Genomic DNA, 117,987 nt, shown 5'->3' on the forward strand with positions numbered 1-117,987 from the left:
ATACTGCCCCTGTGTACGAGAATATAACTACTATAATACTGCTCTTAAGTACAAGAATATAACTACTATAATACTGCTCCTATGTACAAGAATAAAACTACTGTAATACTGCCCCTATGTACAAGAATATACTGTAACTACTGTAATACTGCCTCCTATGTACAAGAATATAAATACTATAATACTGCTCCTGTGTACAAGAATATAACTACTATAATGCTGCTTCTATGTACAGGGATATAACTACTATAATACTGCTCCTAAGTACAAGAATATAACTACTATAATACTGCCTCCTATGTACAAGAATATAACTACTATAATACTGCTCCTATGTACAAGAATATAACTACTATAATACTGCCTCCTATATCCAAGAATATAACTACTATAATACTGCTCCTATGTACAAGAATATAACTACTATAATACTGCCACCTGTGTACAAGAATATAACTACTATAATATTGCCGCCTATGTACAGGAATATAACTACTATAATACTACCTCCTATGTACAAGAATATAACTGCTATAGTACTGCCTTCTATATACAAGAATATTACTACTATAATACTGCCTCCTATGTACAACAATATAACTACTATAATACTTCCTCCTATGGATTCCTGCTATTTATGCTACCTGCTTAGCGAGATTTTGGACCAATCGTGGATATCTCACATACTATAGAACAATATTTCTACTGTTCTCAAAATAAAAAATGGTACCCTGCGTGGCAGTTGCAAACCAACATGAGGTATCAGGTTTATGGCTAAAGTAATTATTGTGTGAGTTTCTAAAGACCTCCCGGAAGGTCTGCAACTCACAGAAAGAAAAAAACACCTTAGCGGCTTTATGTTTGGGATTATCTCATTCCAGCCAGACCCATCCCAAAGGATGACTACAGTATGGTTTGCTGAGGAAACCTGAAGAATGCAGAATCTGGTTCCTCACACGTTTGTAGATAAGTGGATCCCAGGAAATTCCTCATATAGTCTAGGGAACAGCAGACAGTGGAGATTGTTTAAAGGTTATGGAGACATAAGGCTTCAAAAACAAAATGGGACTTCAACCTGGCCCTGGTTCAGCCACCTCATACACCAGCACTGAGGGTCCTGGTAGTTACTCACTACCTAATTTCCACCCATTGTGGAAGATAATTCCATCACGAGTCTGGAGTGGATTGCTCATCCATTTGCTGATAATTTGAGGTAGGAGAAGTGCTCCCCCACCATAAATCCTCATAGCAGAATGCCTTAAAATCTGCCCATTTTCTTCACCTGGACTCTAGGGTGCATTCACACTACCATATGTATTTTGCGGCCTGCAAAACGAGAATCTGCAAAATACAGATGACGTCCATGTTTCATCTGTACAGCAACAGTGTAGTTCTTGATGGAGCTCAGCTGTTGGATCTGTCCATGACATACCCGTCCACTGGACACAACTCATGGACAGGCGTGGCAAGAACAGGCAACCATAGAGCCCAATATGCATAGCAATGGGGCAGAACCTCACCACCACCTCCTCACTCATCCAAATGCTGTTGCTTGTCCTCCATTCCTTGGTTTCCCATTTGTCGGTTGTCCCCTCCATCATCCAGAGTGCAGAAAATAGTGGCCAAAGAAAAAAGGCGCTCATAGAGTGAGTACATACAAGTGCAGAAACCCTCAAAGGGGTATGTATTCTGCTCAACTGTTTTTGCTGTGTAGCGCCAGTGTAGGCAAAAGTCAGGGTAGCGGTGGTCGGTACTGCCGAGACTATCTGGAACCGATGCAGATCCTGAGGAGAAGGATCTCAAGAGACCACGAACGCTGCTGGGGAGCACATTCAGCTAGAGCTGTCACAATCCACGCGCAGCTCAGACGCTCCATTTGGATTGCGACAACTCTTCCTGACCACGCTCCCCAGCAGCATGCCGTCTCTTGAGATCCTTCTCCTCAGCAGACTTGATAAAGGGGTTCTATATACCCCGAAACTCATTGTTAATAAAAAGCTATTCTGTCATTCTATTTCCAGTCGTGATTTGCGCCTTCATACTATCTACCCCAAAGTGAGACTGAAAAAGTCCAATATCTACTGTCTACACAAATCATTCAGAGTGATCATTGAGTCGTGGTGGACCCCTTGGGTGCTGGGCCCCATAACAACTGTTATGCCTGACTGTTAAAGCCATGGAGGATAGGCAAGAAGCCTGAGGCCACCAGTGTAGTCAACCATTTCTGCAGTGACGGTTAGGACCTGCTAAACTGTGGTTTACAATCATTGGGGCTGAATGATCGGGGATGAATGGAGGCTGAATGATCGCTACTGTGATTGTTCATCCCCATACAGCCTTTTTGTTTGTTGGTGTCATATCACAGGACGATGCACTGATGACAGAAAAGCATTCCTGGTGCCACAAAAGTGGCGTTGACCGGATAAACAATCGTTTGTTCATGAGGTGATACTGCAGCGCTATCTCGCTCGGCCATGCTACTTCTTTCTCCTTCAAAATACACTCTCTTCGCGCGCTAGCCCGCCCCTAGGTCTGCATGCATAGAGGAGGGCGGCACCGGCGTTTGGATTCTAGTAGCAGCGTCAGCAGAGCAATGTAAATTAGGTTATTTCGCATAACGGGCTTGTCTTAGCTTTTCCCGCTCTTTAGGGCGTATCTCTACAATTTATGGTGCAGCAAATATACCAAGAAGCTCTCCGGCAGCCATTTTAAGTACAAAACGAGAATTCATTCACTGACAGCAAACAGTAATAGAGACTCTAAAAATATGCAATGTTTCCACTTTTAATAATGCAATTTGATAGCAAGTTACTTGTATAGTATCCCTGTACAATTTTAGGTTACTTTTCAGCTCAATAAAGGCATCTAAAGTTTCCATTGTGTTAAAGCACATGTACAGTCTCTCAAGTAAACAAGTGGAGCTTATTCTCATAAGGCGCAGAGGAGTTTATCCTGTTCGTGACGCCAATTCTATGCAGCGAGCCAGTCCGCAGGGGCAACACATGAGTTACAGTGGGCCGATGGGGGTAGTAGTTAATTTGCTCGCGGTTAGCAGAGCCTTCGCCTTCCTGGGCCGGCAGTGCAGAGGAGGGAAGGACAGCACTAAATCCTCCAGGGCACTCTCCATTGCAGGGAACACCAGCCAGTTGGAAGTTGAGGTGCCCTTGATGGTATAGGTGTTTAAGGTGCTTTGGTAGCTGGGCCCCTGTGTTTGTGACGCCAGCACCCTAAGGTGCAAATGTTGAGGGTAGTAGGAAGGATGAGGAGTCAGATGTAATAAAACAGTTGAACGTTTACTTAGATCAAATGTCTCAGGATCGTTGGTACAGTTCATCAGTACAGTGCACTTATATGGCATAAAGGATGATTCAGAAATTAGTTTAGCTGTAATCCTTACAACAGGTCTGGCAATTATCAGTTGAGGAGTTTTCCTAATGCTGTTATTTACAGGCAAGACAAAAGTTCTCTTCTTAGATAGTTCTACTTTAAGTCCAATCTTTAGCACTCAGGTACGGAATATAATGGTTTCCTTACTTTATATTGAACAATCCAATAAGGGCATTCTCCCTCGTGGCAGGCAAACTCTCTGCTACATTATCTTATGCAGGATGCTCTCCTGAAATATTCAGGTTCACTATGTCCCAAAGGCATTTAGAGAAAAAGGATAATTTTGCGCACTAATCATCCAGTTGTTTCCAGTTACCTTTAAGTTCCTCATGGTCACCGGTACTTGTGAAGTCCCTTGGCTAGGCTCAGCTCTAATCTTCACTAGACTTGCTTTATATTTGTACATAGACTCACTTGTCTGTGTCGGGCTGCTGTGACTACTTGGTCTGTCCTCCCGAGGCTTGGTCAGGGCCAAGAGGAAAGAAAGGCAGCTACATCTTGGACTGAGCCTGCTCTGCTCCTCCATACACTTCCTTCTTTTTTCTGTTTTCCTTCTCCACACTTTCTCCACACTCTTCTACTACTTCCTTATTAGCACACCCCAAGTTATACATAATTTGTGGCATCAGCACCACCTAGGGGCGAATAGATGAAATTACAATGGCAGCCTGATATTAGGAAATACAATACATTAAATACATATACAGAAATTTAAGGGGACCACTTATACACACATAAGTGGGATGCGGCAATACCTTTACATAAGCCAATCAGGGGCGTAGCTATAGGGGGTGCAGAGGTAGCAGCCCAAGAGCTTGAGGTGGCCCAAAGACCCTTGTGCTGCATAAGAAGACACCAGTATTATGGTGCATAGTGTATTCTGGCCAAGTTACACCTCTGGCTGGAGGGAAGGGGTTGGGTCAAGAATTTGGCATGGGGGGGCCGTTTCGATTTTAGCCTCAGGCAACAGGAAGGCAATGTGCTTCCCTGCCCTTGGCCACAAAGCACTGAGAGAAAGGGGGCCCAAGCTGAACTCTTGCACTAGGGCCCATGAGACCTTAGCTATGCCCCTGGTGCCAATTAACGGGGCAAGCCTTTGTAGGAATGGTCATTCCCAATAATTGCTGTTCCCGAAACCTGTATGAAACGGCCTTTAGACAAAGTTCTACCGAGTAAATTATATAATTACTAATTGAGCCAATCAGCGCTGGCGTCATCAACAGGCCATGGCAAGGTGAGTCTGGGCTGGCCTTACTTGGATGATGCGCTATCTTCTCTAGGTGCTCAAATGCCACCATACAGTGCTCAAATACCTGCATGCAGTGCTTAAATACCACCAAACAGTGTTCAAATACCACCATACAGCACTCAAATATTACCACAGAATGTTCAATATCACCATACGGTGCTCAAATACCACTATACAGTGCTGATATATCACCATACAGCACTCACATAGTAAGATAGAGTTCACATACACTATCATACAATGCTCAAATACCAATATACATTGCTAAAATGTCACCATAAGGTACTCAATTTCCAATCTACAGTACTCAAATACCACCATAAATACAAATATATAGTGCTGATAAACCACCATACAGTACTCAAAAAGCAATAATAATGCTGATATAGCACTATACCATGCTCAAATATCAATATACAGTATTTATATACCACCATACAGTGCTCAAATACCAATATACAGTCATCATATACCACTGCACCACACTCAAGTACCAATACACAGTGCTCATCTACCACCATACAGTGCTCAAATGCCAATATATAGTGCTCATATAGCACTACACCATGCTCAGATATCAATATAGAGTATTCATATACCACCATTCAGTGCTCAAATTCCAATATACAGTACTTAAATACCACCATACAGTGCTGAAATACTAATATATAGCACTCATATAGCACTATACAGCGCTCAAATACCAATATACAGTGCTCAAATACAAATAGACAGTGCTCATAAACCACCATACAGTACTCAAATACCAATATATAGCACTATACCTTACTCAAATATCAATATACAGTATTTATATACTACCATACAGTGTTTAAATACCAATATACAGTGCAATTCAGAGTTCTAATAAAATATAAAAAAGGTGAGGTGGAAGCCATCTTAGGCCCTGAGGTACGGTTAACCCCTTAAGGACACAGCCTTATTTCACCTTAAGGACCAGGCTATTTTTGCTAATCTGACCAGTGTCACTTTAAGTGGTGATAACTTTACAACGCTTTGACTTATCCAGGCCATTCTGAGATAGTTTTTCGTCACCTATTGTACTTCATGACACTGGTAAAATGAAGTTATAAAAAATTCATTTTTATTTATAAAAAAAAATACCAAATTTACCAAATATTTGTAAAAAAATTGCAAATTTCCAAGTTTGAATTTCTCTACTTCTATAATACATAGTAATACCTCCAAAAATAGTTATTACTTTATATTCCCCATATGTCTACTTCATGTTTGGATCATTTTGGGAATGATATTTTATCTTTTGGAGATGTTACAAGGCTTAGAAGTTTAGAAGCAAATCTTGAAATTTTCCAAAACCAATTTTTAGGGACCAGTTCAGGTCTGAAGTCACTTTGTGAGGCTTACATAATAGAAACCACCCAAAAATGACCCCATTCTAGAAACTAAACCCCTCAAGCTATTAAAAACTGATTTTACAAATGTCGTTAACCCTTTAGGTTTTCCACAAGAGTTAATGGCAAATGCAATTAAAATTTTTGGCAAATTTTCAATTTTTATCCATTTTTTTTTCAGTAACAAAGCAAGGGTTAACAGCCAAACAAAACTCTATATTTATTGCCCCGATTCTGTAGTTTGCAGAAACACCCCATATGTGGCCGTAAACTACTGTACGGGCACACAGTAGGGCATAGAGGGAAAGGTGCGCCGTGTGGTTTTTGGAAGGCAGATTTTGCTGGACTGGTTTATTTACACCATGTCCCATTTGAAGCCCCCCTGATGCACCCCTAGAGTAGAAACTCCATAAAAGTGACCCCATCTAAGAAACTACACCCTCAAGGTATTCAAAACTGATTTTATAAACTTTGTTAACCCTTTAGATGTTGCACAAGAGTTATTGGCAAATGGGGATGAAATTTGAGAATTTAAATTTTTGGGCAAATTTTCAATTTTAATCCATTTTTTCCAGTAACAAAGCAAGGGTTAACAGCCAAACAAAACTCAATATTTATTGCCCCGATTCTGTAGTTTGCAGAAACACCCCATATGTGGCCGTGAACTACTGTACGAGCACACAGTAGGGCGTAGAAGGAAAGGTGCGCCATGTGGTTTTTGGAAGGCAGATTTTGTGTCACAACCAGACAGCTGAGAAGCTCTGACAGAAGCCTTTCAGAACCTCCTCCTTGAGTCTTCTTTGTTGTGGTGTTCAGTTCCTCATCTCGTTAGCCTCTCTCAGCTGTCATGTAGTTGGACTGATTGCTTCCCTTTAAATTCCTCCCCATAATGCATTACTGGGCGGCTTATACTTCTTCCTGGAGTGTGTGTGCATGCTGATCCTATTTCCCAGTCTGCTACTAAGTTAAGTGCTGTACATTTATCTGTTATTTTCTGTTTGCTGGATCCCAGGTGACCCTGACTCCCTCCGTGTCTGGTGTAGGGAGCCGGTGGTCGTGTCCCCTCACTATTGTAGGGTGTCCAGGTGTTATATAGTCGAGGTACGTGGATATGAAACCATCCACCTTTGGGATTTTTGCATAGGCTGAGCAGCCAGGGAAAGTGCCAGGTCTTGTGCAGGGGTCTCCCTTTTGGTTCCTTAGCTTTGGATCCAGTGAGTCATATATGCATGTTGCATTGTCTTGTTTCCTGTACACCGTCCGTGACATTTTGCTGGACTGGTTTATTTACACCATGTCCCATTTGAAGCCCCCCTGATGCACCCCTAGAGTAGAAACTCCATAAAAGTAACCCCATCTAACAAACTACACCCCTCTAGGTATTCAAAACTGATTTTTACAAACTGTGTTAACCCTTTAGGTGTTGCACAAGAGTTATTGGCAAATGGAGATGGAAAATTTGCCCAAAAATTTTAATTCTCAAATTTCATTTGAATCCATTTTTTCCAGTAACAAAGCAAGGGTTAACAGCCAAACAAAATGCTGTATTTATTGCCCCGAATCTGTAGTTTGCAGAAACACCCTATATGTGGTTGTAAACTACTGTACGGGCACACAGCAGGGCGTAGAGGGAAAGGTGCGCCGTATGGTTTTTGGAAGGCAGATTTTGCTGGACTGATTTATTTACACCATGTCCCATTTGAAGCCCCCCTGATGCACCCCTAGAAACTCCATAAAAGTGACCCTATTTTGGAAACTATGGGATAAGGTGGCAGTTTTGTTGGGACTATTTTTAGGGTACATATGATTTTTGGTTTATCTATATTACATTTTTGTGAGGCAAGGTTACCAGAAATAGAAATTCTGAAATTTCATCTCCATTTGCCAATAACTCTTGTGGAACACCTAAAGGGTTAACGACGTTTGTAAAATCAGTTTTTAATACCTTGAGGGGTGTAGTTTCTTAGATGGGGTCGCTTTTATGGAGTTTTTACTCTAGGGGTGTATCAGGGGGGCTTCAAATGGGACATGGTGTCAAAAAAAAAAAGGCCATCAAAATCTGCCTTCTAGAAACCATACGGCATTCCTTTCCTTCTGCGCCCTGCCGTTTTGTCATACAGCAGTTTACAACCACATATGGGGTGTTTCTGTAAACTCCAGTATGAGGGTAATAAATATTAAGTTTTGTTTGGCTGTTAACCCTTGCTTTGTTATTGGAAAAAAACTGATTAACATGGAAAATTTGCCCCAAAATTGCTTTTATGGCACATTTTAGTATCTCCATAGTCTAAGAGTCATTTTTTTTTGCCGATTATGTTATGTAGGGGCTCATTTTTTGCGGGATGAGAGGAGGGTTTTATTGGCACTATTTTGGGGGGCATATGACTTTTTGATCGCTTGCTATTACCATTTTTTCTTTTTTTCTTTTTTTTTTACCGTGTTCATCTGAGGGGTTGGGGGGGTATTTTTATAGAGCAGATTCTTACGGAAGCGGCGATACCTAATATGTCTATTTTACTAAATAATATTTTTGACAAATTTTTGTTTTTGTTTTAGTGTCTCAAGTCTGAGAACCAGTTTTTTATCCGATTGTCAGTGGCTAAATTGGGATATAAATTTAGTACTCCATGGAAGTGTGGTACTCCCTGAAGCAACCAATAATGCAGAGGCCCGGATGATTGGGGCACGTGTCACATTGAGTAGTGGTGTCCTTCCGTATCCTCCTCCTGTGACACACTCTGCACCTTTTTTGTTTCCAGTATGGGGGACCACACCTGGAAAGTGTTGGCCAGGGACAATCCGGGCGCCTCCAGTTCCCGAGGTACTCCGGCCTGCTCTTTCCCGGTCAGAAAAGATCAGGGCCTTGAGGACTGCCTCATAGAACTGAAGGAATGTCCCTGTGCTGCCAGCGCTCCGGGTCAGCACAAAAGAGTTGTACAAGGCAACCTGCACCAAGTAGACCGCAACTTTTTTGTACCATGCCCGGGTTTTGCGCATGGCGTTATATGGCTTGAGGACTTGATCAGAGAGATAACTCCTCCCATATACCGGTTGTAGTCGACGATACAATCGGGCTTGAGGACCGTTGCCGCGGTACCTCGCACAGGGACAGGGGTGATGCCGTTATCATGAATTGTGGACAGTACAAGGACATCCCTCTTGTCCTTATATCTGACCAGCAACAGGTTTCCAGTGGTGAGGGCATGGGTCTCACCCCTGGGGATAGGTACCTGGAGGGGTTGGGCAGGGAGGCCGCGTTGATTTTTCCGCACGGTCCCACAAGCGGACTTGGATCTGGCGGTGAGGGACTGGAACAAGGGGATACTAGTATAAAAGTTATCCACGTACAGGTGGTAACCCTTATTTAGCAGTGGGTGCATAAGGTCCCACACAAGTTTCCCGCTAACACCCAGAGTGGGGGGACATTCTGGGGGTTGAATACGGAAATCTCGCCCCTCGTACACACAAAACTTGTAAGTGTACCCTGAGGTACTCTTACAAAGTTTGTACAGCTTCACGCCATACCTCGCCCGCTTTGAGGGAACATACTGGCGGAAAATGAGTCTCCCCATGAACGCAATGAGAGACTCATCAACCGCGACCTCCCTTCCAGGTACATAGGCCTGTCCAAATTTTGCCCCAAAGTATCTTATACAGACGGTCATAGGCAGGATCACTTCGGGGGGGGGGGGGGACATGCTGCATTATCTGAATAATGCAGGCATTTCCGGATGGCCTCAAACCGGGAGCGTGTCATGGCCGTACTGTAAAGTGGGGTCTGGTAGAGGACGTCCCCACTCCAGTAATGCCTGACACTGGGTTTCTTGACTAGGCCCATATGCAGCACAAGGCCCCAAAATGTCCTCATCTCGGCTGCACTGACCGGCGTCCAGCCACCGGGCCTAGCCAAAAAGGAGCCCAGGTGTTGAGCAACGAACTGTTGGGCGTACAGGTTCGTCTGCTCCACCATTAGATTTACCAGTTGGTCACCGAAAAAATGACAAAAAAAGTCATATTCAGTGAAGCCCACTGTGGAAATCTGGATTCCTGGTTGGCCTACAAAATCAGGAATCACAGGCTCAAATCGCTCTGGGGTACACCATGCAAGTTCACCGGCAGGGGGCTCCGGTGGATTTAACTGGTGCGCTGGAAAACTAGTACGAACCCCAGAGCTGCTCGTACTAGGGTGGGCCACAGGGTCCCTATCATGGCGGTCCCCTTGCTTCGCCTGGTGGCGTCACCGCCGCCTTGGGGGCTCATCATCATCGCTAGATGATGAGGAGGACGTGGATGACAACAGGAAAGTGGGGTCACCCTCGTCCTCACTGGGACTCTCGGACTCGGAGGCAAGCTGGGCGTATGCCTCCTCGGCCGAGAAGATCCGGCGGGCGATAGGGGAGTGTGTGTCCGTGTGTGTGTGTGCGTGTAAATCTTTATTCAGTGTGCGTGTGTGTGGGGGCACGGGTGTTCGTGTACTAATCCCTAAAACTAACAGAAAAAAAAAAGACTAAAAAAAGGGGAATAAATGTGAAAATAAAATAAATAAATCTAAATCGCTGATCAACCATCCGAAGTTGATCAGCGGTGGGGTGTGCGATGCGCTAACAGTGGCCGGACGCTAAGAGTGCCGGCCACAGCCAGCGTACGCACAAAAAAAATAAAAAAAACTGCTTGCGCCCAACAAAAAGTTGAGGGGGGGGGGGCAAGCTGCAGCACCCCTGGGGGGTCTAGGGTCACACAGCTGTGCTGTGGACCCCAGACACCCAATTTAGGGTGATGCAATCACAAACTTTTTTTTTTTTTACTTCCACTAACTTTCCCTTTATTATCCCTGCCTAACCCAACGTTTCCCTAGCCTTTCCCTATGTACCTGATTGAACAGATGGGGGGTGCTGGGGCACAGATCGGGTGCTGGGCACAGATAGGGTGATGCCTGGACAGATGGGGGGTGCTGAGATCCGACACGAGCAGTGGCAGCGCTCCTCTCTCCTCGGCTCCCGGACACAAAAGGAGGAGGAGAGGAGTGCTGCTATGATTTGAATCTCCCGCCGGCCCGCCCACCTACCAATCAGAGGCAATCCTGAGAGGTGATGTCACCGTCCCCTCTCAGGATCGCAGGATGGTGATTGGTGGTGTATTATCACACCACGATCACCATCCTGTTCCGGGTTATCGGGTCCTCAGAGACCTGAATAACCCGGAAACGCAACAAACCGCAGGTCTGAATTGACCTGCGGTTTGCTGCAATCGCTGCGCATTTAGCCAAGGTGCCTGCTCAATGATTTGAGCAGGCACCGGGTTCCGATCACCGCCCACGGTGATCAGAACTATACATGACGTACCGGTACGTCATGTGTCCTGAAGAGGTTAAAGTTTTGATGCCACAACCTTGTTCCTTTCCATACCCTCCGGGTAGACCCCTAAAGACACGACCATTTAACAAAAGGGGTATTGTTTGGCCCCGAGGACCCCCACAATGCTGTTCCTTTCAATGCCATTCCGGGTAGATCTATACACAGCCGACTAACAAGAGGGATATATTGTCAATTGTTTGCTAAATTTCCAGGAAGAATAACAGGGTACCACACCATACAGGGGTCTAAGAAAATGTACGGTCCTGAGGACCCCCACGATACTGTTCCTTTTCCATACCCTTTTGGATAGATGCCCATCTACACACAGCCCATTAACAGGAGGGATATTGTCAATTTTTTGCTAAATTTTCAGGAAGAATAACATGGTACCACACCATACAGGGTCTAAGAAAATGTTCGGCCCTGAGGACCCACACGATGCTGTTCCTTTCTACACACAGCCCATTACCAAGAGGGATATTGTCCATTTGATCATAAATTTCCAGGAGCAATAACAGAGGGACAAGACAATACAGAGGTCTAAGAAAATATACTGTAGGTCATGAGAGCTGGGAGGCCATCTTCGGCCCTGAGATGTAGTTAAAGTTTTGACCCCACAACGCTGTTCCTTTCCACCTTCTTTCTGGGTAGACTCCCCCTTTAACTAGGCTGAGTTTCCCTCGAGCAGATCAGACATAGGAGATGAATGGCTCCATTCCCAGACTGTAAATTGTGCGTGGTTTCATGGCGCGTCACCAGCCCCGCGTGTTCCTCTGGTGGCGTTCTCCAGAAGAAGTAGGCACTTTCAAAATAAAGGCTGATAATAACAAACAAGTAATCAGCGGCGCCTGTTGTAGAGCAGTAAGTTGTGTTTTTGTGCCGCGGCGGAGAAATGTGGGACTTTCTATAGCGGGATGTGACAGGCAGACAATAATGGGAATGACAGAGCAAGGACAGGTGAATTAGAGAAAGCGCGCAGGCAGGCCGCCTGTAAGAGGAGGTTTTATAGACAGCGGTGCATTCTCCTTATGCAATTAAGGCAGCCTGGAAGAGTCCTTTGTCATTGGCTGTCATGCAATATCAGCTATAAAGCCGCCTTTATTTGCCGTATAAAACACGATCGGTTTTAATTTATGCTTTTCAGATCGCATTCTGCCACTTCTTACCGCGTTACACATAATGTTATCCCATTGACTTCTCTTTCATGACTGTGGGAAAAGCAATTCAAAGGGAAGAGCACCTGATCGAGACAAGCCTTGCCTGTGCCTCCTGTGTGTATCGCATACTTGGCGACTGTACTGTACACCGGGGAGATTTTGAAGGGGGCAGAATGCGCAGCGCAGCATTTTTTATCTTTATGTCCCTCTCATGTACATAGGACAGGCCCCAACTTACGGCATTTGAATCATAAATTAGACACATGCAGTGGCGTAACTAGAGTGTTATGGGCCCCAGTGCAAACTTTGGATTGGGCCCCCTCCCTTTCCAATTCATACAAAGAGGCGGCAATTATTATTTTTTACACTAAGCCCAATGCATGGCTACACTCACCCAGTCCTAACTAATAAAATCTGGTCCTACCTCATCCAGGGTGTCACCAGGCGTTAGTGTGATGTCCACTGGATCCGGAATAAGGTCCCTTAAGTGATAGAGAAAAAAAGAATAATCATATAAGGAAGGGATAGTGACTGCCCCTGTGAAATCACCAGCAGGGGGCGCTGTGCTGGTCCTGTAAGACTGAGCCATGCCAATGTATAGCAGGGTAATCTATGACATTTCCCCTAAGTGCTACCACACAGTACTAATGCCCACATTGTGGCCCCTCACAGTAATTGAGCCCACCTTGTGGCCCTTTCACAAAAGTTATGTCCTTGTTGTGGCCCCTCACAGCACCTATACCCACCTTTGTTCCTGTCACAGTAGTTATGCCCACTTTTGTGCCCCACTCACAGTAGTTATACAAGATATGTTCCCCCCTCACAGTAGTTATGGCTAAATATGTGCCCCCTCACAGTAGATATGCACAGATATGTGCCCCTCACAGTAGTTATGCCAGATATGGGCCCCCTCACAGTAGTTATGGCCAGATATGTGCCCCTTTACAGTAGATATGCACAGATATGTGCCCCCTTACAGTAGTTATGCCAGATTGTGCCCCCTCACAGTAGTTATTCCTTCATATGTGCCCCCTCATAGTAGTTATGCCCACATATGTGCCCTCTCACAGTAGTTATGCCCACTTTTGTGCCCCACTCACAGTAGTTATACAAGATATGTTCCCCCCTCACAGTAGTTATGGCTAAATATGTGCCTCCTCACAGTAGTTATGCCAGATATGGGCCCCCTCACAGTAGTTATGCCAGATATGGGCCCCCTCACAGTAGATATGCACAGATACGTGCCCCCTTACAGTAGATATGCCCAGAAATGTGACCCCTCACAGTAGTTATGCCAGATTGTGCCCCCTCACAGTAGTTATGCCTTCATATGTGCCCTCTCACAGTAGTTATGGCCAGATATGTACCCCCTCACGGTAGTTATGCCCACATATGTGCCCCCTCACAGTAGTTATGCCCACATATGTGCCACCTCAAAGTAGTTATGCCAGATTAGGTGCCACCTCAAAGTAGTTATGCCAGATTAGGTGCCCCCTCAAAGTAGTTATGGCAGATTAGGTGCCCCCTCAGTAAAAATGCCCACTTGTCACGATCAGTGTGGGGGGGGGGGGGACTCCACACTGAACACAGGAGGTAAGGGGAACAGTAACTGGGCCTGGAAACTAGGGAAGACACTGGTCACCTCCTAAACAACCCTAATCCGGGCCCTAACTATCTATCAATATGAATAGCCTGAAGGTAGGAATATTCATATGCAGGATACCTAGGCCTTTATATCCATAAAAGGCCCTGGAAAAGGTTCGCACCAGAGACAACCCATTCCTCCCCAGATGTATGAATGGAAGTCTCTGTCTCAGGCCCAGATACAAACAACAGGGAATATGACAAACACAAACAAACGTGACACTTAACTTCAGTAGAGATGGACGAGCAGGAACACCAGAGACAAACTCACACCAGCTTAGCCAAACCCAAATCATGCTATCTACCGCATAGTCAGAAGGGTAGGGTCAGACTATAAAGGGTAGAAGTGGTGACCACTGAGCAACAGCTGAGAAAAGAGAAGTAGTCATTAACCCTGTCAACACTGAATCAAGAGAAATCAAGGAGTCTGTTAGATTCCTCTAAATCTACTTGATTTACCGACATCAGTCACCTGAGGGACCGTGACACCACTTTTGTGCCCCCTCACTCTAGTTGTGGCCCCCCTTTTGCCTCCAGTCTGCAGCTTTATGGGGAAAAAAACACATACTTACCTTCTTCCCTGATGATGTGCTCCAACACTCACAGCAGCGCCAATTGCAGCCTGTAGGGGGAGTGCCGGAGCTCAGAAGAAAAGTGAAGCAGAGAGCGGAGATGGCTCCCTGCTTCACTCTGGAGATAACAGCCCGGCAGTGACAAGAACTGCCGGGTGAGTGCGTGCGCCATCCACCCTCCATGCCTCTGCGCCCCCCCCTTGCCTCTGGCCCGGGCACATATTATACACATTAGAAGTGTGCTCTGACAGGGCCCGGCATTGTCACTGTACTTCATGCCGGGCCCCGTCAGAGCGCTCCCATTAGATGTGAGTGCAGCGGGCCCCCTCCCCCCGGTTGTGGTTGCACCCTATGTGACTGCGATCGTTACACCCCTGGACACATGACCTCGGTTTACTTAACCTCAAGAAATAGGCAGACCATACACCAGGAACCCTAAACAAATACAGACCCCAGACAAGACCTCCTAAACTTATATAGACACCAGACACCTTAAACTAATACAGACCGCAGACCAGACTCCCTAAACTAATACAAACTGCAGACCAGACACCCTTAAACTAATACAAACCCCAGACCAGACATCCTTGTAACAGCGGCTGCTGTACGCCGATGTTCCCCCGCTTATTGCTGCGGTCCCGGGCGCCGCATTCAACGGTGACCTGTGGCCGGTGCTTCCCATTTTCACTGAAGCGGTCCTGGGCTCTGTTTTTGTAGGTGTTATTGCTTCTGAAGATTCCGTTCCACAGCTTCCACTCAGCCCTGGACACAGCATGAGTTTGGCTGATTTCATGTTACACTGCTCTAAGTGCAGAGCACATCACTCCCTGGGCTGTGTTGGTTAGGTCAGGTGACCTCGCTGACCAACTCTGGCTCTCCTGCATATATTTAAGTGGCTCAGCCCCTTCCTAGATGCCTCAGTGTCAAGGTCCTTGTGTTTGTTGGTTCCTGATACTCTCATGTGATCCTGATCTATACTTCGTTCCTGGACTCTGCTTATCGTCTGATCCCTGCCTGCTTACTTTGATTCTCCTGTTGCCGACCCGGATTGCCTGACCTGTACCTGTGCCGCCTGCCCTGACCTATTGCCTGTCTGGCCACGTCTCTGCCTCATCCTTTGCTCCCGGTAACGTCTCTGCCCGCCTGACTACGCTTGTACTTCTGGTACCTACTCAGGTATCTACTGGTCTGCCTGGACCAGCTGCCACTATCTCGGGGATTGCTCTGGAGTAGCCCTTGGCAACTACCCTAACAGCTCAAGTCTATCCTCACCATCAGAGCCTCTAGTGAAAACCAGGTAGTTGCTTAGACGCGCCCCTCCACACCCACTGATCCGTGACAATCCTAAACTAATACAAACCCCAGATCAGACTCCCTAAACAAACACAGACACCAGACCAGACTCCATTAACAAATATATACCTCAGACCCCCTAAACACATACGTGACCCCAGACCAGACCACTAAACAAATAGAGACCCCAGACCAGACACCCTGTACAAATACAGACCCCCAGACCAGACACTTAAAGAAATACAGACCCCAGACTAGACCCCCTAAACAAACACAGACCCCAAACCAGAACCCTTAAACTTATATAAACTTATAAAGACCCCAGACCAGACCCCCTAAACAAATACAGACCTCAGACCTCCTAAACACATACAGATCCCAGTCCAGGCCACTAAACAAATAGATGCCTAAGACCAGATGTCCTATACAAATACAGACCCCAGACCAAACACCTAAAGAAATACAGACCCCAGACCTGCTAAAATAATACAATCCCCCAGACCATATCCCCTAAACAAATACACACCCCAGGCCCCCTAAACACTTACAGACCCCAGACCAGATGCCCTAAACTGATACAAACCCCAGACCAGACCCCTAAGCAAATACCGACCTCAGACCAGACCCACTAAACTAATCTAGACCACACACCAAATCCCCTAAATGAATACAGACCCCAGGCCCCCTAAACACATACAGACCTCCGACCAGATTCCCTAAACAAATACAGACTCCAGGCCCCCTAAACACATGCAGACCCCAGACCAGACCCCCTAAGGAAATACAGACCCCATATCAGACTGCCTAAACTAATAAAGACCACAGACCACGGCCTCTTAACAAATACAGACCCCAGACCAGACCTCCTAAACAAATACAGATCCCATACCAGACCCCCTAAATTAATACAGACCCCAGACCAAACCCTAATACAATCCCACAACCCCCTAAACAAATACAGACTTCAGCCCAGACCCCTAGACTAATATAGACCTCAGAATAGACCCCCTAAACAAATACAGACCCCAGACTAAACACCCTTTACAAATACCGACCTCAGATCAGACCCCCTTAACAAATACAGACCCCAAACCAAACTCTCTAAACAAACCCAGACCACAGGCCAAACCCCTAATCAAATACAGACACCAGACCCCCTAAACAGATACAGCCCTCAGACCAGACCCCCTAAACAAATACAAACCCCAGACCAGAACCCCCTTAATAAAATTCCAGCGCAGATTCCGTTTAATTCAGAGCCCAGGCCAGACCCCACTTAATATGGATTACTTTTTTACTGACCCCCAGACCAGAATAATACTTTTTAAAGACTTTATACCCCTTTTTACAGACCTCAGAACTTTATAATGATACCAGACCCCACCGATATACAGACTTCAGACCAGACTTTAATTTAGGAACCAGACTAGTCATTTATATAGAACCAAGGCCACTTCAGTATGATCAACATCAGAACATTGGCCTCGATTTATTGACCCTGTGCTTCGACTTTGTCTACATTATTGTGGCATTTTTCCAGTTTCTCCGCCATGCTAGACAAGGGGGCATGGCTTAGCGGTAAAGTGGGTGCGGTCTAAAATGTGACATTTTTGCACCAAATTTTCTGGTGTAAAAGTATAAAAGAAAGTAAGACAACTCGAAGTTTAGCCAGGCAGTCTATAGATGCTCCAATTTTATCATTCAACCTGAGCCACTCTAGGAACTCTGACTGTCCGTCTACGTGTCTACCCTGTCTGACCAATCATAAATCTGGGCCAAAAGTGGATAGAAGTGTAGGAACATGGAGAGATGCCACAAGGAGGTTTGCTCTCTATTTTCAAAAGTAAGGGAGTCTCCTAGAGATTCCAGTAGAGTTGACATATAGTTAGGTGGGGGGATCAGATGACAAAGTATATAAGGAAGTCCTAAGATGTGATGTCATAATGTCACAGATCTAGGCCTTTCTACAGATGAGCCACAAGGGTCACACAACTGCATCAGATAGTAACGTCATATGGCACCACTGCGGTATGGCCCTGCTTGCCATGGACAGAGTGACAGCAGGGTGCTATAACGGTATGATGTCACATAATGACATCACACAGCCACATCTTCACTCTGCTATGCAACGTGGTATGCTTTCATATACAGCAAGGCAGCCAGATCTCATGATGTCATCATATCACCTAGCGATGTCACGTGATGGTGCCAGCACTGAATTAAGCATAGCTGCAGCTAACTTTTTGACAGTTCCCCCTTTTTCCAGACATGCGGAGAGAGCCGCCACGCACGTGCTAAGGCCTGCAACTTGCGCAAATAGAAATGCAGTGATGATGCAACTGACATCATCTCGATGACATCACAGGACCATCAATCTGCTGCCGCAAAAACGCCCATGTTACAGTGTGATCTACCAATACAGCGGAGACAAATGTGAATGTAAATTCATAAATAAAAAAAAATAAAAAAAAATTGTGGCAAATTCCCGCAGGGGCCAAAATACCCTTGGTGAACCGCAAGTGTATGATGGGAATATTTTACAGCCCTATAAATTTGGGACAGTCACAGTTTTATTCCAAAGTCCCAGAAAGAGAGAAAGGGTCAAGCCTGACATTTCCTGTCTCCCCTCGCATCGCTCCGGCTCCATCCCGGAGAAACAAGGGTCCATTCAGGAGTCACAGAGCACTTCTTCCACAGGACCAGAGTAGCTGAAAAGGGAAGGCAGGACTCAGGCCCGCGGGCAGCGGCTCCAGAAGAAAGAGGCCTTGTTCCCGGCGCTGGCTGCTCACAGCTCGCCTCTTTATTGCGTGGTTCATTCGGATAGGCCGTAGAGATGAGTGCTAGCTGCTGGAATATATTGGGGCATTGTCCAGAAAGCACCTGGACGGCATTACCGAGCCCCGCGCACATGGAAACACAGAGCCTCTGTATGAAACCCACAGCCTGGATAACAAAAGAAAATACCCCTGCATACCATATCATGCCAGGCGCAAACCTTCATTTAAACGGTTAAAAAGTACCAAAAATCTCCTAATTTCCAGTGTCACCCCTTACATAGAAAATAACAGCTTCACATCCCACCTCATACACTGCAACAGATATTACTCTTGGCACTTGTTAGAGCAGCAGTTTGTGCTTCGGAGCTGCTCTTCTCTTCATACATATACATATAGGGGCACATTTATTAAGACCGACATTTTATACACCGGTCTTAACAAAGGCCTAAACTGGCGGTGGTTCCGCCGAAGTTATAAAGAGGCACCGGCATCTCCATAACTTCGGCGATCCAGCTCCAGTTCTAAATGTAAGACAGCTTCTGAGTTGTCTTACATTTAGACCATTTTCTACGACTAAAACAGGCGTAGAAAATAGTAGATCTAACGGGCCTGCTGATCCATCCCCTTCCCCGCCCACAATTTTAGACCTGGGAGAAGTCTCAGATTCCGGTGCAACTAGCTGTTTTACGTGTATTTTACGCGTATTTCAGAATGATAAATGGCCCCCATAGTTTAAATGCCGGTGACCATTTTATAGGCTATGGGTAACTGGGGTTTGGTCACCCGGCCACTGAGCATTCGTACACCAACACTTTCTTTGCTTTTTACTTCCCCCTTAGGGGATCCAAAAAAAGAGTAAGATGCCACATGGATATGGGGTGCCATTTGTTCACAGTGCATTTTGTACAGACAAAATTAATTTTGTACAATTCTATGTCACAAAATGACTTTCCGAGCGACAAAAGGACATTCTGTGTCACAAAATTAACAGAATTGTATTTTGTGGCACAGAATTCGTTTTGACACAACATTCATTTTGTTGCACAGAATGGTATTTTGACACAGAATTTTATTTTGTCACACCAAATGGGATTTTCTGACCGAATTCTACAAAATGCATTTTGTGTCACTGTGAACAACTGGTGCCCCGTACATGGAGCACACTTTATGGAAGGCACTATTGGGGGGGATGTCCAATAGTAGCTGCAAATCCACCCACTGAATTTGAGTTTTTAGGTGGTCTTATTGATGTCCTGTGGTAAAGGAGTTGATTCTTAAAGGGTTTTCCCAAATTTCAAATATGCAAGCGTCATATTATTGGAAGTCATGGGGTCATGGTTGTTCACGTGCAGTCCTTATTTTCTCTGTCTTTTTTTTTTTTTTTTAGAAACAGCGCCACTCTTCTCAGTGGGTTGTCTTTAGTATTACAGCTCTGACCACTGAATAAAGTGAATTTGGGGTGAACTGCAATTCCACACAAAGCCAAGAGTGGCACCATTTCTGGAAAAAATAGACCCTCTATTTAATCTTGGAAACCTCTATGAGTAAATGTTTTTGGAGCCATCTTTTACTGATATCAGTGGAGAGGGACTATATATGTTTAGTCAAAAGCCAGTCCGGGACCCTTTCATTCTCAAGACCACGGAGAATCTGAAAGCCGAGATTTTGCTGACGTAAACAGATCTTAAACTCAACTGTGAAAGCTTTAATATGCAAGGAGATATAAAAAAAAAACTACGCGTTTCGGGCCAACTCAAGGAACTACAATTTTCTTTATGTACTTTACCCTGTCTTGAGTTTGGAGAACCAGGTACTCTGGTCCCCCCACCCTTCCACACACTCCAAAAATATACAAATAGGCAAATTAGCTTCCTACGAAATTGACCCTAGTGTGTGTTGGGGTCAAGCTCCTATAAAGCAGCTATGAGAGACGCCCCGGCCATACAGCTATCCCTGCGCTTTAACTCCCTGTAAGAAACGTGCATTACAAATATTTGTCATTATACCTTTTTCGGGGATATGGAAACTTGTGTAACCATTATTATTGCTCTGCTAAATCTGAAAATAACTATTAAAATTGTTTTAATAAAAAAAAAATCCTACCGTTTTGTGTTTACAGCTCCGATGCAGACCAGTGTGCCCAATCCCTCTACTAACTGTAGGTTCAAAATAGTCAGGAGGTAGACAGACTAGAATAACACAGAAATGCAGGATCAGGCAGAGTTTGCTTGTAACCATAGCCTCACAGACGTCTGCCTAGGGGCTGTATACACCACGCCAACACTATTTGCAAACTTGCATTTTTATTTTCAGATAATGTAGAACAAAACCAAATTTGTTGCAAAGGTATGCACGCCCTTTAAAGGTTTTTTTTTCCCGGTAATTAAGATTTTTTAGCAAGTGCCCTCAGCATGCCCCTGCCTCCATCTTCCGGTACCTGCACCACTTTCTTCCGGTCATACATTGGCATGTATTACCTCCCATTGCTGCAAAGCTACATTAAAGGGGTTATGCCATGATTGATGTAAAATCAGACATCATACTTTTTTTTCTAACAAAGCTAGAGCGAGCCTTGTACCTCACATGGATCCAGGGATCTCTGCAATCATTGCTACAATTGTTGTGCTTGATTCTCTTCAGACTGGCACCTCAGGGGCGTGTCCTTTCTCAGTGGGTGTGTCCTTCCTGACGCAGCTATCACCCTGCAGCTTCTAAAAGTACATACGGCTCATGGCAGTTGAAGGTTGGAACTGAACATGTGCAACCACCACAGTAGGTGGACGTGCACATTTCTATACCATTTACACACCATCTCCACCCTAATGGTAGTTAGGGGGGCCCATGATGTTAGGTTTATGCATGGTGAAGGAGTTAGAAAACCAGGCCAGAGATTGAAGAATAAACATCTCTCTTTACGATAGTTTAGAATAGGAGTTGTAGTACATCCAACTATAGCAAAACACAGTTCCAACTGTACACAGTGCAATTCTTCCCAGATAGCGATGTATGGATTTATGCAAGGATGGGAGTTATGGCACTCTCAGGACACTATTTGCTAAAGTGTCTCTCAGTAGAATCTACAGCTGGCAATAGTACTCTGTCAATAATGGCTGTAATGTCCACTGTGGGATACAGGGTTTTTTAGGCACTTATGGCCAGGACATGTCCAAGTGTGAAGGGTGTCTTAAATGTGTCCCTTACTTGCAGCAAAGTCTGAATAGCTGTGGTTGCAGATTACCTTACTACTCTTGGCCATGTAGGCTCTGGGTTCTCCTGTTCTCTCCTTTGTCTTTTTCCTTCCCTCCTTCTGTAGACCATGCAGAGATCGGTGAGTCTCTGAAGATTTCTGGGCCTGAGCAGAAGTGGCAGAGGACTGCCAGCAGCGATGAGCGCTTCCATCAATACAAATAGAACCACTCATTGCTGGAGCACTGGGCAGCTGAGCCTGTAGCCCGGGAATCTTCCTCAGCTCCTCTCACACAGTGCTGCAGAGCGATCTGTGCCTGCAGTGGAAGAGAGGTATGTGAGCATCAGGAACGGGATAAGGGGAGTAGTTACTGTGTTTTTTATTTTATTCACATTGAAGGGGCACAGAAGGCTTTACTACTGTGAAGGAGGCACAATGGGCATTACAACTGTGAAGGGGGCACAATGGGCATTACTACTGTGAAGGGGCACAATGGGCAGTTCTACTATGAAGAAGGCAAAGAGGGCATTACTACTATGAGAGAGGAACGATGGGCATTACTACTGTGAAGGGGGCACAGAGGGCATTACTAATGTGAAGGGGGCACAGAGGGCTTTACTATTGTGAAGGGAGCACAGAGGGCATTACTCCTGTGAAGGGGATAACTATTATGGGGCACAGAGTGAGCATTACTACTGTAAAGGGGGCACAATAGGCATTACTACTATAAAGGGGGCACAGAGGGCATTACTACTGTGAATGGGGCACAAAGAGCATTACAAGTGTGAAGGGGCATGACTGCTATAGGGGCACAGTGAGGGAATAACTACTCTGAAAGGGCACAGAGAGGGCATAACTACTGTGAAGGGGGCACAAAGTGGGCATTACTACCGTGAAGTGGGAACATATAGGCCATTACTACTGTGAAAGGGGAACAGTGAGGGCATAATGACTGTGAAGGTTGTACAATGAGGGCAATACTACTATGAAAGGGTACAATTTTAAAGTATTGGGTGGGGGGATGCCAGAGAAAGGACCTGCTCCGGGTGCCAAACACCTTAGGCAGGCCACTGAGAAGGTGCACAAGGACTTTGCCTCCTCTCACTGTAAACTCTTCCTATAACAACCTCAAGCTAGGGGTAATCCAGCCCACATCTAACCTCCTATGAGGGCTCAGCCAGGATTGTTAACCCTGGCTATGCCATCCATACATGGCTATGCTGGGTACGCATTACATAACATGAGAATACATAAAAGCATATTAAATAACAATACAATACATTAATACATTGGATACTACAAACCATTTGCATATACCCGCTGCTCTGGGGAACTGCATTGGCATAACCGCTTTAAGAATCACATAGCTTGTGGTCCTTCCTCCCCCTCCTATGAAGCCAAGGCGCCGGCTGGCAGAGGTGTGTGCAATAATGCAGGTGGTGAGGTGCCATTTACACAGCTGTGCAGTCTCCTGTCTGTGCTGCGGCGCCCCATCCCGACCACCTCCTCAATCACTGATGGGATTGAACGTCTTACTGAGATGTTTGCTGAGAGGCTGCAATAATAGCTTGGTATTTAAATGGGACTTAGGCTCGACTTTATGAAATATCTTAAAGTGCAAAGGATTCTGGATAAGGAGAAATATCTATATATATCTACTTCCTGCAAACTCTATCCGTCTCCTCAGTAAATACTGCTTCTCTGGGAACAAGGATATAGACATTCTCTAATCCAGTCACATTCCTTTCATATGGAAGGTGCCAGTCCAGAAATCCCAGCTAATCTGGCATGCAGCAAAAATACATAGTTACCACCAGTCCCTGATTTGCTGGGATTGTTTGAATTTTTAAGGGCAATCTTGGCAAATTTTTGTTCATGCAAAATTAGAGGTAGGTTTAGCAGGGAACTCTGTGAGTTGCGGGTCCTAAAGAAAAGAAGAAAGAGGGAACCAGGAGTGAGGAGAGGTCAGTAATTAGAGGCGTCTGGTCTGGAGTCTGAATTATGAGGTCTGATCGGGGTCTGAGTTTTGAAATCTGGTCTGACGTCTGACCAGAAGTCTGACTTATAGGGTGTGAAGTATAGGGTCTGGTCTGTGGTGTGAACTATGGTTTCTGGTCTTCAGTCTGAATAAGTGGGTCTTTATTTTGTTGTCTGAGGTCTGAATTATGAGGTCTGGTGTAGGGGTCTGATTTATAGGGTGCGACCTGGGGTCTGAATTATATGATCTGAAGTACAGAATCTGAATTATATGGTCTGAAATATGGAGCCTGGCCTGGGGTCTGAATTATATGGTCTGAAATATGGAGCCTGGTCTGGTGTGTGGTCTAAATTAAGAGGCCTTTATGGTGAATTTTGGGGTCTGAGTTCCTATTTATAGGGTCTTGGTTATGACTTGGTGTCTGGTCTAGGGTTTGAATTATAGTCTAGGGTTTGAATTATAGTTTAGGGTTTGACTTATTGGATATGAAGTATGAATTACAGGGTCTTGTCTGGGGTCTGAATTGTAAGGACTGGGATCTAAATTTGGAGACTGGGTCCGATTTATAAGGGTTATCCAGGGTCTGTAAAAATTGTGCACATGCATGACAAGCTACACATCGACAAACCAAGCCCTATCAGATTGTCCCACGAAAAAAATGGACTTGGTTTGACACAAGGTTCACAGTGACCTAGTATCACGTCCATGGTTTATCGATGGCACATACATGGCATGCACTGACTTGCACTGGCTATGAAGGCCGACCACAATCTATAAGAACTCATCCCTGAGCCACTTGAAAATCATTTGATGACCCTTCATTAGATATTCTTCCTGGTCAACTGATGCATCCCTCAAAAAGGTCATATAGGACTAGCAAAAGATGGCTGCTTTGTTTCAAAAACAGCATTACACCTGTCTATAAATTGTATCTGGTTATTGCAGGTTGGCCACATTCACTTCAATGGAGCTGAGCTTCAACACAAGACACAACTCACGAACAGGTGTGACGCTGTATCTGAATGACCAGTCAAGGTCCAAAAGCTTGAGGAACTTCCCAAAAAACGTTTGCAGAGCGTCTAACAATTAAGACATTGGTGGTTGGAATGCAGAACCTCTCTGTAAGAGCAGGATCTATCATGGTGAACTCAAGCCAACTGACAGCCATGTAATGCTACATTTTCACTGCAGCTGCCATTGCTAGGAAAATGCCTTGTTGGCTGCAGTTTCAGATGCTTGACAGAGGTAGCCAGACCCATGGTGAGACAACCCCTTTAATAAACTGGCAAAAGGAGTCCTTTTACTTGGGCAGATAATTGTCTATATTGAGTGATTGGCGATCTATAGCAATGGTCTGGGAACGTTCCTACAAACACTCGTTTGTCTGTTGATCAGTTCATGTAAAAGGCCCTTAAAGGGGTTGTGTCATTTAGATATTGTAACATATCTCTAGGATATGCCGCCAATGTCAGATAGATGCAAGTTCCACCTCTGGGACCCACTCCTATCTCCACAATAAAACGAAGCACGGTCGGCTATTTTTGGAAGTCTCATAGCATTAAATGGAGGGTGGCAGCGCGTAAATGATGGAGCTGAGGATGTGTGTCCACCTTTGTGATGTTACTGAGGTGGACAGAGAAACAAGGAAAATAACCATCAGCAGGTGACGCTATACAGATACATTTTTATTGAATAACTCAGTGGCTATACAAAAATTTTAATTGCAGCCAATTACAAAAGTATTCAGATCCAGTTGCTGGTTTGAAAAATGTAGCATATTTTTTATGGACAACCCTTTTAAGGGGAGCACTGAGTAGAGGAACATTGTGTGTGACCAAAGTAGGTGGTGACTATTAGCATAGTTGGGTGGTTGGTATCATCGGCGATGTTGCAGTCACCCATAATGATGGCTGGGGATCAGCTGAAGCAAAACGTAGAAGAAACAAAAGTTGTACTATCCCATCCCTCCATATCACACTCTAGGTCCAGCAAGGTGAGAGAGACCATGCAGAGACACTACTATTTTAGGAAGGTAAATGACATGGCGTTCTTCATTGTGGAATTTTGGCGTGGACACCCACACCTAAATTTCGCTGGCGGCCGCATGGTTTTCTTGCTGGTCTCTGCCTCTCATTCATTTCAATGCGAAGCAGCGCTGAGGACCACGGAGCTGGAGTTCAGAGCCGCGTCCACGCAGAGAATAGACATGTCCCCTCTCGGCGCAGCATTAAGCCACCCTTCCATGATCCTCAGCACTGCCTCCCATTGAAATGAATGAGAGGCAGAAACCATCAAGAATACCACGCGGTTGCCGGTTTAAATTTAACGCCGTGGCTGCGCCGTGAAGGGTCATGTTTGTGGTCTTCAGTGCTGCCTCTCATTGAAATTAATGGGAGGCATAAAGTACGCAGCTGTCGGTGGGATTTCGGCTAACTTTTTGTGCCAAACTTCCGCTGTAAAAAGTGCCTTGTGATGTGAATGGCCCCTTACTCAAGGTGGCTGCTATAGGGGTTCAGAGTTAGAAGTCACACCCTGGCCCTGGAGTCTGCTCCCATTGAAGCCCCAGTTTCTTGACCTACGTCTTTCATCACCTTCTATCTAAGTGATCCCCCGAAGGAAAATGTAATGTAGAAATTCTTCGGATCCTCTGATTCACTGCATCCTTAGATTTGTGGAGCCCCCTCCCCAGACCCCCGGGAGCTGCTATTTGCACTGCAATGTTTGGTTTTCACAAGAACCCTTCTTCAATTATTGGCAGCATTTGGTCGTCCTGGCCTCATCCAGTTGCCTTTATTACAGTAAGGAGCAGAAGGAATGTTCTTGGAAGATGCCGGAGTGTCGAGAACTGGGGCATGAAGAAAACATGTTATTACATGTCTTGTTCCAAGAGGCCCCATAGATGTATAGTGATGTACATCCTGAGCTACCTGGTTCATTGAAGCCTAACTTATAGATGTCAGTGCATATGCCTGCATCCACCCCGTCATACTTGTATGTTTCCAGGATGATGAGATATGAGGTGCTGTTTGATGAAGTCCTCATGCTGTAAGGACTGTTTTAGCTGTTCCTGCCTGTGACGTGGAAGGATCATTGTGGTGACTGATTCTCGTCATCATCTACTTAGTTCCATAAACTGTAGGACCCAACTAGTGCAAAAGCAGTGATCATCCTGAGCTTCCTGGTTCATTTATAAGCACCAACATTTTTCTCCCTTCAAGTCAAACTCAACAGGGTTCCAAGAAGTTGAGATATAGGGTGCTGTTTAGTGGAGATCTCATTGCTTACCTGTGACATGGAGGGAGCACAACGATCACCAACAGGAGATTTTCCTTAAAGGGGTGCAAGAGTTCAGCTTGTGTCCCCCTTCCCTCAGTGCTTTGTGGTCAGCCTTTATGCTGTCTGAGGCAAACATTGAAACGGCACCTAAACCCTGTTGCCAGAATCTTGGCTTAACCCCTTCCCTCCAGTCAGAAGTGTAACTTGACCAGCATGTACTTTCTATAATACCGGTGTCTCCTTATGCAGCACAAGGGTCTTTGGGTCCCCTCAGGCTCCTGGGCCAAGTAGCGACTGCTACCTCTGCACCACCTTTATAACTACGCTCTGCCCATAGCGGTGAATGGACAGGATGCTGCGCTTGCACGGTGTGCTCTTCTTCATTTTGGGGGCCCCGTTCTGGAGATAGGCGTGGCTCCCATAAGTGGGACCTGCACCTATCAGACATTGATGGCAAATTCTAAGAGATAAGTCATCAATGTCTAAGAACAGGCTTGGACTGGCCCGCAGGGGAATCTGCCAGTGGGTCCCTGAGCAAGTTGGGCCCCTAGTCTCCCACCCCCTGCACAAGTGGCACATAACACATTAGACTTACTGCACTACATACATATATTCAATGTACAGCACCTCAACCAGCCTATGTTCATATAAAAAAACTTGTTAGATTATTTATTATATTTGAATGTATCCATACGGTGGCCCCCAAAATACATTTTACTGGTGGGCCCTAGGTACCCCAGTCAGACACTGTCTAAAAAGGACCGACTCCTTTAACAAAATATTGTCTCTGCTGTTGACTATTACAGCCTGTGTAGTGCCCTGGAGTCGGGGTACTTTAAAGTCTGGACATTTGTGGACATTTGCCTGTTTCCCCTATGCGAAGTCATTAGCTCCTTAATTTATTTCGCTATAAAGGGATAACTTGAATTGACTTATACTGTTTAACACTATTTAACTGCATAATATATGTATATTGTGATATATATCCTGTTGATTTGCACTGCATTTGCTTGGCACTGTGGAAAAGGTTAATGAATACTGAGAGACTTTTGGGAATTTCTAGCTAATATTGAGAAGCTGGTAATTTTCCACAGGTACTATAAGGTTTAAATAAGTGCATGTTTTGCAGGGAAAAAGCCAGAATTGTTTACAATCAAAACCAGACAGACTGACACTTTGAATGTCTGGTTTAGCTATTATTATGTCTGAAAACCTGTTTTTGTCTGGAAAAACTGCCGGATCATAGCCATTAAATATTATTGAAGTTGTAATGTAAGTCTACGAGAGACGGGAGTTGTAACATTGTATTTGTTTGTGCTGAGTTTCTCCACTCCACCCCTCCCACTAGAGGGTTTTAGTGCAGCCAGACCTTGTATATGAGAAGCCCAGTCGGAGCCCCTAGTGTTCTGCAGTTAGGGATCAGTGCTTAGAAGAGGAGACTCAGACTATTGAGTGACCAGAAGAAAACACTGAGACAGGGATACTCTGCCACAGACCCTGGACCTCCAGCCTTTGTCCAGGGTGTACCAGCCTTTTGAGAGAGAGAGAGAGAGAGAGACAGCTAGTTCCGGCCTTTCCTCAGGATCAAACCCTTCTGAAGACTGGAAAAGTCAGCCCTATGCCTCGCCTGTATGCCTTGACTGGACGTATTTCCCATTGGGGTGCACCTTGCCTTACCATCCCTTCCGGAGAGAAGCAACACATAGTGTCACCTCGACGGTGTCTGGGGACCCAGAGTAGCGTTCAGGCCACTGCACCTGACATGACTGATAATAGAGAACAATAGATTTTACTCAAGTTCACATGGGGATCTCAGTTTTAGAGAGCGAAACAGCCAAGAGAAGAAATAGACATACAGTCCTCATCAAAGGTTTAAGACCACTTGAAGAATGGCAAAAAAATGTATTTAGCATGGCTGGATCTTAACAAGGTTGCAAGTAGAGCTTCAACATGCAACAAGAAGAAATGGGAGTGAGACAAAACATTTTTTGAGCATTCAATTTAATGAAAACAATGAATAAACTGAAACAGGCTGTTTTTCAGCTGATCAAAAGTTTAGGACCACAACTCCCCAAAAATAAAATAAACCCCCCTAAAACAGAAATCCAACCTCCAAACATGAACTCAGCAATGAGTAGCTCCGCCGTTATTGTTTATCACTTCAAAAATTCGTTTCGGCATGCTTGATGCAAGCGTTTCCATGAGGTGAGTGGGAACATTTCTCCAAGTGGTGAAGACGGCCGCACGAAGGCCATCTACTGTCTGGAACTGTTGTCCATTTTTGTAAACTTCTCTTGCCATCCATCCCCAAAGGTCCTCAATTGGATTTAGATCAGGGGAACACGCAGGATGGGCCAAAAGAGTGATGTTATTCTCCTGGAAGAAGTCCCTAGTCCTGCGGGCATTGTGTACTGTAGCGTTGTCCTGTTGAAAAACCCAGTCGTTACCACACAGACGAGGGCCCTCAGTCATGAGGAATGCTCTCTGCAACATCTGGACATAGCCAGTGGCCATTTGACGCCCCTGCACTTCCTGAAGCTCCATTGTTCCACTGAAGGAAAAAGCACCCTAGACCATTATGGTGCCCCCTCCACTGTGGCACATAGAAAACATCTCAGGTGGGATCTGCTTGTCATGCCAGTAACGTTGGAAACCATCAGGACCATCAAGGTTAAAAAAAAATTCTCATCAGAGAATAAAACTTTCTTCCATCTTTGAATGTCACATGTTTGGTGCTCTCTTGCAAAGTCCAAACGAGCAGTTCTGTGGCGTTCAAGGAGACGAGGTCTTTGAAGACGTTTTTAGTTTTTGAAGCCCTTCAGTCTCAGATGCCGTCTGATGGTTATGGGGTTGCAGTCAGTACCAGTAAGGGCCTTAATTTGGGTCGAGGATCGTCCAGTGTCTTGACGGACAGCCAATTGGATCCTCCGGCTCAGTGCTGATGAAATTCTTTGGGGTCTTCCACTTGACTTTTTTGTTCCATAACCCTCAGGATCATTTAAGAATTTAAGAAATTCCAAATGACTGTCTTACTGCGTCCCACCTCAGCAGCGATGGCGCGCTGTGAGAGACCCTGCTTATGCAGTTCAACAACCCGACCACATTCAAAAAGGGAGTTTTTTTGCCTTTGCCATCACAACGTGTGACTACCAGACAGAAAATGACAATGAATCCACATCTTTGCACAGATTTGGCCTTTTAAAGGCATGTGGTCCTAAACTTTGGATCAGCTGAAAAACAGCCTGTTTCAGTTTATTCGTTGTTTTCATTAAATTGAATGCTCAAAAAATGTTTTGTCTCACTCCCATTTCTTCTTGTTGCATGTTGAAGCTCTACTTGGAACCTTGTTAAGATCCAGCCATGCTAAATATGATTTTTTGCCATTTTTCAAGTGGTCTTAAACTTTTGATCAGGACTGTATCACACAGATAATAACAAGAAAAAAATGGATACAGTTAAATCCTTTAATTCGACATGTGCCAGATTATCAAATCTTTGATAAAAGTATAAAACATACTTCTAAGGGTTGACATCCTCCAATAAACCAGCTCTGCATAACGCTACAATAAAATATGCTACTGTCCCTTTAATATTTAAAGGGAAACGCCAATAAAAAAGACTGAATTTCCAATTGTAATTATTTATCACAGACGGCTTTAGATTCCCTAATGAATACGAGTCCAGACACACAATTTACTAAGCAGTGGCCCGAAAATTCAGACACAGCTACAAAATAAACACGCTGAACATCAAAGTGATAAGTATTTACATGACACCAAAAAGGGTTAAACTGTGTTAAAGTGAACACACACCTCCCCCTACTGGCAGAGCCGTGTAATAACACAAGCTGTCTCCTGGAATGCTGTGACGATGTACTAATATTCGTTAAGCGTCTTATCATCTTAACTCTCCCACCATTCATGGACTTTATAATAATATTTAGATTTGTCAACCATGTCTTCATTGATGAAGCATCTTGACACTCAGAACAATGTACCTCCTTTGTTTGAACTTGTCAATTTTACATAATTGTTTCAGTCAGTTGAACCCAACCCAAGGTCTACCTCGAAATATTTAGACTCGGCCCGGGTCTTCACCACGAAGCACAATAGCAAGAACCTCCTGACCTGACAAGTTCCACCCAACCTGTCTTCAGAAGATGACTTGATTATGACAGGCATGACATAACATATTAAAAATATTGGCCTGCATCATTTGTGTGTAGCCGGTAGACTTCAGTCAGCAGTTAGTATGGTCACTATGATCAAGAGGGTCTTTGCTAGTGACCAGACAGAGAAGTTGAGTGCAGATGTGCATGGAGTGGTGAAGAGCACAGTAGTCATGGTCATAAGTTATATGTTGACTTTGGATGACTGTGCAGAGTTCTGAGTTGAAGCCCCTGGATTAGCCAGCTTCTACAAAGAGTGGTTCCCATTGTTGAGGAACCAAAGAACCATGTGTTATATGGTTGCCCGTTCACTTGAAAGAGAAATATGTGTCAGCCAGAAGCTTCATGGGGTAACTGCAACTTGTACCTTCTATACCAGGGTTGTCCAGATGAGAGAACAAAGGCAACCTCATGAAATTTGTCTGATCACCAATAGTAGAGATCACGTATCACTTAGACCCAACAGTACTCTAGGTGTGCACACATTAACTAGCCAGAGTATTTGGTGGCACGGCACTTAGCCTGAATGATCTGGTTACACTGCGGAAGTAGCTAGAGGGAGACTATGTTTTGGATCATCACTGGTCAGTGGTGTACATAAAATAAAGGGAATCGCTCACTATGGTACTGAATTTTGCTAAAGAAGACAAAAGACCAGTGGCATAACTAGAAATGACTGGGCCCCACAGAAAAAAAATAATTGCAACCCCTCCGAGAACGGTCTCACAGACAAGGCCTGGCAGCCGCTCCGTCCTTTTCCTACTAACATAATTGTATAAGGGTTTATTCAGACGTACGTAGAATGGGTCCAGAACAATTATGCGGAACGGGGGCAGACCCCTTTAATTTTCAATGGGGCCGGAAAAGATGTGGACAGCACACAGCGCACAGCTCTGCAAAAAAAATAGAGCATGTTCTATTCTTCTCTGCAGCTGCGGACAAAAATAGGAACCCTCTATTAAGTGCCGGCGATGTTCGCCAATATGCGGACCGTAAAACACTACGGATGTCTGAATGGACCCTAATACTGTTGCCCTGACTATAAAATCTTTTAGTCCTCCTCCTGGGTGGGCCCCTTCTGAGTTCAGACCCCAAAGCAGCCGCTTCCCCTTTAGCTATGCCCCTGCAAAAGGCCCAGGTGTTTGTACACCCTCCATACCTGTACCATGACACTCTGGCCAGTGCCCACACCTAACAATGTAGTCTTCTGGAGGAGAGGAAACCTGCACAATATTTCACCATTTAATTGCAATAAATGTTGGACCAACCAGAGCAAGACCCTCTCTCCAAGGGACCCATAGCAGTTGCTGCCTTTATGGTGCCTATCGCTTTCCTCTGGTACTTTTTCCCATCCTGAGCTATCCCAGAGGATCACGGAAAGGGGTTAATGAGGTATTGGGCATCCTAAAGGTTGTGTATTTGGCGTAAGGAATTAACTAATCATTAAGCCCCTTTGTAAAAATTGTTAGGTATGGGCTGGGCCAATTCCTTACTCTAGGAAGTTGCTGCAAGCGTGGGGCAGGCGCATGGGGATCACAGACCCATTCACTTGAATGGGACCGCCATCCTTCCGTTCTGCAAAAAGATAGAGCAAGTTCTATCTTTTTGCGGTGCAGAAGCACGGAACAGAACCCCAGAAAGCACTCCGTAGTGCTTCCGTAGTGTTCTGTTCCGCATCTCCGGATTTGCGGACCCATTGAAATGAATGGTTCCGCATTCGTAATGCGGAATGGACATGGAACGGTGCCCGTGTATTGTGAATGCGCAAATGCTGTCCGCAATACAGCAAAGGGCAGCACACGTTCGTGTGAATGAGCCCTAAGGGTCTTTTTACTTGGACCAATGACCTGGCAGATTATTGGGAACCAAGCAGATGCTTCCGATAACTGCCAGATCATCGGCAGAGATGAGGGCTGTATTTACATGCAGCAATCACCTCTGCTATATGGGGACAAGTGATTGATACATCGATTCTTCCTGCGCTGAAGGTCGATGTATCGATTCTTCCTGCGCAGATCGTTGTTTTTAGGTAGCACAATCTGCTGCATAAGAACAATGATTTTCAGTGCTGGCAGAATGACACAATCACCCAATAAACAAGCTTAGGAGCAGAGAAAGCAGAGATATCTGACCTGTGGAACAAGTGCCAACCTCAGAGGGGAAGCCAATTTAGATTCGATAGAGTGTACAGGAGCCACTTACAAGGGAAAATACAAGCCAATAAAAGGTAACATATATATGCCTGTTGTGGACTTCACTGCATTTTGTTTAGGGAGAGAAGCTGCAGACACCCTACCATTCTTAAGAGGCAGATTGCCCACCTGCTAAAGGGACTACGACCTGCTGAGGGTATTGTAGAAATAGATAGAGAAAGGGAGAAGTTGCAATTGTAATAACTGAATTACTGATATAAGAAAAGAGAAACTGAATGAGGGAGGCTGCATTGTTCATCTGTAAAGAGACCCAGAGGCTACCATTAAGCTGCCATCCACCCCTATACACAACCTTGGGGCCAAGCTTACTCCTGTGATATCTAAGAACTGTGTATGCTTGTAATCCTCCTGCCTGGCGCCCCATCACTCAACACCAAGGGCATCCTGAACCAACACCAGGCTGGAGATCCAAAAACCAGGTTGCGCCTCGAGGAAACCAGGGTGTGCCCTCCCATCATTGCATGCCGCAGGGAGTGCCAGAGTGGGGACTGTCACCGTAAGGACAGTCACTGCCATAATTTCTGCCATTTCACTCCTGTCATTCACTCCTTTCTCTTTCTTGGATCGCTGCACACACAAGCATTTATTGTCATGTCTCAGGGACCATGACCTGGAAGAACTATTGAGGAAATTCCATCTGTGAGAGAGTGGAGCACTGGCTCCTTAAGGCCACCTTACACATTAAATTTGTCTGAACCTGCTGATTTCAGCATGACCAGCTGACTATCTGATGTATAAGGGACCATCCTTGGTCTTCAAACCAAGCATGCATGTGTATGGAGGAATTGGGAAGAGTGCCTGTCGACCAAAGGATAGTTCAACCAACAAGAATCGAAGATGTATGTGCAACTTTACACCCTCTCTGAATTGAGTGGCCTGAGAGAAGTATTAACTGGGTTTTCTCCAATGCCTGTAGTGAAGTGATGACCATGGTGGTTGGATTTGCAAACACCCCTATGTCAGCCCTGCTTCTCCTCCCTTTTCGACCGATTTATTGTTTTGGCAAAGGAAAACACAGCAAAAATTATGGTCTTTGTCTAAGTAAACAATTGTATTATGGGCCAAGGATCATTTTTGAATAGCTATAGCTTGGATTTTCCTGTTGATGAGATCCTCAGATGTATAATAACTCAACCTGATCGGTTTGGACAACCATGAACATATAGACTATAACCAAGCCAAATGGATTCAGGCCAGCTTTGAAAAACATGGTGAGCAATGCAGAAATGATGTTGAGGCTCTTAGAAGGTCATTGAACCTGATGCCAGGGTAGATATGGCATTTGCATATTAGTGTCTAATAACATTGGAAAGAATAATCCAAACCCTGGGCTTGTGGTTACTAAGGTCTGCAAGGGCACACTGTAGGATCACCTCCATCTACAAATTGCCTCAATAAGACTATGACCATCACTGTATTAACCCTTATCACCCACAGGGTCTGCCAGTATTTTATCATTAGCCTTGTATGCCCTCTATGGCTTGGACAATTGCCTGCTTTGTCTCAAGTGTTGGCTTGGCTTGTAATTATACAGATTTTTACCTTCCTCATTTAGCAGTAATTTTCTAGTCTCTGCGGTAGTTATGTGAACTGCTCTGTAAGCAGAGCAGCTCTCTCTGCCTCTACCACAGGAGCAAGTCACAGCAACATAGGCAGATGAATTAGAGTCAAACAATTTTTTGACATCAGATGATTTTTTTTTATTTATATGCTTAGAAGAAGAGGTAAAGTTTTGTTTCAAAGGGGGCAGAGCTTCTAATTCTGCATTAAATATGTTATTTACAGAATACATTAGGGACATATTAACATTCATATGCGCCTGCCACTTCCATATTATTCTATTCCAGGGATGCTCAACCTGCGGCCCTCCAGCTGTTGTAAAACTACAACTCCCACCATGCCCTGCTGTAGGCTGATAGCTGTAGACTGTTCAGGTATGCTGGGAGTAGTAGTTTTGCAACAGCTGGATGGCCGCAGGCTGAGCATCCCTGTTCTATTCCAACTGGAACTCCTAAACCTTTTAAGTCCGTATACAGTATCTTCCAAAAATCAAATTATTTTAAACAGCCCCCTAAGATTAAAGATCAGCTTGTTCCCTGTGTCCCTTTCAGGCCTCCAGGGTCAGATGTTCCTCAAGATTTGTCAAACAAGAATCAGATCATACATCTTGCTTTCTGCAAACCTTCTGAACATTCTCAGTTCCCCAGCTACCATCAAAACCAGATCATTTTCCAGAAACAAATAATTTTCCAAAGTCTTCTGCTGCCCCCAGGACATATCATTCATCGCCCCCCTTTAGATGGCCTCAAAATACCAGGTCATACTATGTCTACAGTGGGACCCAAGATGACATCATTCTCCAGATCTGCTAAAGCCCGGGGGTCACATCATTCAATGGACACACTAATCAGACAATAGTAGGGGTAAAGGTAAACTTTCCTGCCGTGGGGCTACATCCACATGACCTATGTGTTGCTATGTGAGGACATTTGTGCTGTGTCAGTAATTCCAAAAGGAATCATCCTACATTCTTTCGCCCGTAGTTCACATTCTTTAATTTGAGCGTGCCTCAACATGTGGTCATATACTTAATAGATGTCCTGTCAAGGATCTGGCAGGCATTCCTCACTGTCATAACATAAAAGCAGTGTCCTTGATTCTGACCATGGATGTATTGAACTTGAGCAGTCTGTTTGTTCTCTGTGTAAAGGTCATACATTTATATGCGAATGACACGGTCCAAACGTAAATTTGCAACCATATCACGCATGTCAAAGAGGACCAAGAAGGACAATGAGATAGGACAGTCACTGCATGACCAGAAGTATGTAGACACATAGACATCCCATCAGGGGCGTAGCTATAGGGGGTGCAGAGGTATCAGTCGCTACCGGGCCCAGGAGCCTGAGGGCCACATAAGAAGACACCGGTATTATAGAAAGTGCAAGCTGGTTAAGTTACATCTCTAGCTGGAGGGAAGGGGTTAGGTCAAGAACTTGGCATGGGGGGGAGGCAGCACAAAGGCTATGTGTTTCCCTGCCCCTGGCCACACAGCACTGAGGGAAGTGGGGCCCAAGCTGAACTCCTGCACCAGGGCCCATGAGCCTTTAGCTACGCCTCTGCATCCCATCCATATGTTCTGAACCATGGGCACTAATATGGAGGTGCATTCACATAGTACTGAAGATGAAGTAGTGTAGAAAACCATCCAAAGGATATTGGGTTCCCCCAAAGCGTAATAAACATTAATCCAAAAAATACCCTACATCTGATCGTGGGGGTGCGGTGTGTCGAACAGTGATTGATCGAATATTAATGACCTATCCTGAGAATAGGTCATTAATATCAGGAGCCTGGAAAAAACCCTTAAACAACATTGCAGTCTTTTTAATAAAATATCTTACTCTTTTGTCTCTACAGTTCCTATGTAGACCTTTATGCCTATAGTCATATTTCCTTTCATCTGTAACTTACATCTTGGTTAACTATCAAATGTATGTTAAGCAGAGATGGAAGGGAGTATGACTACAGGATCAGACTACACATGGTGTGTTTGTAGTCTGTTACCGTGGAGACAAAAAGGTCTGCATAGGAGCTGACTCTTAATGTAGGCATTTATGATCTAGGGATTTACACTGAGGGGGAAGGGGTGTAGCAAATGTTAACAGAGCTCTAAAATGTAACACTTCAAAAAATGTATGTGGCCCAGCATTTTTGCCCAGGAGCGTCTACCAACCTTAATCCGACCCTGATTGTGAGCACATCAAGAGTTGACCAAGGGCGTCTGTGGCATCTGTCTAAGAGGAGTTATGGCTGGTGCTAATGGGTGGTAAGAGTTTACCAGGAAATGTCCTTTTATGCTTCATTTTGTGTTCCTACAAATCCTTAGCTGACATTCTACAGATTTTAAAAATACCAGACGCGTTTTACGGGAGGATGATGCGTAAACATTAATCCAAGGAAAACACTTTTGCTAAATTTCAGTTAAACTGAGTAAACATGGTTCTTACACAAAACACACAGGTTTTTTTTTCAGACTTAACTTTAATTGTGGGAAGGGAACAGCGCAGAAACCATGTCTCCAGTGTGGGCTGCGGCTTTCATACCAAGCTGCTGTATGAGTGATTTGTTCATTGCAATGAAATCAATCACGTGTTGCAAGGCTCAGCACATCACTGATGTCCTTGTGGACTCACTCCCTACTTCTTATGAATCCTGAACACTGCTAGAATTAATGATTCCTCGACTGGCAAGGAACAGCTTAAAAGTGTTGATGTATTACACATGTGGAACACAATTATCAGGATGTGGAAAGTGAATGCACAATAGGACTTGTATCAATCTTATCTACTGGCTTCTGTAGACCTCTATAGAATCTCTTTCTAGAGCTGGAGGAATACCCCAGGGAGATGGAGGATGATGAGTAGAGGATCAGGGTTATGTGTTCTTACACCAAGAAATGTGGTACCAGTTCAATTCAGATTGTCTATCCAAGACTCAACTTTGGATTATATCTTCAGCATTTGATTTTTGATTGTTTTTCTGAGAGTAGACTCAACTCTGGGTAGTCTCTTCAAGAGTTGACTCTTGGTTGTATTTTAACAGTTGGCTCTTGGTGTTATCTTCAAAAGTTGGCTCTTGGTGGTCTCTTCAGGAATTTACTCTTGGTTGTGTCTTGAAAAGTTAGCTTTGAGTCTGCTTCTATATCAAAGATGGCTGTAAATCATCTCTCCAGCGGAGAACGGAGTCTGGGTCCGTGGGTCGCCTCTCCAAGAACTCAGTCCGGATTATGTCTCCAAGATGGTCTTTCCAAGAATTTACTCTGGGTCACTCTGGGTGATCTCTCCAAACATTCACTGAAGATAGTCGCTGCAATAGTTGCTTCTCGATAGTCTATCAAAGAGCTGGCTCCAGATGGTCTTTTAGCACTGATTGGTGCTGATTGGTGGTTTCTCAAAATGTTGCTTGAAGATTGTCCAGCTGGATGCAGATAGTCTGTCCAAGAGCTGCTTTTGAATTGTCTCTCCCAAAGTTGACTCTGGGCTGTCTCTTCAATAATTGGCTGTTGGTGGTCTATTTAAGAGTTAACTCTTGGTTGTCTCAATAAAGTTGGCTCTGAGTCATCTTCTCTTCAAAGGTTGGTTCTGAATTGCCTCTCCAAAAACTGACTCTGGTATGTCTTTCCAAGAGCTCATTCTGGATGGTCTTTCCATTAGGTCACTCCAGATGGTTTCTTTGAATTCAGATGATCTCTCTAAACGTTGCTTCTGGATGGTCTTTCCAAACTGCTTCTGAAAGAAGAACTGCTTTAAAGTTCACTTTAGAAAGTCTCTTCAAGAGTTTCCCTCTGGATGATTTCTCCAAGCACTGACTACAGATTGTTTCTCCAAGAACTTCCTCTGGATGGTCTTTCCAAGAGTTAACTCTGGGTTGTCTCTTCAGGAGCTGCTTCTTGGTTCTCTCTCCAAGAGTTAAATTTGGGTTCTGTCTCCATCAGCTTACTGTGGTGGTCTTTCAGATTACTTGGTTGGATAAACCTGACATAATCAGTATACACAAAGACTTTCAATGGGAATTGACAATATAGGTGTTCCATAGGAGGCAGAACAAAAAACAATGTCCTCCAGCAATATAGGAGGCTCCATGGTCACAAGAAACGTTATATTCAGATATTTCTGAAGTCTAAATTGTTATTGGAAACAAGACTTTCCACGTACGTTTCTATCACATTGTTATAAGCTTGCATGTAATGACAATAGACAGAGCTATGAAACCCATTAGATGAGTCATCCGGACCAGAGCAAGGTTCATCTGACACTATAAACTCTGCATGAGCAGAATATAGTTGGGGTCTTGCTGTTTTTGAAGGGTTAAACCATATGTAAATAGACAGTATGTGGATCCCTAACTAGCATAAATATATGAGCTTGCTGAACATCCCTTTCCAAACCCATGGGCTTTAATCTGGAGTTGGGCCTTCTTTTGTTTCTATAACAGCCTCCACTCTTCTGGGAAGGCTATCCACAAGATTTTGAGAATGTGTCTGTGGGAATTTTTCGGCCATTCAGACAAAAGAGCTTTCGTGAGGTCACGCACTGATGTTGGATGAGAAAGTCTGGCTTAATTTCAGAATTCCGATTCATCACATCATTGCTGGATGGGTCTGAGGTCAGGTATCTGTGCAGCTACTCAAGTTCCTCCTCACCAAACTCTGTCATTCCATGTATAAAATGCCTGCTGTAGAATTAGCAATGCCTTTCACTGGAAATACGAGTCCAAAACCCTGAAAAACTGTCCCATGCTTTATCCTGCCTCCACCACATTTTACAGTAGCCACTGTGCATTCCCGTAGGTAGCGTTCTCTGGACATCTGCCAAGCACAGATTCATCTTTCAGACCTCCAGACGAGAGGTGATTCATCAGAGAACATGTTTCCAGCGTCTATTGACTACATGCTTTACACCACACCAGCCGACGCTTGGCATTGAGCTTGTGTGCTGCTACACCACCATGGGAACACATTTTGTGAAGCTCTCAATTCCAAGTTCTTGTGCTGATGTCACTTCCAGAGAGTTTGGATCTCTGAAGTGATGCAACAGAGGATAGATTTTTTTCCACTCTGCTCTGTGATTTGCTTCCACTTCACGATAATGGCGCTTATGTATGACATTAGATCTTATCCTTACACATATAGGATGGCCACCCAACCCTAACGCCAGTCATGATTCACCGTGCTCTGCCCACATCTCCTAGGCTCACTCTGGGTGACATGTACGCTCCAATGGTCCCATCTTGAATCCTTCATCCAGACTGCACTTTCTTTAGCTCAATGATCCTCTTCTAACACGTGCGGCTCCTGACGCACAACTAACCAAACGAAATCCGATCTTGGCGAGACATCTTTGAAACCAAGCTTATTCATAAGAAATTGTTATGACTATTAGTAAACCGTTATGTAACTTTCTAATAGACTTTGCATTTCAATTCCACACCATGTTCAAGATGTAAACACTTGCTGTCAGTGAATGGAAATATCCTAGTTGACATCCAAAGACAGGAAACTTAGCATGTCTCCCATTTTTCTGTTTTAAATTCTCACTGTTTTCCAGATCACTGCTTCCTGTCAGTGCATTGTTGAAATCTAGAGGCTGAAAACCTATCAAAACCTAATACTTCTCACAGTTCCAGGGTTGTTACCATTGTGTCCAGTTAAGCCAATCATACAGGAGATAACCAGCCTGGGCTGCAGGCTGATATATTTTATCTGAGCTGATACAATGTGGCAAACCCCCAGTACAGGAATGAGATTGATTGATGTATTCAGATAATAGGTAATTTCCTAGGCTGGATACAATTGTACCAATCCCTCAGCTGTGACAACTATTTGGTCAGGATGGGCTTTCATCTAGACAGCCTAGATCTAGACAGGATTGTGCAACAAGTCTTCAAATATTCTGCAGCACCTCCGCTGGAGAAATGAAGTATTACACCGTTCTCGCTCTAATCAGTGGCCTGTAGATGTAATGCATGGTCCTCCACATCTGGACAATATCTCTGCAGTGGCTCAGGATAAGGGCTCATTCAGACGGCCCTAGTATTTTGTGGTCTGCAAATTGCGGATCCGTAAAACACGGATATCAGCCTATGTGCATTCCGCAATTTGCAGACCGCACATGGTCAGCACTATGATATAAATGCCTATTCTTGTCCGCAATTGCGGGGATACGGAATGGAACTCATTGAAATGAATGGGTCGGCACCCGGTCTGCAAAATTGCGGAATCAAAATGGACCCAGTCATACAGTCGTGTGAATGAGCACTTAAGCTGGCTGTACCTGAGGGATCTCAGACGTCCATTTCTTGGTTGGTCTGTAAAGGTTAACGACAAGGCACTGATCGCTCACTCTGCCCGGGGCTTCCATCAATGGGGTGCAGATCTGCCATTTGGTATGATCAACCATTCACCCACAGGGCCTGAAAACATGCCAGAAAAATCCAACATGGCAGAACAACCTTTCAAAAGGTGTCTTCCAGCGTTTGGCATTAATCAAGTAACTGACCAGGTCAGAACGGAACGGGCTGAAAAAAAAAAAAAAAAAAGCATTACTCCCCATCACCGATCCCCTGCCGTTTCTGCGCCGCTCAGGTCCTCCTGCTCCTGGCTTGACACACAAGGATTGCCTAGAAATGCCAATCACTAGCTGAGGCGGGTCACTGCCGTGATTGGCTGAACAGGCATCTGCAGCCACTTCCTGTGTGACAAGCCAGGATCGGGAAGAGGAGAACAATGGGGATCGCAGCAGCAGTGAAAAAAGCAGCGGATCTAAGGTTTATATTTAACCCATCATGGCCCTTTTTGAAAACATCCTTTTTTCCCTTGGAAAACTCTTTTAACAGATGAGGATCTTGGGTGCCCTCTTAACAGGGATGGAGAAGTTGGCCATCAGTGTCCTCACCCATCTACATGACTCCTTGTTCCGCTGGGGCCAAACCTGGGCATTTAAAGGGGTTATCCAAGACTAAACTTTTTTTAACAGACCTGTTCAGAGTGGCAGGACCCGTGGTGGGCTTTATAGTTACCTGGATTTGAGATGCATCCATGGCCACCACGGCAGGTACTGGGTCTCTGGGCATCAACATCCTGTTGACGGGCATTATGTGACCGCTGCAGCCAATCACTGGCCGCAGAGGTGACCTGTCACCCATACAGCACATGACCCAGCGACATACCGCTGACAGGTGAAAACAATGGCCATAGATTGGCTGCAGTGGTCACGTGAGGAATGTCAACAGGATTTTGATTTCCAGAGACATGGGACCTGCAGAGGCGGATGTTGAGCGATGCAGCCGGAATCCAGGTAAGTATGGACCCCACCGTGGGTCCAGCCGCTCTGAAAGAGGTCTGTGAAAAAAGGTTAGTCTTGGATAGCCCCCTTTAGGCTCCAGGGGATACTTGGGAGACAGACAGCCCTAAGCTAAGTTGAGGTGAGGCCACTTGTCCTTGACCATTGTGGGACCAAGCCTTCTAGTTCGAAGAGATGGGGAACAGGTCAAGAGCCATCTCTTTTTGGCTCATACTAGACCACATCTTGTGCATTTTTTTTTATAGCATTCTTTGGACGATCCTGACAGCAGATGAAGATTTCACGCTGAACCTCATCACCCTCATCATGCGTTCCCTGTCCTCCAGAAGGCTAGTAGAAGCCTGAGGCTCCCCGCTGTGCCGTACCCTGCACTATTACCCTCCGCCGTCTCTGTCCCCTCTCTGCTATATACTGGGGGACCCAAGAGACTGGATTTACCGCAGATTCTGGGAAATTCAGGGAGAGGCCCTGAGCGCGCCATTAGCAGGAGCTCAATTTCACACTGAAGAAATAATTTTATGCAGGGAAATAGCTGCACGCTGATGTCAGAGCGATGTGAAGTGAAATCTTTGGGGGAGAGAAAGCCTTTTGAGAAACATAATTGAGTAAATGAAGTCTAAGTGTTCATTATACAGATGACTGCTTTTGTCACCGTGTCATTTGCATACACGCAATTTCAGCTTCCTATTGATTTCTCCTCAGAAGTCGGATCATTCCAAAGCCATTTCTGAAAGCTCCGATGATTAATAATAAAACTGCGTTATCTGGATCATTAGAGATCAGGAATTTGAAAAACTTGCAGGACCGGTGATCTGTTTGACCCCTCCCGTGCTGGCTAAACCTGGGAAAATGAAGATTAATTCGGTCACTGGAGCAAGGGGCTATTGAAAAAGTGCAGCTCAGGGAACCTGAAGAACCAGATATCACTTGAGACAACTACCAATGTGGTCACACTCTGGAAGCTGAAATATGGGGAGATGATTGGTGGGGGTCCTCACACTCCTACTGCATACATACTGCAAATGATTGAAGGAAAGCATATTGTCACTTAAAGGGGTTGTCCCATGAAAAATATTCTACAGTTTTCAGACCAGCACCTGGAGCTGAATACTTTTCTAATGGCATGTAATAAAAAATTTAGTATAGCCACTAAGTTATTCAATTTATCTAAATAGCGCCACCTGCTGTTTTTTTTTTTGTTATTTCTTTGTCCTGCTCACTGAGATGGCCGCACATGCTCAATTCCATCCTTCAACTGCCTCCTGAGCTGTGATAGGGAGAGCTGAGACACGCCCCCTGAGCTGTGATAGGGAGAGTTGAGACACGCCCCCTGAGCTGTGATAGGGAGAGCTGAGACACGCCTCCTGAGCTGTGATAGGGAGAGTTGAGACACGCCTCCTGAGCTGTGATAGGGAGAGCTGAGACACGCCTCCTGAGCTGTGATAGGGAGAGCTGAGACACGCCTCCTGAACTGTGATAGGTAGAGAGCTCTGGCAGAAGAGTCACGCCCCCTGAGAAAGGACACTCCCCTTGAGCTGTCAGTTTGATATTAATCTAGCAGAGCAATGAATGGATCAATGTGAGGTGCAGGTACCATGTGTGATTTTTTTTTACATTTGGTATGGGTTAACCCCCTTTAAGGTTTTTGAATTCTCCTTCACCCTATTAAGGAGTTCTGGGTCCTCTGTTCAGGATCATCATCTCTTGCCTAGAGAGGTTACAAAGAGTGTCTCTCATCCTGGAGGACTTGTCCTGTCCTGTGTTACAAAGACAACCCACTGATGAGGATGGACACAATGTAATGCTTTACTTCTCCAGTGGTGGCACTGCAGGCTTACAGCTGATCGCTGGGGGTCCCAGACTTTGTGATCAATTTATGGTCATAGGGCTACCCTAGCAAGTAAGGACTGTCCAAAGTGGAGAAGCCCTCTAAGATAACGGTGCCCAACAAGTGGTCCACAATGCTGTTCTGTGTCAAACATCCGATGCAGTGAAAGCCATGCTGTCATTAGATGCCAACCACCGTTCTCTCATCCCTGATCATAGATGATAATGCAGGTCTTAGAAGATACATGTGAGCGCCCTCTGTCACAGAGAGGAGCAGATAGCAGTGTGTGATGTACGGACACGTATACTTTCTATAGCTCCGTATACTGCGCTCGGCTATCTGAGTAGAGCTGATCAATACCGAAGAGGCGCAGCACTCAGCTGAGAGCTTCCATTACTTCATTTCAGCAGTCATGGGGGTCTCAGCGCCCACTTATAAAAGTTTTGACATTCAAAGCCGTAGTTACCCTATAGTGCAGGGATGTCAAACTCGTGGCCCTCCAGCTGTTGCAAAACTACAACTCCCATCATGCCTGGGCATACTACAGCTATCAGGGAATGATGGGAGTTGTAGTTTTGCAACATCTGGAGGGCCATGAGTTTGACATCCATGCTATAGTGGAACCTGTCAGGTCAATCAGCAGCTGGAGAGAGGGTGGAATGTGGCAGGTTCCCTTTAAATGTAAAAAGTTCTTACAGATATTAACCTGTAATCATCCTGAACTACCATGAAAGCCCAACATGACCGTAGACCCTGCCTCTAACCCCGTCCTTTTGGATACATGCCCAACCCCCTCACCGTCCATTCCATTTTGTGCCCCACAAACTTTCATAGTATCCTTTGTGTGGCACACAGTAATAGTGTCCCCACTCAATGATGATGCCCGCTTAGTGCCCTCCAACGTCCACACTCACTTCCTTAGTGCCCTCCTACGTCCACACTCACTTCTTTAGTGCCCTCCATACATTAAGAGTACCCTTTTCTCAGTAAAGATTTTAAAGTCACCCCTTACAGTAGTAATGCCCCCCTAATGCCCCACACACATAGTGATGCTCCTATGATGTTTCTCCACATAGTATGCCACTTTAGTGTACCCACACTGTATTATGCCCCCTTAGTGGCCCCTTACAGTGTGAGGCTCCCCTTAGAGCCCCCCTCTCCCTGGTAAAAATGGAACCTAATGCTCCCCACACAGTAAAGATGCACCCCAGTGCCCCCCACACAATATGATGCCCCCTAACCGGTTCCACACAGTATGATACCCCTTTAATGCCTTCCCTCACCTTATGATGCCCTCCACAAAGTATAATGCCCTGTAAGGTGACTTTCGCACTTGCGTTGTTGTTTTCCGGTATTGCTGTCCGGCACAGGGTCTCAATACGAGAACAAAACATTTCTGTTTTGTCCCCATGCTTTCAGGATGCATCAGAATGTCTTCTGTTCCGGCAGAATTTCGTTTTGTGGCCGGACACAAAACCGCTGCAAGGTGTGGTTTTGTGTCCTGTCATAAAAACAAAAAAAAAAGGAGCCTAAATAACCGGATCCGTCACCCATTGACTTTCAATGTATTTAGTGACGGATCTGTCTTTTTCCATTTTGATTTCACACAACCGCATCCCAATGGAACAGAGGCACCCTGATGTGCAAAATCAAAACGGATCCGTTTAATTCCGGCATTGAGATCCTCTGTCGGAGCTCAATACCGGAATTAACAACGCAAGTGCGGAAGTAGCCTAAGTGATCCACCCAGTATGATATGCCCTTTAGTGCCTTGGCACAGTTCTGCTCCCGCCTGCGCAGTCTGGGGCTCAGCACAGCAGGTGCAATGACGTCATGGCATCACATCTACCTGCTCCAAGCCACTGAAGGCAGTAGTCGCGGGGTGAATGGCGCAGCAGGGGGAAAATGGCTCCTAGCTCCACCTTTGTATCCAGATGTATTTGCGTCCTGAGGTTTCTTGGGACCTTGGACAGTCCCTGAAATTTTGCACTGTCCCAGTAGATTCAGGACAGTTGGAAAGCATAGGTCAGGGATCAGCAACCTTCAGCACTCCAGCTCTTCTGAAACTACAATTCTCAGCATGCTCCATTCATTTCTATGACAGTTCTTAGAAGAGCAGAGCAAGTATGCATGCTGGGAGTTGTAGTTTCACAACAGCTGGAGTGCCAGAGGTTGCTACCCCTGGCATTGGTACTAGGTAATCAAGGGGTTTTCTAGGGGATCAGCTGAATGGGCCGTACAGCTATTTCTTGGTGTCGAGCCCAAGACCAAGTGTGAGAGTAGTGGGAACTGAAATTTGTAATCCTTTTTTTTTTTTTTATGATTCCCCTAAATCACCTTCTTCCACTACACTACCCTAGACCACCAGGGATCTCACATATGTGGTATGTGTGTGAAAGGTAGAAAGTCGGAATGGTAAGTGAAGGGGATACGGCTGCCACATCTATGACTGGTTGAAGGGAAGAAAGCATTATGAGCAATAGGCTACATGCACACGACCGTGACATTTTTTGCGGTCCGCAAATCGCGGATCCGCAAAAAACGGAGGCCGCCCCGTGTGCCTTCTGCAATTTGCAGAATGGAACGGGCGGCCCATTGTAGACATGCCTATTCTTGTCCGCAAAACGGGCAAGAATAGGATATGCTATATTTTTTTTGCGGGGCCACGGAACGGAGCCTGTCCGCATCTTTTGCGGCCCCATTGAAGTGAATGGGTCCACACCCGAGCCGGATGTGGACCCAAAAAACTGTCATGTCCATACTGCGTGGTTCAGATCGGCCATAGGTACCCCCTAAAATTGGTGGAGTTAGAGGGATGACCCTCATTGATGGCCTCCAGCCGCCACCTAATGAAGATCGTTATATCGCCCTAAAAACTCATTATATTGTTGAGGTCATAATCCGACTAAAACACTACATAAACACAGGAGAACACGAGGCGCCCTAGTACATATATAAAATGAGGCGCGTGCCAGAGCCAAACCGACTGATGCCAAGGAAGGAACACAGACGTCCTGCTCATTTCCTTAGGGCGCCGCACCCTGACTAAGCGGAGGTTTTGGAAGGAACAGGGTTTACATGTACGGCTTTATTTGCATTTTCGTGATACAATAATTATAAGGATTTTCCGGGAGTAGAATAGAGGACAGGTCATTAATATCTGATCGGTGGGGGTCCGCCTGTGGATCAGCTGTTTGGAGAGGCTGCGGCGCTCACAGCTTACCAAGCACAGCGCCGTCCATTGTATGGTGGCCATGCTTTGTATTGCAGCCCTGGCCATGTGACCGATGAGGGTCCATTCACATGTCCGTAGTGTATTGCGGATCCGCAATACACCCGGCCGTCACCCCCATAGAACTGCCTATTCTTGTCCGCAATTGCGGACAAGAATAGGACATGTTCTATTTTTTGCGGAGCCGCGGCCCGGAAGTTCAGGGTCACGGCCCGGAAATGCAGATGCAGACAGCACACTGTGTGCTGTCTGCATCTTTTCTGTCCCTATAGAGAATGAATGAGTCTGCACCCGTTCTGCAAAAGTGCGGAACGGATGCGGACCCATTTGCGGACGTGTGAATGGACCCTGAGCGTGACGTCACTGCCCTTGGAGGAGGTCGCAGCGCTCACCAGAGCACCACAGTCTCTTTAAACTTCTGGTCGGTAGGGCTGCTGGGAGTTGGACCCCCGCCTATCACATATTGATGACTTAGGGCTCCTGCACACGACCGTATGTATTTTGCAGTCCGCAAAAAAACGGATCTGCAAAAAATACGGATGACATCCGTGTGCATTCCGCATTTTACGGAACAGAACAGCTGGCCCCTAATAGAACATAATAGGACATGTTCTATTTTTTGTGGGACATACGGAAACTGAATGCACACGGAGTCATTTTACGTTTTTTCCGGCCCCATTGAAGTGAATGGTTCCACATACTGTCCGCAAAAAGAACGGAATGGACACGGAAACAAAATACCTTCATGTGCATGAGCCCTCGTCTTGAGGATAGGCTATCAATATTTTACTCCTTTAAGGCTACTTTCACACTTGCGGCAGGACGGATCCGACAGGCTGTTCACCATGTCGGATCTGTCCTGCGGCTATTTCGCCGTGCCGCCGCTCCGTCCCCATTGACTATATTGGAGACGGGGGCGGAGCTCCGGGGTAGCACGGCGGTGCACGGCGAAAGGCCGCCGGACTAAAATTACTGCATGTCAGGCTTTTTAGTCCGGCGGCTTTCGCCATGCACCGCCGGGGCTCAGCCCCCATCCCCATTATAGTCAATGGGGACGGAGCGGCGGCATGGCGAAATAGCCGCAGGACGGATCCGACATGGTGAACAGCCTGTCGGATCCGTCCTGCCGCGAGTGTGAAAGTAGCCTAACACAGCAGACGGATGTTCATTACACGGCCAAACACATTGCAAAAATGGGGATCTCATGTGTATGGGGGGGATCTGGTTCACCCTGCCCAATCCTTTCTTCTTCAGGAGATAAGCGGTGCCACAGGAGTGTAGCAGCTGCTTATCCCAGATCCCAGCATGCAAGTATATGGAGGGAATTGTCAGATATTCAGCTAAGGAGTCTTAGGGTGGGTTCACACTAGCGTTATGGACTCCGTTATGGCTTTCCGTTATACCAGGGTTATGACGGAACATAACAGAGTCCATAAGACGGAAGAGCAGATCCGTTTTGCTGCCCTTAAGACTTGCATTATAACGGAATGCAAAACGGAAGCCTTTAAGAGGCGTTCCGTTTTACTCTGTCCTAATAGAAGTCTATGGGAAAACATAAAGGATCCGTCGACAGGACTTTGTTTTCTGTCTTTCATAACGGGAACCAGACGGATCCGTTTTGATTCCCATAGACTTCTATTAGGACGGAGCAAAACGGAATTCCGTTATAATGCAAGTCTATGGGCAGCAAAACGGATCCGCCCTTCCGTCTTATAGGTTCCGTTATAACCCTGGACTCCATAACGCTAGTGTGAACTTTAAAGAGGTCGTCTACTTTGGATAACCCCTTTTTGTAAAAATGATCTATGATAATAAGCTTCTGCTGAGACCCCAGTAATCAGATGTCATTTATAAGGCAATCCCCCACAGCATCTGATCTATTTCCCTATAGCGCCTCCACAGGGGGACGGGCGTATGATACTTTCTGACGCGTCCCCTTTAATTCCACTGTTTTCTCCCCGCCGCCAGATGTCGCTATACACACAAACACACACACACCATCCTCCCCGTCAGTCCTTCGGACGCTCTATCCCAGCGCTTCCATCTCGTTGGCTCTAAACATTTCCTGGATACATACAGGTGACGGTAACTCCGGAATTGGAGAAAGAAGACGCCAGGGCGGCCGCTTACTGTGAAGACCCCCGTATGGTGACCTGAGAGCGGACTGAGTAGGGGGGAGGGGGTGCACAGTCGGGGACCGGCTGCTCTTCCGGTTGGGCTGCGTCGCCTGTGGCGCCACGTCAGTGTTTACCGTAGACACGTCACCTGCTGCTTGGTGGTCACGTGACTGCTCGTGCGCCCTGCTGTGCCTGAAGCATCCCTGGCAGCAGGGTTTACCCCATCACCCGTGGGGGGGCGACCACCACTACCTCATCCAGACCCCCTGGGTCAGAGCTCCCCCCCCCCTCACAAGAGCTAATACACCCCCACTGCCTGGGAGGGAAGTGACCCAAAGCTCCTGCACAGCCGCACTTGCCTCTCTGTTGGGAATTTTTTTATTATTTCAAAAATTGATCAATTTTTTTCCTCAATTTTTCTTGTTCAAATCTCCTAAACCCAATTCAGCTTAGAATATATAGGATTTATTTTCATTTTTTATTTATTTTTTGCAATTTAATTAAACCCGTCCGCCTTCTGGGAAATAATGTAAATCGTCTCTTTTCAAACGAAATCTCTGCCAGGGTATTTTTAGGGTTACCCGGAATTAAGAATGCCTTTTTTTTTTAATATTTTTGGGCAAATTTTTTTGCATTTGAGTAAAAAAAAATAAAAAATTCCAGAACAAACTTCCACCACTTGCTCATTTATCCAGCGTTGGGGTTTTTTCATTGCCCAAAATTGGTAAAAACACCCCAATCCCTGTGTGAAATTTATACTTTTTTTTTAAAAGAAAATCCGTGAATTGCTGCCTTAGAATTTGTGGACTATTTTGAGGGCCTGTTGCCGACCTCTTGCCTCTTTGCTCCCTTTTGGTTGCGTCGGTGCTCAGTTGGGGCCGCCCCTGATTATTTTTGCGTTGCTCGGACGCTCTGGACCACAACCTGTGATACATACGGACCGTCCTCTGTGCTTTTTTTTTGTGATGAACAAAGGCTATTTTGTAACTTTTTGATATAGTTTAGAAAATCTTTGCTATAAATAATTTTGTATATCCAGATATCTATAAAGCTATTTTATGGCAGCAAACATGGCGGCTTCTAACTGGGGCCTCATCATGAACATTGTGAACAGCATCGTGGGAGTGAGCGTGCTGACCATGCCCTTCTGTTTCAAGCAGGTGAGTTGGGGCGGTGGGTGACGGTGCCCGCGGTTGTATGTACGCTCTGCGCTGCAGTGTTCCTTGTGTTTTCATTACGCCACGTTTTTTAAAGGGGTTTCCCTGGTGTTTAATACTGATGACCCAACCTCAGGATAGGTCTACAATACCTGATCTGTGGGGGTCTGAACCACTTTAAGGCTACTTTCATACTCCCGTTTGGTGCGGATCCGTCATGGAATTGCAAAAACTGATCCGTTACAATAATGCAACCGCATGCATCCATTCAGAACGGATCCGGTTGTATTATCTGTAACATCGCCAAGACGGATCCATCATGAACACCATTTAAAGTCAATGGAGAACGGATCCGTTTTCTATTGTGCCAGATTGTGTCAGTGAAAATGGATCCGTCCCTATTGACTTACACTGTGTGCCAGGACGGATCCGTTTGGCACAGTTTCGTCAGACGGACACCAAAATGCTTCAAGCAGTGTTTTGGTGTCCGCCTCCAAAGCGGAATGGAATCCGGAATGTTTGACTACAAGAATGATTTCAACGTCATATATTTGATCCTGATGCTCACTATGTCATCTCTTTTCGATCTCCTATTTGAATGGATTTGTATGCCTTGTGTCAAACGGTCACTATATTTGTCTCATTGGCTGAAAAAATAATAAAAAGAGTTTTAAAACAAAGCGGAAAGGAGACGGAACAGAGGCAAGCTGATGCATTCTGAGCGGATCCTTTTCCTATTCAGAATGCATTAGGGCAAAACTGATCCGTTTTGGACCGCTTGTGAGATCCCTGAACGGATCTCACAAATGGAAACCAAAACGCTAGTGTGAAAGTAGCCTAAAACCTGAAACCGAACTCTGCTTTGGTTCCGACTGGTACCTCATACTTCACGAATAACTAACCTATTTTTCTCTGCAGCGTGGGGATGACATTTCTGAAACCTCATCCACTTTGCTCGTACTGTAAATGCTGTGGATTTACCCGCATGAAGTTCCGCTGCAATGAGTCCACCGCATTTATGCCACGTGTGGCCGTACCATTTAGCGGTATGGCCAGATGATTTGTATATGCGTGATGACCTGCAACGTGGATTTTAAATCTGCAGATTGTGAGTTTATGTTGTGGATTTCAGTCTTTGCTCTACCCCCCTGGGCAGCCCCTTTAAATGTGCGCAGCAGCAGGCGCTGATTTATTTCCCTTTGGGGGTACATCAAACAGGATATAATTCTTGCCGACAAATCCGCTGCAAAAGCCACACGTAACACGTGGATTTGACACTGATTTTGTCCTCCAAATATTATACCCTGCTTGACATACCCTTACAGAGCACCTCTCAGATCTGCACCAAACCCCATCCCGCGTTCCAGAGTCTTCAGGTTTGACGTGGCGGTGGGCGGCTGTCTCACCAGGTGGAAGGGGTCAGCAGACCGCTACTCAAGAGTTTAGTTCCCAGAATCTATCTCAAAAGCAAAGATCCATCCACTGGCCACCCCATCATACCTGCATATGGCGGCAAGAGGGATGGGATCGGGGACTGTTCAGCAGGTCCCAGAGGCGAGATCCACATCTATCAGACATTTATGGTTTCATAAATCTCTAAAATGGGAATACCCCCTTTACAATTGGTTTTCCCCCCAATAGCTGGTAGACTAAAGGAAGAGGGGGTCCTCTTGTATTTTTGCAGACTTCCCATATAGGACATTTTAAGATGACCTGTCAGGATTAGGCAATACCATAAAACCATGTGTGGGTATTTGGGTGTGCCCGTACCTGTTTATGACCCTGTGTGTCTTCTCTTGCAGTGCGGCGTGGTGCTGGGGACCCTGCTTCTCATGCTCTGCTGCTGGATGACCCACCAGTCCTGCATGTACCTTGTGAAAACAGCCAGTATGAGCAAGCGCCGGACCTACGCCGGTCTGGGTAAGAACCACCGACAGCATACAGCTGCGCCCTCTGTAGGACACCAGTCTAAGTGCATATAAAGGGGTTATAATTTAAGTCGTCAGCCCCATAGAAATAAATGGAAGGTGGCTGCGCATGCTTAGTGTGCCCTCCACCACTTTCGGGGCTCCGTTTAGGAGATAGGTGCGGGTCCGACCTCTGGGACCCGAACCTATCAGACAATGGAGGCATATCCTAGCAATATGCCCCCATTGTATCAGATGAGACAACCCTTTACCCTGGGTTCACACCTGAGCGTTCTGAAAGGAGCGCTCTGTATGCGCGATTGTACCGGCGTTTACAATCGCGCATACAGAGACAGGCGAACACACATTGTCGCGCGTTCCCGAATATCTATGTACGGGAACCCGCAGCAAAACGCCCCAAAAAAGCTCAAGAACTTGTTTGAGCGTCGGGCGTTTTACAGCGCGATCATACGCGCTGTAAAACGCCCAGGTGAGAACCATTCCCATAGGGAATCATTGGTTTCTCCTTGTTGAGCGTTTTACAGCGCGTAGGAACGCGCTGTAAAGCGCTCAGGTGTGAACTTAGGGTTAATGTTTATCATGGGGGAAATCCCTATGAAAGCACGGAGTGCTCCGTGCTCTGGTAATGCACATGCCTAGCTGCAATCACAGGCAAAACCACAACCAGTCCAGGTTTTCCAACAGATTTTATCCTTTACATGTGGCGCCAACCGGTCATTGGCTGCTGTGATGATGTCATCAGTGCTCAGCTGCTGAGGTCACAAGGCGCATGTCTCTGCAGTCATTGAAACGGCTTGAATTTTAAGGCTAGCTATAGTTGACTGTTTTTAAAAGTCTATTGCTTCATTCAAATTCCTGAGTGATCGTCAGGAGCCCCAGCGTTCGGACCCCCCCCCCCGATCAGGCACTTAGCCTGTATCCTGTGGTTGGAGGTAAGGACAACACCTTTAACGTTTTTTGCAGTTTTGAGGGTTTTCTGACCCCCTAAAACACTGATAGGACATGACAGCTGTCAGGGGAATGGTCACATGGCAGAGCAATGCATCTTATCTGGGAAGATAAGTGGCTGCCATATATCCATAGTAATCAATAGGGTGCAGAATGAAAAAACCCATGACGGCTGACATCAAGGGGCCGAATGGCTGTTAGGCTCTGTTCATACTACGGCTGTATTCTGTTTCTTCCGGGCTCCAATGTTCTTGGCTGAGCCCGCAGAACTAGTCCTGCAAGCAAAGCCTCCGAAATCCAGATGTGATGTACTGGCCAGTGGGTAGAGAACCTGAGCTAATAGACGAGGTTCTCTGTTCAGGACCCTCATCTGTTGGCCAGGGTGGGGAACACCGCTCCTGTCCTGCATTACACACAAAAGCCATTGATTTCAAAGGGCTTTGTCTAATGCTTTATTTGTCCTCTAGGGGCGCTGCAGGGAAATTGAACTCTTACTGTGAGGCTTCCCCCACAGATTACTGCTGATCACTGGGAGGTCCCAACAGGGAGATCTGCTTATCAGGGGGACCAGTAAAGATTGTCAAAAGCTGAGAACCCCTTTAAGAACGGAAGCCCTGGCAGTGGTGTGAACAGAGCCTAAGGCAGCCCTTGTAGAGACTGGTAGAGTCTGCAGACTGCGTAAAAAGTGAAATGAGCCCGTGCTGTCCACCTACATGTGACCACTATTATTTATATTGGCGAGGATCGTTCAGTACACGTGTAGTACCGCGCTCACGCTATCGGGTTGCATGATTCAGATGGAAGTACATGTGGACCTGTACATGGGATGGCTCAGGTTACGAGCTTATAAAATCAGGGTCATGGAATGAAACGTTAATCCAGGGTTGTCACCGACATCCGAAACTGCCCAGTGTCCATGGCGATGACATTAAATAAATATTTGCCCGTCTGCCTCTGCATTTCTTAATGGGACAGGAGCTGACTCTTAAAGGGACAGCACATTTTCAGATCCTGCAGAGATGAATTCAGAAGCGTATTATTATAGTAAGGCAGGGCTGGCCAACCTGCGGCTCTCCAGCTGTTCTAAAACTACAAGTCCCACCATGCCCTGCTGTAGGCTGATAGCTGTAGGCTGTCTGGGCATGCTAGGAGTTGTAGTTTTGCAACAGCTGGAGAGCCACAGGTTGGCCAGCCCTGTAGTAAGGCTTATGTAGCTCTTGGGGGCAGGGACGTTGTTCTTTGCCTCCCTCCCACAATCCTATTGTCTCTGTCACTCACTATCCTCTTACTATAGAATACGCGGCAGGGTGTGGCAGGGTGTTATAGAATTGGGGGTGGACAAACAGCAAAATAGTTCCAGCTCACCTGCTCCACTCCATAGGCGTGCAAGGAACCCCGGATCAGGGAAACAATTTTTTTTTCAGGAACATGCACTACGGATAGAATCCAGCCTTTTTATTTTGTGATTCTTTTAAAAATTCCATGAGCTGATCAGAGCGCTTTACGGTCTACGCGTTTCGACAAACTGTCTTATTCATGACCATGAAACGCGTAGACCGTAAAGCGCTCTGATCAGCTCATGGAATTTTTAAAAGAACCGCAAAATAAAAAGGCTGGATTTTATCCGTATTGCATGTGCTGTATTTTTTGGTCCTGAAGAAATTGGGGGTGGACGTTACAGAAAGGGACCATGCCATATGGGCCAAACATAATGTGTATAGGGGCCTCCCAACTCTTCCTGGACGGCAGATGTTGAATTTCAACATGTCCGATCACTTTTTTTTCTCAGGGATATGAGTCGACTGGCAGCTGTTATTGAACGTATGTACGTACCGTACATGCTCAGCCGAGCCAGGTGCCTTTGTGTGTGTGTGGGGTAATGCCATGGGTATGTTCACGCAGTGATTTTTGGATCATATTCCTTGTTAAAACCACGTGTATTCTGCCTCCTATTAGTTTCAGTGGTAATTCACGCCATTGTTCATGTGCGGATTTAAATCCATGACGCATGGCGCCACGTGGATTAACCCCATTGAACGGGGCTAAATCTGAGGCTCAAGTCCTAGGTTCTGACTGGTTGATATGGGCACCACCACTGTCTATGTTAGGCCTCATGCACACAACCGTTCCGTTTTTTGCGGTCCGCAAAAAACGGAAGCCGTCTGTGTGCCTTCAGCAATGAACGGAACGGGCGGCCCATTTTAGAAATGCCTATTCTTGTCCGCATAACGGACAAGAATAGGACATGTTCTATTTTTTGTTTTGCACAGGACCACGGAACGGAGCAACGGATGCGGACAGCACACGGAGTGCTGTCCGCATCTTTTGTGGCCCCATTGAAGTGAATGGGCCCGCATCCGAGCCGCAGTTTTTGCAGCTCGGACCCGAACAACGGTTGTGTGCATGAGACCTTACCCGTATATATTTACGCTGTGCTTTGTGTAAGGTCCTAATTCTCCTCTGCTTATGTTCTGCAGCTTTTCATGCCTATGGCAAGGCAGGGAAGATGTTGGTGGAGACCAGGTGAGCAGACAGATGTTACTTTCTATAGATTGCTCAGTTAATTTGTGACTGTTCTTCTGTGATACCCAACGATCAGCTGTAATCTATGGAAGACCTCACACATTAATTTCCCCACAGCGCCCCCCACAGGGGAATTGATGCATTGCATAGTTCACGTTGAAATCGCTAGGCTTGCTGTTCTCTGTTGTAATAACGCTTAGAGCGGTGACGGGGGGGTTTCTGAATGGGGCCGTGGTTCTTGTAGCTCCAACCCCATCCTCACTGATCTCCAAGGGACGGAATATACTTGCTCTGTCTGGAGCATTCCTTTAACCCCTTCACACATTCACGTACATGTACGTGAGGGAATGCGGGTTCTTGTCGCATCCTCACGTGCATGTGCGTGATGTGATCGGGCGGGTGCAGCCGTGCCCAATCCGCAGCACGGGCACAGCTGTTTACTGATACCCGGGCCCCTGCTACATCCGCCGGCATCTCTGTATGCGGTGATGCCGGCGGATTATCCCTTTCACATGCCGTGGTCAGCGCTGACTGCGGCACGTGTGGGGTTTACAGAGGGAGGGGGCTCCCTCTGATTCCATCTCCCCACTGCGCTTACTGTGTAAGACGCTGACAGTTCAATTCAGTACAATACAGAATGTATTGTACTTTATTAAAACAGAGATCAACCCTGAAAAGGTGAAGTCCCACAGGGGGACAAATATAAAAAGTGAAAAACAAGTTTTTTTTTTTTTTTTTTTTTTTTTTTATAATAAAGAAATAAAAATTTCAAGTAGAAAAAAAAAAAAAGCGTCCTTTTCCCAAAATAAAGTAACCAAAAAAAATAAAATAGGGAAAATAATAAAAGTATACATATCGGGTGAACACCGAAAAAAAAAAACTGTGCTAAAAAAAAAGCAATTTTTTTTGTCACCTTACATCACTAAGAGTGCACCACCACCCGATCAAAAAGGCATATGCCCTCCAGAATAGTACCAATCTAACAATCGCCTCACCCCGCAAAAAATGAGCCCCTACCTAAGACAATCGCCCAAAAAATAAAAAATGAACTATGTCTCTCAGACTATGGAGACACTAAAACATGATTTTTTATATATTTTTTTGTTTCAAAAATGCTGTTATTGTGTAAAACTTAAATAAAATTTAAAAAAAGTATACATATTAGGTAGAACCTGCTGTATAAAAATATCACATGACCTAACCCCTCAGGTGAACACCGTAAAAAATAAAAACATATTCAGAATATGGAGACACTAAAAAAATGTTTTTTTCAAAAATGCTTTATTATGTAAAACTGAAACAAACAAAACAAAGTTGTCATATTTGGTATTGCGTCCAAAACAACCTGTTCTGTAAAAATACCACATGATTGTCAGATGAACATTGTAAATAACAAAAAATAAAACCGGTGCCAAAACAGCTATTTTTTTGGGTTACCTTGCCTCACAAAAAGTGTAATATAGAGCAACCAAAAATCATATGTACCCTAAAATAGTACCAACAAAACTGCCATCTTATCCCGTTGTTTCCAAAATGGGGTCATTTTTTGGGGGTTCCTACTCTAGGGGTGCATCAGGGGGGTCTTCAAATGTGACATGGCAGCTTAAAATTATCTCGGTGAAATCTGCCTTCCAAAAACCATATGGCGTTCCTTTACTTCTGCGCCCTGCCGTGTGGCCATACAGTAGTTTACGACCACATATGGGGTGTTTCTGTAAACTACAGAATTGGGTCCATAAATATTCATGTTTGGCTGTTAACCCTTGCTATATTACTGGGAAAAAATTGATTAAAATGGAAAATCTGCCAAAAAAGTGAAATTCTGAAATGTTATCTCTATTTTCCATTAATTCTTGTGGAAAACCTAAAGGGTTAACAAAGTTTGTAAAATCAGTTTTGAATACCTTGAGAGGTGTAGTTTTTAAAATGGGGTCATTTTTGGATGGTTTCTATTATATAACTCTGTGATTTCTATAATTATATTTTTATCCGCACAATGCACCGTTTTGTGTAGGATGCCTTTGTGGGGCATGTGGACTGCGCCGGCATCCTCCATTGTACGCATTTTTTGCTGGGGATCGTTTGCTGCGGTCCACATGCGGTGGGACTGCTCCCCCAATGAGAAACACGCCACAGTGTTTGGGGTTTGAGCAGTTCCCCCATATTTGCCACTATATTTCTGTGATTTTGTTTCTATTATATAAGGCTCACAAAGTGACTTCCGACCTAAACTGGTCCTTAAAAAGTGGGTTTTGGAAATTTTCTGAAAAATTTCAAGATTTGTTTCTAAGCCTTCTAACGTCCCAAAAATAAAAATTTCATTTACAAAATGATCCAAAAATGAAGTAGACATATGGGAAATGTAAAGTAATAACTATTTTAGGAGGCATCACTATCTGTTTTAGGCTACTTTCACACTGGCGTTTCTGCGTCCGCTTGTGAGATCTGTTTCAGGGCTCTCACAAGCGGCCCCAAACGGATCAGTTCAGCCCCAATGCATTCTGAATGGATAAGGATCCGTTCAGAATGCATTAGTTTGGCTGCATCTGGTCTCCGTTCTCCTTTTGAGGTGGACACCAAAACGCTGCTTGCAGTAAGTCAATGGGGACGGATCCGCTTTCACAGACACAATATGGTGCAATTGAAAACGGATCCGTCCCTCATTGACTTTCAATGTAAGTCAGGACGGATCCATTTTTTTTGAAAGAATAATGCAAACGGATCCGTTCTGAACGTATACAAGCGTTTGCATTATTGGTGCGGATCCGTCTGTGCAGATACAAGACGAATCCGCACTGAACGCAGGTTTGAAAGTAGCCTTAGGCCGAATGCACGCGGCCGTGTTTCACGGCCGTGAGCGGTCCGTGGTAACACGGGCTGAATTCCTGCTGAGAGCAGGAACGCACGGCGTCATTGGTTGCTATGACGCCGTGCGCTAGCTGCCGCCGCCGCAGTACAGTAATACACTGGAATGATCTATACCGGTGTACTACTGTACTGCGGCGTCAGCAGGAAGCGCACGGCGTCATAGCAACCAATGACGCTGTGCGCTCCTGCTTTCAGCAGGAATCCAGCCCGTGTTACCACGGACCGCTCACGGCCGTGAAACGAGGCCGCGTGCATTCGGCCTTAGAAGCAGAGAAATTGAAATTTTGAAAATTGCTAAGAGAAAAATATGGAAAATTCAGCCCGCACTACCCCTAGCAGGTGCAGATTGCTATGGCGAAATAGAGATATAAATGTAAAGGCTCCAGGAGAAGTATATAGTGGGTTCAGCATGCATGTGAGTACTTGCATCCCTGGATCCGATGAAAGCTGTAATGGCACCGGACGGGGTTAAAAGCAGAGTGTGCTTGGCGTGCATGCTGTACCTGCGCTCCCTGGACTTTGTGGCTGTCATGGCCCATAAAAGGTAGGAACTAGTGTTAGGGACCACTCATGAAGGCGACCTTGACGTGGTGAGTGGCTTATTACGCTTTGGCCAAAATGTACACCAATGCCTTATTCAACATCCAGCATAGAGGCAGGGCAGAGTGCTGGTTGCAGAGTGCGATTGCATTTTGTGTTTTTACATTTGAAAATTGCCATTTTTGCCATTTTTCAAAATTTTGGGTAAATTTGGTTTTTTCTTTTAAATAAATTTTTTATAAATAAAAATGAAATATTTGGACTAAATTTTACCAGTGTCCATGAAGTACTATGTGACGAGAAAACAATCTCAGAATGGCCTGGATAAGTAAGTGTTTTAAAGTTATTACCGCATAAAGTGACAGATTTGCAAAATTAGGCTGGGTCCTGAAGGTGAATATTGATGCATTGAACATGGTGTCTGAGCTGCAGGCAGCTTCTTATAGAGCAGGACGAGCTGAGCAGATTCATATATAATTTTAAGGGAAGAGATTCAGTAAAATCTATTCATTTATTCATATAAATTCCTGCTCATTTTGGGCTTTGAAGTCAAGGAGGCGGTGCTATCAGTGATTGACAACTATCTCTGTGCACACATAGAAGGTTGTCAGACACTCGTAGGACCGCCTCCTTTACTTCAAAGCCCAGAATGAGCAGGAATTTGAAATTAATAAATTACAAGTTTTTATGAATCTTTTCCCATAAAACCATATATCAGTCTGCTCAGCTCCTCCTGCTCTATTACATGCGGCCTGCTGCTTACATTGCATTTTCACGGTGACCGGTTCCCTTTAAAAGTGTATTCCCACCTTGGACATTGGTGGAATATCGCTAGGATGTGCCCCCAATGTCTGATAGGTGCAGGTTCCGCCTCTGGCACCCGCATCTATCTTTTAGAACGGAGCCCGCAAACTGTAGGAGGTCGCACCGCGCATGCGCAGCCACCCTCCATTCATTTCTATGGGACGAGTGGTGTGCTCAGCTATTTTCAGAAGTCCCATTGAAATATATGGAGAGCGCACAGAGCAAGTGCGCCCATCGCTCCATTAACTTCTTGGCAATCCTATAGAGATGATGGAGGGCAGCCGTGCATGCGCGATACACCCTTCTGCACTTTTTGGGCTCCGTTCTCAGGATTCTCTAGGACCTGCACCTATCAGACATTGGAGGCATATCTTAGTAATATGCCCCCAGTGACCAAGATTGGACAACCCCTTTATCTTTAGTGGTGTTATAACCAGGCTGAATTCTTCTTGTTCAGGTCTCCTTCTGCTCCGTTCACCTCGCTGTCTTTTGTCTTTCACAGTATGATTGGACTCATGTTGGGGACCTGCATTGCATTCTATGTCGTGATCGGAGACCTCGGTTCCTCCTTCTTTGCCCGGTTGTTTGGACTGCCGGTAAATTAAATTAAGCTTTATCTGGTAATACTTGGGACTATGCTACATCAGATAAATGGTGACCACAGCTGGTCTGCATCAGCCTGCCGTCACCTGGAGAACCACCAAGGCTGTTCCCTGCCCCCTGTGGATGACATATAGCTAATACCATACAGTTATCTAGCTCCCTTCACACACATAAGCAGTAGTATAGCTTGGTGTTGTGTATTATCACTGCTTTTTGCTGTGGTAGACCTGTGTAATAGAGCGGCATTCTAGGTTAGGACATTCATTTTTCCTTTATCTTTTTATTCTCTCCTCGTCTAGGTGACGGAAGGTTTCCGCATTTTCCTCTTGTTCGCAATTTCACTGTGCATTGTCCTACCACTCAGCCTGCAGCGCAACATGATGGCTTCCATCCAGTCTTTCAGTGCCATGGCGCTTATGTTTTACACGGTTTTCATGTTTGTGGTAAGTATTAGAGCAAACACACAATGCACCAGCACTTTGCAAGCAGTCTAAAATGACTCTCCTTTCCTTGGCCTAGGCAACAAATGAATTGTGGTAGGTGTTAGTCTATTAACTCTGGTGTATTGCAGTTTTCACCAGTGCAAATCAGAAATATTGGCCTTATAACCACTATAAAATTGCCCTTATGTATAAGAATATGACTACTATAATACTGCTCCTATGTACAGGAATATAACTACTATAATACTGCCTCCTATGTACAAGAATATAACTACTATAATACTGCCTCCTATGTACAAGAATATAACTACTATAATACTGCCTCCTATGTACAGGAATATCACTACTATAATACTGCTCCTATGTACAGGAATATCTCTACTATAATACTGCTCCTGTGTACAGGAATATCACTACTATAATACTGCTCCTATGTACAAGAATATAACTACTATAATACTGCTCCTGTGTACAGGAATATCACTACTATAATACTGCTCCTGTGTACAAGAATATAACTACTATAATACTGCCTCCTATGTACAAGAATATATCTACTATAATACTGCCTCCTATGTACAAGAATATAACTACTATAATACTGCTCCTATGTACAAGAATATAACTACTATAATACTGCTCCTATGTACAAGAATATAACTACTATAATACTGCCTCCTATGTACAGGAATATAACTACTATAATACTGCTCCTATGTACAAGAATATAACTACTATAATTGCTTTTCTGTTCCGTTTGTCCAGTGTTTGTATATGTTTTATTTGACTGTGTATGTCTTCCACCATGTTTAGAGTAGTTGTGCTGATACCACTGTGACCATGACACTGCCCCAAATCACCATTTGAAAACCTAAAAGGATGACGAATGGGTGCAAGGTTTAGTTTAATCTGCAGCCTTCAATATCAGGACAAGTAACTTCGAGGCCCGGTGTTTGTTTGAAACTTATGTTGTGGTGACAGAAGTTCCCATTCACATGTGGTTACCTGCCAGCCAGTGCTACATGGAAGGAAGGGGCAAGCATACAATTTGCAGACATCAGATATCAGCGCAGTGTTTGTTGCTGTCCAGCGATTAGGGTCCATTCACACGTGTGTAAGTAATTTGCGTATCCGTGGATCCGCAAAACACTGACACTGGCAATGTGCGTTACGCATTTTGCGGACCGCACATCGCCGGCACCTAATAGAAAATGCCTAATCTTGTCTGCAATTGGACAAGTATAGTACAGTACATGTTCTATTTTTTTCGGGAACAGAATTGTGGACCCGGAAGTGCGGATCCGCAATTCCGTAACCGGGCAGCACATTGTGCGGCCCCATTGAAATGAATGGCTCTGCAATTCCGTTCCGCAAAATGCGGAACAGAATTGCGGATGTGTGAATGGGGCCTTATAATTACAATGGTGAAGGGGGTGTATTGTCCCTGGTACCCAGCTGAAAAGGACTTTGAGTGGAGTATTGTGATGAAAGCGCTATTTTTTAGCAGTGGTTATTGATTGAGGCAGATATTGATTCCTATAGGATGAGTGCAGATGCAATGCTGCTTCCAATTGTCCTTTTCAGGTGGATGACAGGCTCCGTGTCATCTCTTTTTGAGATCCCTATAGCTAAATCTCATGCTCTTTATAAAGTGTTTGTGTCTCAGGATGTTCAGCTCTGCTCCATCTGATGCATGACTGTAAGGAGGCAAGGTTATCCCACTAGTGTAGTCAGTTATCTGATACTATAATGCCTGTGACCCATATAAAGTATGCTGCAGCCTCCTCCGCCTGGGTATTACATTGTCATGATGTAACTTCATGGTCTTATTTCCTGTCCTTATCTCTCTGCACACAGATCGTGCTGTCCTCCTTCAAGCATGGCCTTTTCAGGGGTCAGTGGATGAATGAGGTCAGTTATGTACGCTTCGAGGGTGTCTTTCGTTGCATACCTATCTTTGGCATGTCTTTTGCCTGCCAGTCGTAAGTATATCCATTTTTTTGTTTTCCTGCTTGTAATTATACAGCTCTGGATTTATTATTGTGTGTGTTTTAATTTTTTTGCTGAGTGCAAAATTAGACAATTTTCTAATTAGTCTTCATTAAAAATGTCCTATTTTGCTGACGTAGAGTCTGTGTCACTTCTTCACCTAGCTGGTTGTCCTGCTGAATCTAGCATAAATCCATCTTGTTTCTGACTGCTCTCTCTGCTGGTGTTAAAGATATCAGCAGGGAGGGGGAAGAGGTTGTACATAGCAGATCAGAGTTTGGAAAACTTTACACAATCTGTAGATAAGGATGAAAGCATACATACACACACAGTTCAGTCTGCAGGCGGGAGAATCACATTCAAGTGTACAGAGAAAGCAGAGCACCCCCAACAGAATCCGGAGAGTGGGAAATCACCCAGCATCAGTGTCTGTCAGCACAAGGAAGAGGAGGTTCTCCTATTGAAGAAGAAAGCAGTCCAGGAATAAAGCTGTGCTGATAAGTGAGAGGTAGTGAAGGCAGCAGCATTCTGGACATACAGACCTCACATCCAGCATGTATGACTGGGAGGGACACGTTCACAAGAGGACAGTATGGAACTAAATGCAGGGGAACTGACTGGATCTGAAAATGAGCAAAGGGATGAAGATGGCTGACTGATCTCATTCTAGGGCAGCAGTCCCTTTTTCTGCCCAGTAGAATGGAGTGGGCCAGTTGTTAGTCCTGCGAGCATACATGGTCTAATTGAATAGGATTAACCACTTCAGCCCCGCTAGGTGAAACCCCCTTCATGACCAGAGCACTTTTTACACTTCGGCACTACACTCCTTTCACAGTTTATCGCTCGGTCATGCAACTTACCACCCAAGTGAATTTTACCTCCTTTTCTTCTCACTAATAGAGCTTTCATTTGGTGGTATTTTATTGCTGCTGACATTTTTACTTTTTTTGTTATTAATCAAAATGTAACGATTTTTTTGCAAAAAAATGACATTTTTCACTTTCAGCTGTAAAATTTTGCAAAAAAAACGACATCCATATATACATTTTTCGCCAAATTTATTGTTCTACATGTCTTTGATAAAAAAAAAATGTTTGGGCAAAAAAAAAAAATGGTTTGGGTAAAAGTTATAGCGTTTACAAACTATGGTACAAAAATGTGAATTTCCGCTTTTTGAAACAGCTCTGACTTTCTGAGCACCTGTCATGTTTCCTGAGGTTCTACAATGCCCAGACAGTAGAAAACCCCCACAAATGACCCCATTTCGGAAAGTAGACACCCTAAGGTATTCGCTGATGGGCATAGTGAGTTCATAGAACTTTTTATTTTTTGTCACAAGTTAGCGGAAAATGATGATGATTTTTTTATTTTATTTTTTTCTTACAAAGTCTCATATTCCACTAACTTGCGACAAAAAATAAAAAATTCTAAAAACTTGCCATGCCCCTCACGGAATACCTTGGGGTGTCTTCTTTCCAAAATGGGGTCACTTGTGGCGTAGTTATACTGCCCTGGCAATTTAGGGGCCCAAATGTGTGAGAAGAACTTTGCAATCAAAATGTGTAAAAAATGCCCTGCAAAATCCGAAAGGTGCACTTTGGAATATGTGCCCCTTTGCCCACCTTGGCAGCAAAAAAGTGTGACACATCTGGTATCGCCGTACTCAGGAGAAGTTGGGCAATGTGTTTTGGGGTGTCATTTTACATATACCCATGCTGGGTGAGAAAAATATCTTGGTCAAATGCCAACTTTGTATAAAAAAATGGGAAAAGTTGTCTTTTGCCAAGATATTTCTCTCACCCAGCATGGGTATATGTAAAATGACACCCCAAAACACATTGCCCAACTTCTCCTGAGTACGGCGATACCAGATGTGTGACACTTTTTTGCAGCCAAGGTGGGCAAAGGGGCACATATTCCAAAGTGCACCTTTCGGATTTCACCGGTCATTTTTTTACAGATTTTGATTGCAAAGTACTTCTCACACATTTGGGCCCCTAAATTGCCAGGGCAGTATAACTACGCCACAATTGACCCCGTTTTGGAAAGAAGACACCCCAAGGTATTCCGTGAGGGGCATGGCGAGTTCCTAGAATTTTTTATTTTTTGTCGCAAGTTAGTGGAATATGAGACTTTGTAAGGAAAAAAGAAAAAAAAAGAAAAATCATCATTTTCCGCTAACTTGTGACAAAAAATAAAAAATTCTAGGAACTCACCATGCCCCTCACGGAATACCTTGGGGTGTCTTCTTTCCAAAACGGGGTCACTTGTGGCGTAGTTATACTGCCCTGGCAAATTAGGGGCCCAAATGTGTAAGAAGTACCTTGCAATCAAAATCTGTAAAAAAATGACCGGTGAAATCCGAAAGGTGCACTTTGGAATATGTGCCTCTTTGCCCACCTTGGCTGCAAAAAAGTGTCACACATCTGGTATCGCCGTACTCAGGAGAAGTTGGGCAATGTGTTTTGGGGGGTCATTTTACATATACCCATGCTGGGTGAGAGAAATATCTTGGCAAAAGACAACTTTTCCCATTTTTTTATACAAAGTTGGCATTTGACCAAGATATTTTTCTCACCCAGCATGGGTATATGTAAAATGACACCCCAAAACACATTCCCCAACTTCTCCTGAGTACGGCGATACCAGATGTGTGACACTTTTTTGCAGCCTAGATGCGCAAAGGGGCCCAAATTCCTTTTAGGAGGGCATTTTTAGACATTTGGATCCCAGACTTCTTCTCACACTTTCGGGCCCCTAAAAAGCCAGGGCAGTATAAATACCCCACATGTGACCCCATTTCGAGAAGGAAGACACCCCAAGGTATTCCGTGAGGAGCATATTGAGTCCATGAAAGATTGAAATTTTTGTCCTAAGTTAGCGGAAAGTGAGACTTTGATTTATTTTTGTTTTTTTCTCACAAAGTCTCACTTTCCGCTAACTTAGGACAAAAATTTCAATCTTTCATGGACTCAATATGCCCCTCACGGAATACCTTGGGGTGTCTTCTTTCCGAAATGGGGTCACATGTGGGGTATTTATACTGCCCTGGCTTTTTAGGGGCCCTAAAGCGTGAGAAGAAGTCTGGAATATAAATGTCTAAAAATTTTTACGCATTTGGATTCCGTGAGGGATATGGTGCGTCCATGTGAGATTTTATTTTTTGACACAAGTTAGTGGAATATGAGACTTAGTAAGAAAAAACAAAAACAAAAACAAACAAAAAATTTCCGCTAACTTGTGCCCAAAAAAATGTCTGAATGGAGCCTTACCAGGGGGGGGGGGTGATCAATGACAGGGGGGTGATCACCCATATAGACTCCCTGATCACCCCCTGTCATTGATCACCCCCCCTGTAAGGCTCCATTCAGACATCCGCATGATTTTTTACGGATCCATGGATACATGTATCGGATCCACAAAACGCATGCGGACGTCTGAATGGAGCCTTACAGGGGGGTTATCAATGACAGGGGGTGATCAGGGAGTCTATATGGGTGATCACCCCCCTGTCATTGATCACCCCCCTGTCATTGATCACCCCCCCTGTAAGGCTCCATTCAGACGTCCGCATGCGTTTTGTGGATCCGATACATGTATCCATGGATCCGTAAAAAATCATGCGGACGTCTGAATGGAGCCTTACAGGGGGGTTATCAATGACAGGGGGTGATCAGGGTAATCAGGGTGATCACCCCCCTGTCACTGATCACCCCCCCTGTAAGGCTCCATTCAGACATCCGCATGATTTTTTACGGATCCATGGATACATGGATCGGATCCACAAAACGCATGCGGACGTCTGAATGGAGCCTTACAGGGGAGTGATCAATGACAGGGGGTGATCAGGGAGTGTATATGGGTGATCACCCGTGACCCGCCTGTCATTGATCACCCCCCTGTAAGGCTCCATTCAGACGTCCGTATGCTTTTTGCGGATCCGATCCATGTATCCGTGGATCCGTAAAAATCATACGGACGTCTGAACGGAGCCTGACAGGGCGGTGATCAATGACAGGGCGGTGATCAATGACAGGCGGTGATCAATGACAGGCGGTGATCAATGACAGGGCGGTGATCAATGACAGGGCGGTGATCAATGACAGGGGGGTGATCAGGGAGTTTATATGGGGTGATCATGGGTGATCAGGGGTTTATAAGGGGTTAATAAGTGACGGGGGGGGGGGGGGGGTGTAGTGTAGTGTGGTGTTTGGTGCGACTGTACTGACCTACCTGAGTCCTCTGGTGGTCGATCCTAACAAAAGGGACCACCAGAGGACCAGGTAGGAGGTATATTAGACGCTGTTATGAAAACAGCGTCTAATATACCTGTTAGGGGGTTAAAAAATTCGGATCTCCAGCCTGCCAGCGAGCGATCGCCGCTGGCAGGCTGGAGATCCACTCGCTTACCTTCCGTTCCTGTGTGCGCGCGTTCACAGGAAATCCCGGCCCTCGCGAGATGACTCGTATATGCGTCGTTGAGCGCAGGGCTGCCACCTCCGGACCGCACATCTGCGTTAGGCGGTCCGGAGGTGGTTAAAGGGCATCTGTCAGCAGTTTTGTACCTATGACTCCTGCTGGCCTGTTACATGTAGATTCACACTGAAGGCATCAAAACTATGAATTAACACATGTGGAATTATATACATAACAAAAAAGTGTGAAACAACTGAAATATGTACTATTCTAGGTTCTTCAAAGTAGCCACCTTTTGCTTTGATTACTGCTTTGCACACTCTTGGCATTCTCTTGATGAGCTTCAAGAGGTAGTCACCTGAAATTGTCTTCCAACAGTCTTGAAGGAGTTCCCAGAGATGCTTAGCACTTGTTGGCCCTTTTGCCTTCACTCTGTGGTCCAGCTCATCCCAAATCATCTCGATTGGGTTCAGGTCCGGTGACTGTGGAGGCCAGGTCATCTGGCGCAGCACCCCATCACTCTCCTTCATGGTCAAATAGCCCTTACACAGCCTGGAGGTGTGTTTGGGGTCAGTGTCCTGTTGAAAAATAAATGATGGTCCAACTAAACGCAAACCGGATGGAATAGCATGCCGCTGCAAGATGCTGTGGTAGCCATGCTGGTTCAGTATGCCTTCAATTTTGAATAAATCCCCAACAGTGTCACCAGCAAAGCACCCCCACACCATCACACCTCCTCCTCCATGCTTCACGGTGGGAACCAGGCATGTAGAGTCCATCCGTTCACCTTTTCTGCGTCGCACAAAGACACGTTGGTTGGAACCAAAGATCTCAAATTTGGACTCATCAGACCAAAGCACAGATTTCCACTGGTCTAATGTCCATTCCTTGTGTTCTTTAGCCCAAACAAGTCTCTTCTGCTTGTTGCCTGTCCTTAGCAGTGGTTTCCTAGCAGATATTCTCCCATGAAGGCCTTATTCACACAGTCTCCTCTTAACAGTTGTTCTAGAGATGTGTCTGCTGCTAGAACTCTGTGTGGCATTGACCTGGTCTCTAATCTGAGCTGCTGTTAACCTGCGATTTCTGAGGCTGGTGACTCGGATGAACTTATCCTCCGCAGCAGAGGTGACTCTTGGTCTTCCTTTCCTGGGGCGGTCCGCATGTGAGCCAGTTTCTTTGTAGTGCTTGATGGTTTTTGTGACTGCACTTGGGGACCCTTTTCAAAGTTTTCCCAATTTTTCGGACTGACTGACCTTCATTTCTTAAAGGGAACCTGTCACCAGGATTTTGTGTATAGAGCTGACGACATGGGTTGCTAGATGACCGCTAGCACATCCGCAATATCCAGTCCTCATAGCTCTGTGTGCTTTTATTGTGTGAAAAAAACGATTTGATACATATGCAAATTAACCTGAGATGAGTCCTGTCCCTGACTCATCTCACGTACAGGACTCATCTCAGGTTAATTTGCATATGTATCAAATTGTTTTTTTCACACAATAAAAGCACACAGAGCTATGGGGACTGGGTATTGCGGATGTGCTAGCGGCCATCTAGCAACCCATGTCCTCAGCTCTGTACACAAAATCCCGGTGACAGGTTCCCTTTAAAGTAATGATGGCCACTCGTTTTTCTTTACTTAGTTGCTTTTTTCTTGCCATAACACTATTCAGTAGGACTATCAGCTGTGTATCCACCTGACTTCTCCACAACGCAACTGATGGTCCCAACCCCATTTATAAGGCAAGAAATCCCACTTATTACACCTGGCAGGGCACACCTGTGAAGTGAAATCCATTTCAGGTGACTATCTCTTGAAGCTCATCAAGAGAATGCCAAGAGTGTGCAAAGTAGTAATCAAAGCAAAAGGTGGCTACTTTGAAGAACCTAGAATATGACATATTTTCAGTTGTTTCACACTTTTTTGTTATGTATATAATTCCACATGTGTTAATTCATAGTTTTGATGCCTTCAGTGTGAATCTACAATTTTCATAGTCATGAAAATAAAGAAAACTCTTTGAATGAGAAGGTGTGTCCAAACTGGTCTGTACTGTATATGCAAATGAGAATCTAGAAGCAACGGGGGCGTTGCCGCTGCACCTAGAGGCTCTACTCTCTCTGCAACTGCCCTACCCTCTGCATTTTGATTGACAGGACCAGGCAGTGAAAATGTAATCATGCCTGGCCCTATCATAGTGCAGAGGGCGCAGCAGTTCCAGAAAGAGCGGAGCCTCTAGGTGCAATGACAGCGCCCCCGTTGCTCCTAGAGGCTCATTTGCTTTTATTAAAACCTAATTTCTCTGAGCAATGCAGGCACATATGAACATGGGACCAACACAGACGTCTTCAGCTGCCAAGCGCACATGTAACGGGTCAGCCAGTGTCATAGGTACAAAACCGCTGACAGATGCACTTTTAAGAGATGAATAACTTTATTAACAGCAGACCCTACAGACAGACAACCATGCTTCACAATTAAATAGTGGTCACAAGTTTTTTGTTAATTTAAAGGGGTGCACCATGGTGTCAGGTCGCCTGTGGTTTGGGGTTGGTCACAGTTTTCTAGTCAGAGAATGTGCTTAGAAACCCCTTCAGTCCAGGGCGCCTGTCACACATCACCGCTCACAGGCCGGAACAGTCAGACCCATGTTCCTGGAGCCGAGGCCATAAAATGATTAGAAGGTCCTTCAAAGTGATAGGTTTATGGGGTCTCCCGGTGGCGGAGCAGTGGGCGCGCTTCCCGTTTGGTGTCACCAGGATCAGGTTTCACGGCCAGGCTTGTAGAACTCCATCCTGTTGCCGGGCTTTGATTGTAAAGGGATCAGGGCTTTACGATGGGGGGTTGGGAGATGCCTTATGTCTCTCAGCACCTTCACTAAGTGTTTGCAATCCTGGAAGTCCTGCTGACGGCCCTCATTCAGCAGGCAGCATTTGTGAAAGGAGGTGGCAATGAAACGTCAGCCTCCCCTACCCATATAAGTGCCCCGCATATATACATAACCTACGTACTCTGTAGGGTATGGATACGCTGATGGTACTGAGCTCCTTAAGTGATCCGATATTCACCCCCAGTGTCTGCTATAGGTCCAGCTTAGGATGGACCCAGTCCTTCATAGGCGGTGAGAGTATGAGCATGGTTCTGAGATAACTGGGTGACAACCATTATGTAATTACAGCGCACGTTGGAGCAGATATACCCTTTCAGAGATTTGGGAAAGCTGGGTGAAATCTTCGAGAGCGGTGCATAACGCATGAGGTTCTCATCTTGTGTCATGCACCGCCCTCACTAGACACAGCACAGTGTATCAACGTATCCCTTTAATGACCGATTTAAAGTGGGTGGGGGCACCAATCGTAATCCTTGACCCTTTATTAGTCATAGTGGAGAGCCGTTACCAGAAATGTCTTGCGTTCTAGAGGACCCAGTAAGGGTCCATTCACATGTCCGCAAGTGTTTTGTGGTCTGCAAATTGCGGATCTGCAAAACACAGCCACTGGCCACGTGCGTTCTGCATTTTGCAGACCGCACATGGCCGGCACTTTAATAGAAATGCCTTTTCTTGTCCGTGTCTGCAGACAAGAATAGGAGATGTTCTATTTTTTGCGGAACGGAAGTGCGGATGTGGACAGCACACTGTGTGCTTTCCGCATCTTTTCCGGACCCATAAAAAATTAATGGGTCCGGATCCGTTCCGCAACGTTGCGGAACAGATCCGGATCCATTTTGCGGACGCGTGAATGGATCCTTAGTCTGTGCAGTTTCATGTGCCTCGGATTTCAATGGGTGCTTTACCAGGATTCTGTTCCCTGCAGTGATGAACAAGGTGATAACTGGGAACCAGTTCAATATAAAAGAATGAAAAAAGGCAGGGGGGAATCCAATCCTAAGGTGTCGGGCTTCAGTCTGCAGCAGTGTCATTTGGTGTCACTGCAGTAGAGGGGGGGGCCTCTCGGAGCACTGCCCAGGTTCTAGGTCTTCTGCTCGTGGTCGGAAGATGCTCCGATCCTCCTGTGGTCACTCGGTTAAAGACAGCAAAATGGGATTAGGCATAGGATAGGATTAATCGGGAAGTTGATAGTAACATAGTTTATAAGGCTGAAAAATCCTGCAAGTAAGGCTTTATGCACATGACCGTATATGTTTTGCGGTCCGCAAATTGCAGATCTGCAAAAAATCTAAACAGATGAAATCATTTTTTTTTTTTTTTTTTTTTTTGCGGATCCATTGTAACAATGCCTAAAATAATAGAATAAGAATAGGACATGTTCTATTTATTTTTATTTTTTTGCGGGGCTACGGAACGGACATACTGATGCGGACAGCACACTGTGCTTTTTGCGGACCCATTGAAATGAAAGGGTCTGCATCCTATCCGCAAAAAAAACAGAACGGACACGGAAACAAAATACGGTCGTGTGCATGAGTCTGACAATCCGGCACTGACCTGCGGTATAATGTGGAATTGCACTGAGCACAGATTAGCCTATGATTTTATAGTAGTAGTATTTTGTTCTCTGCCCTAACCACCTGAGCGTCCTACACATTTCCATCGCTGTCCAGTAATCCAGAATGTTTCAGAATCTCACCTTCCAAGAATGTCAAATTAAAGGGGTTGTCTCACCTCAGACATTGGGGGCATATTGCTAGGATAGGACCTGCACCTATCAGAGCCCTCAAGGTGAAGGACGGCATACCGCACATGCGCAGCCGCCCTCCATTCATTAAATAGCAGAGCGCTGGTTCGGTTATTTCCATCGGCCCCTCCAATGTACGGTGCTGTGCTTGGTAAGGTAGTAATGATCTATTCTGAGGATGGGTCGTCAATATTAAACACACGGAAATCCCCTTTAACCCGCTGTAATGCACACATCTTGCCAGGGTCGCTGCAGGAACATCACACCTATGTTCGGGGGGGTACTTGTGCAGAGTCTGTACAGCCTTGGTGCCACTTTGCTGCCTGATCCTATGTAGCTGCAAATTCTTCTGCACAGCCTTGGTGTCCCATCAGCCTCCCTGTCATCTGTCAGCGCCTGCCCCGGCCTCTCGCATCCAGCGGCAGCTCGTACATTTTCTCACACGTTGATAATGAAATGTTAACATTGCACAGTCGCCATAAATCTCGGGAGGGAGTGTCAAGTGAACGCCGCACTGAAGGGGGGACTGTTAAAGGGGACACAGATAGATCGGGGTTATCATGAAAACTTCCCACAGCTGGTAGTTTGTTACAGTTGCATCCTGTCTAGACAATCCTCTGAGCTGCATACATTAGCAGCGCAAATCTCTCCACCGTTTGCTACAGTGTATCAGTTCAGTCTGGAGTTCAGGGTGTTTAGTTAACAGAGGATTATCTAGACTGGATGTAATTGTAGCAAACCCTCAGCTGTGAGAAAGATTAGGTCTGTTAGGGGTTTATTAATGTTGATAATTAAAAATGATGATGAATTGGCACATAAAGTATATTTCAAAGTTGCTGATTTTTTTTTATTTGACAGTGACTCCGTGACTTACGCAAAATGGAAGCCTTAAATTTAAAGGGATACCAGAAATCTGAAGAGTAGTATTTGATTTCCGAGTACTTTAGAGTCATTCCCACACTTATGGGCAGACCAGTTGTACGTTGTCAGCCCTCCAACATGTTCCTGCAAGGCAAGAGCTCATCTTTGCCCTGGGTAGTGTTAAAGGGGTCACCAATATTATATTGGTGAGAATCCGACTCCTGACACCCACTTTTGATCAGCTGTTTCGGGCAGGTGCGGGGCCAGAAGCAGAAGGCTCTGTACACTGTCGTCTTTGGCTCCAGCGTACGGCAGCTCAGCTTCCACTTGCTTGTTCAAACCCCACCAATCGGATATTGATGACCTACCTTGAGAATAGGTCCTCAATATCTGTATCCTGGACAACTCTTATAGTGGTTCTCTAGGACTTAAATATTGATGGCCTATACCCATGGCACCCCTTGTCCACCAGCTGTTGTAAGGGGCCACGGCGCTTTGGTGAGCACTGTGGCCTCTTCCTAGGCCAGTGACGTCACGTTCATGGCTTCGTGCAGCTCAGCCCTAATCCAAGTGAACAGGATTGAGCTGCAATACCAAGCACAGCCACTATACAAGGTACGGCGCTGTGCTTGGTATGAGGAGACCACCGCTCTCATCCGAGTGCTGCAGTCCCTTCAAGCAGTTGACCGGTGGGGGTGGCGGGAATCTGACTTCTACCAATTAGACATTGATGGCCTATTCTGAGGACAGGTCATCAGTATTTAAGTCCTGGACGAAGCCCCCCCCCCCCCCAGGCCTCATTGCCCCCTTATTTCAGAGCCATTTCTACCTTGAGCTGAAAATCTGGGACAAATTGGTTTCTAGGCTTATGATCCTTTTGGGTTTGATAGCAACCGGACTGTCGGACAAAAACGGCTTCATCTCGAGAATGCAGATAATAAGTTATACTGAAAAAAAAAAAGTGATATCGGGTGGCATCGTCCGTTGTTGTCACACTGCGGTAATGTCTGAGTGTTATGCAATAGTCGACCATAAATCACCACTTGTTAGGGGTTTGGTTTCCGCTCTTAGAAGCGTTAGCTCTTCCGGTTATCCTGAGTGTAATTTCTTTTTTCTGTAGACAAGTCCTGCCCACGTACGACAGCCTTGACGAACCCTCGGTCAAAACCATGAGCTCCATCTTTGCTTCATCTCTCAATGTTGTGACTGGATTCTATGTCGTGGTAAGAACGTGATGCGCCAACCTATGATTGCACTGCCATGCGAGACGTAACACGGCACAAGTTAGTAGTGGAATTGGGCACCTGCATCTTCACATGAGTTGGCATCCCTTATCGGCGCCAGTTCTGGTACCAACCTGGTCCTGATGAGGGACGTTAATGTGTCACATACAAATGAAAAGACTGGGTGAGGGGGTATTCATGTTCAAAATTGGCCAGGTGCTCAAAGGGTTAAAGGGGTATTCTGGTACTGAGAAGTTATCCCCTAGCCACTTGGCTATTTCGGTCAGTCTGTTGATAAATAGAGCGGCAGCGCTCAAGCTCCACTGGCAGCCACTTGTCCTGCCCTATTGAAATAACATTCCCTGTTCACATTGGCGTTTGGTGGTGGACGAAGATGGGAGTCGGCTGAACAATAGTATGGCGGACAGCTGTATTATCTATATTTGTAGCTCTGGATAAGGGTCTCCTTCATAACCCCAAAAAGAAATGCTGTGGAGTGGTCGGACATTCTAAAAACTACTAAAAGAAACCTTGCTAACTTAATCCCTGCTGTTCCAGTGCCCCTTTCTAGTGCTGCAGCGATTACATGCCCGACTCCAGCCGCTGGCCAAGGAAATCAGAGACCAGTGCTGCAGCCATTGCGTGACACGCTATCCCAGGTGACCACTGGGACCAGTAGTTGGTTGCAGCGGTCATGTGGAAGCGTAGACCACCATGAGTTCACTCGCTTCTAGTCCTCACCCCCACCACTTTGACTGACAGGGCTGGGCACTGAAGAATAATCAAGCCTAGGCCCAAAGTCTTGCGTCCAAGTGTGCAATTCAGCACAAATAAAATCACTGGTGTCTGTGCAGTACAGGACCCACGCGCTAGCGATCTTTTGTACTGTACCTGTGCCGATCGCATAGTCAAACACGCAGGTACGAAACTTTCAGAGACTTTGGGGCCAGGAATGATTAAGTTTTTGCTGCCTGGCCCTGTCAGTCAAAGTGGTGGGCCTGGACTAGAAGCGGGTAAGCAGAGCCTCTGGGTGAAATGAGGTGCAACGGCACCGCCCTCATTGCACCAAGGGGCTAATTTGCATCTTATAAGAACTGATTTCTCCACATTGCAGCCATCGATTGACACGGGATCAACAGCATTTGATTCAGCTGACAAGCGCATGTCTCCCATGTCTGCTTGTTTGATTGAGAAGTACTGTATGTGGTGATAGATTCCCTTTAAAAAGACACACCAGTCATCTTTATACATTTCCTTCAATAGCAACAGCACCCTCTTCAGTCAATATCTTGATACTGCAAGATCTGAAAAAAAAAGGGCTTGAAATTATACTGCATTTGCTTGCCAGTCCACATGTTAACGCCCTTTGCTCTTTTTACCAGGTGGGCTTCTTTGGGTACGTCAGTTTTACGGACACCATTGCCGGTAACGTACTGGTGAACTTTCCCTCAAACCTGGTGACTGAAATGATTCGGGTGGGATTCATGATGTCTGTGGCTGTTGGGTTTCCTATGATGATCCTGCCGTGCAGACAAGCACTGAACACGCTGCTGTTTGAGCAACAAGTGAGTATGACACGAGATGTGATACTTCTATCCAGACTTGACCCAATATTCTGCATGTTCAAGATGAATGTAATTTAGCTTTATGGGGATTACAGGCGCTGCTATATAGAGTAAGAATCCACCAAAGCACTTGCAGGCTTACCTTGCCTAATGGAGATGCCTCCTGATGCTTTTGGCTACTGATGTAAAGAAGCTGTGGAATTCATAGCTCTTCCATTATGGTGTGACACAGTGAGAGGTTTGATCTAGGAAAACAGGTATTTTCCTCCCAGCATGTACTGCTGGGCTAATTTACAGCCAGGTGAGGTAAAATACCGGACCAAATTTAAATGCCGGTCCGGGTTTTGGCAGCACCTGGCTGTCCTTAAATGGGCAGCTGGGCTCAGAAGCCAGGTCTCTGTATTGGGATCTGGAAGCCTTGTGTCTGGATGAAAGCTTGCTACCTGTTTGGCGTGAAAACAGGTTGGTGCTGCTATCAGCAAGGACTCTTTCAGGCAGAATTGCTGCATGGTGTGAATTACCACCAACACCGCAAGGTGACTTTTTGTTTGAATATGACTGCTTGTTTTGTCACTTGCCTAAAGTGTGAATAAAACACTGAACTGTCTGATCCAAAGAACTTGTTGTTGCCTCTATACTGTGTACGCTAATCCTGTCTACCAGAGCGAGTCCCCACAATGGCGACTGCGTTTTCTGTTGTGCCTGAGCTGAAAGCCTTTAGCAGCTGCACAGTAGAGACACAGCCACCATCTTGGTAACACTATTTTCACCTCAGCTTGTTTACCTTAGTACCCTTGGGCTCCCGGGGTTCATTATGTCTTTTTGTTTTGCTCTCTCCACTGGCATTTATGGGAGCTATGGTAGAGACACGCGCTTCCTTGTGAGTGGAGAAGGTAACCACTGGTGGATGCAGCAAGCAAGCAGGCCAGGGACCCTCATACTTGCGATAGGTGGTAGTCTCAGTTTTAGGCCTCATGCACACGACAGTTTTTTTTCACGGTCCGCAAAAACGGGGTCCGTGATCCGTGACCGTTTTTTCGTCCGTGGGTCTTCCTTGATTTTTGGAGGATCCACGGACATGAAAAAAAAGTCGTTTTGGTGTCCGCCTGGCCGTGCGGAGCCAAACGGATCCGTCCTGAATTACAATGCAAGTCAATGGGGACGGATCCGTTTGATGTTGACACAATATGGTGCCATTTCAAACGGATCCGTCCCCATTGACTTTCAATGTAAAGTCTGGAGTTCTTTTATACCATCGGATTGGAGTTTTCTCCAATCCGATGGTATATTTTAACTTGAAGCGTCCCCATCACCATGGGAACGCCTCTATGTTAGAATATACTGTCGGATATGAGCTACTTCGTGAAACTCAGATCCGACAGTATATTCTAACACAGAGGCGTTCCCATGGTGATGGGGACGCTTCTAGTTAGAATACACTACAAACTTTGTACAAGACTGCCCCCTGCTGCCTGGCAGCACCCGATCTCTTACAGGAGGATATGATAGCACAATTAACCCCTTCAGGTGCGGCACCTAAAGGGGTTAATTGTACTATCATATTCCCCTGTAAGAGATCAGGGCTGCCAGGCAGCAGGGGGCAGACCCCCCCCCCCCTCCCCAGTTTAAATATCGTTGGTGGCACAGTGTGCGCCCCCCATCGGGCCCCCCTTCCTCCCTCTAGTGTAATAAATCATTGGTGGCACAGTGTTCGCCCACCATCGCCCCCCCCTCCCTCCCTCTATTGTAATAAATCGTTGGTGGCACAGTGTGCGCCCACCATCGCCGCCCCCCCCCCTCCCTCTTTAGCAGTAACAACATTGGTGGCAGTGTGCGGCCTCCCATTCCCCCCCCCCCCCCCATCATTGGTGGCAGCGGAGTTCCGATCGGAGTCCCAGTTTAATCGCTGGGGCTCCGATCGGTAACCATGGCAACCAGGACGCTACTGCAGTCCTGGTTGCCATGGTTACTTAGCAATAGTACAATAGTAGAAGACTCATAGTTACCTGCTTGCTGCTGCGATGTCTGTGTCCGGCCGGGAGCTCCACCTACTGGTAAGTGAAAGGTCTGTGCGGCGCATTGCTAAAGAACTGTCACTTACCAGTAGGAGGAGCTCCCGGCCGTTCACAGACATCGCAGCAGCAAGCAGGTAAGTATGAATCTTCTACTGTTGTACTATTGCTAAGTAACCATGGCAACCAGGGCTGCAGTAGCTTCCTGGTTGCCATGGTTACCGATCGGAGCCCCAGCGATTAAACTGGGACTCCGATCGGAACTCCGCTGCCACCAATGATGGGGGGGGGGGATGGATAGAACGCACACTGCCACCAATGTTGTTACTGCTATAGAGGGAGGGGGGGCGATGGTGGGCGCACACTGTGCCACCAACGATTTATTACAATAGAGGGAGGGGGGGGGGGCCGATGGTGGGCACACACTGTGCCACCAACGATATTCAAACTGGGGAGGGGGGGGGGGGTCTGCTGCCTGGCAGCCCTGATCTCTTACAGGGGAATATGATAGTACAATTAACCCCTTTAGGTGCCGCACCTGAAGGGGTTAATTGTGCTATCTCATCCCCCTGTAAGAGATCGGGTGCTGCCAGGCAGCAGGGGGCAGTCTTGTACAAAGTCTGTAGTGTATTCTAACTAGAAGCGTCCCCATCACCATGGGAACGCTTCTGTGTTAGAATATACTGTCGGATATGAGTTTTCACGAAGTGAAAACTTAGATCAGAAAAAGCTTTTATGCAGACGGATCTTCGGATCCGTCTGTATGAAAGCAACCTACGGATCACGGACACGGATGCCAATCTTGTGTGCATCCGTGTTCTTTCACGGACCCATTGACTTGAATTGGTCCGTGAACCGTTGTCCGTCAAAAAAATAGGACAGGTCATATTTTTTTGACGGACAGGATACACGGATCACGACCTCGGCTGCAAAACGGTGCATTTTCCGATTTTTCCACGGACCCATTGAAAGTCAACGGGTCCGCGAAAAAAAACTGAAAACGGCACAACGGCCACGGATGCACACAACGGTCGTGTGCATGAGGCCTTAAAGGGAGTCTGCCACCACTTTATCCATTATAACCGCACATGGTGCCCTGCACCTTTTTGTTGATATATCGTTCTTTGTTTCCCCGAAAAAGATCTTTATTCTGATATGCAAATTAATAACATAGTACATAAGGCCGAAAAAAGACATTTGTCCATCCAGTTCGGCCTGTTATCCCGCAAGTTGATCCAGAGGAAGGCAAAAAAAGCCAGTTTTCTCCACTTTAGGGGAACATAAACTTCCTTCCCGACTCCAATCGGGCAATCAGAATAACTCCCTGGATCAACGATCCCTCTCTAGTAGCTATAGCCTGTAATATTATTACACTCCAGAAATACATCCAGGCCCCTCTTGAATTCCTTTATTGTACTCACCATCACCACCTCCTCAGGCAGAGAGTTCCATAGTCTCACTGCTCTTACCGTAAAGAATCCTTTTCTATGTTTGTGTACAAACCTTCTTTCCTCCAGACGCAGAGGATGTCCCCTCGTCACAGTCACCGTCCTGGGAATGAATAGATGATGGGATAGATCTCTGTACTGACCCCTGATATATTTATACATATTAATTAGATCTCCCCTCAGTCGTCTTTTTTCTAAAGTGAATAACCCTAATTTTGATAATCTTTCAGGGTACTGTAGTTGCCCCATTCCAGTTATTACTTTAGTTGCCCTCCTCTGGACCTTCTCCAGCTCTGCTATGTCTGCCTTGTTTACAGGAGCCCAGAACTGTACACAGTACTCCATGTGTGGTCTGACTAGCGATTTGTAAAGTGGTAGGACTATGTTCTCATTACGGGCATCTATGCCCCTTTTGATGCAACCCATTATCTTGTTGGCCTTGGCAGCAGCTGCCTGACACTGGTTTTTGCAGCTTAGTTTGCTGTTTATTAAAATTCTTAGGTCCTTTTCCATGTCAGTGTTACTGAGTGTTTTACCATTTAGTATGTACGGGTGACTTGCATTTTTCCTTCCCATGTGCATAACCTTACATTTGTCAGTGTTAAACCTCATCTGCCACTTATCTGCCCAAGCCTCCAATCTATCCAGATCCCTCTGTAGCAGTATACTGTCCTCATCAGTGTTAATTACTTTACACAGTTTAGTGTCATCTGCGAAAATTGATACTTTACTATGCAAGCCTTCTACAAGATCATTAATAAATATATTGAAGAGAATAGGGCCCTAGATGAAAAGAGCCCATGGGGCAGCACCCTTGGGCATCGGAGCCCAGCCACTTCCATTACAATCCAGGCCTGATCCTCCCATCTTCATCTTCTCTCCCTCTCCCTCTGTCCCTGACATCAGAAAACTCACGCAGGCACATATCATCCATCTATTTGCTCCTGGGACGTCTGCTCCCATCTATGGGCACTGGCATCACCAACCATGGTGCACGTTCTTCAGAACGGTTAATGACACCAATGCCACAGAAGGGAACAGACAGCGCAGGCGCAAATTGATGAAATGCTCCTGCATGAGATTTCAAGCTCTGGGTTTCTGACATCAGGAGCAGAGGGGTGTGTAGTCGAGATGAAGATGGGAGGATCAGGCCTGGATTCTAATGGAAGTGGCTGGGATCTGATGCCCAAGGGTGCTGCCCTTTGGGCTCTTTTCATCTAATTTGCATATTGGAATAAAGATCTTTTCTGGGGGGAAAAAAAGAGATCAATTCTATCAAGAAAAAGGTATGTCTGGCACAAGAAAATGTGATCTACTGAGCACCAGGAGCGGTTTATAATAGAAAAAGGTGGCGACAGACTCCCTTTAAGGCTTGGGCTGTATGGAGAAGGGTCTTGCTAGCCTTATACTAGCTGCAGACGGACATCCTGCATAGTCTCCAGACATTGTCGGGTCCCCTTTGCGGATTTACCACGTCCTATCGTTGAGCTGCAACATGTCGCCGTGTACTGTGAAGTCTGTATGGACAGATTGACTGATAACAGGGAGCAATACCTTACCTCCATGTTACGTGCCTGCTGCTCAAACCTCTTTATTTATTTTTTTCTTCCTACAGCAAAAAGATGGCACCTTCACTGCCGGCGGATACATGCCACCCCTACGCTTCAAAGCCTTGACGTTAGTGGTCGTGTTTGGCACCATGATGGGGGGAATTCTGATACCAAATGGTAATTTAACAGACTTGATTATAGAACCGGACGGCCATATATATTTTGCCTTCTGTACAAGGGCTCCCCTGGTGCAGTCTGTCTTGTATTGATTAGGCATTACATGAGTTCTTCTCCATTCACATGCAAAGCTAAAGTCAGATTTCCACTTATTTACTGTTACTAGGGAGCAGGATCAAATGACAGGAGCCGTTATAGCCCAGGGTTATACAGGACTGTAAAGAGAGCGCCACCCCTCTACTTGTGTTGTATCTGGTTTTACAGCTCAAATCTATTGCAGTGAATAGAGGTGAACTGCAGTACCACTCCCAACCTGTAGGTCGGTCTTCCTGGAAGAGGGCAGCCATGCTTTTATAATTCTGTTACAACCCTTTAAACAGTTGAAGACCGGGCCATTTACCCGTCTTCCTGACCGGGCTCATTTCCCGGTTTTTTTATGTACATGCGCCTTTGAAAGCCATAACTTTTGTTTCAGTTTAGTTTTTTGGGGTCATACGTGAGGCTTTATTTTTGTCTTATTTATCTCCATAATGGCCGTTTTGATATATGGGATGTATGGGCTATGTTTGTGTGTGTTTCCCCCCCCATTTAATTTTTACTCTATGTTCCCCTTTTTTGGGGCACATTTAACTTTTACATTTATTTATTGCTGATTTTCTCCTGTATTTTGGACTGACATAGTAACCCCAGTTAGACCCAGCAGCTTGTAGTGATCACATTACCACTGGGACCGGAGCAGGAAGCCACACTTCTCTATGCACCGTGCCGTCCATGCCTTCTCTATGAGGCTCTCGCAGCTGCATGGACGTTTCAAAATGTCCGTGCAGAGATATATGCGGACCGCCTGGATGTCGTCAACGGCGGTCGGCAAGTGGTTAAAGAGCACCCGTCCACAGGATCAACCCTATTAAAGCAGGCATACTGCCTGGTAGGGTTCACCCTATTCATAAAAATGATAGCTGTTTTGTGAAAATGAGTTGCAGCGTTCTAGAGCAAAAAGTATTTTATTCTTTATGCAAATGAGGACTTAATTGCACTGAGGGGCGGGACTAGCCTCTCAGTGCACTGAAGACCTCATCTGCATAAGGAAAAATTCTCTTGGGAATGCCGCAACTGATTTTCACAAGGCAGGTATTATCTTAATCAGCTGGATCGACCGTACCAGGCAATGTGCCTGGTTTAATAGAGGTGATCCTGCTGACATGCTCTTTAAGTGACAACTGGTAGCAGGGTTGAACTGAGCTGTTGTCTGATTCCAAGGCCAACCAAATGGCTTTGAAAAAGGTTAAAAAATGTCACACAAAATGGTAAAACAAATTTTTTATTTTTTTTATTTATGTACATTTAATTTTTTTTTTAACTGGGTTTAAATGGTTACATAGGGCATCGTCAAGATTTTCCAGCAACTTACTCAACTGATAATTACTAATGGTTTAGTCCAGGGATGCTCAACCTGCGGCCCTCCAGCTGTTGCAAAACTACAACTCCCAGCATGCCCTAATAGCTGTAGGCTCGGGATGCTCAACCTGCGGCCCTCCAGCTGTTGTAAAACTACAACTCCCACCATGCCCTGCTGTAGGACGATAGCTGTAAGCTGTACGAGCATGCAACTGGAGGGTCGCAGGTTGAGCATACCTGCTGTAGGCTGTCCAGGCATGCTGGGAGTTGTAGTTTACAACAGCTGGAGGGCCGCAGGTTGAGCATCCCTGTTGTAGGCTGTCCAGGCATGCTGGAAGTTGTAGTTTACAACAGCTGGAGGGCTGCAGGTTGAGCATCCCTGCTGTAGGCTGTCCAGGCATGCTGGGAGTTGTAGTTTACAACAACTGGAGGGCCGCAAGTTGAGCATCCCTGCTGTAGGCTGTCCAGGCATGCTGGGAGTTGTAGTTTACAACAGCTGGAGGGACGCAGGTCGGGCATCACTACTTCAGTCTGTTTCATGGCCAACATACAATTGTTCCAGCCTCTTCTTATGAGCAGCGCCTCCTAGGTGATTCCTCCAAGTACTGCACCAAGGAAAGCCTGCAAAGGCGAAGTAGGTTTCTAGGGTGCCCTTATCTCCATCTGCACTATGCACAAGGGTGAGAACAGACCGTCCTCCTGCCTGCGCCAGCACTTCTGGGACTTGGCTCTAAGAGTCTTTCATGCTGTGATGTTACAACACGCGCCTGGCAAAGGCGTGAAATAAAATCTCTGGATTTTACAAGACCCTGCAATACATTGGCAGCACTGGGGTGACTCAGTGCCGAATTGGATTTTCAGGGCATGTCAACATTTACCCAACTTCTGCATAAGCCGCTTTTCAGAAATAACAGATGTCATTTGGTATCGGCAGAGGTGGGTGGAGCAGGTCTGAAGCCTATGAGAAGTCAGTAAACAGCACTGACTACCAGACGGGCGACGATCCAACCTGATCCAATGGTCGATCCATTTCGCAACTTGATATAGCATTTGATAAACTATTTAAAGACCTTTTCCTTATATTCCATCAGGACATCCCTTTTCTCTATGCCTTGTTAAGATAGAGGGAGTCTCAAAATGGGTCAGAGTGGAAATCGACCAAGCCCTACCTCTTGGGGTGAAACTGAAGCAAGATCGGGTTGTAATAGTTTAATCGTCTACTTTAAAGGGCATCTGTCAGCAGATTTGTACCTATGACACTGGCTGACCTGTTACATGTGCACTTGGCAGCTGAAGACATCTGTGTTGGTCGCATGTTCATATGTGCCCGCATTGCTGAGAAAAATTAGGTTTTAATATATGCAAAGGAGCCTCTAGGAGCAACAGGGGCGTTGCCATTACACTTAGAGGCTCTGCTCTCTCTGCACCTGCCATGTCCTCTGCATTTTGACAGGGCCAGATATGATGACTTTTTCACTGTTTGGTGCAGAGGGTGCAGCAGTACCAGAGAGAGAAGAGCCTCTAGGTGTAACGGCAACACCCCCGTTGCTCCTAGAGGCTCATTTGCATATATTAAAACATCATTTTTCTCAGTCCCATGTTCATATGTGCCCACATTACTAACACAGATGTCTTCAGCTGCCAAGTGCACATGTAGCAGGTCAGCCAGTTTCATAGGTACAAAACTGCTGACAGATGCCCTTTAACCACTTCAACCCCGCTAGCTGAAACCCCCTTAATGACCAGGCCACTTTTTAAACTTCTACACTACACTACTTTCACTGTTTATTGCTCGGTCATGCAACTTACCACCCAAATGAATTTTACCTCCTTTTCTTCTCACTAATAGAGCTTTCAGTTGGTGGTATTTCATTGCTGCTGACATTTTTACTTTTTTTGTTATTAATTGAAATTTAACGATTTTTTTGCAAAAAAATGACATTTTTCACTTTAAGTTGTAAAATTTTGCAAAAAAAACGACATCCATATATAAATTTTTATCTAAATTTATAGTTCTACATGTCTTTGATTAAAAAAAAAAATGTTTGGGTCAAAAAAAAATAGTTTGGGTAAAAGTTATAGCATTTACAAACTATGGTACAAAAATGTGAATTTCCGCTTTTTGAAGCAGCTCTGACTTTCTGAGCACCTGTCATGTTTCCTGAGGTTCTACAATGCCCAGACAGTAGAAACACCCCACAAATGACCCCATTTCGGAAAGTAGACACCCTAAGGTATTCGCTGATGGGCATAGTGAGTTCATAGAACTTTTTATTTTTTGTCACAAGTTAGCGGAAATTTGATTTTTTTTTTTTCTTACAAAGTCTCATATTCCACTAACTTGTGACAAAAAATAAAAACTTACATGAACTCACTATGCCCATCACAAAATACCTTGGGGTGTCTTCTTTCCAAAATGGGGTCACTTGTGGGGTAGTTATACTGCCCTGGCATTCTAGGGGCCCTAATGTGTGGTAAGTAGTTTGAAATCAAAATGTGTAAAAAATGACCTGTAAAATCCTAAAAGTGCTCTTTGGAATGTGTGCCCCTTTGCCCACCTAGGCGGCAAAAAAGTGTCACACATGTGGTATCGCCGTACTCAGGAGAAGTTGGGGAATGTGTTTTGGGGTGTCATTTTACATATACCCATGCTGGGTGAGAGAAATATCTTGGCAAAAGACAACTTTTCCAATTCTTTTATACAAAGTTGGCATTTGACCAAGATATTTATCCCACCCAGCATAGGTATATGTAAAATGACACCCCAAAACACATTCCCCAACTTCTCCTGAGTACGGCGATACCACATGTGTGACACTTTTTTGCAGCCTAGATGCGCAAAGGGGCCCAAATTCCTTTTAGGAGGGCATTTTTAGACATTTGGATCCGACTTCTTCTCACGCTTTAGGGCCCCTAAAAAGCCAGGGCAGTATAAATACCCCACATGTGACCCCATTTTGGAAAGAAGACACCCCAAAGTATTCAATGAGTGGCATGGCGAGTTCATAGAGAAAAAAATTTTGGGCACAAGTTAGCGGAATTTTTTTATTTTTTTTTGTTTTTTCTCACAAAGTCTCCCTTTCCGCTAACTTGGGACAAAAATTTAAATCTTTCATGGACTCAATATGCCCCTCACGGAATACCTTGGGGTGTCTTCTTTCCGAAATGGGGTCACATGTGGGGTATTTACACTGCCCTGGCATTTTAGGGGCCCTAAAGCGTGAGAAGAAGTCTGGAATATAAATGTCTAAAAAATGTTACGCATTTGGATTCCGTGAGGGGTATGGTGAGATCATGTGAGATTTTATCCAAGCTCATGAAAACCCAAAATTCCTATCTAAAAAAATTAGCATATCATGAAAAGGTTCTCTAAACGAGCTATTAACCTAATCATCTGAATCAACTAATTAACTCTAAACACCTGCAAAAGATTCCTGAGGCTTTTAAAAACTCCCAGCCTGGTTCATTACTCAAAACCGCAATCATGGGTAAGACTGCCGACCTGACTGCTGTCCAGAAGGCCATCATTGACACCCTCAAGCAAGAGGGTAAGACACAGAAAGAAATTTCTGAACGAATAGACTGTTCCCAGAGTGCTGTATCAAGGCACCTCAGTGGGAAGTCTGTGGGAAGGAAAAAGTGTGGCAGAAAACGCTGCACAACGAGAAGAGGTGACCGGACCCTGAGGAAGATTGTGGAGAAGGACCGATTCCAGACCTTGGGGGACCTGCGGAAGCAGTGGACTGAGTCTGGAGTAGAAACATCCAGAGCCACCGTGTACAGGCGTGTGCAGGAAATGGGCTACAGGTGCCGCATTCCCCAGGTCAAGCCACTTTTGAACCAGAAACAGCGGCAGAAGCGCCTGACCTGGGCTACAGAGAAGCAGCACTGGACTGTTACATGTCATTCGGAAATCAAGGTGCCAGAGTCTGGAGGAAGACTGGGGAGAGGGAAATGCCAAAATGCCTGAAGTCCAGTGTCAAGTCCCCACAGTCAGTCATGGTCTGGGGTGCCATGTCAGCTGCTGGTGTTGGTCCACTGTGTTTTATCAAGGGCAGGGTCAATGCAGCTAGCTATCAGGAGATTTTGGAGCACTTCATGCTTCCATCTGCTGAAAAGCTTTATGGAGATGAAGATTTCATTTTTCAGCACGACCTGGCACCTGCTCACAGTGCCAAAACCACTGGTAAATGGTTTACTGACCATGGTATTACTGTGCTCAATTGGCCTGCCAACTCTCCTGACCTGAACCCCATAGAGAATCTGTGGGATATTGGGAAGAGAAAGTTGAGAGACGCAAGACCCAACACTCTGGATGAGCTTAAGGCCGCTATGGAAGCATCCTGGGCCTCCATAACACCTCAGCAGTGCCACAGGCTGATTGCCTCCATGCCACGCCGCATTGAAGCAGTCATTTCTGCAAAAGGATTCCCCACCAAGTATTGAGGGCATAACTGAACATAATTATTTGAAGGTTGACTTTTTTTGTATTAAAAACACTTTTCTTTTATTGGTCGGATGAAATATGCTAATTTTTTGACATAGGAAATTTGGGTTTTCATGAGCTGTATGCCAAAATCATCAATATTAAAACAATAAAAGGCTTGAACTACTACAGTTGTGTGTAATGAATCTAAAATATATGAAAGTCTAATGTTTATCAGTACATTACAGAAAATAATGAACTTTATCACAATATGCTAATTTTTTTAGAAGGACCGGTATATGCGTGATCGCCCCCTTGTCATTGATCACCCCCCTGTAAGGCTCCATTCAGACGTCCGTATGTGTTTTGCGGATCCGATCCATGTATCAGTGGATCCGTAAAAATCATACGGACGTCTGAATGGAGCCTTACAGGGGGGTGATCAATGACAGGGAAGTGATCAGGAAGTCTATATGCGTGATCACCCCCTTGTCATTGATCACCCCCCTGTAAGGCTCCATTCAGACGTCCGTATGCGTTTTGCGGATCCGATCCATGTATCCGTGCATCCGTAAAAATCATATGGACCTCTGAATGGAGCCTTACAGGGGGGTGATCAATGACAGGGGGGTGATCAGGGAGTCTATATGGGGTGATCAGTGGTTCATAAAGGGTTAATAAGTGACGGGGGGGGGGGTGTAGTGTAGTGGTGTTTGGTGCTACTTTTCTGAGCTACCTGTGTCCTCTGGTGGTCGATCCAAACAAAAGGGACCACCAGAGGAGCAGGTAGCAGGTATATTAGACGCTGTTATCAAAACAGCGTCTAATATACCTGTTAGGGGTTAAAAAAATCACATCTCCAGCCTGCCAGCGAGCGATCGCCGCTGGCAGGCTGGAGATCCACTCGCTTACCTTCAGTTCCTGTGAACGCGCGCGCCTGTGTGCGCGCGTTCACAGGAAATCTCGGTTATCGCGAGATGACGCACGGATGCGTCCAGGAGGAGTAAATAAACCACCTCCCGGACGCATCCGTGCGTTAGGCGGTCGGGAGGTGGTTAAAGGAGACTATTAAACTATTACAACCCGAACTTGCTTCAGTTTCACCCCAAGATGATAGGGACCGATTGAACAGGTGATTATAGGGTATTTCATTGTTTTGTACCATTGCCTACTTTTAGCCTGAGTCCCAAACAACCCCTTCAAAGCACTGTATTCATTGGGGGACACTTCTGCATGTTGTTCTGGACCATCAGACGTCCTGTTTCTGGATGTCCAATAATCCGGCATCATAAACTTCTATATTGACATGTGCACTGGTCATGCTCCTTTCATTTCACTTTCAGTGGAGACCATCCTTGGAATGACTGGCGCCACTATGGGGAGTCTGATCTGCTTCATCTGCCCTGCCATCATCTATAAGAAGATCCACAAGAAGGGCCTTGCATCCCAGGTCTGTGCTCCACCTTCTTATAGGGTGATGTCTATATACAACCAGTCTTAAAGGGGTTATTGCAAGGACATGCCATTAGTGTAAGATAGGTATGGGTCTCACCACTGGGACCCACTCCTATCTAGAGAATGGGATCCCTGAAGTGAAGGAGAGTACACTGCGCAAGCGCTACCATCATTCACCACTATGGGACTGCCTGAGTTAGACTAGTCAGCTCTCTGCTATTTCCGGAACTCCCATAACAATGAGCAGAGGACAGCTGTTCATGAGTTGCTGCTCTTTCTTCACTTCAGGGATAGGGGCAGGTCCCAGAGGTGGGACCTGCACCTATCTAACATTGATGGCATATGCTAGCGATGTGCCATCAATGTCCCATATGGGAATATCCCTTTAAGACTCAAAGTGACTGCGCAGTATTGTGTCATGTGAGGGGCATCTGAACACCCCAGTCCCTGCTTAGTACAGATGTTACAGCCAGGCACGCCAGCGCCTTATAATTCTGCCAACGAGTAGTTAATTACGGCAGTTCAGGAAGCCCTGGGCCTTGACTGCCTTAGTTAAGAGCCAGAGAGAAGCAGGAGTCCATACAGGCGAGCGGAAGTTGAAAAGGGCAAATTATCAGGGCTGTGAAGAGATGAGAACCTGCGATTGTCCTTTTAATTTTTAGTGGCCCTTAATTCCAGCTGACAACATGGTTATTTGGTGACCCCTGAAGGGCAGCGACACCTGGATCCTGGTCTGAAGAATGATGAGGAGCCTTAGGGAGAGCAACACATTGAGCAGTCAGACTTTCTCAGTGTGAAATTCAATCATTAAAGGGGTTGTGTGGTTTGGCTTGGAAAATTCTTAGTTAAAGGGGTTCTCCACTTTGAACAATTCATAATCATTATAAGTGCTTAATTTCTAGTTAACTTGGACAGCCCACTTAAAGGGATCCTGACATCATGATATTACCTCCCCAACCGCCCGCAGTACCTCACAACGATGGTCATCAATGTCTCCAACGATGTCTGCATCTGCAAATTGGCTGCTTGAAGTCAAGAGGGCAGCGGTCTTGACAGTCCAAGTCAAGCTAGCCGTGCCTCCATCCTGCCTCTTCCCTGCCTGAGATCCCGCGCATGCGCCTTTCAGTTTCAGGGTCTGAGTGGTAAGCTGATCTTCAATGTACCTGGCTTGACAAACTCACTGCGCAGTCGCCGACTCCTGGGTACACCGAAGATGGGCTCACCGCACAGCCGCTGAAAATGAAACAACGCATGCGCAGGATTAAAAAAAAAAAAAAAAAAGGGAGCCAATTTGCATACGCTGCCCAGGATGAATAAAGTTTTTGGGTAATGTTTTCCATTGGATGAAAAGGGCACGGACGTGGTTAGAGACTAGAGCTGTGAGGTACTGTGGGTGGTTGGGTAAGGCTAAGTGGCCCTCAGCGATCACCTGTAATCTGAGTGTTCAGTTTCCCTGCAGCTCCTCCACAGGGAAAATTAGGCATTGCACACTGTCAATTCACATGAAAGGTTGTCTGTCTGTCAGAACAGCAGGGGGATCATGTAATTAAGGGACACTTCTCACAAAAAGGAATTGTCCATAAGGGGAGGACCCCTTTAACGGGCCGTTCATTGCTAGTAATTCCTTCCATCATCTGTTTTTTCACGAACAACTCCACATTGGGCATAATAGATTCATCTCGGTTGAATCAGCTCTGATGTAAGAAATTGCTCAAATAACAGTTCCCCAAATGACTTCTCCTAAACTGCGGCCACCGCCTCCTGCTCTATCATCGGACTGGAAGCGATTCCCATTAAAATGCCGCGTTGCTGTGACTGTTGTAAATCATGGAGACCTCTGCAACTATCCACCCCTGAAACATTGAACCGTGCATAAATTCATTGCCCGTTCCAAGATCTCTGCAAGCTGCCAGTGAATAGAAACAATCTTATTCACATCCACAGGCTGCAGATCCGTCCTGCTCACACAGGGTCCCATGACAAACCTTGCAGCCATGTCAACAAGACATAGCCAGGATAACGCTGGATTTCATTCAGGTTTATTTCCATTCACTGACAGCAAGCACAGAATTTGGAAATGGTGAGGAATCGGAACGCAAAGTATAGAGAATTGCATTTAGTTTACATTGCAGCAGTCTCCCCCTTGCTGCGCGGCCATGACTTTTACCCTGCACCCCCTGGGTGACACTTTCCTGTGAAATGGAGGGAGCTGCACAGATAAGTTGGCATTTCAGCAGCTCTGTACCGCGGCTCCCAGCGGGCACAGGCTGAAAGTGCCTTTGTGCTCCAGTGACCTCACGTTACCGCCACATCCCATTTGCAGCCAAGCAGCAGCTATACAGGGTAAAAGGAAACCACAGTCTTAGGAAATTTAGGTCAGGGCACTAATGGCACTCGGTCGGGGGACACCATGGGACTGCAGACTTATGTTCTACACAGCAAGAATAGGCAGCGATTAACCCTTCATAGAGCTGGGGGAGGACTGCCCCAGGATGTCTGCTCCAGGATGTAGATGATACTGAGGTCAGAAGCTGCTTCCCGTGTTGTCAGATCATTCATGTGACTTCCGGTCTTGAAACGCGCCTTGGCTTAGATTTAGAGAGTTTATGAAGTTCAGTGGCGGGGGAAGAGTTCAAGGAGTTAAAGCTCTCGTTTTGGAAATGGGAGGAGCTCCAAGCTCAAAGGCGCCACCATGTGGTCATGTCTCGTTTTTTATGTGGCTTTCCCCTTTAAATAAATGCCTGTGTATAGATATTTCTAGTGACCCAAATGATCCCTATGTTATGTGCAGCCTGCAAGTGGCGCTCTTGCTCATCTGGGCCTCTCTTCCCTTTTATGTACAGTTTATCTTTGGCGTCGGCCTTGTGATTCTGGTGATCAGCACTTATACAACTTTGACCGTCCAGGAGGAGCCATCCGTACAGATCAAACCTGATCTCCAGGGAAGAGAAGGGTTTAAAGAGGGGGAACTGGAGGAGGACATTCCCAAAATATCAGGTAAGCTACGTTTACTTGAATATCAATCTTTGATTATGTGTCGCTTTTGCCTGCCAAACAGCGCCACTAATGTCCACAGGTTGTATGCGATGTTGCAGCTCAGCTCCATTCATCTCTGTGGATCTAAGCTGCAATACCAGACTCAACCCATAGACAGGTGTGGCGCTGTTCTTGGAAGAAAGCAGCCATTTATGGGTCAACCCCATAAAACATCCCTGGTGTACGTTAGCGAAGGGGTTAATGTCTCTAACACTGGAGGTTTAGCGTGGAAGAGAGGGTCACTGTTTTCGGAGAAACTTTGACATCATAGAGACATAGCAAAAGTTTAGATTGGTAAAGGTCTGAGGGCTGAAGCTCTTGCATATCACTGGAGGAGACACTCAGTAGAAGTCCATGGGCCCGTCTCTATTCCGTCCTATGCAGCGGGGAAGAGAGAGAGCCGCCATATGTGCTCTATGGCATGTCAATTTAATTTAACTCAGTGACCCTGGTATATGGTGGGGGTTCTTATTGTATTCCCTGGTCATCTAGGGTATATGGCGGGGGTTATTGTTTATTCCCTGGTGGTCTACGGTATATGGTAGAGGTTTATATTTAATTCCTTGGTGGTCCAAAGCAGTGTTCCTCAACTCCAGTCCTCAGGGCCCACCTGCCGGTCATTCCTTTCCTTTAGTATTGAGCAGGTGATGTAATTAGTGTCCATGCATCAGGACTTGTATTCATTCTGTGGGATATTCTCAAATCATGACCGTCTGGAGGGCCCTCAGGATTGAGGTAAAGGAATACTGGTCTAGGGTATGGTGAGGGTTTAACTCTGACACAATAGAAAACTGATCTGTCGCCCATTGACTTTCAATGGAGTTCATGACGGATCCATCTTGGCAATGTTACAGATAATACAACCGGATCCGCTCATAACTGATGCAGACGGTTGTATTATCAGTAATGGAAGCAATTTTGCTGAGCCCTGCCGGATCCAGTAATATGCTAGTGTGACAGTAGCCTTACTCTTGGTGGTCTAGGGTATATGTGGGGGTTTATATTTTATTCTATGGTGGTCTAGGGCAGGGATGGCCAACCTGAGGCTCTCCAGCTGTTGCAAAACTACAACTCCCAGCATGCCCAGACTGCCTACAGCAGGGCATGGTAGACGTAGTTTTACAACAGCTGGAGAGCCATGGTTTGGCCATCCCTGGTCTAGGGTATATGGTGGAGGTTAATAGTTTATTTCCTGATGGTCTAGGGCAGACACAAAGAGCCAGAAAAGAAAAAAGGAATGACTACCAGGAGCCACAAGCTATACATTTACACACAAGTCACCGTATTTTTCGCCCTATAAGATGCACCTAGGTTTTAGCGGAGAAAAATAAAAAACTAAAATATTTTTCATCTGATTGGGCACCTGCTGCAGGTCTGACACGGTCTCCATTGTGACCTGATGCGCACAGCGTCAGATCATACTGCACGTCTCCACCTACTAGGGTTGTCACGATAGCCAAATTTTGATTCGATTTTGATACCATGCGGAAAAAAATTAAATGCCAAAAAAGCGGTTTGCATTCCATATTTAATGGAACGTCCGGCTCGTAATAGAGCAGTCCTATCCTATTTTTTGGGGGGACAAGATGACTAAAAATGGCGAATCGCGAGGTTGTGATTTTTTATTTATTTTTTCTGTTACGGCGTTCACCGCATAGGAAATATTTTTTATATATTTAATAGTTCAATATGTAAAATTGGAAAAGGGAGCGATTAAAAAAAAAAATATATAATATTATTTCTATTTACTATTAGCCCCCTTAGGGGCTAGAACCCTTGTCATATTCACCCAGATAGATCTCTATTAGGGTGAATATGATCTCACACTGTCCCTGCTGCCCTGTGCATAGTACACACAGGAGCAGGGAGGTTACCATGGCAGCCAGGGGCTCCGATTGGAACTGCCACCAATGAAGAGGGGAGGGGACCCTGTGGCCACTGCCACCAATGATACTAATACTTGGGGGGGGGGGGCACTGCGCCACCAATGGTTAGAATTTATAATTATAATAGGGCTTAATTTCCGCAGTTTGGCGGATCGCATGCCCTGTTATTGAGGCCGTGTATGTGATACAGCCGCTGGCACCCGCTGCCTCCTATACTTATAATTAATGTGTTAATTACATTCATTGGTGGCGCAGTGGCCACAGCCGCTCCCCTTATTCTCCTTGCTATCTCCCCATTGGTGGCAGCGGTGGCCGCGTCAGTGGGGAGGGACTCCCTCCTTCTCCACTGTGCTAGTGAAGAGAACATGGTGCGCACTGAGAGCGGCGTGTGCCATGTTCTCTATTAGGTTGCGCAGCTGCTTCCCAGCTCCACCGCTAGAGCCGCTCTTGAAGCAGCAAAGAGCCGCTGGTTGGCCACTCCTGGTCTATGGTATCTGGTGGAGGTTCATAGTTAATTCCCTGGTGGTCTAGGATATATGGTGGAGGTTCATAGTTTATTCAGTGTAGTCTATGGTAAAATCTGACCTCCTCAGGCTCCAGCGTGAACATTCAGCTTCCCTTTTTGTTCCAGGTCACTTGTGCTGGCTGCATAAATATTTCTGTTTAATAAAATTATATTAGGGAATTGCATTACATGCAGTTGCCTAATATATAGCTTAGGGTACTTTTACACTTGCGTTGCTAGATTCCGGCATGCAGTTCCGTCGCCTGATCCGGCAATCTGTTTGCAAACGGAAACCATTTGTAGATGGATCCTGATGCGCATCCAGCTCACAAATGCATTGCAATACCGGATCCATCTCTCCGTTGTCTTCCGGAAAAACGCATCCGGTATTTATTTACATTTTTATTGTTCAGTATGTCTTTATTGAGGATTTTTTCATTTATTTTATTTACATTTTTAAAGGTCTGCGCATGCGCTGACTGGGAAGACCGGATCCGTCGTTGCGGCAATTTTAATGCCGGATCCGGCACTGATACATTCCAATGGAAAAAATGCTGGATCCGGCATTCCGGCAAGTGTTCCGAATTTTGGCTGGAGAGAAAAATGCAACTGATCAGTTCTCTTACGGTATTGAGCCCCTAGGACGGAACTCAATACTGGAAAACTGACGCAAGTGTGATAGTACCCTTAGGAGAGGCCATCAATATTTGATCCGACCTGTGGCAGACCATGTGATGTATGTTTATGTCTCGCACGCGCAGTCTGGTTGTCGGGTTGTCATCGTCAGGCAAGTGCTGTGGGAAAGAACCTTCTTTTCATTGTTTGTGTCCACATGTCTTAAGATATTCCCAGCTGATTTGTCAGGTGGTTCATGTGAGATTAGACCTGCAGACCAATTATAATGAAAGTTCACAACTCAAGGATGCGGTGCTGATGTAAGGAGCATTGGGGATTCTTCTGGTTTCAGATCAGTGTTTATGATCAGGGCTTTCCAGCTGCTTCCTGACATTGTGCAGAATACAGTGAGGAAACAGGGGTCAGAGCTGCTACCTGGATATCCTCAAATAGTCCTGCGGAGAACACCAGGGAAAATCGCTTGTGTCCTGTTTACATCCCCTCATCCCTAGCAGATTATCTCAGACTGGTGTTAATGACTACTATGTACATGTTTACTGGTTGTACTGGTCAGTACTGGTCCCTGCTTACAACACAGGGCAAAAGTGCCATTACATGGAGGGTAAAGTCCATACAGACTGAAGTGGTTTCCTAATAAGGCCCATTTCACACTTGCGTTGTGGCATTCTGGTTTTGAGGGTCTCAAAACTGGGCCAAAGCGGTTCTGTTTTGTCCCTATTACCAAAATGGAACAAACAGATCAGGATGCGTTCCGTTCTGTTTTGTGGCAGTTTTTTGACTGGACACACAACCCGCTGCAAGCTGTGGTTTTGTGTCCGATCTGTAAACCGATCTGGCAGCAAAATCAATTGTAAAACAGGCCTTATATTCCAGATCCAGGCTTCTTCCTCCTCGAGCTGTACCTTCCTGTTGACAACACTTCTGGTCCTCAGCTTTAGACTGTCAGTGTTGTCATAGGGTGTCACAGCTTCATTCAGGACTGCATGTGAACTGGGAGAAATCGGTATATGTGCCATTGGGTAGTGTGGGGATTCGCTCTGGTAGTTAGGACTAGCGGGCGCAGTACAGAGGCAAAATACAAGTTCTTAACCTAAAACGTCAGCGTTTATTCACATTTGAGGCAATTGCACAAAATATCACGTAACTTTGCAGTCTTGGTGTTAATTCACACACAATGGAAAGTTCATATAACACAAGTCACCTGGCAGTTCTGCCTCCAGTAGTCCACAGCAGGCTTTAGGGGGCCTGTTTCCCCAGTGTGTGGCTCTCAGCCATCCAACACGGCACAAAGGCTCAGATCCCAAAAACAGAAACATCTCTGCTGAGCCCAGCTGCCTATTTAAGGACAGCCAGGTGCTGCCAAAACCCAGATCGGCACTTAAACTCCGGTCCGGTATTTGACCTCACCTGGCTGGAAACCAGCCCAGCCGCACATGCTGGGAGGAAAATACCTGCCTTGCCAGACACAACCCCTCACTATGTCACAGTAGGGAGGGTTGGAAGGGCGGCTCACACATACACAAGCTAAAAGTGGCAGACTCCTTTCAATACCTAGGCATCATTATCACTAAATCTCATACCCAGGCCCTGCAACTCAATATATCCCCCATGGTTGCCAATACCCAGGATTAGTTTTGAGCCTGGCAATCACTGCCTCTCTCTTAGTGGCGAGCAGAATCAATCTGATAAAACTCATTATATTGCCCAAGTTCCTGTATTTATTTCAGCACGCGGAAGTCCACATACCTAAAAGGATATTGGACAAACTTACCAGAAGGTTTATCTGGTGTCGCTCACGGGTTTAACTCTGTCTGGAGGGGCACAGATGCCCTAAGCTACAAGGTGGCATGGGTCTTCCTGAGTATTATGTGTACTACTTAGCAGGGCAACTACGCCTCATCACCGCCTGGTTGGTGCAGGGGACATTACCAACGGAGAAATATTTTTTAAGCCAGCACCTACACTTAACTACCCTATGGCCGGTGTTAGAGATTTCCCCGGTGTTTTCAATACCGTTCCTACCTCTCCATTGGTTAGCACAGAGGGTCTGGCAGGACAGTAAGTCTATAGGGCATTTCACAGCAGTGATGGCGGAGATCCCCTTATGGCACAATGTCTATGATCCTAGCATGTAGGCGTCTTACAGAGTCACAACCCTAGGAAATGTCTATGAAAACAACGAGCTATTGTCCTTTACTGATATAGTTACTAAATATGGGGTTCCTAGGACCCCTTTCTTTTCATATCCACAGATGAGAGCGGCACTACATGTTCATTTCTCCCAGCCTTGAACCGTTAGGACGCAAGGTCCTAGAGGACTGATATCGGCATTGTATTCTCACTTATTACCATCCAGGATGTTGAAGACCTCATTGAAAGTAATAGACAAATGGAAATAACAACTTCCCACACTCTCAGATCTTTTGGTAGATGATTTATTGCAGTCACACCTCCCATCTATAAGCTACATCCACAGCCTGTCCTCGATGCCAGGCACGGGCGACAGACTTTTGGCATGGGATGTGGATGTGATCCTATTCACTGACTATGGCAAGATGTAGTCCAGTTTCTATCCACTTTGCTGTCTCCTCCGATTCCCTGTACTCCCGAAATCTGCCTCCTTGGGATGAGGAACAGGGGGTTCATTACGTCAGAATTTTCCTTAGGGAGGCTTTATTCTTGGTTCGGAAATGTATTGCACTGAGATGGTATAGCCCTTATATTCCCACACTGAGTATGTACAAATTACCCAGATCTACCCTTTATCTCTTTGGTATATAAGCATAGAGGGGTTGTCCTGGAGCATTGGAGCTCTCCCGTGCCCTCCGCTGAATCGCCCATGGCAATTGCTTTTTCAGCATATCCGGTGACGTACCAGGTCTCACTAGGGGAATGCTAGGCGGAGGCTTCGGCCTAGCAGTGAACCCGGTGATGTCACCGGCGCTAATAGGCAGGCTTTAGTGCTGCCCTAGCCTGTAAAACCTTGCTAAAGCCTGCCCATTATTGCCGTCACTGGGAACAATGCTAGGTGGAAGCCCTCCGCCTAGCATTCCCATAGTGAGACCCGATATGTCACTGGATCTGCTGAAAAAGCCCTTGCCCTGCGCAATTCAGTGAGAGCATCCGATCGTGAAATGCTCTGATGCTCCTATCGGGGGGGGCGGCTGCCTTGGTGAAAACAGGGATATGTCCGGGTTCAGCTCTGAACCCAAACAACCCCCTTTAGTGGGTTTGGGGCCGGTCATCGCAGACCCAATATTACATGTGACAGACCACGCAGAATGTTGAATGAGGTCAGCGAGTGTCCTTGAAGACATAATAGATGGCTCTATACACAACAACTTGGCATTCCCAGCCAGCAACATAAATGTGCCCAAGGCAATGTCTGTATTACCCGTTGATGTTTGTTCTTATAGTTTACCTCACAAGCTTAGTCTGTATAAAGGGACAGGTTGAGAGCTCATGCAGATATTTGTAATATGTTTCCGTCATACAAGTGTTTTTCAATAAAATCAGTACAAAAAAAAATCACAGCCTCACCAATGTTCATATCCTTACGAATAGGACTAGTTAAGATGTGGCCATTGATGCCTGGCCGGTGCCCATTCTGGAGGTAGGTGCGGGTCCCACCTATCTCCATATCCGATATCCCACCAGGAAAAGGAAGGAAGCAAAGGAGCCAGGATCTTCAGGATAGGATCTCACCGTATGGATCTCCAGGTTTCCTCGAGTGTTAAAACTGGGTAAAAAAGTCATCTTATTGCCCAGAGCAGCCAATCAGAAATTCGCTATCGGTCTCTGTACCACAGTGAAACATGGACTCTGGAATCTAGGCGCACAGTGGCTCTTGGTTCTCTAAAGAACGGTCAATTTTCTTGCCTGTTTTAGTAAATAATTGTCTTTCCCTCTTTCCCATAAAATAATTCTGGAGGTTCTTTTCTTAGAACTCTGCATTAAGCCATTCCTCTGTTATTCCTGCTGAAAAGACAGACAACAGGGTGTTACTGTTCTCCTTGTCAATGGGACGTATCCCTACACTGCCTGTCCAATCAGTGCTGATAGAATCCATGATGCGGAGAAGAGAAAAGTGCAGCTCGTAGGTCAGGACCTCCTCAAAATTGTAAAAAAAAAAAAAAAGTGGAAAACTAAAATGTCCCCTAATATGTTGACCAACAAACACCATTTTATAGTCTACACGTAAAATAACTCTACACATATTATTTATCTTGTTTCAGTCTGTATTATACTCAGGAGCTGCATTCACAATTCTGCCTGCTTCACAGCAGAAATCTCATAACATGTTCCATTTCTCCTCCCTACAGTCCAGAAACCAGTTGTGGAAGAACCAGCAGATGACCGGGACAAACCCAAGCTGCCCCCAGAGCAGGTAGAGTTGGAGCAGCCCCAGATTAAAGGACCTATGGATGTTCCACAAAAAGAGGAGGGGAAGAAGAAACAGCAAGAAGTACAACTTGTCAGACCCGATCAAGGTACCTTCCATTAAAGACCTCTCTGCTCTCCTAACAAGTCTGTTTGTAGTAAGTACTTGTGTTCCCCACGACAGAACTCTGTATTGTGCTGTTCCTCTAATATTCCTCCTGAACATGTATAAATAGATTTACATCTGTGCGTCGCCATTCCCCTTGACACTGTCCAGTCTGTAGCACACATCCTACTGATTTGGTGAGCAGTAACTCCCAGTTGTCAATTTGGTCACAAAATTTCCAGGAGGAATAATAGGGTATGTTCACAATGCAGAGAAAATATTTCTAAAATTGTTATTTCTCGCCCAATTCCTTGGGGGACACAGGAACACTTGGGTATAGCTTATCTCCATAGGAGGCGTGACACTAAGTAAAAGACTGTTAAGCCCCTCCTCCAGCAGCTATACCCTCAGCCTGGAGAGAGAGACTTCCAGTTTTTTGCTTAGTGTCAAGGAGGCAAGACACTCTCTGCACTGCAGAGTTGTCTTTGTGAAGATTTTAATTTTTTGTTTTTTTCACTTGATTTTTTCCCACAGGGACAACAGAGTCGCAGCAGACTTCTCTGTTTTCCCGGGGTTGAGCTGCGCCAGGGCCGGTTATCCGCCCTGCTGCCTCCCCCACAGAAGAAAAGGAGGACCAGGGCAGCTCATGCTCCCCTGCATCCCGCCAGCACTGGGTCGCCCACCTGCAAGCCCCTCTCCAGCTGCTGCCACTTCTGTGTCAGTGGCTGAAGGGGCGTCCCAGCTGGATGGCATAGAGGGTGAAGTCGGCGAATGGTGAGGTGGCTGTACAGCCGTGCGCTCCCCTCCCCCCTCTCCTCCCCTCCTCCCCTCTCTTCTTTTCCCCGTTCTCGCTCCTGTCCCGTTAGCTGGCTCCTACCGTTGCGGGCCTCCGTTGCTCGATTCAGCTGGCCTATCTATCTATCGGCACTCTCTGGGCAGGCTGAGCGGCGTAATGAGGGAGGGTTACTGCTGTGGCGACGCGGATCCTCTCCGTCGGCTCCTGCCTTCAGAGACCCGTTGCGGGTCCGGAGGGGGACATCTCTGTAGGGGAGAGTCTGGATCAGCACGGGCGGCATTTTGTTCGCGCGCGCGCGAAATGTCTCGGCGGGGGGCGGAGTTTTCAGGCGCTTTGGGCTCTGGATTCAATTAAGGGGCGGACGTCCTTTCTCCCGCTCCTCACCGGCCCCGCCCCCTCTCGTGCCTGCTTGTGTGCAGGACGGATCTTGCTGCTGTCTTCTGCTATGCCGCGGTCGTCTGCTTGGAGCTAGTCGATTCACTGTGACCTGGTAGGACTGTTGAACCTCTCCATCTCTGCACCCCTCTGGCCTGGAATATATTTTCCAACCAACATGTCTGACCCCTTAGTGCCTGTGGGACCTTGGTATCATACCTGCACCGCATGTAAGGCGCCGTTCCCTCAAGGGCAGTCAGACCCACATTGCTCGGCTTGCAAAGACCCATTGCAGGGCCCGCCATCTGTTGTGTCACCCCCTGGCCTCTTGGATCCCCCTGACTGGGCTAGATCCCTGTCCCAGGCTGTGGTTAGTCTCACTAGCGTTGTGGGCCGACTTGCAGATGCGTTGCCGTTACCGCAGCCGGATGATTCCCCTGCTGGCCCCTCCGGGTCCGCTGTTGTGGTCGACCCGGCTGAGTCCCTCTCTGCAGGCGATTCCTCTAGAGCCCGTCAACCCCAGAAGCGGCCGAGGGTGGACCACCGGTCATCCTCAGATGCTTCGGTATCCCCCCCAAGGGTGCGTTCTCTGTCGGGTCCTTCCTCCCAACAGGATGGGCTCTCTGAAGGGGAGCTAGTCGATTCCGATTGGGATATGGACTCGGCACTGCCCTCAAAGCTGGCCTCTGCCGTGGGCCACCTTATTAGCAATATCCGTGATACTTTTAAGATTCACGATGATCCCCCTGATCCTGAAAGGACCAGTGTTTCCTTTTTTCGCCAAAAACAGGCGTCTGCAGTTTTTCCCCTCCATGCTGACTTTTCGTCAGTGGTTTCTAAGGCCTGGGCCCGTCCTGACGCACGGTTTACCCCGCCAAAAAAGTTGGATGTCTGTTATCCGTTCCCGGCGGATTGCATTTCTAACTGGGCGTCACCCCCTAAGGTCGACCCCCCGGTGGCCCGTCTATCCAAGAGCACGGCTATTCCCGTTGCGGATGGTTCTTCCTTACAATCTACTGAGGATCGCCGCATAGAGACCCTTACAAAGGGTATCTTTGCGGCCTCCGGTTCCGCTCTTAGGCCGATTTTTGCCTCCGCTTGGGCTGGAAAAGCGGTTTCAGAGTGGGCGTCTCAGCTGGATCTGGAGCTTGAGTCCGACGTCCCTATTCAAGACCTCCGTGCTCTGGCTCAACTTCTCGTTCAGGCCGGTAAGTTTGTCTGTGAAGCATCCCTGGATGCCGGGGCTCTCGTTGCCCGTTCGTCTGCCCTGGCCGTTTCGGCTAGAAGGGAGCTTTGGTTAAAGGTTTGGTCGGCGGACGCCGCGTCAAAGCGGTCTCTTACTAGCCTTCCCTTTACTGGTTCTCGTTTGTTCGGGACTCGCTTGGATGAAATCATCTCTGAAGCCACAGGGGGGAAGAGTACTCATCTTCCCCAATCTAAGGCTAGAGGCGCCACTCGTGGTCGTCCCATCTTCCCCCGCTTCAGGTCTTCTCGTAGGGCTTCCGGTCCTCGCACCGCTTCAGGTCCATCCGCTAATCCGGTCCAGGACAGGCGTAAAAAACCCTTTTTTCGGACCCAGCCCTCCTGGCGCAAGTCACAACCTGCTCGCGCTCCTGCGACCAAGCAGGCCCCCGCCTGAAGGTGCGCCCCCACCCACCCGGGTGGGGGGACGTCTCCTCCTGTTCAGGGACTTCTGGCAGGCGCACGTCTCCGACGCCTGGACCCTCGAGGTTGTGTCTTCCGGGTACAAACTCGAGTTTGCGTCCCTTCCCCCAGTTCGGTTCTTTCGTTCCCGGGTTCCCCTGGATCCCCGAGGGGCGGCCGATTTCTTTGCGGCCGTTCACACCCTTCTGGACAAGGGAGTCATCGCCCCGGTTCCTATGGGGGACAGGTTCAAGGGGTTCTATTCGAACCTTTTTGTGGTCCCCAAGAAAGAAGGTTCGGTACGTCCCATTCTGGATCTGAAGAGGCTGAACCGCTTCCTTCGTCTTCGGCGGTTCCGGATGGAGTCTCTCAGGTCGGTGGTGGCTTCTCTGGAACAGGGGGAGTTCCTGGCCTCCATCGATATCCAGGACGCCTATCTTCATATTCCAATCGCGCGTTGTCATCAATGCTTTCTGCGCTTTGCAGTGGGGTCCGACCACTACCAGTTCGTGGCTCTTCCCTTCGGGCTGGCGACGGCCCCTCGTGTGTTCACGAAGGTCCTTGCCCCCGTCCTCGCCTTACTTCGTTCCAGGGGAGTTTTTCTACTTCCGTATCTGGACGATCTCCTAATCAAGGCGCCTTCTCTGTCACAGACTTCCGCCAGTGTGGATCTCTCGCTGCAAACCTTGCGCCGCTTCGGTTGGATTATCAATCTGCCCAAATCCTCTCTTGTTCCTTCCCGGCAATTGGTCTTTCTGGGGATGCTGCTGGATACGGAGTCAGCGGTGGTTCGGCTTCCGTTGGAAAAGCGCCAGCTCCTTCACCGGTCGGTTCAGAGCCTTCTGTCCCACCGCCGCCCTTCCTTCCGGTTCAGCATGCGGGTCCTGGGACAGATGGTGTCCTGCTTCGAGGCGATTCCTTACGCACAGTTCCACTCCCGCATCTTTCAGACGGCCATTCTGTCCGCTTGGGACAAGTCCCAGGAGAGTCTGGATCGGCATTTTCCCCTTTCCCCCCAGGTTCGTTCCTCTCTCCTCTGGTGGCTGCGGACCCCTCTTCAGGGGAAGTCTTTCCTGCCAATGACTTGGCTGGTGATTACCACCGATGCCAGTCTGCGGGGTTGGGGGGGAGTGTTTCCTCCTCGGTCCGTCCAGGGCACTTGGTCTCCGTCGGAGTCCAGACTGCCGATCAATGTTCTGGAGCTGAGGGCCATCCTCTTCTCGCTCCGACACTGGACTTCGTTGCTTCAGGGTCGCCCTGTTCGGGTCCAATCGGACAATGCCACGGCTGTGGCGTACATAAATCACCAGGGGGGCACTCGCAGCGCGGCGGCGATGAGGGAAGTGTCTCTGATCCTTCGCTGGGCGGAGGTTCATGTTCCGGCCCTTTCGGCCATTTACATTCCGGGAGTGGACAATTGGGCGGCGGATTTCCTCTGAGGTTTTCCCTTCCTACGGTTTTATCCTTTTTGCAATCTGGTCTGGTTCTGGGCTTGGGTCTCAGTACCCTGAAGGGTCAGATTTCGGCTCTTTCGGTCCTTTTTCAGCGTCCTCTGGCTCCGCTCGGTCCGGTTAAGACCTTTCTTCAGGGGGTTGCTCACTGTGCTCCCCCCTATCGTCCTCCTGTTCCTGCTTGGGATCTTAACGTTGTGTTGGCGGCTCTCCAGTCTTCCCCTTTCGAGCCTCTGCGCAAGGTTTCCCCTCGCTTGTTGTCTTGCAAAGTTTTCTTTCTCGTCGCCATCACGTCTCTTCGGCGTGTGTCTGAGTTGGCGGCTCTTTCTTGCGTGGAGCCCTTCTTGGTTTTTCACCAGGACAAGGTGGTTCTCCGCCCTGTTCCGGAATTTCTTCCGAAGGTGGTGTCCGCCTTTCACCTGAATGAGGATATTGTCCTTCCTTCTCTGTGTCCGTCCCCGTCGCATCCCCGGGAGCGGGAGCTTCACCGTCTGGATGTTGTTCGGGCTCTCAGGATCTACCTGGATGTGACCAGACCCTTTCGACGCTCGGATTCTCTGTTTGTGATTCCGGAGGGTCCGCGCAGGGGGCTGGCGGCGTCTAAGGTGGTTGTTGCCCGCTTCCTCAAGATGGCTATCGTTGAGGCTTACCGTGCTCGGGGCAGGGATCCGCCCTTTGGTGTTACCGCTCATTCTACCAGAGCGGTCGGGGCTTCCTGGGCTCAGCGTAATCGTGCCTCGGCTGAACAACTGTGCAAGGCGGCCACCTGGTCTTCTTTGCACACGTTCACCAAGTTTTACAGGGTGAACACTTATGCCTCGGCGGATGCTGCTTTGGGCCGCTTGGTCTTGCAGGCGGCGGTGCCTTAATGTTTACGGTGCCTGGTTCGCTTTTGATTGTGGTCCCTCCCTGTTTGTGGACTGCTTTTGAACGTCCCAAGTGTTCCTGTGTCCCCCAAGGAATTGGGCGAGAAAACAAGATTTTTGTATAACTTACCAGTAAAATCTCTTTCTCGCTCTTCCTTGGGGGACACAGCGCCCGCCCATTGTTTTTTTGTTGGCCTTCGGGTGTTTTTTTCTGACTTGTTGGTATTGGTTTGGTTGCTCCTTGCCTTTGTCTTGCACTACTTGGGCACATAACTGGAAGTCTCTCTCTCCAGGCTGAGGGTATAGCTGCTGGAGGAGGGGCTTAACAGTCTTTTACTTAGTGTCACGCCTCCTATGGAGATAAGCTATACCCAAGTGTTCCTGTGTCCCCCAAGGAAGAGCGAGAAAGAGATTTTACTGGTAAGTTATACAAAAATCTCGTTTTCTTGGGAAACACATGTATTTACTAAAACGGAGACAAAACAGGAGAGCTGATGGGGTTAAAATATGCGGACTGGTTTCACTTTTGTGTATTATAACGAATAACCTAAAAATTTAAGGGGTTGCCTGGGGGGTGGGGGTGTCCCATTTTCAAGACCATTATTATCCAAAGTAGAGAGCCACAACAAATGGCGCTTCTTGCTGTGGAGGATCCAGCAGGTCCGTACAGTACACAGGCGGCTCATGGAGTCCAGTAGGCACAGTGTAATGCCTCAGCTCTCCTGTGGAGGACCCAGCAGGTCCGTACAGTACACAGGCGGCTCATGGAGTCCAGTAGGCACAGTGTAATGCCTCAGCTCTCCTGTGGAGGACCCAGCAGGTCCGTACAGTACACAGGCGGCTCATGGAGTCCAGTAGGCACAGTGTAATGCCTCAGCTCTCCTGTGGAGGACCCAGCAGGTCCGTACAGTACACAGGCGGCTCATGGAGTCCAGTAGGCACAGTGTAATGCCTCAGCTCTCCTGTGGAGGACCCAGCAGGTCCGTACAGTACACAGGCGGCTCATGGAGTCCAGTAGGCACAGTGTAATGCCTCAGCTCTCCCGTGGAGGACCCAGCAGGTCTGTACAGTACACAGGCGGCTCATGGAGTCCAGTGGGCACAGTGTAATGCCTCAGCTCTCCTGTGGAGGACCCAGCAGGTCTGTACAGTACACAGGCGGCTCATGGAGTCCAGTAGGCACAGTGTAATGCCTCAGCTCTCCCGTGGAGGACCCAGCAGGTCTGTACAGTACACAGGCGGCTCATGGAGTCCAGTAGGCACAGTGTAATGCCTCAGCTCTCCCGTGGAGGACCCAGCAGGTCTGTACAGTACACAGGCGGCTCATGGAGTCCAGTAGGCACAGTGTAATGCCTCAGTTCTCCTGTGGAGGACCCAGAATGTCTATGCGTTAAGCTGGCCTTACATACTACCCAGCTGTCTGACCATCTAATGTGTATGGGGGACCTCCCAGCTCTCCCATGACGACAGATTCTGGGGGAGATGAGTATTGGCCTGATAAACCTCAACATGTCCACCCCTTTTGATCTCAGGGGGATAAGCCGCTACCAGAGGTGTTCGACAGCTGCTTAATCCCCTCTTCCTGTTCACGATACATTCTGAGCTAAGAAGGAAGGGTCAGCAACCTCCGGCTGTTCTGAAACCACAACTCCCAGAATGCTTCATTCACTTTTTTGAACAGTTGAGCAAGTTTGCTACATGCTGGGAGTTGTAGTTTCAGTGCAGCTCGGTGCCGAAGGTTGGTATTGGGCAGGGATGCTCAACTTGCGGCCCTCTAGCTGTTATAAAACGACAACTCCCACAATGCCCTCCTGTAGCCTGATAGCTGTAGGCCAGGCATGTCCAAACTGCGGCCCTCCAGCTGTTCCAAAACTACAACTCCCAGCATGCCTGGATAGCTTACAGCTATTAGAGCATGCTGGGAGTTGTAGTTTTGCAACAGCTGGAGGCCCGCAGGTTGGGCATCCCTGGTATAGGGCAGTGATGGCGAACCTTTTAGAGACCGATTGCCCAAACTGCAACCCAAAACCCACTTGCTTATTGCAAAGTGCCAACACGGCAATTTAACCTGAATATACAGTCCGCTATATCTTCCATCTACTTTATCATGTAGCTATATTAGCCTGCCGACATTCAGTGTGCTGCCTGGGCTGTTCATAGTGCGCCCTGCGCTGATGGCAGGATAAGTCTAAGGCATATTGGTACACCATAGACTTTTTCCAGGGTGTAGGTGCCCACAGAGAGGGCTCTGAGTGCCACCTCTGCCACCCGTGCCATAAGTTCGCCACCACTGGTATAGGGAGTTGAGAGAGATGGCCAACAGTTATCTAAACCATGTGGCAAGCCTTAAACAGATGGCTTATGATTCCAATGGGCACTATGTAATGCCTCAGTTTCCCTGTGGTGGCGCTGTAGGGTAATTGAATACTTGTTACCAGATTACAGCTGATCACTGGAGCTTCCGGCAGCAGGACAGCATGTGATCCGCTTATCTGCAGTGATCCCTTCTATACACAAAAGGGCAATTTGACAAAAAAAAAAATGTCCTAGTAAATATAACTACATAGTTGATCAGGTCCATCCTATAATCGTACTGCGTTAATCCAGAGGAAGGCAAAAAACATTGATCACCAATTGCCCCAATTCCTTCCTGACTCCAAGCACGGAAATCAGAATAAATCCTTTAGATGCAAGTCACTTTCCCTGACCTCTGAATGGCAAGTAATGCGAGGACAGATCTCCCCCTTCCCACCACCAGGATTGGGATTGCAGATCACCAGACGGCTGCCTCCGGACTGCCATAAAGTGGGATCCCAACTGCTGCAAACGTAATTGATATAGGATCTGGTTTATCATAGACTTCTATTGCATGACATGCTTTGGTAATCATTCGGTTTTGCCACCCTGATCCTTTCAACTTCTTCCGATCTGCAGGCGTTGCCGTCCCGATTGGTGATGCTCATAGACATGAACCTCCTGTCCCACGGGATGATGTCCGTGAAGATGAGCAGAAGGATGAGGAGGAGTCTGAGGAGAAGAGACTGCCAGAGGCTGAGGTCAGAGACGCTCCAAGGGATGAAAAACAGGAGGAAAAAGAAGTTCAACCAGAACAAAAAGAGCAACTTCCAGCAGAAAAGGATGAGAGAGACCGCAACCTGGCCCTCCAGCAGCCCGCACAGCCAGAAGGCCTACCCAACAAAGAGCCGGAGAAGGTCCCAGTAAAAGAAGACCTGGATGTCCTGCCAGTAGACCGAGAACAGCAGCCTGCAAAGAAAGTCGATGAGGCTGATGACCTGAAGAACATAGACGTCGTAGCCGGAGAGCCACCAAAAATTGATCTCGCCTTGGCCGAGAGAGTCCTCGAGAAGCAGCTCAGAGAAGGTGAGGAGGGGGAGGAGAAGGGACAGTGACACTGGACGAGCAGACTGGTAGCATTCGACTGTTTCTATCTAGACGGGGTCTTTAATATAAGAGGAAATTTAATTACAGCTCAACTCTAGACTCCTATCATGTTCTGAACTGATGCACTTCCTGTATGCAGTGAGGGCAGACCATGAAAATCCATGGCCATGCTCTTTCATAGATGCGTAAGTAAATGGCCATGGAAATGTAGGGACGTTTTATAAGACAGACTGTTTTCCAGGACTTAATGATTGCTTTTTCATAGGATAGATCATCCTTTCGGAGCTGTATAGTTCCAGTGTCTGGTTCCTGCACCAGATCTTCTGAAACTGATCGGCGGGAGTCGGACCCATGCCATTCTGATATCTGTGAGCTATCCTAAGGATAGGTCATCAATAAGTAAGTCCTGGAAAATCAGTAACAATAGGAGACAGTTATTGAATGAAATGCAGTAGCGCTGGTTTATCAGCAGGTGGAGCTCTGTCACATAGAAGGTGACTTTGGTTATCTTTGTCTCTCGCTGCACATTCAGCACGCTTTAACAAGATTAGATGCGCATAGAAAAGATCTGGTGTGCTCTGAATGTGACATTTTCAATGCTTTTCCAGATGAGAAGAAAGAGAAAGCACCTGACGACACAGGACCTGAGCAGCGTGATGTGAGAAATGTCGAGATGAAGGCTGTTGAAAACCAAGAAGGTTGGTGCTTTTCTCAGTGTTCACCCTTCCATGAAAAATTCAGCCTTGTGAGAAGGTTTCTGCATTGCCGAGCGTGACTCCTGATCTGCTCCGACCACAGTGATGTTACTCCAAAGTCAAGTTCATTCTGTTTGTCCTCGAGTTCTGCTTTGCTATCATGTTATTAGAAAGTTGAGTGACAACCAAAATGGTCTCCATTACAGCTTCCCACAGTTGTTGGCACCCAGCTTTCCTATACTAACAATATATGCCTAACTACTGATATCACAAGGTATTAGCTGTTTACCAGCAATGTGTGTACAGTGCCTCAATGCTCAGCTGTAGTGCAGATCCACCACTCCACATTAGTTCCAGAGCATACATGTACTGTATATAACTACTATAATACTACCTCCTATGTACAAGAATATAACTACTATAATACTGCTCCTATGTACAAGAATATAACTACTATAATACTGCTCCTATGTACAAGAATATAACTACTATAATACTGCCTCCTACGTACAAGAATATAACTACTATAATACTGCCTCCTAGTTACAAGAATATAACTACTATAATACTGCCTCCTACGTACAAGAATATAACTACTATAATACTGCCTCCTACGTACAAGAATATAACTACTATAATACTGCCTCCTAGTTACAAGAATATAACTACTATAATACTGCCTCCTACGTACAAGAATATAACTACTATAATACTGCCTCCTACGTACAAGAATATAACTACTATAATACTGCCTCCTATGTACAAGAATATAACTACTATAATACTGCTCCTATGTACAAGAATATAACTACTATAATACTGCTCCTATGTACAAGAATATCACTACTATAATACTGCCTCATATGTACAAGAATATAACTACTATAATACTGCTCCTATGTACAAGAATATAACTACTATAATACTGCTCCTATGTACAAGAATATAACTACTATAATACTGCTCCTATGTACAAGAATATAACTACTATAATACTGCTCCTATGTACAAGAATATAACTACTATAATACTGCCTCCTATGTACAAGAATATTACTACTATAATACTGCTCCTATGTACAAGAATATAACTACTCTAATACTGCCTCCTATGTACAAGAATATAACTACTATAATACTGCTCCTATGTACAAGAATATAACTACTATAATACTGCTCCTATGTACAAGAATATAACTACTATAATACTGCCTCCTATGTACAAGAATATTACTACTATAATACTGCTCCTATGTACAAGAATATAACTACTCTAATACTGCCTCCTATGTACAAGAATATAACTACTATAATACTGCTCCTATGTACAAGAATATAACTACTATAATACTGCCTCCTATGTACAAGAATATTACTACTATAATACTGCTCCTATGTACAAGAATATAACTACTCTAATACTGCCCCTATGTACAAGAATATAACTACTATAATACTGCCTCCTATGTACAAGAATATAACTACTATAGTACTGCTCCTATGTACAAGAATATAACTACTATAGTACTGCTCCTATGTACAAGAATATAACTACTATAATACTGCTCCTATGTACAAGAATATAACTACTATAATACTGCTCCTATGTACAAGAATATAACTACTATAATACTGCTCCTATGTACAAGAATATTACTACTATAATACTGCTCCTATGTACAAGAATATAACTACTCTAATACTGCCTCCTATGTACAAGAATATAACTACTCTAATACTGCCTCCTATGTACAAGAATATAACTACTATAGTACTGCTCCTATGTACAAGAATATAACTACTATAATACTGCTCCTATGTACAAGAATATAACTACTATAATACTGCTCCTATATACAAGAATATAACTACTATAATACTGCCTCCTATGTACAAGAATATAACTACTATAATACTGCCTCCTATGTACAAGAATATAACTACTCTAATACTGCTCCTATGTACAAGAATATAACTACTATATTACTGCTCCTATGTACAAGAATATAACTACTATAATACTGATTCTATGTACAAGAATATAACTACTATAATACGGCCTCCTATGTGCAAGAATATAACTACTCTAATACTGCCTCCTATGTACAAAATTATAACTACTATAATACTGCTCCTATGTACAAGAATATAACTACTATAATACTGCCCCAATATACAATTATATGGGTGTGCACTCCTGGGAATATGTGTTGCTGACTGGCGTTGATCCCAGGATACGTGCAGCTTAGTTCTGGATTTCCTAACGCTCTGCTGTCATCTGTTTTCCCTCTTTTCTTCATGCTTTCCTGGATCCCTCACAGCGAAGCTTAGGAGGCTAGCAGAACGTAAGCATGGCCACACGATGCATGTGTAGTGTAGAGCGCTGTGTGCTGTGTGATCCGTTCCTAACTAGACCTCACAATCCACATTTCGTAGAAGGACTAATCTCCATCTTATAGCCTTGATTTACTGTCCAGATATAATTTGTTCTTCCACCCTCAGATCACTTTAACACATGGGTCCATTTTTAAACCACCCCTTAAGACCAGCTTCACCGTAATACAGGTCCATTTGTGCTCTACGACACTTGCAAATCCCAGCCAACCACTGGTGTAATGACCCGAACTGAGAGCATCATAGGGATGCGTTATTTCTGGTCATTAGACCCGCGGCCAGGCTGGGACTTTTTTTTTGCGTAGAGGGAGCATAAATGCTCATGTGCATCTGGCCTTGAGGGGGTATTCACACAGCCGTGTCTACAGACTCTGCATCTGCAAAACCCGGACACCAGCTGTGTGCACACCGAATCATGGTGCAGACCCTTTGACTTTAATGGTTCCGTGGTCTGCATTTTGCAGAGCAGTATAGGACATAGCTTATCTTTTGCGGCATGCTATATCCGTGCAGCCGCTCCACAGAAGATAGGACGACGGACCCATTGAAGTGAAAGGATTTGCACGTGATGCACCGTGCACATGGATGTTATCAGTGTGTTGCAGATCTGCAGTTTATGGACCAAAAACACTTACGGTCGTGTGAATGGGATTGGATTATGTTGCCGTAACTGCACGGCATCAGTGCCGGGCAAAAGTCCCACGGGGCTGCTGTGCCCCCAGATAAGTGATGGCATAACCAATACAACTGTAGTGTTGAGTAGCAGAGCAGATGAGCTAAGCGGTGCCTGATTTGTCTGCATCCCCCTCTCTTATGGCCGTAAACATGCATGCTCAGCCAACCAGAGCACTGAACTAGCGGGGAGATGCAGGGTCAGAGAGGACCGGTTAGAGGGTTTTGTGACCTGAGGGTGGAATACTTTAGCCTGTTAATAACTGCAGACAGATATCGTAATCTGTGCCAGTCACTGGATGTTCTATGTTTTTTTTTTTTTTGGTTTGCAGAAGCTGGCAAAGCCGAGATGTTGGATCACGCCATCCTGCTACAAGTCATCCAAGAGCAGCAGGTGCAGCAGAAGCGTCTCCTGGACCAGCAGGAGAAGCTTCTGGAGGTGATCAAGGAGCAGCACCTGGAAATTCACCAGGGGCAGCAAGGTGAGCCGTGTCTGAGGAGTAGCATGGTGGCCTCTAATAGAAGTGCGACCAGTGCAGTGTCCAGTCACCACATATATCAGCATAGATCCGGCTGACATGCGAGATGTGCGCTTCTCAGCTGTTGGTTCCATCTCTATAGGTGGCCGCAATGTTGAGAAAATCTGTTTTATAATATGTGAATTAGCGATTTGGTGCAATGAGCACATTGCAGTTGCACCCAGAGGCTCTGTTCCTCTTCTCACCGCTTTGACTTACAGGCCAGGCAAGGCAGTGAAAACAAATTCACTCCTGGTCCTGAAGTCTTGTGGGAGCACATTCAGTGCATGCGCTGTACAGGATGCAGCCCCCAGCGGTCACCATCCTTGTATAGCACATGTACCAGATACACTCCTGCAAGACTTCAGGGCCAGGCCTGAATGTGTATTCACTGCCTTGCTTGTCAGTCAAAGTGGTGTCACCTCCCATTATAGTTCTGACCGTAGTCGAGACCAAAAGTATGCCATACCTCTCATGCTAAAAGGGACCTGCCATTAGATATTCCTATATGTATTCAATGTGTCCCTCTGTTATTCTTTCTGGAATTGTGTGACTAAATTGACAAATGGGTGTTACCATTCCACTTACCAGTGTGTCCTGACACATTCCAGCACCATCCAAACTCTGTGAGACTTGGTAGGGGCACGTCCCATTGGCTAGAGAAATAGTAACATCAATTTGTCAATGCATATATTTCCAGTAGGACTAACTGAGGGACCCATTGCAGAAAGATGCTGCAGCATTGCTATTTTTAGTTGAATACGGTTGGTTACTAAAGCACATATTAGGAAAGCTGATAGGATCTCCCTATATTTGTCTGGAGGAAGGCAAGGTGTGAAAGACATGTCAGATGCCTACAAGAAATGCTCAGCCCATATAGCTGGAGCGTTTATATTTCCCATAGATTTCAGTGGAAAGTGACTGCATATGTGCTGCCAACTCTCTTCCTAGACCCAGGAAGTAGACTGATTTAGGGCACATGGGCATCTCATGGGGAAGGAAACCTGGGTGAGGCATGTGCTACTAGCTTCTCATTTTCCCAGTACTGTCTGAATTGGCAGTGTTGATGCTCATATCCACCCCATATAGATCTAGTCCATGGAGGTCGGATGTAGACCTCCACCACTGATTGACCAGTCAGATCTAAAGTTTTCCTACCTTTCCTAAAATGCTGGTCTCGTAGTGTACTGTCATATCTGCTGTGGAGGTGTAGGAGCGCAGGTCTTTGACTTCTAGGCCCAAATGCTCTCCTCTGTGCAGAAGCGACTCTTCTATAACTTTCAGGCCTTTCTGCACAGATGACAGCACACACCACCTCTGCCATCCAGCATGGGAAAATTGTGATGAATTAAATGTCCTGTTTTTGCACTAATTATCATGACTCCATATTGTCCTAGGTGAAAAAATGGAAGGTCATGCTGTGGAGAATCCCAAGAACATAGAAGATGTTAAGGTCGGAGAGGTAGAGAAAGACGCAGTCATTGAGAAGGAACCAGCTTCAGATTTACAGCAGAAAGAACCGAAAAAGGAGGCTGGTAAAGTTGCCATCCCTGCACCTGAAAAGCCAGCAGCGGAAAATATTGAGCTAGAGAAAGGCAAAGATCTGGACAAGGTAGTAAAGGTTCAGATGCCTGAGGTCAAAAAGCGTGATGACGAACCCATCGCTCAGAAAGTTGAGCCACAGATGAACGAAGTTCCTGCACCAGCAGAAAAACAAGTTGTGGAAAATTTAAACGTACAAAAACCTGCACAGGAAGAAATTAAGATCCAAGACCAGGTTCTTCACAAAGATGAAGACCTTGTGAAACAAGCTGAGGTAGTAAAAGCAAAGGAGAACAAAGTTGTGCTGGACTCTCCCGACAAGGATCTAAAGATGAAGGAACATCCTCCTGCGGAGAACGTCTTAAAAGCAGGAGCTGACGCTTTAGAGCAGCAGAAGAGACAATCTCAAGATGGACCAGGAGCCAAAGAAGTGGTTAAAACTCAGCGTTCAGATATGGACCTACAGAATCAAGGCCAAAACCTCCAACAGGTGCAAGTAGTGGCAAGACCCGGAGACTCCATGGTTGGAGACAGCAAAGTAGGGGCTGGACCAGACGTTAAAATAGATGAGGCTGTACCAGACAATGATCAGGGGAAGCCAAAGAGGGACCTGAAATTACAAGACGACTTGGAGCTTAGGAGAAAGAAGAGAGACCTTGAGATTGAAGAACCTATGGAGAAGGATGGAACTCATATTATTGGTTTTAACCACGCACCCGATCCAAGAGTTAATGACCTTCATGCGGCCCTAGAGACACATCTTAACGCGGCGGCTGAGGCCGGTCTCCAGGCGGTGTACAGCCGGCAGATCAAGCAGGTTGTGGAAAAGGAGGAAAGATGATGACAGTGGATGGTGGCTCCACGTTATGTGAGGCTTACCGAGAACTTCACAGGCCTGGTTGTCCTAGGACTTTTACAAGGAGTGATGGAGTTAATGTGAGAAGTTTTGGAATTTTGTGTTGGCTACTCCTAGAGATATAGGTGGTCAGGATTGATGATGAGGAACCTTTCATAAATATGCTGCAAACTCAACCAGTACTGTATGTCTCAGGTATTGTTACTCCCCAGGTCAGATCTTGAGAAAAGCACACCTTCAGAAGCAAGGGGGTTCAGCGATGGAAGGTAACCAGTGTCCTACCGTCTACCCATTCCAGTGATGAATCAAACCTTGCCTTTATTTCAGGAGATGTCTCAATTTGTCTGTTCCATCAGGTCATTTTATCACTCGTTGGATTGACGCCTTCAGAACTGAAATGCACTTTGTATGATGAGGAGGTGATCGCTTCCTTTCCTTGTGCCTTTACCTTAATGTTATCCTGTGCTGTGTGTGAACGTTTGTCCTCCTGACTCTATATATTAAACATGGCCACCCAACATCTACTTGTCTGTCGTAACAAGTGAAAGCATGAAGGCAAGAGAAAATGCAGCTGACTTAGTGTCATAATGCAACAACCGGCCACCATGCCAGTCTTAAAGAGGATTTTGTGAGACTTTACTGATGACCTATCCTTAGGATAGATCATCAGTATCTTATTGTGGGGTCCAACCCCTGCCAATCAGCTATTTGAGAAGGCACCAGTGCTTGCAGTAGCGCCACGGCCTTCTCTCAGCTCCCCAACCACAGCTCCGTACATTGTATAGCGGCTGTGCTTGGTATCGCAGCTCAGCCCCATTCACTTCAATGGGGCTGAGGCTACTTTCACACTGGCGTTTTTACTGGATCCGGCAGAGTTCAGCAAAAACGCTTCCATTACTTATAATACAATCGTCTGCACCCGTTATGAACGGATCCGTTTGTATTCTCTTTAACATTGCCAAGACTGATCTGTCATGAACTCAATCCGTCCCCATTGACTTGCATTGGGGGTCATGCCGGATCCGTCTTGCTCCGCATCCCATGACGGAATGCGAATTACAGCATGTTGCGGTTTGCTCTCCCATCTGGGAACTTAACTAAACGGAACGGAATGCATTTTGGAGCGTTCAGTTCTGTTCAGTTTTGTCCCATTGACAATGGATGAGGACAAAACTGAAGCATTTTTTTTTTCCGGTATTGAGCCCCTATGACGGATCTCAATACCGGAAAACTAAAACGCTAGTGTGAAAGTAGCCTGAGCTGCACTTAGGGCATGTGGCTGATGAGCCTGTCAACACATGGCCTAAGGAAAGCTGCTTTGACCCCCAGTGCCTTCTCAAACAGCTGATCGGCGGGGGTCCTGGGCGCCTGACACCCACTGATCAGATACTGATGACCTAATTGGAGGATAGTAAAAAAGCTCAGAAAAGCCCTTTAAATCATTGTAGCTTACTATGTACTGTCCCTTCACACTGATGCCCTGAGCTGCCTTCTTAGGGATTGGGCAGAGTTCTTATAAAGCACTCAACCCGGTCGAGAACGGTGTGGCTGTTCTTCTGTATCCATCCCGGCACTCGGTACTGTGATTAGTGTAGGGAGAGAACATCTCCTTGCACCAGACAAAGCTGGAGGTGGTAACCACTGGGCACCAGAGATACCGACCCCAAGCCTACACTCTACATCACACACCAGGCATACAGACTAACCCTTCACTGCCTTGGTCTGTCGGGGATGTTAACATTAACCCTCAGGATAAGAGTTTTTTTTTTCATTTTTGCGTTTTCATTTTTCTTCACATTTCTTAACTTTTAAAATTTCTGTTCACATAGCTGTATGAGGGCATATTTCTTGCAGGACAAGTTGTACTTTCTAATGCCACCATTAATTATGGCATACAATGTAGTGGGAAGCGGTAAAAGCAGATCCTCTACAGTTTTACGGGTTTTGTTACCATGGCCTTCCGTTTGCAGCAAAACTGACCCGCGCCCTTTTTTCTCTGGGACAGTACGATTACAATGATACCACATATGTATAGTTTTTTATGTCTAAATAGTGTAAAAAAAATGTAAACTTTGAAAAAAACATTTTTTTTTATAGTTCTATCTACTGAGGTCTATAGGGGCTCACTTTTCGCTGGGCAATCTGTAGTTTTTATTGATACCATTTAGGAGTGTGTGTGTTTTTTATACGGAAAGGGGGTGATTTTAAACTTTTATTTTTTTATATATTTTTTTTTTTACGTTTTACTTTTTTGTAATGATTTTGAAGCTCGTATTTGAGCCTACAAAATCTATTTTCTAATTTTTAATTGTGAACAATCGTATATTTAAAATGAATTTATTACTGTCTATTGCTCATTTCCTGTGTTGGCCTGCCACCTGGTGGCCAACATAAAAATTGTAGTTTCAATGCTCTCAGCCTCTTCTGTGAGGCTGAGCGCATGCAAATCAATTACCAGCATCCTCACTGGCTACAGAGGATGTCTGTTTTTGATCATTTAGATGCCGTGATCTCACTTGATCACGGCATCTAAAGGCTTTAATTACTGCGATCGGCATTATTGCCAGTTGTGGTAATTAGCCGTAGGTCTCTGCGGCCATGTTTGCCTATCGCTCCAGCACTGTACATGTACGGCGCTGGTAGTGAAAGGGTATAGTGTCAAGGATATAGACATTACCCCCTTCTCTGGCCTTGACAACCAGGAGTTTTTATATTAACCCCTTCACTGCCTTGGACCACTAGTGATGCTTACACTAACCCCCTCTGCTTTAGGACACCAGAGAATACAAAGGATGCTAACTGTAAAGGGGTTGTCTCACGTCAGTAAGTGGCATTTATCATGTAGAGAAAGTTAATACAAGGCTCTTACTAATGTAGTGTTATTATCCATATTGCCTCTAATATCCTTTAAAAAGCACTAGCCCATGTGCGCTCCCACGGTCCCAGCCACCACACTGATTGTGTGTTATAGTTCCCTAGGGGAACTATTAAAAAGTGTGTGTGTGTGGGGTTAATAATATTTAAAATAAATAAAATATAAAAATTCAAATCACCCCCTTTTCCCTAAAATAAAAATACATAAATAATTAAAATTAACATCATGAGCATTGGCACGTGTGAAAACACCCGTATTATTAAAATATTTATCCCATACGGCAAAATAGAAAAAAAAGTCAAAATGGCAGATTTGCAGTTTTTATGGGTCGCTTCACCTGCTACAAATTTTTTTTATAAAGTCATACACACCCCAGAATGGTGTCAATAAAAAGTACAGTTCACCCTGCAAAAAAATGAGTCCTCACACAGCATCATACACACAAAGTTTTGGGGTTCAAAATATGGCAATGCAAAGAAAGTTATTTTATTTTTTTTTCCAATATTAAAACACAGGAAAAACTGTACATATGTTATATTGTTATCATACTGACCCGGAGAATAAAAGTAACAGGTTATTTTTACTGCATAGGAAAATGTGTTTAAAAAAACAAACCAAAAAAAAACATAAATCTGGTGGAATGTTTTTGTTTTTTTATCCACCTCATTTGGATTTTTTTTTTCCCCCGCTTCCACCATATTGTAGAAAGTGCA

General features: G+C 45.9%; 1 protein-coding gene across 2 annotated transcripts; it reads left to right on the top strand.

Annotated features, from left to right (window-relative positions):
* The first annotated feature begins 49,582 nt into the window (after positions 1-49,582).
* Positions 49,583-114,920, top strand: SLC38A10 (solute carrier family 38 member 10). Of its 2 annotated transcripts, XM_044295885.1 has the most exons (17): positions 49,583-50,829; positions 52,629-52,746; positions 56,180-56,225; positions 60,940-61,033; positions 61,340-61,483; positions 63,341-63,465; positions 74,508-74,610; positions 75,993-76,175; positions 81,251-81,362; positions 88,530-88,636; positions 91,485-91,638; positions 99,027-99,194; positions 107,256-107,702; positions 108,332-108,421; positions 110,739-110,762; positions 111,816-111,965; positions 113,399-114,920. In XM_044295885.1, the coding sequence occupies exons 1-17, from the start codon at positions 50,728-50,730 to the stop codon at positions 114,382-114,384; spliced, it is 3,153 nt and encodes a 1,050-aa protein (XP_044151820.1). In that variant the 5' UTR covers positions 49,583-50,727; the 3' UTR covers positions 114,385-114,920. The 2 variants fall into 2 exon arrangements, with proteins under 2 accessions (XP_044151820.1, XP_044151821.1); XM_044295886.1 differs by lacking the exon at positions 110,739-110,762 and having other exon boundaries at positions 49,585-50,829.
* The last annotated feature ends 3,067 nt before the right edge of the window (positions 114,921-117,987 follow it).

Source organism: Bufo gargarizans, chromosome 6, assembly GCF_014858855.1.
Source record: "Bufo gargarizans isolate SCDJY-AF-19 chromosome 6, ASM1485885v1, whole genome shotgun sequence".
NCBI lineage: Eukaryota > Metazoa > Chordata > Amphibia > Anura > Bufonidae > Bufo > Bufo gargarizans.

Bases quoted from the DNA above. Each gene is read 5' to 3' on its own strand.
- SLC38A10 (XM_044295885.1), top strand. From the start codon at position 50,728: ATGGCAGCAAACATGGCGGCTTCTAACTGGGGCCTCATCATGAACATT. The intron at 81,363-88,529 runs GTAATTTAACAG...TTTCACTTTCAG, and splicing joins GGGAATTCTGATACCAAATG to TGGAGACCATCCTTGGAATG. The intron at 99,195-107,255 runs GTACCTTCCATT...TCCGATCTGCAG, and splicing joins ACTTGTCAGACCCGATCAAG to GCGTTGCCGTCCCGATTGGT.